Here is a 135,748-nt window from a genome sequence, read left to right as displayed (position 1 = left end):
ATTTGTTATTATAAGGCTTCACATCATCTTTGGCGAAGATTGCTCACATTTGTCTGAAACATGTGTTAGGAAACATAACCAAAGACGTAGATTCCCTGACAGATCGAATGATTTTCGGTAAAAAATATGTTCGTACCCGTAAATGTATATTTACGTTAAAATATATCCATTACATTAGGTTGACCTGCTGTTTGATTGTATCATTAACATACTGGTCCGTCGATACCTGATTAAATATAGGTTTTGTGGTATTGTCATTTATGAAACAAAAAGCAGTAAGTTGATAAATGTTTATTCAACAATGAATAAACAATAATTATTGAAGAATACTGTCAAAGACACAGATATGTTACTATTACGAAGAGAGTAAACATCAATATGACACAGTTCCTAATACATATAGACATTCATACATACAGTACATAGTATATAGGGAAGATTGTCCCTCAGTGACCCAAGCTGTTAATAGGAAATTAAACCTTATTAACGCATAAAGCATCAAGCAGTATATTTGAAAATTACTTAAACTTTTGGATCAAGATTGAAACGAGACTTTGATGAAACTGAGACTGATAACTCACTCCTTAAGCCAAAGTTTTGTTTTTATTGATTGGTTAAAACTGTTTTATTTATTGTCTCCATACTTTTGTTTAGCTGTACAAGTGATGTGTTATCGCGAATATTACTGAATATTTACAGTCAGTGGTGAATTTATAGTATAAACCACGTTGATTTCAACCAAAGGCTACTCAACCTCATTCCTCGATAGATTGAGTATATCGCGCGCAATCTGGAGCCACGCGGATGAATATATGATGGTCGCATCAGCACCTGTTAGTGTTTTCAGCTGTACCGATCGTACGATCGAGGAAGATGTATCATAATAGGTTTGAACACATATGCATATGTACGTGTGTAAATATAAATGTAGAAATGTTACATTGTTTATGTTACTATCGTGTTTCTTTTAGTAATGCGTCCTTGCACCGTTTTGCACATTCCGAGGACGTCGGATACAACTTTATGCTAACATTCTGAGAGTCGGTAATCTGTAATGTTTATAATACATTAGGCATACCTGTATTTCTATCTGTTCCTCGACCGACGTCCGATTCATTTGCAAAGCTCCAAAATTCGGAAATAATGACATGTTACCATTATAATATCCGTGTATTCAAGTCATCTCGACTTTCGCGGTTCATAAAAAAATATCGATACCCTACCCAACTTTATCCTTCGATAGAACCACCAGACAGATACTTTAATCCTGCAATAAAACGGCCGTGCAATGTATATTTCATATACTCTCCTATCGTTGTGTACTAAATGCTGTGTTTACTCGTGAAGTTTGATTTCATATGCTTAATAAAATCATCAACCGTATTATTCTCACTAAACAAATACACAAGATATATTTTGATAGCAATCTATATGAATTTTGCAGGTTTTATAATAAAAATCATTAATCATATTAATTAGTGAATATATACATCGAACAAAACATTCACAGTATGTGTTATATTCTAAGCTTTGGCGTTCTGTAGCGCTAACAGAAGGCAAATGTTTGGTATAAACAGATATGATATGGATTTCATTTCTGTAGTAAAAAACTAATATAAAATGATGCAGGATTTATAAAAAATACACGGCTAGTATTTTACAATACAAGGTTTATTTTGGTACGAGACATGGACTGAGACCACAATTACATACTTCCGGTTTCAGTACCCACGAATGAAGTCCCTTCAGAAATGTATGTATTTTATGAAAACATGCAGCATGCCCCTGTGAACTTGGTATTTGCCAACAAATTTAATGTAGATGTGTAGTGTATATGTCAAATTAACTGTTATAGTGTAAAATACTGAATTTTCTTATGTTTTTATTGCTCCAGGATCCTGTGTAAAAAGTCCTGTTTTGACCCCAACCCATGACCCGGATGTATATAATTGGCACATGGTGACACTTGATGACAGATATCTTGAGAAAATGCCGGTCATGCTAGGTTGAAACTTTCAGAATTTGTTCCTCGGATATTGACCTTGACCAGGTTAGATGGAAACTTGTCAACGAAATTTTGGGAATTTATTATGAATTTTAACGTTACAATGAAACATATAGCAGAGTTAATTGTGGTCTCGGTCCTTAATGAAAAGCTTCAGAATTCACATTTTTCTGTCTCAGATCCACATTTTTTAACCAAATGTCTTGAAAATTGGCAGACTTGTACAAATAGATATGACCTACTAGCTGTTAAAGTTCTGTTAAGAAATGATTACAAATTTAACTTAAAATTAAAATTAAAATTAAAATTTTAAAATGTTTTTATTTTTATTTGATTCATGTCAAATGACAGCTATATTTAGGATCTAATTAGCATATATTGTAATTTTATGTATTCCTACACCATAATTTAAAAGTTAAAATGGAGGATTTTTTCAAATTGTATCAGGACAAAGTGTTTGAAAATTCAACTATAAGCCAGGAAAATGGACTCTGCAGGATTTGGACAGGATCATTAACAAAAAACAGGAAATATGGCTTAATTTCATTTAAGGACCCAGTAGATTTGAAATGGAAGAAGAAGCATGCACATAGGCTTGCAGTTATTGTGTTTCTTAAAGATTTGAATTTGAAAAGTGATGCTGATTGCTCACACCTGTGTCATAATAGTTTATGTGTGAACACTGACCATATTAGTGTTGAACCACATTATATTAACAATAATAGACAGCATTGTTTAAATTCAGGTGTATGTTCTGGTCATTTGGGGTTTAGGGAATGTATGCTTGATTTGAAAATTTGATTGTTTATTTATTTATTTGTCATTTGAGGGTATTAGCTATTGTGTCAAGGACACAACATTGTCCGACTACCACCACGTGGAAGTTCCCTCTTTAGGTAGTCATATATATGTAACATTTTTTGTTACATATTTTGGTTAATTCAGAATTCAGATGTTATTGTAACCAAAATGTCTCTAATAAATTCTCTTTGTCACTCCTTCTCAGTATTGGTGATCCTGAGGTTGATTGTCTCCCCTGCATTGGTGAATGGTGGGATCCAGCTGGCCTTTCCTGTAGTCGGACTTCCGAGCAGACTTGGACTTTTTTGCATGTTCCTTATACTGTTCAGCTACTGATGCCAGACTTCTCTTTTGGACCGTTGGTTTGTATTGGTATTCCCGTTGATAGATTTCCTCTGTGCTGAGTTGATTGAGCTTGTGCTTGACCTTCCCACACAGAGTACCACCAAAATATTGAACTTTCTGCTGTATGGCTATGCCTGCGGTGTTGTTAAGTGTTAATATTGTGTTATCCAATCTTCCCTCTGCATTTCTCCCGAAGTTCTGGTGCTTTGGTAGAGCCACATTTATGCTCCGGTGACAGCCTTCATTCTTCTGGGTCGATGTGTTTAGCCTCATTGATGTGACAGCTTCTGTGCTGAGTCTCATTTTGAGGAGCTCTAATAGTAAACTCTGGTCTTCTGGTGTCATCTGAAGGTGATGTATCTGGTTCGAACTCAGGAACATTGAACGTAGCCACCAGTTGTCGCCGTCATCTCCAGAGCACACTACAGAATGTTGTTTGCATTTGGCACAGTCACCAGCATAGCACGAAACAGTGGCATCTAGCACGGAGGGTAACAGGCTTGTGATAGTGTCTATGTCTCCCTTGTGTGTTTTCATCAATGACTTGAAAACCAAACTACTTCTGGCTTTCAAGTCTTGTGAAAATATCTTCTGCACATGTGCTCTCATCTGTCTGGTACGGCCTGGAAACATGGACTCGCTGAACTTAGCACTGTTGCATTTCCGGAACAGTGCTCTGCCAACGTGTGTTGGGTCAGCCAGTCTCTCCACTTTCCACATTGGATGCAAGGCTTTCATGGCTTCCTCCAGGCCTTTGGCTCCCGTTCCGTCCCCATCTGTCGTAGCATATCTTATCAGCACACCCTGACTGGTAAGCTGGTCTCCGATGTCCTTTCCCATGGCATACTCGGAAAGGCCGTCATGTCGTTCGATGTTGGCTGTACAGTCAGGGTGACCACCAGGACACTTGACGTCATAGCCTTTCCCTCTCAGCCAAGCACCTGTCCAGCACAGTTTGTTGTGCAGAGCACGGCCCAGTATGTACTTTTTTGGTGTACATGTCTCGATACCGAGGCTGATTCCCTGAGAGGCATTCAGTCCGGGCTTCTTAGCACTGCCAAATGTTGTGCTGTTGTATCGGCCATCTACTGCTAGTCCAATGGTGCTCGGTGACTCGTCTCCTCTCAGGGTGTTGGCTTCTACCACCAGTTTGGTCTTCTCTGACATGTCTATTTTATTCAAGGCTGTAATATCTCTGGACACTTGGTTTGCTTGGCGCTGCATTCCACTCTTGGCTCCTGCTGGTATATTCAGGTGCCCTAAAATCAGTCGGGCTCCTTTGGTGCTGACAGCCTGGCCACACAAAGCTGAGGGCAGGTACTTGTTGATTAAGGCTGGCTTTGGTCCGCGCTTGTTCGAGTCCGCTTCCCTGTACAGCTTGTACAGTGGTGACCTGTATTGACACTTCTCACATTTTACAGCACAGCTCCATCCCAGGGCCCTCCTACGCTCAGTGTCCAGTTTAAAGTCTGGTACTTGGCAATTCTGGTCTGTCTGTGAGGCATGGAGGCTTATCACATTGTTCCACATCTCCACCATGAGCACAACATCTACAATTCGGTTTCCTTCTATTTCAGGAATTTCAGAGTCTGGCTCTTTTGGTGGACTGCATGCAGGACGCAGGATCCTTGTTGGACAGGGTCGGTCTTCAGAGTCAGCAGATACCAGGGATAGGCCGTCTGAACTAGGCTTGGTTACCAGCTCCATTTCCTTGGTAGTCAGTCTTCTGGTAAGCACTGGTGTTGTTTCCCTTGGTACAGGTGTGTTGGATTCTTTCCCTGATGTCTGTCCCTTATTTGTTGGTACATTCCCAGGCTTGAAATAAGTTTGTCTTCTCAATCTTTCTCCTTTCATGTTGGCTTTTACTGTTGCAAGTAGCAGTGGTCAGTCTGTACTGGTCAGAAGTTCTCAGGACAATGAATTTAGGTGATGTGTAAATATTGTGATATACACAATCATTGTCTGTATCAGAACAATCATCAGTTGTGTTTCAGAAGCTGTGAGAGCCTTGTCATTTAAGATAAAAGCCCTACAGGGCACCCCCCCTGCCTTTGGCACATAGGGTTAAGTGCTGTCTGTATACAAGTGTCTGTTTGTGAGGCCATGGGTGGTCATTTGCTGTGATTGGTCAATGGAAGTCTTTACTGTTGTCTATAGATAATTTCTTGTCTCATCTGAGGATTATTAGTGCTTAAAAACATTGTAAATATTCATTTAAATTCAAAACTTTGGGAAATTTTTCAAAAAATTGTTTTAAGTTTGTTTTAAATTAAAGTTAAAACTTAATATGAAAAACCAGTCTGTAAACATTATATGCAGAAATTATTGCAGATTTGATTTCAGTTTACAGAACTGAAATATGTCAATTATTGAAAAATCTGTTTCATTTTTCCTAACACATGTTAAGTGAAATATGTAATGTAAATGTGTGTAAAATTGGGCAAGGATTCTCAGTGTAAGGGGGGGTAATTAAAGTCTCTCTAACTCATGTTCTATTTGTCTTAGAGTAATTCTGTTTTCACAGAGTTGTTGCAAATAGCTTCTAGTTTATGAAAATACCTATTTTATATTTTTTCAAAAATTTAGTCTCCTATAATAGGACTGAGACCACAATTACATACTTCCGGTTTCAGTACCCACGAATGAAGTCCCTTCAGAAATGTATGTATTTTATGAAAACATGCAGCATGCCCCTGTGAACTTGGTATTTGCCAACAAATTTAATGTAGATGTGTAGTGTATATGTCAAATTAACTGTTATAGTGTAAAATACTGAATTTTCTTATGTTTTTATTGCTCCAGGATCCTGTGTAAAAAGTCCTGTTTTGACCCCAACCCATGACCCGGATGTATATAATTGGCACATGGTGACACTTGATGACAGATATCTTGAGAAAATGCCGGTCATGCTAGGTTGAAACTTTCAGAATTTGTTCCTCGGATATTGACCTTGACCAAGTTAGATGGAAACTTGTGAACGAAATTTTGGGAATTTATTATGAATTTTAACGTTACAATAAAACATATAGCAGAGTTAATTGTGGTCTCGGTCCTGATGTAGGAAAGCCGAGATGATGAGGCTGCCTCATCATGTCGGCTTTCCGTGTCGAGCACCAAGATAACGCTTGTATTGTAAGATACTAACCGTGTATTCTGTTTATCCTGCAATCAATATGATATTCAAAACGAAAGTAAATTGTCAGTTATTTATTTTGTTTCGTTTGCGGAGGAAAAGATACTCCTTTTTACTTCCATGTGTAATTCAATGGGTTTAATCAGAGATATTCCGATACGTTTGTTTTCGCGGAAAATTTGAACATTAAAACGTATCGGAATACCTCTGACTAAACCCATTGAATGACATTGCAGGGGAAGTCACTCTAATCGCTCTTCACTAGAACGTTGCTTTCGATGTCACAAGTCAGAAAGCGCCGGTAATTTTGGATTAAAATATTGCGTTTGACTATATAGACATCGTTTATATGCTTTTGCATGGTATGTGTGTAATTATGGATTATCGGAGGACTGATGCGTGACTATGACTCTAGGAAAAAAGGTATACTATTGTGAAAAAATTAACTTTAATCGAGGTGGGGGTGAAAAATCCAATATGGCGACTGTCGTCCCTTTCTCTGTTTTATAGTAAATATCCAGATTTTTTAACAATTTTTCAAATCTGGTATTTTTGGAAAAAAAATCACATGACTGTCATATATACTCATCAGCCCATCCACCAAATACATAAAAATGTATGACAATATCCATTTTCATTGAGTTGGCCCCCTGTGGAGTTGACTTGGACTGAAAGATACGGTAGGTCTAACTTCTGATTTAACAATATCTGTAACGTTAGCCAAACACGGCATCAATCGACCGAGCTAAAGGGAACAACACACTAAATGAAAAAAAACACAAAAAAACAACCAGACGTTCGAAATGGTCCCTATGTATACAAGATTGAGCCCGGGATAGAATTTTAACCCGGCAGCTGATTGGCTAGCTAATCGATACTTTCAAAAGTAAAAATGTTTTCTGGCAGGTAATTGTTCCTAGATACCTGTGATATGAATTTGGAAATTCAAATTGAGATTTAGGTTCAAAATATCAATTTTGATACTGAATAGGTAAAAACAGGATTTTTTGGTGCAAAATGCGCCTGATTTCAAAATGGCTACCCTGGTTGGAGTTTGAGCTGAAGGACCCAAACTTTTTTTTCTATCTAGTGTTGTATGAGAACCTAGACTTAAGTTATAGAACACAACAGCTAACTAATTGTCGTTTGCTTTAATAATACATTACAAAACTTTAACAAATTTTAGCACTGTGGTCTATGTAAAGTTATTTAGTTGGTTGTTCTCTATAGATGTATTTGTTTGTATATGATGCAGTCGACTTTTTTGCAGGCGGCAGCATCATATACAAAAAATACACAACCAGCAAGACGCGCTACATTTACAAGAATATTTACTCGCAGCAGCACTATGGGCACAGTATTGGCTCATGTCTTTCCACCCCGACAAAAGCAACATTATCAGCATCTTCCGTATGGGACCCTTACCATGCCAACCAGATCACACAAATTGAAAAAACGGTGCAGAGCAGCAGGATATATTAAAAATAGATACCGCAATACAAGCTCAGTTACAGACATGATTCAATAACTCAAACTACCATAAATATCACACGAAAATTACAGTCAAGGCTAACACTCTTCAAATTCGTACACAAACAAGTCATAGTCAACACACCATTCCTTATCAAAATAGACTACAGAACTAGGCACGCACAACCACACACATACCGTCAGATACCTGCTTCCTAGGGACACATACAAATATTTCTTCTTTTTTTTCCACATGCAATCACACAACTTTATTGGCAGCAGCAGTATAAAGCACAACACTCGAAGACTGCAAGGAGGCACACATTCCATATATAGTTCTTGAAGCCTTCACAGCAAACTAAACTCTGCACCTTTTATCTTAAAGCTGCACAAAGATTAACAAAAAATTCTTCAACTTTAGACACTGTACATTAATATTTCTCTCTAGCCAAGCGGTTTATTGCGGTTAGTATTGACCAGGGTTACAGGATGCACCTTGTTAATTGGAAAATAAAAGTTACTATCGGATGTTTTATAATGATGAAGAGAAAAGATACGGTAGGTCTAACTTCTGATTTAACAATATCTGTAACGTTAGCCAAACACGGCATCAATCGACCGAGCTAAAGGGAACAACACACTAAATGAAAAAAAAAAACACAAAAAAACAACCAGACGTTCGAAATGGTCCCTATGTATTCAAGATTGAGCCCGGGATAGAATTTTAACCCGGCAGCTGATTGGCTAGCTAATCGATACTTTCAAAAGTAAAAATGTTTTCTGGCAGGTAATTGTTCCTAGATACCTGTGATATGAATTTGGAAATTCAAATTGAGATTTAGGTTCAAAATATCAATTTTGATACTGAATAGGTAAAAACAGGATTTTTTGGTGCAAAATGCGCCTGATTTCAAAATGGCTACCCTGGTTGGAGTTTGAGCTGAAGGACCCAAACTTTTTTTTCTATCTAGTGTTGTATGAGAACCTAGACTTAAGTTATAGAACACAACAGCTAACTAATTGTCGTTTGCTTTAATAATACATTACAAAACTTTAACAAATTTTAGCACTGTGGTCTATGTAAAGTTATTTAGTTGGTTGTTCTCTATAGATGTATTTGTTTGTATATGATGCAGTCGACTTTTTTTGCAGGCGGCAACATCATATACAAAAAATACACAACCAGCAAGACGCGCTACATTTACAAGAATATTTACTCGCAGCAGCACTATGGGCACAGTATTGGCTCATGTCTTTCCACCCCGACAAAAGCAACATTATCAGCATCTTCCGTATGGGACCCTTACCATGCCAACCAGATCACACAAATTGAAAAAACGGTGCAGAGCAGCAGGATATATTAAAAATAGATACCGCAATACAAGCTCAGTTACAGACATGATTCAATAACTCAAACTACCATAAATATCACACGAAAATTACAGTCAAGGCTAACACTCTTCAAATTCGTACACAAACAAGTCATAGTCAACACACCATTCCTTATCAAAATAGACTACAGAACTAGGCACGCACAACCGCACACATACCGTTAGATACCTGCTACCTAGGGACACATACAAATATTTCTTCTTTTTTTCACATACAATCACACAACTTTATTGGCAGCAGCAGTATAAAGCACAACACTCGAAGACTGCAAGGAGGCACACATTCCATATATAGTTCTTGAAGCCTTCACAGCAAACTAAACTCTGCACCTTTTATCTAAAAGCTGCACAAAGATTAACAAAAAAAATTTTCAACTTTAGACACTGTACATTAATAGTTCTCTCTAGCCGAGCGGTTTATTGCGGTTAGTATTGACCAGGGTTACAGGATGCACTTTGTTAATTGGAAAATAAAAGTTACTATCGGATGTTTTATAATGATGAAGAGAAACGAGATTGAAGTACAGTTCTGATTCATAATTCATAATTCAAATATTACAGTAACATATCTACATATCAATTCCTCAATTGATCCATGAGGTCAACTGGATGCAATTATATTACCCCTCGATTGGAGGTCCAACTAGTTGAATGGCACCTAACTATACACACAAACAATATTTGCAAACATGCATTTAACACATATTATGATTTATTTAATCTAAATGAGGTAAAATGTTAATCTGAAATAAACTGGTATTATTTTCATGTAACATTCTTGTAGTTTTCATTAGATCAGTTGAGCTAGCTTCTTCAGAATCCATGATATAATTAGGAGCATCCTTAGACCTAATTATATGGTCCATTTCGAAATCATCCGGGCAGTTTAGTGAAACCTTTGGTTGCAACCCAAACCAACATGAGGGCGTGGTCGTAAAGACGTTCCGCCATGTCTCTCCTGAAAATACGGATTGTGCCGGGTTGTTGGGTGCAGACTTTGCGAAACCGTCTGAACAATGACACGATGCCACTGTATCTACGCATGTCATGTAGCGTCACAATCAGCAGGTAGTACGCATATACTATGGAGTCGACAAACACCCAGCCTTCATAGTGCATACCATTCACAGTTTTTGTCCTCCCCATCTCGTCCTGAAGATCGGGCGGGATAAGACGCTTGTCACACGGATTAAACACTATTTCTGACACCTGGAATCCTTTCTTGTTCTGTGTGAGATAGATGCACTCGACTCCTTCTATTTCCGTAACTTCACTTGTACTTGCCTCGTCCTCAGGGCACAACTCGAATTCCTGACTGGACTCCATTGATTTTATCACCAACGACAAGATAGGGATACAATAACCCAGTCGTCTTCTAAAATAAAAGTACGTCGCCATTTTGATCCGAGAAACGTGTCCATGACCACGTAGCTTTGCAATATATCCTTTTTGTAACGTGTAGATGGTTTTATTAAGTAGACCCATCTTTTCCAAAACAGATAAAGATGTGAAGGCATGTGAATGCAGCATGGACTCATTTCTGATCTCATTGATAATATACCAATCAACAAGGCCAAATTGACAACATCGATAAATACGATCTCTCTCTGAAATCACATTATTTGATATTAACCAATCATTGGATTGCATTTCCTCGATTCTATTTTCCAAGAGGTGTTTATTTAAACACTCACAGCTCGGATCATTGAGATGTTGACATCCTGAAGGAATCAGACGAACATTCAGTGGTAAACATTGGTACACTACCTTGGGACCTTCTGTGATAATGTTATCTAAGACCTTCAGCACTCGATGATAAATTCCACCTTCTAACTTTCCTTCCAGCAAATTAACATCAGTGATGAAGTAATTTGGACATCTTTTATTTCCGACGAACATTTTTAACTGCATCAGAGAAGACATAAAACAATCAGCCAGATTTTCTGGTCTCCAGATTTGTCTCTCATGTTCTTCAGACATCCAGAACATGACAGTTTTAACATGATATGAACTTAGGGGCTCCTTTATCTGTGGTTGTATAATCCATTTCAGTACCAACTTCATTAGAGCGTAGCATTTTATTTGGACATGGTTAAATGATTTGGTGAGAAGATATTCCGTTTTACTCAAGGACAGGCGCCATTCTATGGCTTGAGTGTCACTGTTTGGATGACCGACACCGACTACAAAACAACCGTATTTCTTTGTGGCCTCTATGATCCACGAGGGAGGCCAGTTGTAATGCCTTTTCCTGTTACACCATTCGTCGAAATCTTTCGGTAAAGACGGACAATGGAAACCCGAAACCATGTCAGCATTGAAATTGTCCTCATCGGAAATCTTGTTGCTTAATGCGGGCCCATGGACTTCAACTTCCATTTCGGGATTACTCCTGGATTGTATTACTAATTCTTTAGTTTTGTTAAGAAGATATGTACTTCCTCTAAATGTTGTGAAAAGATATCCTTTTTTTTCATTTGCAAGCCATTTTAGATATGTATATCCAGGATGCGATCCGGTTTCTAACATAAATACAGGATTTTTTAAATCAACCATAACCGATACGAAAGTTTTCGCTGTTTCTATGTTCACTTCATCAAAAACCATATCTGGCTGAATACAGATCATATCTATGTCTGATTCGGTGTTCCAATAACAGCATAGTGCATCCCGCTTACTGCCGACGACCATATCAAGTGCATCATCAGTTTCATCCGAGAAACCAACACAGAAACAGTTGAATACTATTCTCCGGCAATCAATAAAAGTTTTTGAGAGACCATAGCTGTCTAACACATCGTTCAGTTGACTCGATATAAGTGGGTCAGACATCGCCATAGTCAATAGACAACACTGTAACAAAATAATATGATCAAGTTAGAAACATTAATCAACATACTGTACACGTTATAGTAGTTATAGGACTAACTTCCTGTCATATGTATTCATATCAACTCTGCGACAAATGTCTAACTACATGTTTGGAAAAAACAGAAATCGTTTGTACCAACATGTTTCCACTTTTCCTGCTGGCATTTAAGAATGAATGATTCTCTGATTTTTGCAAACCTTTCGGAAAGGTCATCTGCATTCAGGAAAGACACACATTAAAATTTGCCTAGACATATCTTATTAAGATTTTTTTTTCAAGAAGCAGTATACTTAAGCACATATGTAGCGGTATCTGGATATGTATTTGAAGAGGAGCAATTATAATTTATGTTATTATACTCCACTTTCATTTAGAATGTTCTGATTGGATTAAACTTGATCACATGACATTGAATAAGTTAGATATTTCACTGGAATTTTAAAGCGATGGAAACAATCCCAGGGAAATAACCCTTTGGAAGCTCCGCAAGTGACCGGAAGTTAAAGTCATCTGCAGCGTCAACTAAATATGGCAATTACACATGTTATAATTGATTTTTTCATTTTAATATCATATCAAAAAGTACAATTGTTAATTTAAACAAACATAAAAGCTGGGTAAAAACGCAGTTTCTGGATAGCTACCTACTTAACCTAAAATACACAATCATTGTATAGCTATGGTTTGAACCTGGGTGACTTAAAGAAGCAAAACATTATCCCGGACATTAGTGTGGTTCGTCGGAGCAAACATTTTCTAAGGTTAGCTGTAAATTTCAAAAGCTTTATGCAGGAATATAATTCATAACCATTTATCGTCGCTTTTTCTACAGTTGTTCGTGACCCTTTGAATATTCAGCTTCTATATATATATAAATTAACAATAATTAAGATTATCCAAGTCATACTAAAAAGAATTAAACATAAAATCCAATGGATATGCGTTAATCGGAAGAATTACTAGAATCGCTAACTCTTTAGATACTCGAACGCGAGCTCAACATTTTTTACCTACTTGTTTTTTCTTTCCTAATTGTTATATGTAAAAACGTAACACTTTCTTTTGGAAAATTTCGTTTTCCTATTTAAGTTCTTTGTTTGATAATGTCGTTTACAACACATGCAGACAAGTTATAAATATATATATGAATATATAAATACTGAAGTAGGATGTTATAACATTATTATTATTACATATTAAAGCATTTTCATCTAAGTAAACATAAAATTCAGATTAAAAATTTAGTCGCCTTTTACGATAATACAGTGGGACAGTAGGAATAATTATAATAATCTAACTTTAGTGAAGGCGTTGCGTGAAATAATCTCATAAAACAAGCTGAAATAATTTATAAATCTGCTTTTAAACATGGGAGAACCGAGTATGCTTAGTGGACAGATGCTATCATTAAGATATGACATAATTCATGCACGTGACCTAGTCAATGCGATCCTAGGATTTAATCATCTTAAGCAGGTCATGTCATGATCCATATGCAGTATTTAACATTAATCTCAAGCTGTAAAATCGTTGAAAAATCTTTTCAGCAAAAATATTTAAGTTTTTAAATGGAACAAATACTTAAGAAGGTCACTGTGACCTACTTTTTAAATTTTTCACCAATTTTCTAAATTGAGCTTCACAAACCCAATATTTACATGCAAAAACTTCAAGAAGTATATCATCTATTCTAATATTTAGTTAATTAGGACTTAAACAATGGAAATATGAATTTTCAGCCTTTGACCTTTAACCCCTAAAATAACCATGAACGCAGAAACAAATATGATATTCTGGATAGTATACAATATGCAGCTGATTCTAATGTATCTTCATGCCAAATATTTTGCTGATCACTGAGTGGCCGTAAATTGGCCCAAAGTAATAACCTTCCTTTGACCTCTCTACAAAGTGTAGGAAATGTACCTTTTCAAAATGGTCGCCAAATTGGTCATTTGTTAAAATTAGTCTATAAAATATACTACAAGCAATAGAAGTATAATGTATGGCACATTTTCTTTATTGCAAACTTACCAAAAATTAGATTTTGAAAATCACAAATAAAATGGTTAATGTTGAAAGGATACTTCAGTGAGACTGAAATCTCACCACAGCAGATAACCTTTGTGCAGTTTTATTCCTACATTATAATGATTATCTCATACCCTTATACAGAGAAAGCAGCGTACGTTAAATTATGATCAAGCGACAAGAAGTCATATATGACACTCACAAAATCATTTAATAGATCTGTACATATTTGTATGGTATAAATCAATATTAGACGTGACAATATAATATCTGCAATACTTTATGGATAATGATTCCCCCCCTTCACAAATGTACGTATCCGTGTGTGTGTGTTGTGTGTGTGTGTGTGTGTGTGTATGTGTGCATATTTTCGTATAACGCTTTTTGTAAATAACCCTATTGCTGTGTATTTAGCTGTGTTTATATGAAGTCACAATCAACAATTGATGTACCACGCCTCTAACTATTCACATCTGCATGAAATCAAATGATGAGGATATTGTTTACCGATGTCGTTAGGGTGTCGGCCATGCATATTGTCGATGGACAGGTATCAATCGTCTACAAGTAGGGATATGTTGAATAGCTCCTATCAATCTAGATTTAGTTTCCACACTTGTTTTAACGTAATGTCATATACCTACCTAGTGTGGGAATGACTTGAGAGAATAATGATCTGTGTGTAAGAAGTCCAGGTTATGTTCCTTATTGACGTTGTTATGACAATGCAGACCGACCAATTACACGCTTGTTGTCGTATTTTAATCAATCTGACACGTAGAAGTGATAATATATTTTCATGACTTATCAGAAATAGTTTGACAACACAATAGTCAAGCTTGCTTACCTTAGACGTAGGTAATTTCGCTTAGGTTTAGCATGATCGTAAACAAGAAGTTTAATTCATTGTACTGTAGGCGAAGTATTCATCGACCAATATAGAACGCACATGTGTATACTACACCACACATATGTATACAGGTATATCCACCCAGGTGAGACGAATAAAAGACAAAGCTAGTGTCGTATATTGGTACAGGATCTAATATTGTTAATTATTGTATTATTATGTCGAGTTCCTGTGTAGGCTGTACTAATCATTCAGCTTGATATTTACATATATTGTCTTGTATCACTCTTAATTGATACGTACATACAAATTGATCACCCTATAAACCATATGCAATAAGAATCAAGACGTATTGTTGTTATATCTACCGCAAAATGTACTGCTAAAGTGATTATCATATTCTAGATTTTTCATCTCAAAATGAATTGGATAATTAAATTTCAGACGACCATTTTGAAAACAAATAAGAAGACATAATACATTTAAATATGTTGCCGCTACTTAGTCGTTTACATTAGATATTTGTGCTGTATTATATTATATTAAAAGAATCAACCCACTTATAAACGTGTAGATTTATTGAAAGGAGTGTAAGAAAATTTTCCATCGGTTCAAATATATTGATCTCTCCCAGTTAACCATATTCGTACAAATAGGTAAAACTGATTTTTTTTTCATATGATTTGATCGGTCAAAGCTTTATTAGTAATTGTTGAAAACTATCCAAGACCAATATATAAGGATAACAAGGATTTATTCTATCTGTGTTTCAGGCTTTCTACAGATAAAGGTAATATACATTGTATATACTACGGTGAAAAAACAGAATATCGATTCAATAATTCCAATAATTCAAAATGTATCAAATCATAATAAATAATTAATTTTCAAGCACATGGCCCTTTTTGCGTTTATGTCCTAAAATTAACCATTGTATGTACTATATGGTTTTCTATAGAAACATGTACACTTTCTGCTTTATGTTTTGAAATCAAAAATTATCTAGCATTTGTTATAATTGTTTAGTTTTACGTATACAATAATTTTAATTCAGTTGCCCCCTTCCACTTTTTATTTAAAATCAATCTATAAGTGAGGGATGTGTGTATATTACTTAAAACATTGGAAAGGAATTCAGTATACGTAACCTGACATCAAGTCCTGTTGATGCATTTTATATTAATACAATATTAATAAATTGCAATCACAGGAGTACTGCGTTTAAACAATTTCTTCTTGCAAGTTAAACTCAAAAACTAAAATATACAAACTTGTTTCTATAGGATATAAAGCTATGATACAAAGAAAAATCTTATTGTTTTAATCTAACATCTCTTTTATGAACAAAGTCTACTCGATCAAAGATACAGGTATCTAAGCATTTGCTGATACATTGTAAGATATAATAAAGCATATGCTAGAGCTTTACAGACGATCACATAATGTGCGCAATCCATTTATTAAAGATAACAGAAACACATACTGCGATTTTAGTGATCTCCGCGTTAGGATTTTTCAGGGTGGACTAAGAAAACCGTCTATCAACGACTATATATTCCACAATATGGAACAGCCATATTTAACAATTAAATAATTGTTAGATAGCATTTATTGGAGATATAAATGCAATCTGGGTGGCAAATAAATAGAATAAATATTCTATTTATCTGCCACCCAGGTTGCATTTATATCTCCACCAAAATGCAATCTAACAATCCTTTAATTTTTATATTTACATTTTATTTTCTAGTTCAAAGAAAATAATGATTTAAATGCAAGTGAACTTTTGAATTTCCCGCTTCAGCCATTTAACCTCAACAGCCACGTTCAATGTGATAAAAATTAGTCCCTATAAAAAATTGTAAAGATAACAAAATTTCAATGTTTTTCAATAGCTATTCAGTTTACTTTCAATTATCCAAACATTTTAAAGATTTTTTATAAGTGTATAACCAAACTGGTTCATTCAAATACAATGTCAATTTTCCCGCGCGGACTAACACGGTATTAATAAACAAGACTCGCATTCATTTATGTAGATATAACTACACCAAGTCTAGGCTGCATTTATTCGCTCATAATGCAGATCACGATTTTCATTAGAGTAATGGGAGTCGCTGTGGCAAAATGTAAATATTTAAGGTTATCAGTTGACGTTTCCCATTCAACATTTGTGACGTCATAACATTCCCGCTGTATGTGATATTTATATCCAGATAGACTTTGTCTTGGTTAGTTTATATAGTAGAAATGCCAAGTGAATTTGAATATATTACTATAACACCACAAAACTTTACCATAGTATTCATTCCATTTCACCTATATTTCGAGAATCCATGTGTTATTCGTGTCTCTAGTCTGTAAGATATAACGGGAGCATAAACAATTAACGATTGATACAGTTTCTGTATTGTGATAACTTGATTTACCATAATGATCTTACATAGTTTCAGCATTGTACCTAAATTGCCTGTTTGTTCTGCAGACATTTTAACAAATATATGTATTCAAAATAGAATTAGATTGACCATTATAATATATAAAATTAAATTTATATAGAAAAAACCTCTAAGTTTTCCTCATGATAGAAATGTAATTCTGGTCCATTCAATTAATATGGCACGTATACACGTGAGACGGGTGGCCATGGACGTGGTCTGACGTTATTTGTCGCTAAAGAATCGCATAAGTCGTATTATCATTAATAAAATAAAAATGTGTAAGATTATGTATGTTTATTGAAATATATATAATAAATATAAATAAAAAATATACATTGAAAAATTCTGCCATAGACACAGGGCAAAATGTTTTTCCAAAATTGACAATATAACAAAAATACAATTTCTACAAGATCTATAAAAAATGTTAGTTTCATCTCTTGCCACATTTATTAAAAAAAAATTGTTTTAATTGATTGGTTGAAAATTTTCAATTTATTGTCTCCTTCCGTTTGTTAAGCTATACAAATGTAATGTTATCGAGAATGTTACTGCATAAAACAATCATGTATCAATGTTTTGTTTACGCGTAAACCTTGATTCCACATGATTAATAAAACAATCATGTATCAATGTTTTGTACCATAAATAATAAAACCATAAATCGTATTGTTCTCATAAAACTTAAACGCAAACAACATCAATTTTGATAGCAATCTTTATGATGTCTGCAAAAATCTTACGCAAATATGTTCAAAAATGTTAACATACGCAGCTTCAGATTCCTCAAATTATCTTACATTTAGTGAATATACATACCACAAACAAAACATACACAGTAAATGACATTTTATTAGCTTTGCATTCTGTAACGCAAAAAACAAGTATATGTTATATTTTGTATAAACACAATTGATATGGAGTTTATTGTTGTAGTAAAATAAGAAATTATTCTTTAAAACCATTTCTTTCCAATTGACCGCATGATTAAAGTGATCATGGGCTATTTTGTAAAGATCAAAAGAAACGAGATTGAAGTAAAGTTCTGACTTATAATTCAAATATTACATCGACAAACGCACATTTTCAACTCCCAATGATTCAGGAGGTCATCTAGATACAACTTATTTCCACCTCGGTTGGAGGCACGACCAAGGCGAATGCACCTTATCTATACACACATACATATTTGTAAACATGAATTTTCCATCTATTAAGTTGAACTTTATCTAAATAAGGTAACTTGTTGTTAATCTAAAATAAACAGGTATCCCTTTCATGTAGCATTCTTCTGATTTTCATTAAATTAGTTTAATTTGTTTGTTCAGAATTCATGAAATTCTCAGGAACATTCTTAGGTCTATAATTCATTTCTAAAACACACGAACAGTTTAGTGAAACCTTTGGTGGCAACCCACACCAACATGGAGGTGTGGTCGTATAGACGTTCCGCCATGACTCTCCTGAAAATACGGATGGTGCCAGATTGTTGGGTGCAGACTTTGCGGAACCGTCTGAACAATGGCACGATGCCACTGTATCTACGCATGTCATGTAGCGTCACAATCAGCAGGTAGTACGCGTATACTATGGAGTCGACAAACACCCAGCCTTCATAATGAATACCGTTCACAGTTTTTTACCTCCCCATCTCGTCTTGGAGGTCGGGCGAGATAAGAAGCTTGTCACACGAATCAAACACTATTTCTGACACCTGGAATCCTTTGTTGTTCTGTGTGAGATAAATGCACTCGACTCCTCCTATTTTCGTTACGTCACTCGTACTAACCTCGTCCTCAGCGCACAACTCGAAATCCTGACTGGACTACATTGATTTTATCACCATCGACAAGATAGGGATACAATAACCCAGTCGTCTTCTGTAATAAAAGTACGTCGCCATTTTGATCCGAGAAACGTGTCCATTATCACGAAGCTTTTGAATGTGTATTTTTTGTAAAGTGTAGATAACTTAATTAGGTAACCAATATCTTCTAAAATTGATAACGATGTGAAAGCATGAGAATGTAGCATGGAATGATTTCGAATCTCATTAACCGTATACAAATCCAACAAACAAGTCTGAGTACATCGTTAGATATCATCACCAAAGTCTGAAAGTGTTAAAGCCAATCTTCCATTCAATATTTGATATCATTCATTTCATCGATAAGCTGGTCAAGAAGGTGTTGTTTTAAACACTCACAGCACGGATCTTCAGACGAACATTCAGCTGTAAACATTGGTACACTACCTTTGGACCTTCTATGATAATGTTATCTAAGACCTTAAACACTCGATGATAAATTTCACCTTCTATTTTTTCTTCCAGCAAATTAACATCGGTGATGAAGTAATTTGGACATCTTTTGTTTTCAACAAACGTTTTCAATTTCATCAGAGAAGACATAAAACAATCAGCCAGATTTTCTGGTCTCCAGAATTGTCTCTCGTGTTCCTCAGACATCCAGAACATTACAGTTTTTACATGATGTGAAGTCAGGGGCTCCATCATCTGTGGCTGTATAATCCATCTCATTACCAACTTCATTAGAGCATAGCATTTCATCTGGACATGGTTGAATGACTTGGTGAGAAGATATTCCGTTTTACTCAAGGACAGGCGCCATTCAATGGTTTGAGTGTCACTGCTTGGATGACCGACACCGACTACAAAACACCCATATTTTTCTTTGTGGTCTTTATGATCCACGATGGAGGCCAGTTGTAATTCCGTTTCCTGTTACACCATTCATCGAATTATTTCGGTAAAGACGGGCAATGGCATGGTATCCGAAAACAAAATCGTATTTAAAAGCGTCGGCTCGGCTTAAGGCGGGTTCATGGATTTGAAATTTTGATACAGAATCGCTTTTAGCAAGAACCATTTGTGAAGTTGTGTTGAGAAGGTATGTATTTCCTTTGAATGTTGTAAACTTTTTATATCCTTCTTTTTCATTTGCAAGACATTTCAAATATTTATATCCATGATGTGATCCGGTTTCTTATATAAACACATTTTAAATAATTTGAAGTCGAGACAAAATGTTTTGCAGAGTTCATGTTCGCTTCATCGAACAGCACTGCAGGTTTAATAACTATTATATCATAATCTGATTCGGTGTCATGAAAACTGCACAATGCATCCCGTTTACTGCCGACGAAAACTATACTAGATAATTCGGAGCTTGAAATTGAGACATCAACAGCGAAAGAGTTAAATACTATTCTTCGGTAATCAATGAAGTTTTTTGACAGACCATAGCTGTCCAACACATCATTCAGTTGACTCGATAAAAGAGGGTCAGACATCGTCATGGTTGATTGACAACACCGTAACAAAATAATGAGATAATATTATAAAGTTTTTTCAACATACACGCTATAGTGGTGATAGATTTATGACAATCGTGTCATATGTATTCATGTCAACTCTGCATCAAATGTCTAACTAAATATTTGTGAAAGACGAATATCTTAAATCGTCGAAATGTTTCGGCTTAAAAGGTAGTCATATGTGATGAATTAAAGAAATATTCTTGCAAATCTTTCAGAAAGAAGGGAAGACACACATTCTATTTTTTAGTTTCGCTTATCTGTTGTGAAACTTACCTATGCATACCGCTTGTTACTATGAGAAGTTGAAGAGGCACAGGTACAAACAATATCGTTTAAATATACTTTTTGAAATATTCTTTGTGATGAACATCGGCCATGATCATGTTGACCTTGTTATCAATGTACAGACTGACTACGTATCGCCTATCTGTATATTACATTGAATGACATTCATTTCTATCTATCTAAGTAATGGAAGTCATAATAGATTTTTAGGCTATCTGACCTGAAGGATTATGATGACCTATATATATATAGTCATCGTACTTCGTCCATCGTCGTTCGCAGTAAACTTTTCACATTTCAAACTTCTTCTCAAGTTTCAGCAGCAATTGGAGTTGGCTGAAACTTGCCTGAAATGATCCTGACATGGTCCCAACAAAGTGTTGTATTTGGGACGATCCGAAATCTAAGATGGCTACCACAGCCGCCATTTTGAAAACACATTTTGAACTTCTTTTCACGTTCTGCCATTCCGATTTGGCTGAAACTTGCCTGAAATGATCCTGACATAGTTCCGACCGGCATAACCGCTATCTTGAAAACAAATCTTTAACTTCTTCTCAAGTTCTACTGGTGCGATTTGACTGGCACTTGCCTGAAATGATCCTGACATAGTCTCGACAAAGTGTTGGTGCATTTCTGGTTGATCCCAAATCGAACATGGCCAACATGACACCATTTCTACTAAATCTCCTATACGGAAATTGGAATTAAATCATTTATTTACCCAAATATAGCAATCCGTCGAGATTAGAGGCGATTTGCATACTATGAGAAAATGGCGACGACGACGAGGGAAGTAGATATGTTTTAGGAGTCCCAAACACGCACGTCTTCGAAAACGTTTCGTAACCTCTTCAAAGACGGTCGTAACCCCTTCGAAGACGTGCGAGACCTCTGCGAAGACGGTCGTAACCCCGTCGAAGACGTGCGAGACCTCTTCGAAGACGTTCGTAACCTCTTCTCCCTTGATCATTTTCTTCATAACGGAATCGCAGTTAATACAATGTCGCATTTTAATTGTGAAGTATTCATGACAAAACTATATCCCTCGCAGCGTTGATTTCGAAATATCCAGGATATTCATTAAAGGGTTGCCGCCCACCGGTATCCCATCAACGTAGAGTCCTACGGATGTGACATCTATAATAAAATGAATCTTTTCTATTTTGTTGTCTGAAGTGGGATGTAGCTTTGTTGGTTCCATGGGTGGTGAGGTTCATGTCGATGTTGTGTTGTAATTGAAGAAAGGACTGCAATGTTTTGTCGACGTTGTATTCTGCTGTGGTACATTTTACAATATACTATACATATGGTGAGAAGGTGCCAGGCATTATGGACCCAATGGGCCAACACACACAAGTGTGCGTCCCCGTCTGTATATCTCCGTATGTGTGTCTCCGTCTGTATGTCTCCGTATGTATCACTGGCCAGTCAAATATATATAGTACTGATCAAATATCGGATACGTGTTCAAATGACAAGTTACTCATGTTACTACAACATAACATTATGACATTGACAGCTCGGAAGAGCTAGTAAGCGGCATTAGACTGACCGGTCTGACTGTTACAGACATTAGGCCTTGGGACATACATACATGTACATAGCAATATTTCTTCCTGTTTAATTACCGGTCTAGTTTTAGACAATGACAATATTATTATGGATCTCTAAAATAAAACTGATTATGTTATATTACGTCCCCTTGTTAATAATTATTTAAAATTAGATATAATTTGAAATAATAATTTTAAAATAAAACTGATTATGTTATATTATGATTATATTGATAATTCTGACATACAAACGAAATTGATACGAGACTGTCATATCAACAATGTAAAATAGGTATGAAACTTAATAATTCTAGGTAATGTACAATTTAATTTGATTTAAAAAAAAAACGAACCAAACTGATTTGGTGTAGGTAGCTAGAAAATTATGTAAGCAAAATACGGAGAAAAAAAATCTATCTGACTTTGATATATTCATGATAATTATGCTGTTATTATTAGAATAAAAATAAAAATGAAAGTAAATGAAAAGCGCTAGGTCAACGTCATATCGTTTTAAAACACTAGCATGATGTCTTGTCTTTAATTAGACTAAGACTGGTAAACAATTAATGTAATGATACAATTCACAGGAAGTTCTTTGTTATTGTGTAAAAATGTAATGAATTATGTGTGTTAATTTGTTATTAGAGGGTCGGAGCAACAACAATTAAATGTGTGTGTTATATCACATCACTACTCCGCCTCTAACATAAAAAATGGGAAGTTTATAAATACATATTTTGCTCCATGCATTAGCACGTGAGAGAAACTTCCCATAAGTATATAAAATATTTAAATGTGTTAAAGTGTCAGCAAATAAAGTAAAATATAAATTGTTAAAAGAACTTCCGTATGAATATTAAGTATATAACAACAGCATAATCATGAACAAGTCATTATAAAAAAAATAAATGCTACGCATATTAATTGTTTAGAAATATAACGTTATAAAAACTTTAAACAAAAATTGTACTGTTAATATGAAGAGAGTTTAGCTACCTTAATTATAAAATATATATTAATAAGATATAGGTATTATTTGACCTTGGGCACAACTTCCAAAAAAATCTGCAGAGCGAAAAAAGATATGTCTTAAGGCAGATAGCTGACCAACCATTACAAAATGTGTTAACTGATATGAATAACGTAATTGTTCCAAATTGAAATGTCTTGATTTTGTAAAATATAGGATGATAGAGTTCATAAGCATAGAAATTTCATTTAGTTATTAAAATCCAAAAAGGATAGAAAAAATGATTAACCTGAACTAGTACTGTTCAAACTTGTGCTATATAAAAATGAAGTTAATGAAAAGAAAAAAAAATGCTTGTGCTGACGTCATACCGTCTTAACAATCAAGCCGTGAAATCTTGCACTCCAATCAGGCTAAGATCTTATAATAAATAAAATGAAATGAAAATCATTTTACAAAGAAAGTTCCATATTGTGTGTTTGTGTATGTAAACGCTGAGAGAAACATAAAAAACTTGTATGTGCCCGGCATTAAACTGCATCGGGTATTTCTCCCAACGTGAAATAATATATATAAACGTAAATATGTCATTAATATCGAGAAAATGGGCCTTAATGAGATAGCTCACCACCCTATTGTTCTCAGACATACTGGAAGTTCCAATTACTTTTAAAACTGCATGTTAGACCATGTCAGCAGAACATTTCCAGACGTTTAAATATATGTTTGTATAAAAAATGTATTTGTGTAAATGAAAAATAATAATTTTTAAAACAAAAAGGTATGTTGAGGAACTTTCTCTGTGAATGACATAAATGAACAGCACAAGTCATGAACATATTCATAGAAATGAAATTTACAAAAAAATTATTATCCAAAAATCTCAAAAATCTGTTAGCTCAGGAAAAAAAATGTAAAAATGAAATTGATAGTATGGTAATATTAAATATTTAAGTGTAATGAAGTAAATTATATTTACCATATTGAATTCAAAAAAAATGTATTACATTACTTCATAACGTTTCGCTTAGAACAATTATCATCCTGTTATATGTATGTAAAAAATATTCTTAAATTTACTGATACGTTGTACCTTAAAACATATGATATTTAGATGAAAACAACTATTAAAAAAATGTATAATTATATCAGTTTAGAAAACAGTAAAACACTATACATTACCAAAAAGTAAATTCCAATATATAAAAACACATTTATAAATGTCCAAAATTTTAAGAAGTAATTACAGTTCATTTTTGTTTGTCTTCTGTCTTCGATTTTCTATCTTCGTACTGGTAGATGGATGTTGGTTTTGGTCAATAAGGTCTTGTTGGTGGTCTCTGCATTTTGGTTCCTTCTGTTGTTTGTGACAAGGCTTCGAATGGCTAGTGTCGGGTGGCGATGTATAATGGTAATTGGCTCCGAGTTGTTGTGTTTTTGTGGCACTGATGATCGTATAGTGGTTTCGTGAAGTGTTCCATTGTCTGGTCTGTAAACCGGTGATCAGCAGTTGGCGGTAGTACTTTCGATGTGGCCAAGACAACCCAGATCCAAATCGGACGTCACAGCATCAGTATAATTAAATGAATCTTTTCTATTTTGTTGTCTGAAGTGGGATGTAGCTTTGTTGGTTCCATGGGTGGTGAGGTTCATGTCGATGTTGTGTTGTAATTGAAGAAAGGACTGCAATGTTTTGTCGACGTTTTATTCTGCTGTGGTACATTTTACAATATAATATACATATGGTGAGAATGTGCCAGGCATTATGGACCCAATGGGCCCCCACACACAAGTGTGCGTCCCCGTCTGTATATCTCCGTATGTGTGTCTCCGTCTGTATGTCTCCGTATGTATCACTGGCCAGTCAAATATATATAGTACTGATCAAATATCGCATACGTGTTCAAATGACAAGTTACTCATGTTAGTACAACATAACATTATGACATTGACAGCTAGTATAGGAAGCGACATTAGACTGACCGGTCTGACTGTTACAGACATTAGGCCTTGGGACATACATACATGTACATAGCAATATTTCTTCCTGTTTAATTACCGGTCTAGTTTTAGACAATGACAATATTATTATGGATCTCTAAAATAAAACTGATTATGTTATACAACAAAGGGTTGGAAAAACCAAGGGTTCTGTTCATAGTCACCAGTCGTTCCTGTAGCATTACCAAATCCAACCACTACCGTGTTTGGTCTCATGCCTTGGAATATGTTATCATAGGTGAAGTTTGTAGTTCCAACAGGAATGGTCATCTGTTTGATCATGGTCTGTGTGAAGGGATATTTAGCATTAGTCATCTGAAGCGCTTGACTCTGTGCATAAATGATGACAGGGTTGACCTTGACTTTGCTGATGTGAAGTCTAACATCTTCCAATACTATCTTGTAATCTGGAGATGTCGCACCTGACAAAAGACAGAAACTCGGTTTGGATCGGCATAGTTTTACATTAACGTTGACTTGATTCAGCAGATGTCTATCCATTTTAAATAAGTCGTGATATAAAGGACCGGCCATATCCACCACTTTCCCGCCTTCAAACATCTTGGCTCTTTTTAAAAGTGCAGAGTTTGTCCCCGTCCTTGGACTCTTTTCGTTCATATCTCTCTCGTCATCCCGATTCCATATCTGAGTGGTCAATTGGGTGGCTATTGAATTCCCATCAGCTTTGATTATCTTTACCTTGGCGTAAATAAGACTTTCGGAAATCTATCAACTTCAATCCATTTTGCCCAGAAACAACGAATTCTACAACTGAATCACTCGTAATCTGAGATATCGTTAACACGTCCTGATAATAAATGTTTTCCACCGCTGTCTGTGTTTGTGGAAGGTCGAAAATGGCTAATTCTGACGGTTGTGCTTCCCTAAAAAACGCTGTTTAACGTAGCCATTGTGATATCAAACTCCTGTTCTTGCCTTTCTTAGCCTTTAGTTTTGATTTAATTGGTTTTACTTTCTTCACTTTCCGTCGTAATCGCTTCTTCGAGTGCGAGATGTTTACAAGTCGGCGTTTCTTCGTAGACTGACGACGTCTATGAGAATATTTCCTTTTAATTTCGGATTTGACTTGCTCGACGTTTTGTTGCACAGGAGAAACCATGTTCACGTTAACTTCCCTTGAAGGTAAAGATTTTTCTCCTTCTTTATCGCTTTTGTCTATGGGGATCATAAATTCATTTGAATTATGCAGTAGTCCTCCACCGAATTGCTTAGTATTACGTTTTGCACCCGTCGTTTAAGCGTTTTCTTTTCCTTGTGCCACCTCTTGATAGTATTTCATCCACTTCCCTACATTTGGAATGTACATCTTTGAAATACTCATGACAAAAAAGGATATTGCTGAAAATGAAGTGTTACCGTCATTCTGTCTGTTAGGAATGAATCATAGTTACCCTTTCCCGTCATTATATACAATTCTATGTCTCTTACGTCTGTTTTTTTTCACTGGTATGTAATATGGAATGTCGAATGATTGTGACCAATAGGCTTCTTTCAATACTCGTATTGGGCGGAAAAGAGCTTCTTTTTCACCATCAAGGAAACTTTCTTCACATATATCACTGTGTAGGTGTAAATTCTTCCTAGTATTTGTCCCACCGAATGAAGGTAACGTTATGTCTACTTTCCAAGTACCGTGTAGATTCAATGGAGATTGAAAATGTGAACGAAAATGATATGGTTTGTTTTCTGGGAAATACTTTAGACATTCATCACTGTGAATAACCACGTAATGAGACATCTTATATCTCTTTGATATCTTTTTCTGCAATCCACTGATTACATTTCGATGGCCAACCTTCGAATTTTACAAACCATTCCACTTAACCTCCTTTTTTACGCTTTTCAGTCCCGTTGAAGTCTCGTTTCAACATAGATCAAAGAAGTTATGAGATTTTCGAATACAATTTATCAGTATCTGTAGCAAGTTGCCAGATGCAAATTTTGTCAAAAAATTACATTTCTATTTTTAGGAGAATTTTTTATACGGGGGTTTTAAGAAATGGCCCATTTGGCGGCCATTTTGAAATTGTGTCTTTTTTCGCTTCAAGTAGTGCCACAGTTTTACCATTTTTTACTGAAATTGCTTTTACTTAAATCATCACTGCGCCAGCATTTTTAGCTGTATTGAGCTAATTTTTGCTGCAAATTGTTACTAGGTTCGTAGTTATTAAAATATTGAGCATTAATATGTGTATTGATACACTTTTGTGACTTTATTTTAACATTTAATGGTAATTTGGGCACTTTTATTTTTAACTCTAAAATACTGAAAAATAACAAAAAATTCAAATGGAGCAAAAAAGTAAGCACACGGACCCCCAATTTTTCTTCCTGATTTAGAAAGAACAGCCGTTTTCCTGTTGATATGCAAAATAATAACAAAAGTTTAATACCAGAACTTTTTCTATAAAGGGTTAAATTTGGCAAAAATGGCTGAAAATGGTGCATTTTGTAGCTCAAAATTAAGGGGTAGGGGTAGCATATGTTGTTATTCTGAGAAAAAATATTAGTCTAATTGATAAAATCTGGTATATTTTTAAAAAAGACTACCAGAAAATGAATTCTACAAACATTCATACATATCAAACACCTCATTAGGAAATTATGGCTTTAATCTCTATCTTATATGGTCAAAACGGCAAATTTCCCATAAAATCCAATATTTTGTCAACTAGGTATCTTTGAGTGACAAAAGCTCAAAAACGAGCACACGGACATATGTTTTTTTTTTCCATTTTCTTTTATGGTATGAACTCCTTTTTCAAAAAATCTATACGAGAAAAAAAGTTTAATACAAGAAAATTTTGAATTCTCAGAGGTGTACATCCTTAACCTCCTTTTTTACGCTTTTCAATTTTTCATCAATATTCCAAAGTGCGTTATCGTTTTTATCTACTCTTTGTAATTCTGATTCCGAAGACCATTACTGCTGATATGCTCTGGTGAAAGGTTGTTTTAAATGTGAGATTCTCACGAGACTTCCTACCTTGAAATTAAATCTTCTTTGCTTTCTCTTTACGGTTTTCACCTGTTTCCCCTTTATAGATTTTCTTTGCTTCCCTATCGCAGTTTTTCTTCGATACATGTAACAAAATAGCTTTACTGTGTTGGTGGTGTTTACGTCTTTTGGACCTATACCATTTAGCGATCTGTGAGGAGTCGTATTGTCATAACTAACAAAATCTTGTAATTTATCAATGTATCTATATTTTCGATATTTGGTAAAATAGCGATATATCATTCGTTTAGACGTTAAGATGACACGTTCAGAATAACCTGCCTTTATGGTACTAGTGGAGGAGCTAAAGTAATGTCTGTCGTTATCTCCTGTCAATTTTTTCATCCATTTGTTATAAAATTCAGATTCTGCATCTGTCCTCAACCCTTTACAAAGTTTACCATTTCCGACAATTCTTTTGAATGCCTCTAATACTTCTTTCCCCTGCTTGGTTTCCAAGGGTTCCACCCATAGAAACCTACTGAATACGTCAATAACCACGAGTAAAAATCTAATGCAATCATTATATTTGGAAATGTTTGAAACATTTGCTAAGTCTGCATCGTACTGTTCGTATGGACCCGATACTTTCACTCTTGCTCTCTTGAATGACCGTTTTATAGATTTTTGTAAACTAAAATCATCAAGACTTTGAATATACCTTCTAATCTTATATAGACCTGGTTTCTTGTAGCCTTTCGATCTCAAAATTAAATGCACTTTCGTAGGACTCAGAAAAGCGCCTCCACTCTTTAAACCGTAATAAACATTGTCTACTAGTCGTTTCTCTTCCTTGGTCAATATATTTATCAACAATAAAACAATTATACTTATAAACATTCTTTTATTGATTAAAAATACAATGCTTTTACATCCGATTTTCTACGCGATTCATGGATATGACCATTTCACTAACTTTTTCTTTCCATGTTTCTGTCTTCATTTCGTTTATTCTCCATTCGACATTGCATAACTTTGATATGAAAGCATTTCTGGCACCTCCTTCTACCCGTAATTCAACGGTCTCTCGAATAAATTCACGAATCACTCATGTCATCCACAAAATTGAATGCATCTTTTAGCTCGCATGGTCCTTTTAACCAATTCTCGTATGTGGTTTGCAAAGACTAGTTCTAATAAGTTATGCATTCTAATAGATTCTTGTGAATTAACATCAAGAAGAGCACCATTCATTTCCATATTTCAGAACAGGTTGGATAAGGCAATTCACGATATTGAACGTGACACTCTATAGAAAAGTTTTTCTGTTTCCAATATTCCAGTGTTTTACCACACTCATAACATGTAACGTAATATTTTATCCCTTCGTAAAAAATCCCTCACAAGCTAGCTGATAGGGTGTCTGACGTAGCACACAATTCCAACGAGCAAAAGTCAATATGCGATCAGCGCAGCTCGTCATGTGTAGATGAACTGGAGTAATAATGCTGAGATTCATCCATTAATATGAAAAAAGTTATATAAATATACTTGAAGTGATGTCAATAAATGTATGCACGTATTTCTTTATCTTCTTACAATATTGCATTTTTACGTGAGTCCCTTCTCACAATCACTCGTCCTGCATTAAACTCGCATAGCAAACTCTTCGTTCGTTCAAAACATTTCGAGATCTACGTGATTCATCAAAGTCAATGCTTCTTCAAAATGCATATCAATAATATCTTCAATGGAAAGCATAACACAGTCATGTCCAAGTTGATTCCCTTGACCTTCCTCACATCCTGAGCATACGAAAAGCACATAACTTTTGTCTTGAAGGCATATCCATAGGCTAAACATAACAGATTTTTCAATAATTTCCAATACGTTTTTTCTTCTACTTGCACTAAAAGATAACTTTGAACTCTCTTCTCTAATACTTCCAATTCCATTATGAGAATGCTTCGGCTCCTATGTGCTCTTTGAATGAGACTAAAACCTTGAATGTAGAATCGTCTAAATAATTGTTTTCTTGTGACCACTCGTTTGCAAGTATCTTCGCTAATTCAACAATGTGTTCTTTTTTAATTACTCCCCAATTGTATGACCAACCTTTTTCTTCGATGAGGTATCTAATGTCGCATCCGTAAACTTTAAAGTGTCTACTATAAATAGAGCAATGACAGCCGTCTGTGTTAAAGCCATCGTAGAATGATACTCCTCCCATATCTATAAAACGTATAACATATGTTGAAAGATACAGTTTTTTGACCACCAAACGTGTTCCAATTTGATATCGTCAAAATAGTTCCAATATTTCAAAGTAACACCACACATAAAACACGTTACGCGATCTTCTATTTCTGTATAAAACAATCCGTTAGCAGAGAATTGATTGGGTGTCTGTCGGCGTTTCTCTGGCCAATTTACAAGGCTATCAAGACGGTCACAGCATTTGATTAATGATGGGTGACGTGGTTGTATTACGCTAGCTTCAAGTCTAATGCTATCTGTTTAACATGACATTTCAGTTCTCTATAAATGAACATATATACTGGAGGCTTTCGGATAAGTACAATAACTTTTTAAATAAAGTTCCTTTCAAACATACGGTCTTGTTCTGATCCTTGATAAAAATCTTTATCTCACCTTTCAACTTCTTTACGGTGAGTTCGTGATCAAGTACTAAGCGGCAAACAATCTTATTGGAGGTGACTTTGCTAACGGTAATGTCTTCTGTTTTGACGAGGTTAACGTGTGCCTGTGCCAGCAACGTTATCGACTAAAGCCGTACTTTCATATTTGGTTTACATAAGACTTTCGCACGGTTCATGGTAACGAAATTTTCGAAGAGGTTACGCACGTCTTCGTAGAGGTTGCGAAAGAGGTTACGAGCGTCTTCGTAGAGGTTATAATTACCAACGTCTTCGAAGAGGTTACGAATGTCTTCGAAGAGATTACGAAACGTTTTCGAAGACGTGCGTATCTGGGACTCCTAAAACATATCTACTGAGGGAAATTTAAAGTTTCGGAAAAGAGATCACTGTATTGACAAAATATAACGTGCAAGTTTGATAAAATGGATTACTACGAGTAATATTTTGTAAGCAGCTGAATCGGATGACCTGGCCCGATACCAAACGGTGTCTGCTAATTCCAGATTTTCAAGTACTAGTGCGCTCTGGCCCTACACCAGACATCTATCTGTCATAATGTCTAAGTCTGGTGTCAGGGCCACAGTATCTCGGGCTATTTGTTTGTTTGCTTGATTAAATTTACGTCCTATTAACAACCAGGGTCATGTAAGAATGGACATACGAAGTGCGTGGTGCGTATTTCGGGAGACTGTGGTATACTCGTGTTTTGTCCTCTTGTATATTGGAACCCTGGACTTATAAGTTGTTAGTACTTGTGCCCAATCCTCTTTGTCAAATTTCAAAAGACAAATAAAATATGTTGAAATCAGATAGCTAGGTATCGTGGCTGATAATGTACTAGTGTCGGTAGGCCTAGTCTGGGCCTAGGACAGACACATAAAATGTAATAGAATACTCCTTATGTCTTGTTTAATATTTTTTTAAATTATATTTTCCAAAGTTTTCATCCACTCGATAAAATATTATCTGTTGTTATATTATCATCAAGAAACAAGGAATAGTCTCTATATACATTATAGTGATGCAATATTATTACACTCTAGCGCTAGAGAATTGTTCGTTTATGCTGCACCTATTGCATGATCGTTAAAGGCGACTATATTTAGTACCTTATTCTTTCTTCTGTTCTTCCTCCTATCTTCTCCCTTTAAATCGCTTCGCTTTTGGCCTGGAATTGAGCGTTCGACCCTGTGAGGAAGGTTCTGTCCCCTGTCTGTGACCGGGTGATGTCATCCTCGATACTCCAGGGGTTCCGAGCACTTACGATCTCTACACCCCTGGACTATCTCATAGTGAAATTGAAGGCAGCTCAGCGGAAAACATTTGACCAATCACAGACCAGCAAAGATTTCCTCTGAAGACTACAGAGAGAGCGACGCCCAACTTCAAAGCCATACAGTCAACCACAGTGTACCGTTATACGGCTCTTTTGATGTACATCAAACGACTAAATTATCTGTTCTATTCTGTTGCCTCCAGTTTTACTATGAGATAGTCCAGGGGTGTAGAGATCGTTAGTGATCGGAAGCCCTGGAGTATCGAGGTTTGGGTGATGTGTGCTGTCTTGTATCTCTGACGGTACGATTCAGTGGGATAGCACTATGAAATGATCAAGAATTTCCACCGAGACACAAGACGAACATACAGCAGCATCCCAAAAATATATATACATTTACATAAACACATTACATACAGGTGTTGCCGTTAGCTTTTAATAGGACGAAAATAAGCCAAACAACCCATGACACAAACTAGATTATAAATACAATGTAAAACATCTTTCATATTGAACAGATGTTACAGTGTAACTATATGTTCAAATCCAGCAGAAAAGAAAAAGAAAAAGAATGCCCCAATAAAGAAGAAAGAAGAAGCAATTGGTGACTCGGGTGACTTAAAAAAACATATAACATAATATGACATATTTTATAATGCATTTTTATTGTTTGCAATAAATATATATTTCTTCATGAACATACACAATCATACAGTTCAATATATATTATACATGCACTGGCGAAGATGATTGTTGGTATATATTTCTGATGGAATAATGTACCCGGTAGTCCATTCTGGGCTTTCTATACATGACGGTATATATAGATCTCCACTCATAAGTCACCGAATAAATGTATAAATTATTTAAGCTCTCACACATTTCTTAATGATTTGGGAACATTGGTTTTAATTGAAAATAAATCAAATTTTACCTTGTTAAACAATGGATAATAAATGTAACAAAATTTCAGATATTTGACATTGAGAGAGGCCTCAAATCCATATCATTCACGAATGAGAGAGGCCTCAAATCCATATCATTCACGAATACATTTTCTCATTTACAAATGTTTGAAAATAGAAACAGGAAACCTTAACAAGCTATGACATAGCTTGGTAGAACACAATAAATATGCTACCATATATACATAGAGAATACATGGTCATTGTCTTAAGATATAAGCTGTATCAAGGTGAGGGTTAAGAAAGACAAGTGACAAACCTTTGGCGAGCCACTTTTTTCTTTCTGACCAAAGCCAAAAACACACAACTTATATTTTAAGACATGTATAATTTTTATCCTGCAACATTCATTAACAACATGCATATACAAGCTGAAAAAATGCCAACTATGTTGCAAATATGTCTTTCAAGCTATGTTTCACCTCAGATCGAAGTAGGTCAGTTGCATCGGTAAACATGCTGAAATTCTAAAATGCAGCAGTTTTCTGTCAGTGCCAAATACAACAAAAATAAATGTGGAAGATGTATTCCGACAATGCTAATGCTGGTTACAGGATATTTCTTTATATGCATATGCAGCTCTATTAAATAAGGAATATCTAGGAATAACATGCATCAAATAAATGCAGGGTTTTGAAATACTGGCAACATATAACACAGTACCATAATCATGGTAAACCATAATCCATGTTACAGTCCCTGTGTACATATACAGGGCAAAGAAGTAATTCTAACAGTGTGGACAAAATATTGTTGAATTTTCGAGGCGATCTGTCCATTTGTCAAGACACAAGAAAAACAAAAAAAGTAGCATGTTAAGGACGGTCACGGACGTTCACTAAAACATAAACAATGAACACATATAGAACATACAATATATATAAAGATATATACATATTGCAGTTCGCAATTTTTCATTTCTGATACATATTCTTACTAGAAATTAACTCAATGGGTCTTACTTACGTTTACTGTACTATTACTGTACAAATGTGCTTTACTATTTTTGACACTCTATTCTTTTTAGCGATATGCCAGAGTTTGATATTTACAAATTAATTCTGTACATTACAGTACATGTAATTATATTTTATACAGACATGCGAGTACATTCCTTGAAGCGAATTCTGAAATTTGAAAAAAAAAACAAACAAAAAAAACCAATTTTATTTATTTGCACGAATATGGTTAAGTAGGATAAGTAGAAGTGAATCGGTTGTTGTTTTCTTTCTAAACAAAACAATACAAATGTCTATTGTAAAAGACTCAAAAAACGGAACAAATTTACGTCTAGATTTCTATTCCATATGTCAAGTTGCAAGTAAGTAGCAATGCGTATAGAGAATCCTTGATATACAAACATTCAAGGACAAACATCGTTCGCTCGCAGATCAAACGCGGCACATTCAGTAAGAAATCTATTAACAGCCGATGAATCTTGAATACATTTAACGTACTTTAGACGGCATTAATAATTAATTAGTTGATTGATAACGATACAAACAGAGGTAAACTTACCGCAAGGCGGGCCTCACGGCAGTCATTACGTTGTTCTCTTAGTAATGTTTATGACGTACATTGCCTACCGTGATATATATATATAAGAGTGATACACGACAACTTACATATGTATTAAATACCAAGATAAACGATTATGTGACCCTGTACACGACCTCGAACTTAATATTGTAAAAGTATTAGAATATATATATGAAAGAAATATATATACGACACTAGCTTCGTTTTACCTTCGTCTCACCTGGGTGGATATACCTGTATACATATGTGTGGTTTACTACACATGCTCGTTCTGTTTTGGTCTGTGAGTACTTCGCATACGATACCGTGGATTAAACTTCCTGTTTACGATCATGTAATTTTTAGAGAAATTATTTTCATGTAAGGTAAGTAAGTTTTATTAAGTTGTCATAGTATTTCTAATAAATTATGAAAATATGGGTCCACTTCTACGTTTCAGATAGATGTAGATACACCAGCATGCAGTGGTACATTGTATGTAGCTGCTATTACAAAGATCATTATTCTCCCCAAATGACGTTGTGTTAAACATATGTGGCAACTAATATAGATTAATTGGATCTACATTTGTATAGACACCTTTATTCAGGTCCTTACCGGTAGGCGAGTGATACTTGTCCACCGACAATATGGCCGATACTTAACGACATACATATAAGCGAAACTAAATACACAACAATAAGGCTATTTACAATAAGCGGTACATGGTATATGAATACGCATATATGTATACGGATACGTACATTGGAAGGGGAGCAATCATTATTCATGTTATATTGCAGATATTATATTGTCGCGTCTAAAAAAGAATATTGTATATAATCCAAATATGTACAAATCTATTGCATGATTCAGTAAGTGTCCTATGTATTAGTTACATATACAATGTAGTCTCGTAATGCTTTCTCGTTTAGTCATAAACGTACGCTGCGAATCTAAGGAGAAAGACCTGCTGTTTGGGGATAGCCCCACCACAGGTCTTAACCAAAACCCTAGCCATCAGAAACAACTAGTTATAAAAAAATCAACAACCGTAGATAATGTAAACTCAATACAAACAGTAGACTTTATGAGTCATAAAAGGCCTAGTCACAAGTTAGCCAAGGCCAAGTTGAGACTGGTTACAGCTTTATGTATACAACGACACAACTCTCACCTCCTCCCAAATTTCTATCAACGATGATCATGACCAAGGGGAAACACTAGCATATGCAATTGATTCTGATGATGACCCAGTCAACCACACCATTACTGAATCTGGTTTCCAAAAGACCATATAGGATATTTGTTTTACCGGTTTTAATCAAGACGATGTTCAAAATAATGTATGTGGGAAACTAACTACTATGTACTCGAACTGTGAAACCCTAACACAAACTAAAAAGGCTGAATCAGAAGACACTGTACGGATGAATGACCCCGACATAATATGTCTAACCGAGATTCTCCAAAACGCATACACTTACGATGATCGTCATTACAAGAAAGAAAACTGCCACCACTATGTAGCGTAAAACATGAAGAGAGGAACAGTGATATATATATAAAGCAACATCAGTTCAGAATACATTGATCAAGACTTCTTATTTTGCACCATAAACTTAAAAAATAGTGACCAACTCTTTATTTGGAATATCTATACGAGCCCTAACAACACATTGGATAACAACAACAAAACCCTAGAAATCCTTGAAAGGCTGATCACCATGAACTTTACCCACACATAACTGGGAGACAATGTCAACATCTGTTGGACCTAACTACCCTGCTAACAAATGTCTGTCTACAATTAAGGACTGCTACATGTTCCAACATGTAAAGGAACCTACTAAATATAGGGAAGGTCAAGCAAGTAATACCCTGGACCTGATTATTACTAATGAGAAAGGAATGGTGGAAAATCTTGAATATAATCCAAGTCTAGGCTCCAGTGACCACTTAGTAATATCATTTGACCTCATCCTGAAGGTAGACAACCATCCGGGAGGCAACACTAAACCAATATGCAACTTCAATAGAGAAACTATGAAGCTATAAGGCAAAAGTTTACCACTAAATATTGAAAACTGTCCAAATGTCTCGGAAGCTTGGGAAGTCTCCAGTCAGTACCTTGATAAAGAGATAGAGGCGAACATTCCATTATATAAAACATATAATCAACGAAATTCAAAACCTACATATCTAAAACAGCCATGGATGCAGTCAGACAAAAACGGAAATGTTGGTCCAAATACATACACTGCAAATCAGCTCACAACTTTGCTGAATATAAAACAGCTATTAACCGTGCTACACAGACCTTGAGACAGTCCAAATACATCCTCGATATTCCATTGCTTCCGATCACTTACGATCTCTACACTCCTGGACTTTCTCATAGTAAACCTGGAGGCAACATAACAGAACAGGTTATTTAGTCGATTGATGTACACCAAAAGAGCCGTATAACGCTACACTGTGTTTGACTGTGGCTTTGATGTTGGGCGTCGCTCTCTCTGTAGTCTTCAAAGGAAATGTTTGCTGGCCTGTGATTGGCCAAATGTTTTCCGCTGAGCTGCCTTCAATTTCACTATGAGATAGTCCAGGTGTGTAGACATCGTAAGTGATCGGAATCCCTGGAGTATTGAGGATGGTCCAAATACCACTACGAGAAAAGCTTGGCTAACAAAATTAAAACAAATCCGAAGGTATTCTGGAAATATGTTTGAACCAAAACAAACACAGCTACAACGATTGGGAATGTTAAAATGTCATCAGGAGAGCTAACAACGACTTCCGAAGAAATAGCCAACACTATGAATAAATACTTCGCCAGTGTGTTCACTACAGAAGACAGCATCCTAGAAAGACCATACTTACCAATCAAAAATTATGTTGAACCCATTGAGGCGATTAATGTGACCATTATATAAGTCTAAAAACCCATCAACAAAATCAACCCTAACAAGTCACCAGATCCTGATAATACCCATCCGATATTACTAGCGAAAATACTATCATATTCAGAAAATCAATCCAAGAAGGGACACTCCCGGACTCTTGGGGAAAAAATGTATGCCCGATATTCAAAAAAGTTCAAGAAAAGACCCCAGTAACTACAGACCAATCAGTCTCACCTCAATACCAAGTAAGATCATACAAAGAATAGTCAAGCACATGAGCAATACGGATTTAGACAGGGACGTTCATGCTCCACTCAACCTGATATACCTGGACTTCAGTAAGGCCTTTGACAAGTTATGGAACAGTACGGCATAAAAGGAAAAGTACTCCGATGGATCAGAAACTTCCTCACGGACATGGAACAGCGAGTAATTGTTAACGGAACATGTTCGAAAAGCCCACCAGTAACAAGTGGAGTTCCCCAAGGAGGTGCCCTGGGACGAATACTGTTCCTGATATATGTAAATGAAATTCCAGAAGCTGTGCCATGCCTTGTTAAAATGTTTGCTGATGACACAAAAAAAAATACTAAAAGATCTCTAGTCATGATCTTTCAACAGACAGGGATTACAAAACAGTATAGATAATATGTTAAGCTGGCACAGGACTGGTTGATGACTCTTAACCTTTCTAAGTGTAAAAAACACGGAGATCGGAAACAACGAGAAACCTCTCAGTACAGCTTCCAGAACGAATCATCATACATGATGATACAAAACAATTCAACCCAGAAGGATCTAGTTGTTGTCATAGATGAGAAGCCGAACCTCTCAGCACAAGCCAACAAAGCGGCACAAAAAGGAAATTGTATCATGGGAGTCATTTTAAGACATTCACGTACATGGATCAACACATATTCAGAACCCTCTACAAATCCCTAGTACGACCGCACCTAGAATACGCCACTACCATCTCTATTTTCAACATTTCTTCAACAAAAAACTATTAAAGACTTCTGGGTCTACCGACACTGGAATATAGACGTAAACGTTGTGACTTGATTCAACTCCACAAAATTATTAATAAACACAATGTTTAATGGTAGACCATACCAGTCAACTGAAGGGAATACCAATAAACTGTATAAGAGGCAGGTCAGGCTGAACACAACAAAAAATGCCTTCTCCAATAGAGTCATTAACCACTGGAATTCATTACCAAATGAGGTTGCCAACGTCAAGTCAATCAACAGCTTCAAGACCTAGCTTAATAAATATTGAAACATTCAGAACAAGTTCGTCATAAGTGAACATCCATAGTGAGGCCAGGAAAACTGGGATAACAGTGTTACATTAGAAAAGATTTGGTCCAAGGAAACAGTAAAAAAGACTTTATCATAACACCCACGCAGTCCGAAGACCAATTCTAAATATATATATACTAGCCAATAATTATTATATATTCATTAGATATCAATATTTCTAAAATTATATTTGTCTAAAGTAGTCATCAATTCTGGAATAAATAGATAATCTCAATGAGCTATAAGAGTTATTTTTTAATTTCAATTTGTTGTTAATAGTTATACTTTTAACAGTTGTAAATAAACATTAAATGAAACTGTGTGCGCGCAGCCGGAACTCAAAAGTCGGTGTAGGAGGCGGAAGAACCCGTAAACGCCACAAAGATTCATATACCATTAATGCCTCCCCACAAGTGTTGAACACTTTCAACAATGCCGCTGTCAGCGAAGTATTAGCGAAGAAGCGAAGCGCGCATCTGTCATGGAATCTGAAACTGAATAAGCTCGACATGTCAACAGAACAGAACAGAAATTGACGGATCTAAAACGACCACATGTCAACCTCTGTATAAGGGTAAACATATAACGTAGGAATAAAACTGTACGCAGGTCGTTAATGTGGTTCCATCGGAGCAAACTTGAGTGTAAAACAGTTACGATTATAGCAATATTTATTTACCAATTCACTTCCCACTTTAGTACATGTTTGCTCCGACGAACCACACTAATGTCCAGTTTCGCTCCTTTACGCTCAACCAGGTAGACATCATAGTCATGCAATGATCGTGTATTCAAGGTCTAGCAGATAACAATCCAAAGCCTACATTTTACGTTTGTAAAATTTTAATTTATGATTACATCCTTTCAAATACGTATGCGTGTACGTATATCGCTTATTGGAAAACGCCTTAATAAAATGTATCTGGGCAAAAAAAATTGTATATCCTTCCTATATGCAGCTGTTCTTTCCGATGGGTTCTCAAGAACATTTCTTTATTTTCTTTAATTATTAGAGAATCATTTATTCTATAATACAATCGATTTCTGTTTTTCCTAAATATGTAGTTTAGACATTTAATGCAGAGTTTACAGCTTGTATGACACAAATATTAGAAATAAATCACCACTATTACGTATATGTTGATAAAAGTTTCTAACATTATTTCGTTACAGCGTTGTCAATCAACCAAGACGATGTCTGACCCACTTATATCGAGTCAACTGAACGATGTGTTAGACAGCTATGGTCTCTCAAAAATCTTCATTGAATACCGGAGAATAGTAGCTGCCTGTGTCTGTGTTGATATCTCGGAAAGCGGTATCTTCGATGACATACTTATGGTTGTTGTCGGCAGTAAGAGGGATGGATTGTGCAGCTACCATGACACCGCATCAGATTTTGATATACTCGCAATTTTACCTGAAGCGCTGTTCGATGAAGCAAACATGAACTCTGCAAAGCATTTTGTCTCGACTTCAAATAATTTAGAAAATTCTGTGTTTATTTTAGAAACTGGATCACATCATGGATATAAATATCTAAACTGTCTTTCAAATGATAAGAACAAAGATCAGTTTACAATGTTAAGAGGATGTACGTACCTTCTCAACACAGCTACACAAGCGATATTAAATCCAGAATCATCAGCATTTGAAAATCATGGACCCGCGCTGAGCAAAATATTTTCAAATGAAGACGAGTCATTACAATTAGAAGCAGATTTTGTTATGGGTTTACATTGTCCGTCTTTACCGAAAGATTTTGACGAATGGTGTAACAGGAAAAGGAATTACAACTGGCCTCCCTCGTGGATCATAGAGGCTACAAAGAAATATGGGTGTTTTGTAGTCGGTATCGGTCATCCAAACAGTGACACTCATGCCATAGAATGGCGCCTCTCCTTGAGTAAAACGGAATTTCTTCTCACCAGATCATTCAACCATGTCCAGATGAAATGCTACGCTCTAATGAAGTTGGTAATGAAATGGATTATACACCCACAAATGAAGGAACCCCTGAGTTCATATCATGTCAAAACTGTGATGTTCTGGTTGTCTGAGGAAAAGGAGAGACAATTCTGGAGACCAGAAAATCTGGCGTATTGTTTCATGTCTTCTTTCGGAAAATTGAAAATGTTTGTTGAAAACAAAAAATGTCCAAATTATTTCATCACCGATGTTAATTTATTGGAAGGAAAATTAGAAGGTGAAATTTATCATCGAGTGCTAAAGGTCTTAGATAACATTATCACAGAAGGTCCCAAGGTAGTGTACCAATGTTTACCGCTGAATATTCGTCTGAATTCTTCAAGATGTCAACATCGCCCTGATCCGTGCTGTGAGTGTTTAAAACAATACCTTCTTAACCAACGAATCGTGGAAATGAACAACATTGAAAATAGGATGATAGAGTTTACAGTTTCAGAAACAGATGCTATTTTTCGATATTTTCAGTTTGGCTTGGTAGATTGGTATGTTATCAATGAGATCCGTAATCGTTCTATGCTGCATTCTCATGCTTTCACATCTTTATCCGTTTTGGAAGAAATGCGATTGTCTAATAAAAAACTTTACAAATTACAACAATTATATATCGGAAATCTCCGTGGCGATGGCTTCATTTCCCGGATCAAAATGGCGACGTACTTTTATTATAGAAGACGACTGCGTTATTGTGTCCCTATCTTGTCGTTGGTGATAAAATCAATGGAGTCCAGTCAGGAATTCGAGTTGTGCACTGACGAGGCTAGTGCGAGTGACGTTACGGAAATAGAAGGAGTCGAGTGCATCTATCTCACACAGAACAAAAAAGGATTCCAGGTGTCAGAAATAGTGTTTAATCCGTGTGACAAGCGTCTTATCCCTCCCGACCTTCAGGACGAGATGGGGAGAACAAAAACTGTGAATTGTATCCGCTATGAAGGCTGGGTGTTTGTTGACTCCATAGTATACGCGTACTACCTGCTGATTGTGACGCTACATGACATGCGTAGATACAGTGGCATCGTGTCATTGTTCAGACGGTTCCGCAAAGTCTGCACCCAACAACCTGGCACCATCCGTATTTTCAGGAGAGATATTGCGGAACGTTTATACAACCACGCCTCCATGTTGGTGTGGGTTGCTACCAAAGGTTTCACTAAAATGCCCGTGTGATTTAGAAATGAGCTACAGACCTTAGGAAAACCCGGGTTATTTCATGGATTCTGTATTGATAAAATGAAAAACACAAGAAAGTTATGTCTCGAATATGAAAATGAATATGAGAGGTATTTCATTATATATTATTGTAAGAAAATGTCAGTAAGAAAAGGAAAAGATTTAATGCCCATAACCTTACCGAAAGACCATAAATCCGCCAGTGAACATGGTCATCCCTTGAGATCGGTATGCAGAGCTAACGAGAGCATCAATAGTCCTATTTCACACACTCTCTCTGAGATAAAAGTATCGCGACAGAGAGTGGAAATCATGCATTTTTTATACAAGCATGAAATTTCATGAAATTTGGTATGCGAGCAATCTGATTAAAATACAGATCTTTATTATTACTACGTTTGATAAGAGGATCTGAGAAAATCCCATTAGGGGTCATGTCCAGGTGACCTTTGGAAATGGCCAATCAAATTGCTACTTGCAAAATTTTGACAGTGAATTTCAGGGACGAAATAGTTTGAAAGAACTGTAAAAATTATTTTGGTTTACGTAGTCATCTCGCCCTAAAAACACAATAAAGCTAATTGTTTATGTATACTGGGACGAAATTTCGTTTTCAATGGATGTGACAGGTGTAGAAAATGTATCCTATATGAAGACCACGTAGTATAAAGGTCATCTGGACGTGACCTCCTATGTGATATTGTCAGATTCTTTATATAATGGAGTGGTTATAAGGATCTGTATTTTAATCAGATTGGCATGCGAGTAGCCTAGACTACTAAACAATATTTAAACCGGAAGTCATTGCAAAATGTACATACTTCCGTTTTTTTGTTTTTAAGATGGCCCCCATTTTCGTGGGTAAGATTTAACAAAGTAATGAAATAGCATGCTGCACATCTCAATAAAAATATGAAAATTGGCATGTTAGTAGCCAAGACTACCAAAACAATATTAAAAGCGGGAGCCATTGAAAAAAATCCTACTTCCGGTAATTCCAAGATGGCCGCAATTTTCGTAGTTAAAACTTAACAGAGTAATGAAATAGCATACTGCACATCTAAATGAAAACATGAAACTAGGCATGTTAATTAGTAGCCAAGACTACCAAAATAAGGTACCTACTTCCGATAATTCCAAGATGGCCGACGATTGAATAGGCGAAACTATTAGAAGTACAACTGTAACAAAAAATACTCTGAACGTTTTAATAAAAATATTAAAGAGACAATTCACTCAGGCAAATTCTTTTAGATAACCAATAAGCAAAATATAGCATAAATGTATTGTTCTACATTTCTTATGAAAAATATAACGTAAAACATTGACAAATTCCACGACATTGTTAAGTATTTTAATTAATATCGTTGAAATATCAAATCGTTGATCAATACGATTAAGCAGGTACAATATTAACTCTGTACCCATACCCGAGCCAAAGTCACGCACATTAAACAAATGAACTACATAACCACTGAGAAGGTGATAAAATGATTTTTAGTCAAGACAATTCACCTAATAAGGTAAACACTAAACACACTACTGTCAGAGCGATTTGAGCAGTTCTAACCAAAAGTTGCATTACTTTACGAGCAAGGGACAGGGTTCGGCATACAAGAAGTTCGACCACAGTGTGTAATGGCGGACAGCGAGCAAGTTTGAATATTTCACACACGTGTCACCACCATAGGCGTTTCAGGCATATCACAGTAAAACTGACTGATCTAATTTCCATTAGAACTTGTTTTATCTGACATATATGCAAATTTTAATGATCTCTTAGACTGAATTGTCCCTTTAAACTTGGCATGCTAATAGCCAAGACTACCAAAATAAGATTAAAATCGGGAGCCATTGCAAATTATGCCTACTTCCGGTTTTTAGGTAATTTGACTGAAGGTCAAGATGACCTATTGTCGTCGTGTTTCGTCCGTCGTCGTGCGCCGGGGAAAGACCACCAGGCTCCGTCAAGAGCCTATTTAGAAAACGTGAACGTACACCTAGTTCAGACGAGACACAGTTCTCATGTTCGCTTTGGCCTTGGAAGAGGGGATCAAAGAAGTGATGAGCCACCATACTTACACGCTTCATAAAGACTTATACCACCAACAGAAAGGGGGTCCCATTGGTCTTAAATTATCAGGAGCGTTGGCCAAGGTCCACATGAATTTCTGGTGTCGACAGTTCAGGCAGAAAATGGCAGCAGCCACGTCGTCAACTTTTCGTAACCACCAGGTATATGTACTCAAAAATTATGTGGGTGACCAGAACCTTGCTGTAGAGACATTACCACCGGGTAGTAGGTTTGTTAAGAGCAAGATCGTGATTGTGGGTGAATTGGTTGATGGGGATTGAATGAGGTCGGCAGATGAAAGAACGGCGCAGATAATTAAAGAGGTTGCCAACTCAGTTTGCCTGTATACGATAATGGAGGTTGACTACCCCTCGGCCGATGATTCTGGATGGATGCCGTTGCTGGATATTCAAGTCCAAATGCGACAAGGATGGATCTATGGACTGGAAGTTTTACAAGAAAGCGGTTTCCAGCTCACAATTCATCTTCAATCGCAGTGCACTTCCTGTGTCCGCCAATCCCTATTTCAGGACGGCATACGTCGATTGTGTAACACCAGACCATCATTGGTACCAGAACTGCGCTAAGAGCTTAAGGAAGATCTAGCGGAGATGATGCTTATCTCAGGATACCCAGAGTCTTTTAAGGCCAATGTTATCATTGCTGTCCTCAGAGGGTATGCCAATCAGGTATCTGCGAGCGAGCGCGGTGAGAAGCCCATTTATCGGCCCAGATCTTGGATGGAGAATGAGCGTATGTCTAGGAAGAACATGAAAAAGGCATCGTGGTTTCGACCACCGTAATTTTCGTATCATCGACTTCTGGTGCAGAACTTGCCAGACGTGAACATGGGGTGATAGCGGTCCAGGGGCATAGACATGGCGTTAACATCAGGGTGGTTGAAACAGGGAGGGAGATGGCAGACGATCAAGCATGCAGCAACTTATTCGTACTGACACTAAATCTGATGATGGGTGTCAACGAGGGGAGTGTGTGCTATATTTGTCAGAGCAACCTGGTTCTGGGGGTGGGTCATTGCACTTCCGGTCCGGTGCGCTATGAAAAGCCACATGCAAAATATGTGGTAAGCACAATGCAGTGGCTGATGAGTACATTGGTATTGGTATGCGACGTATATTTATCAACTAATTAGATCTTTTGAGGATTCTTAATCTTAATGTGTTAATTCGTGTAGTTAAAGGAAAGGAGGGAAACATATAAATATCATTTACTAGTAAAGCGTTTCCATCAATAGGACAAAAAAAGACTTTTTGTAAAGGTCCAACGTGCCATCCTGTCACGAATCGAATGTTTGTCATTGAAAGAACTCGGGGAAAAAAAAGAAGAAAACTGAATTTTTTGTATTTGCATAAATCGATGTTTATGGTTATATTCTTCTGAGTTTTCAGTCCCGTTGACGTCTCGTTTCGACATAGGTCAAAGAAGTTGGGAAATTTTCAAATAAGATCTATCAATATCTGTAGCAAGTTGCCAGTTGCAAATTTTGTTAAAAAATTACGTTTCTATTCTTATTAGATTTTTTATACGGGTATTTTAAGGAATTAGCCATTTGGCGGCCATTTTTAAAATGTTTTTTTTCCGCTTTGAGTAGAGCCAAAGTTTTATAATTTTTTGCTTCAATTGTTTTTACTTAAATCATCACTGCGGCAGTATTGTTAGCTGTATCGAGCTGATTTTGCTGTAATTCTTAACTAGTGCCGTGGTTATTAAAATGTTAAGCAGTAATGTGTGAAATGATACATTTTTGTCACTTTATTTTAACATTTAATGGTAATTTTAATACTTTTATTTTCTACTCGAAAATATTGAAAAAATAAGAGATATTGAAATGGGGCAAAAAAGTAAGCACGCGTATATACGTACCTCCCATTTTCCTGCCTGCTTTAGAAAGAACAACCTTTTCCCTATTGATATGCAAAAAATATTTCCAAAAGTTTAATACCAGAACTTTTTATATAGGGCTAAATCTGGCAAAAATGGCTGAAAATGGTCCATTTTTCTAGCTCAATATTAAGGGGAAGGGGTAGCATATGGGTTTATTCTAAGAAAAAAATATGAGTTTTATTAATCATTACTGCTATATTTTTAAAGAAGAACACTGCAAAATAAATTATGTAAACATCCATTCATATCAAACACCAGATTTGGAAAGTAATCTCTGGTGTTTATGGTAAAAACGGCAAAATTCCCATGAAATCAAATATTTTGTAATCTAGGTATCTTTGAGGGACAATCGTTTAAAAACGAGCACACGGGCATATGCTTTTTCTCCCATTTTCTTCTATGGTATGCACTCATATTTCCGAAAATCTATAGTAGAAAAAAGTTTAATACAAGAAAATTTTGACTTCTCTATTTTCACTTCGCCCCGCCTCAATGAAACTAGTAAACTCCGATCTCTTCGTTTCCCATTGGAGATGCTTGGTCACGCGCATAATGACTTATGATAAGATAAAATCGTATGATGTCTGTAAAATCATTATTTTTCGTGGCGTTTAATTTTCTTGGATTTCATTTTTCAAAGTTCAAAACGCCATTAAATTATTACAAAGATAGAGGTAGTTTTACTTTCCTCTTCACCTTTTCTCTCTCTTCTTTCTTTAATGTCTCAGTGTTGGGAGGTGCCAGGTCATCTGGTTACACATACGATAGTTTAATATTTAAACTGCCTTCTTGGAAATGCATGAACAAAATCCTTGGTACTCCAGGGGTTCCGATCACTAACTAAAACTGGAGGCAACAGAACAGGTAATTTACTCCTTTGATGTACATCAAAAGAGCAAAATGGTACACTATGATTGATTGTTTCCCTTTGAAGTTCGTCGTTGCTCTCTCTGTAGTCTTCAAAGTAATTTTTTTGCTGGCCTGTGATTGGTTCAGAGTTTTTCCACTGAGCTGTCTTTTTACCATGAGATAGTCCAGGGGTATAGAGATTGTAAGTGATCGAAATCCCTGGAGAATCTAGGATGATTGAACAGATGTTACAGTGTACATATATGCTCAAATCAAAAGGCAAAGAAGAATGCTCCAATCAAGAAGGAATTGGTGACTCTGGTGAGCAGTGACTTAGAGGAACACAACATAACATTACAGATTTTATAATGCATTTTTACTGTTTGCAATAAATATAAATTTCTTCATCAACATACACAATCATACAGTTCAATATATACATGCACTGGCGAAGATGGTTGTTGGTATATATTTCTGATGGAATAATGTAGTCCATTCTGGGCTTTCTACACACATCCTCGATACTCCAGGGGTTTCGATCACTGAGAAAGTCCAGGGGTGTAGAGATCGTAAGTGATCGGAACACCTGGAGTATCGAGGATGTCTATACATGACAGTATATATAGATCTCCATTCATAAGTCACTGAATAAGTGTATCAATTATCTAAGCTATCACACATTTCTTAATGATTAGGGAACATTGGTTTTAAATGAAAATAAATGAAAAATTATTTGTTAAAGGGACAATTCACTCAGGCTAATTCTTTTACATAACCAAGAAGCAAAATATGGCATAAATGTATTGTTCTACATTTCTTATGAGACATTTAACTCAATATATTGACAAATTCCACGTTATTTTTAAGTATTTTAATTGATACTGTTGTAACTACAAATCGTTGATCAATACGATTAAGCAGGTACAGTATGTACTCTGTACCCATTCCCGAGCAAAAGTCACGCATGTTAAACAAATGAACTACATAACCACTGAGGAGGTAATAAAATGTTTCTTAGGCAAGACAATTCATCTAATAAGGTAAACCACTACTGTCAGAGCGATTTGAGTAGTTCTAGACAAAAGTTGCATTACTCTACGAGCAAGGGACAGGGTTCAGCATACAAGATGTTCGACCACAATGTGTAATGGCGGACAGCGAGCGAGTTTGAAAGTTTCACACACATTTCACCACCATGGGCTTTTCGAGCATATCACATTAAAACCGACTGATCTTATTTCCATTAGACGCGGTTTTTTCCCCCGATATATGTACAAATTTTAATGTTGCCTTAGATTGAATTGTCCCTTTAAACAATGGATAATAAATGTAACAAAATTTCAGATATTTGACATTGAGAGAGACCTCAAGAAAACAAATGATTTTTATTCTTCTTTCATTCATATCATTCACGAATACATTTTCTCATTTACAAATGTTTGAAAATAGAAACAGAAAACCTTAACAAGCTATGACATAGCTTGGTAGAACACAATAAATATGCTACCATATATACATAGAGAATACATGGTCATTGTCTTAAGATATAAGCTGTATCAAGGTGAGGGTTAAGAAAGACAAGTGACATGCCTTTGGCGAGCCACTTTTTTCTTTCTGACCAAAGCCAAAAACACACAACTTATATTTTAAGACATGTATAATTTTTATCCTGCAACATTCATTAACAACATGCATATACAAGCTGAAAAATGCCAACTATGTTGCAAATATGTCCATCTTTCAAGCTATGTTTCGCCTCAGATCGAAGTAGGTCAGTTGCATCGGCAAACATACTGAAATTCTAAAATGCAGCAGTTTTCTGTCAGTGCCAAATACAACAAAAATATATGTGGAAGGTGTATTCCGACAATGTTAATACTGGTTACAGGATAAATTTCTTTATTTCTTTGTATGCATATGCATCACTATCAAATGAATATCCACACCTCTCATTATCTTGTCTAGGAATAACATGCATCAAATAGATGCAGGATTTTAAAATTTAACATATAACACAGTGCCATAATCATGGTAAAACATAATATATGATAGCACATTTGTATATTATGCTTACAATCAGACTTCAAATTAATAAGACAAATAAAATAATGGTAATACACAATTTCACATAGCAGTTGACACAGTTTTCAGTTTGGAGCTTCTTTAGATGCATTTTTTCAATGAAAAATCTTACATCCCAAAAAAAAAAAAAAAAAAAATCCAAAATTACTGATACAGGAAAATCCACAATGCAACCTCTGTGCCACCACATGATTGTTTTAACCAACTTAAAATTGTTCTCTTCTCATAGATACATCCTTTACAAACCATTTTAACCTGAAGGCTGTGTGCATGAACTCAACTTGCTCTCCTTCTATTTCTAGAATATCATTTCTGGTCACTCGTTTTGTAGCGCCTCTGCCTTTGAAAGCTCTTTCTTCCACAAGCTGGAAAACATTTTGGGAAGTCTTCCCTTCTAAAAAATCGAGTTGGCATTTGGTAGATCTATAGTAATTCAATGAAACTAAGGGAGATAATCAATTTAACCAAAACCGTATCAAAACTATATAGTGTCATTTTTGCTCATTCTATTGAAAATGCACCTTTAAGACTCATCCCCAATGGATGAGTATAATTAAGACTAGATAACTGTAACATACATATCTATATAAAGGTAAACCATACACAACCAGTGTCATAATTTTTATATTTAAACAATTAATGAAATGCAAAACTACTCCATGTTTGAAAAAAAAAAATCAATGCACTATTTGTCTTAAAAGTTAAAATGCTTCCATTTAATTCTTCATACATGTAAACATAGTACAGGTATATTCCATTTACATAATAATCTCATGCATAACATTTTCTCACAATAGATATTGAAATATGTAAAACTATTGTCTAGGATGAATCACTGTTTGAAAGGTTCCAATCTACTTTATCAGTATGATATTTCAAAGAGCTTCGGGTAACTTTTCCTGACTTTATTATTTGTATTTTACAAATTTCTCATCCTCCATTGGCATGACTCTCAAACATTCACACCATTCTTGTGCTGTAGATCACATTGGAATACATTATACCTGGAATTTAAGTTAAAGCAAAGAGGCAGCATGTTTTATATCTTTACACACTTGGCTTGTTGGGGTTAAAACAAAAGGGAGGAGGTATATCCTTTCAATAATTACCAATCATTCAATCGACCACTTCTTTCAAACAATTGATTTTCTTAGGCACATACAAATGTACATTATTTAACAGTATACCCTCTCTCAGTATCCTCCTCCTGTACTTTCAGAGTTACAATAGGGTGAATACCTTATATGATTCACAATCCCAGCAACTCCTAAGAATCAAGGTACTGAACTCTTAGATTACTACAGGAGGTTAAAGTTATCAAGCCAATTAGGAGGTCTCTAACAATATGCTTTGGTTAGCAACAACAAGGGTTACAGATACAATCCAATATTATACAGTAGCAGGTTTTACATGTCATGAGATGCCAGGGGTATATGGAGAATGAAGTTTTATAGCACTTGACGCTGTATATATGTACGTGCATCAGATAGCATTTTACTGTTATACATGTACCATCCTCGATATTCCTTGAGTTTTATGTAAATCAAAGTTTCTCATCTGTTGTCACACACAGAGCCTTCAGTTTTACTATGACTATAGTCCAGGATTAGATATAACAACAGTGATAGTAACCCCTGGAATATTGATGATGACGTAAAACATACACTTGATTTCATTACAGAACACAACTTTAAATCGTGGAACTTAATGGAATTGGATTCAGAAAAGTTCCAACTCAATATCTTACTGAATAACTTCTGCAACATCAAATAAGGTTAATCCAGTAAAGCATCTAGCTCAAGCTCACCACAGGACTAGAGACTGTTTCACATTACTCATAGACTTATAAATAAATGTCATATATCAGCCCTGTATATTATAGAGTTATCTCCCATTGTTGGTAGGTATCAGTTCAGACTTTTTGTTTGTAAACAAATATTCTTCGTTTTCTTTGAAAAATTTGACTTGCAAATGCATGATATAACAATAAATATCTATGATCTGCTAGGGGCAGATAACTCTGTAATATGCAAATACAGAATATGCGTAGGTACTGGTAATAGAAAGGAAATCCATCCACTATAGAAGATCTGAACACCATTATGGAGTATGTTGTTTTCACAGGCTCCGCATTCCATTAAAAGTAAAGTTATCACTCAAAGACAGGGAGGTTTTATGATGACACTGTTTCACCTCTAATGCAGAAATCAGGGGGTCAGATACAACCTAGCTATACAGTATCACACATATTTGACTGACATGTAACTCAAAATTAAAAAATAGTCTCAGCTTCCAAGAACCTCGTACACCAATATTCTACGACAGCGGGAGAGAGGAATTACTACGAGTCTTGAAGATGTCAATTGTTTCAGATTGCACCGACCCATTCTCACCACCACCAATACCGCAGGAACAATAGGAATACAATCACAATAATTAATACAGCTCCTATCTTCGCGTATGATGACCGCAAATTTAGATTATGGGCATCTTTTCTGTAGGTTTTAGACATATCTGATAAATTACTTGCTTTAAAATCCAATTCTGAAAGATAAAAAAGGTAGGGATTACACAAAAAAAGAAGCATTAAACATAGACATATGACATGACTATATTAGCTATGTCCATTTGATTTATGACATTAATATAAAGTATATTGTACCAAAGTTTAACAGTATAATCAAAATCAAAATGATATTTTGCTGCCAATGTTCATCAGAGAAAAACAATATGACAGATATGATATGACCAAACTCTGTAATATAATTATATTATAGTACAAGGTAATTTATACAGCTTTTTAAATTATAGATCACAGCTAAATAGCTGAAAAATTTCTTCAATCTAAAGATTGACGGATTGTCTCCCCTTGTCCATAAATTTAATACCTGATAATTTCTCTCCACGATCTAAAACATCATCAATATTTTGGACCATAATTCTGTGTACATCCTGTAGTTCAGTGTTTATTGAAGACAAGTTTTTTCTCGCTCTGGAGTCCATGTATGATTTTCTAGCTTTCTGTATGTACGTATCTGTATTAGAAAAGTAGTGTAACCAAGTATATGATCTCAATCAAACTGTGTAATCTAATTATTTCAACATTGTAACATCTGTAATTACATTGAATGAAATTGCTAAGACAACAACTAAAGCATTTGTGGTACATCTTTTTAAAATTGGAACCCTCCTCTGTAGTTTATTTTCTTTGTATGCAGAGCTCAATCGTCTGCTCCTGTTTTTGATAGCGAAAAATACCATTTGTCAGCAGTGTAGCATCTTTAAGTTAAAGAATTCTGATCAGTATAAAAAATCACTCAAACGTTCCAAACAGAAACATACAATGTAAGCAATTTGTACATTGTATTGGTAAATGTTATAATAACTAAGTATCCATTTATCCATTAGCATTTATAATAAACAAGACTATATAAATACATATATCTAACACATTCAATCACATATGGTACAGGTTTTCTCTCTAGTTCAATAAAATGGAGAAGTAAAAATATTCTCTTATTTATTAAATAGCAAGTCCAAAGAGAATTATTTTTAACTGGCAATTTAAAACTCATATTATAAAACTTGATAATTAAAGTGTTTATTACTCACCGAACTCAATAAAGCTGTAGGGTCTGGAGACAGTTTCTACCTTTTTACCGTACTGTGAATTAAACTCTAATTGTAGATCCTCTAAGTAGGTAAATGCTAGTCTCTTTGAAAAGGATTTTTCACAAAGAATGAGAAAACACACTCCTCTCTCGATCAGATAACTAGAAAAGACCAAACATAATGCACATTAGGACTGGAATGATACACTTTCCTTTGATATAATTTAATGAATTAGGTATACAATACATGTCTCACAATAGGATACCCAATACCATTTGTGCGGGAGTATTGTTTCTATTGGTGATGGATTATGTTAAAAGATTATTTCCCACGCTAACTTCATTCCAGCTGGAAGATAACAAATAGTTACGTTCCATCGCCATTGGAAATACTAGTACCGCACAAATATTATCTGGTATCACATGGTACATGAATTATTTCCATTATTTTCCATCTGTGCAAATTACAGAGTTATTTCCCTTGTGGTTAGGTATCCATTGTGACTCCATCATTTTGTGTGCAAAATACAGGTCGTTTTCTCCAGAAAGTATAATGATACGTTTGACATGACATCACAATCATTACCTTAATTTCCCATTAGGGCAGATAACTCTGTAATATGAAAAGACCTATAATATGACTGAAGGCAAGGCCTTAAAGGGCGCAGCTAGATGTTTTAATTTGAATTACCGTATTCGACCCAATAAGCGCCCATGTCCCTATAAGCGCCGTCCCCCTTTTTGAGGCCTTGATTTCAATTGTCCACGCATAAATAAAGACCAAAACTACAAAATACTGTCTAGATTTGGAATTTTGTCTTATTAGCACCTTTTCATTTTTTTTCAATTTCTTAAACACACTGGGCGCTTATTGGGTCGAATACGGTATGCACGGCATAGGAAGATCATTTTATTTTCTATTTCATGTAGAAGACATAATTTAGAAATAAATGGACGCACTTCAAACTATAGAAGTATATGATGTAATAATTGTCTAGCATAAACTCAAAGAAATGAACTCAAAGATTCGGATTTCTCTGTGTCCATTCAAGGCCTGGAATACTGCGTATGCGAATCCTATGATTTCGCGCCATTTGTTGACGTTATGTGACGTCATGATTTCTGTTCTCATCGATATCTTCGCCTTGGTGGATATTTTGACTGCATTCTATAGCTTTTAATTGGACTCATTCACGTACCATGTGATACCCGGTAACCTTTGTGCAGGACTATTGTTTCTATTGCTGATGGAATGACGTAATCGCGGGATAACATCATTTCAGCAGGAATATTACAAAGAGTTATAGAAATACTGGTCCCGCACAAACGTTATCGGGTACGTGAATTAGTCCCATTTTGAAATGTTATTATTATTATTTAAAAAACAATCGAAAATGTTTAATTACTCCTGTTATGCATTTTCATTAGTTAAATATATATTAACTGGGGAGAGCAGTACCGGAGCAACGCACAGCCTCCCCATATGTATGAAAAAATGGAGCTGCAAACTGAAGCTGTCAGTGTGTATGATTGAATTTTGAAGATTGTGTTTTTTCTTATATTTTCGTGTATCTGTTAACTTAGAAGAGCTTCGCACTTCATGCCCTTCGGGCTGTGCATGCCCTTAATATATAGATTCAATTATGAAATTTCAAAGACAAGGCACACTTGTAAACATTACCTTTCATAATAGTCATAATTCATAGTAATTCAAGACTTTTAATTCAAAATTGTATATAGAATTTCAAATTATCAATTTACATTTCAGATAATAAAGTAAACTGTACTTCAATAGAGTAACAAAATCTAATTCAAAATTCATTATAAACAAACTAGTCACATATTTTTTATTTTTATTTTTTTACAAAAATGCTAACATTTCTGGTGAAAAAACCCACTTCCATCATGAAAATAAGTAATACAATATTTCATCAATATATCATTTATCAAGTCACAAACTAAAGGACTATTCTGATAGAAAATTTTAAAGATAAACTAATAGCTATAGGCGGAGAATTATTCAAATGCTTGAATTTTTTAGGTGTATTAAAGTTTAAACCAACCATTTTAAATTCACCACACATTTTGTTCAATTCAAAACTTTTTTTGATAATATTCATGTCGGGTCGGAGTATCCATGCCTTAAAATTAAACAACCTACTGAAATATGTATGGTCCTGTCTCAAGGCTACATCTAGCTGGAGGCTGGGGGTCTGACATTATTTTCTTGAACAGTTGTTTTGATTGCGTCTGGAAATCCATTAAATTTCTTCCAGCCTGCGAGAAAAAAAAAGGAATTAAAGCAAATGCAGGGTTCTCACTAAGTTTTTGAATAGATGGTTGAAAATTTATAATAGGTGGTTGAGGGCCACAAGCCCCCATGGGGCCAATACTTATTTCTGACAAAAATAGCCGGTTGTAAACAAGGAAATACACGGCTGTTTTTGCCGGCAACCGGCTTTTAACGAGAACCCTGAAATGTATTTTTTTTTTTTTATATTTCAGACTTAATTATAAAGATATCAAAGTATAAGATGTACCACATGGAGTATCTCGGCGGGCTCTTCATAGAGTATCCTATAATATTTACTCCCATACATAATGTACAGAGGATTCCGCTTATTTGCATGGGTCATTTTCCAGAAGAAAATATGCAAATAACCAGAGTATTCGAATAGGCGGAGATGACATTTTGCACCTCCGTTTGACCCCACACATATGTATGTGAATAGGCAAATAGATATCGTTTCGTTTACTTGATAAATACCTAAATTATTTACACTTAAAACGAACCACAAGTTATTATTTTCGAAGTTGTAAATCGATTTTAATTGTTTAATAACAAAAAATATTCCAATATAAGATTCTTGTTTTCGTTAGATCGACACGTGAATATTTGAGAAACAGCTAAACGATCGATATCAAATGCAATTAGATTCTACTAAACAGGATTGGATTTGTGACTACAATTCTAAACTTAAACAATAAACAAATTTACGTACATTTGCCTGGCAAAATGAACTTACGATCGTGATTAAACTTCAAAGTGCCAATCAACTAGTATGAATTCGAAAATGGCGGCAGGTGATGAAGCCATGCGTTCACTCGACCTAAATGTCTTTTGAGAATTCTCCCTGTATTGTTGATCTATACGGCGAATAGCTTGATAACATTTCAGAAATTAATGCATATTCAAGTAGCAATGAAACAATTAACGTAGCAAGTATCTTTTGTATCCTAAGCTTACATACTGTACGAAACTTGCGGTAGTCATTGCACGCAAACTTTGCATGCTTTTATGTCTCGTTCAATGAGACGCTTGATACGCACATGTCTGTCGTAGTCAACAAGACTCTGGTTGAACGAGACTACTCATGAATGGCGATTGTTGTAAGGAAGCATGGTTTCTCCAACCGATCGCGAACTAAGGTACGTTACGTTAATAAATAAACATATTTGAAAGTGCAAATTCTTTAATTAGATGTTTGAGTCAGTGATTATACTAAAGTTATGATCAACCGCTGCTGATGTAAATCGTAACAGCGTCGAATACCTTTGCAGATTCATGCATAAAATAACAAGCCATACTATAACGTTAATCTGTTACCAGGATGATTTCTAGTAAAAGCGAAGTATCTTGAAACATATATCGGCGAATTTCGCGAAAAACATATTGCAAAATTGAAAAATATTCGATTTTATTTTTAGAATTTCCCAAATATTTTATTCAAATAACCGGAGGTCATGCAAAAGTCTATGCAAATACACGGAGTTGAAAAACAAAGATAAAGAAGGAAAAAATCGGGACCGCAGAATTTTATGCAAATAACCGAAATATTCGAATAACCGTTATTTGATTATGTGGAGTCCTCTGTACATGTATACATGTACCTGAGATATTTCTTATCAAACATATTATTTGTCGAATGTTACTGACTTAATTCAGACAAAATGTTATATTTTAAAAGTGTCTCGCCGTACCTCTTCTATTGTTGAAGTACAACAATAGAACAATTGAGAAGGATAAGTCACACTGGGTTTTGGGCAAGTACGGTGCAGGAGCTTTTGTGTTTGTGCACTGACCATGACATTTGGTGACGGCTGATTTTCTTTTGATATCTGCCCGCGCAGCCTATGATGCAGCTTGCGGGCGCAAGGGTTACCGTCTTACTGTCTGAAGTTTGCTGTCATTTCAAGTGCTATCATATCTTTTAACGAAAATTTAAGACATTTATTCAATATCTTACTTCCTTAAAGCAAGTACTTAATGTTGTGAAATTTAACTAACTTTACATTGGTGTTTCGTTTGACTCGATAAGACAATAAAGTATTTGTTAAGAAAAATGGTTTTTATTGCCTGTTCATAGGCGTCTCACATGGTGTTTAGTAGTGTAAAGAGACAGTGACGAATCCTTCATACTTGAGTATAGTATTTTTTTAATACATGTATTTTTATATCTACAGTGTATATGTACATTTATGTATGTACAATGTTTAATGTACATATACAACATGCGTTTTATTATATAAGGAATATAATTCTGTTGTCATACATACAAGTAAATATCTTAACTTAAAACCTGTATGCAACTGAAAATTTGTATTCAAGTGGAGATAACTCTACATTAATTACTAAGAGTCAGAAAAGAGGTCATTTTTTTCAAATTATTACATCATGCAAACACAGTCGATAACAAAAAGTTAGAGCAGGACATCGCTTTCACATTTCTTAACATTGTCGCCTAAATACATTAAACAGATAATCACATCGACAATATATTCTTACTGACTTGCGATTGTGAAAGTAAGCATGAACTGCAAATGGCAACAGACTTGTCACAACAAAATCTTTCACTTATAACATACCGTTTCATCCTCTTGCATTGACGCAGCCAGGGGCAAAGCATCTGCCACTCGTGCTATAGTTGTCATTAGCACCATCTTCTTGTATATAGTACTATACTGCTAAAAAGAGTTTATGTGAAGCTCTCTAACTTATTATGGCTAAAATGTACCAATACACGTATTGCAGTGACGTGTAACGTAACACATGTGAGCATGACCGGAAACGCTAGTATACCACTTCCGGTCGGTTTTCTGTATTTTGACTCTCCTTTGGTGGGGTAAATATCAAACTATCTTTGAGAACAAAAGTATATATTGTCGGTGGACACCACACAGTCCTATGTATGTAGTTAAACGATTATACGGAAGTGTCCAGTAACGTTGAATAAGTATCAAAATATTTTATAATATGCGAACGTTCCAGTGTGCGCAACGTCACACGTAACCATTACAAGCAATATGGCGGCGCTCTCGGGGATCCTTGTGCTCGCTAGATTGGGATGTTTAAATTAATTTCATGTTAAATTGTTTTATTGAAACATAAAACAAGCTAAACGGAAATATATCTTGACTGTAGTGGACGGATTCATCAAACTCTGTACTCAGGGGTTATATCATCAGGTGAGTGTACTGTTTGGACATTGACATATGCATGATGACAGTCAGCTGTTAGATTGAGATATAACGTTATATAGTCTGCTTCCAAGTATACTTTTTTTCGGAATTCGTCTTGGATTTGTTATTCATTATTCATTATTTAACTTTGTTTGATTGTCTGTGTTTCAAGGAAGTTCAACACCCAAACACAAATTTGGATTAAGCTGACACGAGTAAGCATAATAAAATGCATTTTTAAACTGGTTAATGGTGTACAGGTAAAATATATATGATGTGATCATAGTACTAGAACTAGCATGTTCAATTTCAATGATGATTCTTTAAATGTTTCAGAATGAGCAATTCCGCTCCCTGGCAGTATCAACAGGGAGCACAGGCAGGAACAGGAGGAGTGAAATTATTCAATCCTGCTGAATTTGGAGCAACTTCCCAGGGTACTTCTCAACCCAGTAACTATGCCAACAGCATAGATCAGACTAGCCAAGTTCAAACAAGCAGTCAAAAGCAGGCTGATGCATTCAACAGTTCATGGGACTGGAACCCATCACAATGGAACAATGGTGGAAATGAAAGTCAAGTAATGGACAATAACCAACAAGTAAATCAAGGGAATGATGTTACCGGTAATGTTGATGCATCTGCTGCTTATCAGGGTCAGTTCTATGACCATAATCAGCAGGCACATCAACAATATTACAACCAGCATCAGTACCAGGATCCTGGTCACCAACAAACTCAGGGACAGGAAGTTCAACAACATGGCCAGCAAAACTGGGGTCAACAACAGTATGGCTATAATCAAACCTGGAATAATGTCGAGTTAAATCAGCAACATCAACCAATGAATAATAGTTATGATGGTCAACAAGTCTATCAGCCCAACCAGGATCAGACTCAACCTTTCAATCTTATGAATCAGGAACAGGTACAAGGATATTTTAATTCAGAACATGGTCAGGAAAAATTTAACAACCAGGGGTATAATCAAGAACCATTTATTCATCAACAAAAGTCAGAAAATGATGGTCTTAATTCATCTGCAGCTTCTAATTATAGTGGAACCCATTCTAGTGTTCATGAGGAAGAAGCTCCTAATTTCTTCCAAAATACAGACCAAGAGAATGCTGGTGTTATTGGACAAAATTACATAGGTCATAATCAAGAGCCCACTTTGACAAGTCGGAATATGGATCCTTCAAATATAGTACATTCCAGTGCCAATGACAATGCACAATTACGTGAAGGTATGATGGGCGGTGACTTTTCACAACAACCAAAAGAAATAAACAATGTAATTACACGAGTAAATCATATGACAATAAAAGACAATGACAATGAGGCTGATAATGTTGTCAAGCCTAGAGATATTTTACAGGAACATGGATTTGATATCAATCCACCAGTTTCTTCAGAAACTCCCCAAGTTGATCTTGTGCAAGGAAGCAGTGGTCCAATGACAACATCAGATGACCAGCAAAGTTTAGTCGACTGGGAGGTTGTACCACCCCAAAACTTGATTGTACCGGGAAATCACAGCCGACAGAGTTCTACTGACAACAATGTCCAGTTTTTTATTGGCTCCAGCAGGAACTCTCCAGGCAGTGGGCGTGGTACAGGGTCACCCAGCTCGGTTACACAGGGACAAGGAGAAGATAAAACAAATGCACCTCTCCCAATCCCACAGTCCTCAAGTCAGCCTCCAAAACCATTCCAACCTGATTCCATGATGCCAAAATATACATCCTCCCCAAATGTTACGCCAGAGACAGCTGAGCAGACAGGGGGATCTTTATCAGGCACAGGGCCACCTCCTATGGCTACTCCAACATCAGGTAAAGGGGGAGAGAATCCATTTAGGAAAACAAATAACCAGCTTGCATCATCCGAGCCTCATCAGATAAACGCAGTGAATGAAGGCAACTCTTTTGGAGAAAGTGTGGTTAGCAGTAATGACAACTCCATAGAGCCACCTAGTCCAATTCTGAATGCTGAGGACCGGACACTCAACAATCGATATGGTCAAAAGATGAAGTCGCAGAGTCCTATTATGCCAAGAAAAGAGAGTCCATTTCAGCCTCCAGCAAGACGGAGAAATATATCTGGATCCAGTGAAACTATAGAAGAGGTGTCTCGGCAAGACAGCCGAGAGAGTCTGACAAGAAGTACAGACCACAGTAAATCAATGAGTTCAGATAGGTCATCAGGTGCAGATAGTAGCAGGAGGTCTTCTGGCAGTGATTCCCAAGGTCAGTCTGACCGCGACTCTATTCACAGTCAGGATCCTCACTGGAAGACGAGGTCAAATCGTGATCGAAGATCCAGACCTCCTCCTGGTCCGAGTGGAAGTTCATCTAGAGCTCGTGCCGTAATGTCTCCGAGAAGGATGGAAAAACATCTCCAGCAAAATCAGGAGAGAAGAGTAAAACACAATATGTCACCAGCGACAACATTGTGGGCAGACAGTGAGCTGCAGTTACCTGCAACAAACATTCTTTTAGCTCCAGCTGGCCCTATGCCTTCACTGATGTCACCTGCCCCTGTCTCGCAACCTGCAAAGGTTAAAGAAGAGACGGAGCAAGTTCTTTCTCCTGTAGAGAACTTGATATCATCCTTAACGGAGCATATATCAAAGGAAAACACACCAGAACCTGAAATTGTGACTAAAAGTGAACCTGTTAAAGCTGATCCTCCCAGCAGAAATCAAGTCGAGAGGAAAAGGGAAGATGTGGATAAGGAAAGAGACAGACATGAACGAAACTCATCTATAGATCGAGAGTTAGATATAGTACGTAGGCAGGAGGAGGAAGAAAAACGGGAGCTACAGAAACGTGAGCATGGGGAACATTACAGTGTAAAGGACCAGTATCATGATAGTAGGGGTCGTGACCCCAGGGACTACCGGGAACGGGATCCGCATGATTCTAGAGACCGCAAAGATGATGGTTACGACAACTATTATGACAGAAGGTCAAAGTATGGTAGTAAGGGAGCACCGCCTCTCCGAGACCCCTACAAGGACCAATACTATGGTGATGAGCGATATGATAGGCCCAGGTCAAGAACTTCACAATGTGAGTAGTTCATTTGTTTATATGCTAATTTATGATTAAATATTACTAGTCAATCCAACTCATCACCTGGCACAGAATTAGTCATAATAATCTGAAGATAGTTATAAATCCGATGTCTATATCTATATTGATTGATTTTATTTCTGCTTATTAATAAGTAAAGTCTTAATGTAAGAGTACTGTTTACTGATCTCTTATTCAGTATCACTAATTAATAATAAATTTCTGCCTATAGGTACATGTTCACAATTCAAGGATATGAAAATTCAAAATGCATGTACATTCATAGAATATAAAAAAATGATAATGTGATTAATTTCACAGCATTTTAGAAAATATTGCTATGTACTGCAGTAGAAAAACCTTCAATAAGTACCAGGTATGTATAAGGTTTGTAATGGGTTTTTTTTTTTTCAATACACGCATGTGTTTATTACATGTTTATAGAAACAATATTATATATCTATTTTCAATAGATGATGATCGACCTTCCTCAAGACAGAGTCGTACTGGTGGGGAATCGGACCGCCCTCGTTCACGTCAGGATTACAGAGACCCTGCCTACAAAGACGGACGGTATAGCTCGGCATCTAGAGGAGGTAATGGCTTATGTCAAGATTGTAGTCAAGTGCTATTTTACATCTAGTAGTCAGTACTAGACCTTGATGGATTGGATGGAAATGCTTGACCTACTTTCACTTTGATTGATAATATAAGCAACTGTAATATATTCTAGACAATGTCACATATACAATTGTTAAGTGATTTTGGGGATTCATTTCAATTCCTTTTGTAAATTAGCATCTTGTGTTTAAATATTTGTTACCAGTTGCAAGTATATTTGTACATGCTTGATTTAAACTTCTGTGAATCTCTGTGCATATGACATTCATTTAAAATTTTGCTAATATTGTATCAAGAATCTATCTATAGTGGCTATTCCAGAAGAATACTAATCTATTCTATGAACACACAGTATGATTATGTGGCGTTTTTGCATCATTGCAATCATGGGTTACCTAAATCCTGTTCCCCTTGTGGAACTTAATAGTACCTACTAACTAGTGCCTGTACATTTTGTCATTTTAAAAGGTTTCATTTAATATAATAAAGTAAATTGAATGCAAAAAAATTTTCACAGGATACGACTATGATTACTACAATGGGTACTACGACAGTCGGTACTATCAAGGCTACTATCACGACAGTCGCTATAACTCTGCCTACTACGACGAGTACTATCGGCAAGGTCAAGGTCAGGAGCCTGGACAATACAATGAAAGGTAAGTAATAACAATCGGTTCTCAAAAAAACGAGAACAATGGGTGCTTTTGGCTTTCTTAATTCTAAAATGAGAACCAGGGGTAGTCTCTTTCTCAGAAAATGCATGGGGTTATTGCAAACACAGGAGCATGTATTCTAAGATGATTTAATCTGTACTAGGTATTTTAATTTCCAAGTGGTATTTATGATATTTTGTCTGTTTATGAAACATCAATATTACATGTTATCTTATTTCAAGGGTGGTTTTCACTATTTTTCAAAGAAAAAATATTGATTACTGAGGGATATTTTTTATATGTTTCTATATAATATCACAAATATTTAGTGTTTCTTTTTACCAAGAGTAATTTTAAGAAATTTAGGCAAAATTGTTGATATTAAATTATATAGTTATTCAGATAGGAGCAGTTGCAGAATGGAGGATTTACTTAAATACTTGTTTTTAAATTAATTGACTAAAAACCCATGTACATATCAATTACAAATACAGAGGATATGAGAGGTGTATTTCTGCATGCCTTTAAAATTACAGTTGAACCTTGTAAACCTGAGGCTTGGTTGTAAAATTTGAACACTTTGTTTTATTATAAGTGTTTCATTGATCACAATCAAAGACTTCAATACGAGTAAAATTTTATTGTATACTAAAAAAAACCCATGAACAAACTAAAAATTTAGATCTTCAGTTTTGCCATCTTCTTCAAGTAACGAGGTCCAACTGTGATTTCATATTAAATATGTTAATATTCAGACGGAAAAACCATATGTTAATCAGATCACAAGATTTCACTTTACGAATATTAACAGCATTTACTGTCATATATTAACCCATTCTTCACAGAAAAGTAAAATTGAAAAACATCTGCACATTTTGACATATTTACATGCAACATTTTATTTAAAAAGAACTAGATTTTTACTTGCAAATTGTCCACTATCACTTAAGTTTTTTATCTGATAAGCCTATTTTTTCCAAAGTTTTATTATTTTACCGTTTCAAACGTTGAAAGTATTTCAAATAAGAAATGAAATGTTGCATGATATTGCATATTATATCTATATAAAACTGTTGAATAATTACTTAAATTGTAGCACCTAATTATTAATTATCAATGTGTAATTATATAATATTTATTACAATGCCTTTTACAATATTACTATGTCACAGTATTTCACTGATAACTTTCAGCTATGATAGAATGATGGACCGACACTACCACCCCTACTACGGGTAAGGGAGATAACTACTTCCTGTGTGTGTCATGCAGATTTCAGATTTTTCACACCCTCACAGCTTTTACTTTCCTTTGTTGCTGTTGTGCATTTTGCTGTTTTGTTGATCTATCACCAAATTTACAAGGCAAAGTCTTTCTTTTCTTTTTTTAATTTAATATATATGAGAAAACGGATGAAAATAACTCCTATGCATAAAGTATTAAACTTATTAGAATAATGAAGTTTTAAATGATATCTCAAACAGACAGTAATTTGGATATGGACACATGTTCACAGGGTTACCAATTCAACTTTCATGTAATTGGTGGGAGACAAGAAATCTGAAGATACTGAAAAAAATCCCTTTTTCTCATGTTAAAGCATTCAAGATATTGAAACAATACCTGACCCTTTGAAAATATTACTTTTATTAGTCCAAGACATTTTGTATCAAATATAAAAAAAATCCTTTAATTTGTATACCAATTTTTCACTGCAAAATCTTCTTGATCTTTAATTGGAATATTTTCACAATGTTGAATTCGCAAAAATCTTGCTGTACAAAATCTCCCCTTTAACAATCCATTTAGGAAGATCTCGTCCTTTGGCATCACCTATAATTATTAAGGTTTGGAAATTTGGAATTGTTTTGTCTTATTGCATTTGGTGATAGAGCAATCTGTGTTTTCATTAGAAGAAATTATTGCTGTATATATCTGGTAATGCAATTTAATAGATAATCTATGAAATGTAAATCTTGATGCATTTGATTGAAGCAAGTGACATTATTAATCATTTTGAAGGATGATGATGCATTGTCTCTTAATTAAACACTTGATATACAGTACTACATTTTACTAAGCTTTCCTTTGTGTGTAGTTTTCTTTTGGTATCATGTGCTTCAATTCAGCTTTTTGCATTTTTTCCGTAACCATGGAAACATTGCTGAAAATATCATATTTTTGTACCAGGTTTGTTTCTGGAGCATAACTCTAAAACCAGAAGAGATATTTCCACGAAACTTCATAGACACATTGGTCTTATGGTCTAGTAGTGCCTTTTGCTATTTTAAGGTTTTCACTTTTTGTACTTTTTTCTGTAACCATGGAAACATTGCTGAAAATGGCAGATTTTTGTGTTAGAATCGTTTCCGGAGCACAACTCTAAAACCAGCAGAGATATTTCCATGAAACTTCATAGACACATTGTTCTTATGGTCTAGTAGTGCCTTTTGCTATTTTTAGGTTTTCACTTTTTGTGCTTTTTTCTGTAACCATAGAAACATTGCTGAAAATATCATATTTTTGTAGCAGGTTCATTTCCGGAGCATAACTCTAAAACCAGCAGAGATATTTCCACGAAACTTCATAGACACATTCTTTTAATGGTCTAGTAGTACCTTTTGCTATTTTTAGGTTTTCATTTTTTGCACTTTTTCCGTTACCATGGAAACATTGCTGAAAATATCATGGTAAATGGTAAATGTTACTTTGCAAAACTCCACCCATCTTTGTGTATATAGTCTAATATAAATGTCAAGGCTGTATACCTGATTCAACAATTGCAGCCCCGCTCTACTTGAATTATACTCCATCTTTCTTTAGCTCAACTTCCTTTTTCCTGGGTTTTTTTCATACACATAAGTCTCCACAATCAAACTTACTTCAGCTTTGATATCTCCATTGGCGGGGGATCTGAATGACTATGTCCTTGTTGGATATTACACAGTTACCTCCCTTGCGGGTAGTTATCCATTGTGACATCATTATTTTGTGAGCAATATTCACGTTGTTTTCTTTGAAAAGTATGATGTTAAGCTCGCAAACACATGACGTCACAATCAATACCTACACAAAAAGGGCAGATAACTCTGTAATGTGCAAATACAGAATAATAAGAACCCTACCAAAGCAAAAGCAATACTTAAAAAAAAAATGATAGTCTATAACATATGGCTTTGACAAGGTTTAGATAACTTTCTTCGAAGAAAAACTAGACTGTTGTGAAAAGCTTTGATATTAGCTAATAGAAAAAATAATTCTTCAATCCTACCTCTCATCTCTGGTTTTAGTTAATTATTACAGTAATTTCTAACTTAAAAACAAACTTCATGGCAGCAATGAAGGTACAAGAGTTAGATATAGAAGTGGGAGAATTTTTTTTCTTTTTAATTATTTGTTTGATCTATCCTGTTCTTGTTGTCCATGGATTCCAAGTGTTTGTGTGTTAATACCTGCTCTTTCCTCCTTCTGCACATTTACTTTTAATTAAAGATGACTGTTTTAATTATTAATGAATTATGTTTATTAATGATAAAGTAGTTTATTTAGTGCATGTTGCTGTATCTTGTTGATCTTTATGTTTCCATGTTCTTGTGAAAAATTATATAAATATAGTTTATTCATATCATTTCTTCATACCGATGATACATTATATCATTATTTAAAGCAAATCATGATCACTCTTTGTGACATTTGTGGTAGCAATTCCTCACTTTTGATTATTTTCACTAAAAGTTTTATGTGCAGTAGTTTTCACACTTAGCTTATATAAATCAAGAATAGATTTTGATATGTTATTCAGAATAAAAAGTTACCAACACTTTGAAAATAGCAATATTCACAATGCACACATAGGTGTTCATTTTAGGAACCTCAAGGTAAATAAAAACTCTATATCGTCAAAAAATAACGCTATTTATGTCAATTGTACAGAAAAATTAGTACACAGTGTTAAACCAAGAAGTTTTGCAGTGGTTTGTATTCTCATATATTATCAGTAATTGTACATGTACTTTTACATGTTTTCATCTAAATATACATAGAACATCATGATCAGAAGAAGGGTTTAAAATTACATTGTTAATGTCTGTATTGTTACTGAATGTTTATAAACCATCATACATACTTTTCATTAGCTTCCTATGATTTCTACAAATTATTTCCTCAAAAAAAAAAAACAACATCAGGACAAATCAATATTGTCAATTAGTTATGGCACAAATACCAGTAACTTGCACATTTTGATGATGTATTTGGAAATAGATATACAACTAGCAGTGTTTTTGCTATAAAATGTATATTTTTTGTATGATTTAGCATTTTTCTCATATTGTTGGTGGTCCTTCCTTAAACAATTTGTTTGTAATCCTTCTAGAAGTACAATAATATAAATATATTGAGCATTATAACGCATTGTGTAAGCTTACCATTCTGACATAATCTGAGTATTTAATTGTCGTATATGATGAAACAATTAGAATCCATTTATATGTTACTTACATGCAGTCAGTGGCCATAATACAGTACGCAGGTATTAGTTTTGCGTCATAACCTAGTCATTTTATATGTTTAAACATTCTCTCTAGAAATCAATTGCATGTGTAAAATCTTCAAACTAGAAGTTGAGAATATAAATTCTTGTTATCTGGCGCTTATTTTGAAATAACATAAATTTCCTTCCGTTGCAATATGTCCAAGTTTTGAGCGATTATATCCGAACCATGTTTGATGACAACACCATTTTCTTCTTTGTCTATTGTAAAATGACGTCATAAAAATCACACATAGGATCAATTTCTTGATAAATATGGTACGGAAAATATTTTAGACAATTTATCTGGGATGCAAACATAATTCTTCGTCCATGCATAAAATCTTGAAAAATGATGTTAGGAATATCAGTTACCATAAAAGTATGTTAAATTACTAAGAATATATAGCAAACTTTTCACTTGAGTACTGTACTTATTATGGCCACTGACTGTACGTATGTATTGTACACATATCATCCTGCAATGCTTACAAACTGTTGAGTCTGACTTGTATATGTATAGTTACGATTACTAGTTTGAACAGCGAATTACAGTGTAAGAATGCAGTAGTAACCCTAGGGATGGCAGAGTGTGGTCATGTCACACCCGTCTGCTGATCAGCATGTGTTTATCATGATGCATCATGGCCTGTTCCAGCTATCCGTCAGATTACTATGGCCAAGGCTATGAGGATGATAGGTACAGTCAGCGCAGTCAGTCGCGGGGAGCACACACCCCTGCCTCCTTACCGGAGGATCAGCCGTAAGTTTTCAACCCTTCTGCCCAAACTGTTGTCTCCAAAATCATGTTAATGACAATAATAATATCAGCCTTTTTGCAGTGATATTAAATCATTTTCCAGGTTTCAGAATGCTGCCATCTTGTGTTCCAGGGGAATTAATGCTTATCACATACCAATATCTACCAAGCTGTTAAAGTTATGTGATGTGGTTTTGTGTGATTTTTACCAAAAAAAAAAATGTGAAAATCAAACGAATGAATAAGATGCTAACTTTGATGCCTAAATAATGTTACCTATACTACATGCTGTCACACATTTCTGGAATCCGAGTTTGAATTTTTAAACCGTAAAATGATCTTGTGCATATTTTAAAAGAACAATGCACAATATGTTTTTGTCTTACCAAAAGGTAGCCTACACATACATATACATGTACCTGTTTATGTATTAGCAAATCGTAGGCAATATCAGCTGTAATCATTTTGCACTGCTTTAAGAGATCCGGGCTTTATTAAACTAGCAGCTGGCCATATGCTGATAGAGATACACTTTGTTTATTAGGACACAATAACCTGCTTTGATAATTTTATATATACCGGTATATATATATAATACTGATCTTATTATGCACATGTTCATGTAACTTGAAGATGCCAGGTATTTATTTATCAGGAGACATTTTGTATTTCAATTATCACAAATACATGTTCTGGAAAATATTCAATGCAAATAAGCAAAATCCTCTGTATATATCCATACAAATAAGTCCGCTTATTGGCTATACATGAACAGTGAAACCTGTCTATAAACACCACATAAGGAGAAAGTGGTCTCCATAGCCAAGTGGTCTTTATACACAGGTCAAATTGTGTTATAAATAACCATGTGGGACTCCTAAGAAAGTTGTCTTAATAAGCAGGTGGTTATTATACAGAGGTGGTCGCTAAGGCAGGTTTTACTGTATATCTTTACTAACATCTGATACAAAACGACCTGATATTGATCGACCTGGGAGAAATAAAGGACATATCATGGTATAGTCAATCTGGCATTATATGTGCATGAAAACTGCATGGGGAGAATGGAGTTTGTATTCTGACTACCAGGGTATATTCTAAAATTAATAAAACAAATTTTTATTTCCAGCATATATTTTTCCCGAGAAATATTGAATTATGATATTACTTGAATTATATTTTTATTAATTATAAATGAACTACATTGATCCTAAAAGTCTAATGCAGTTACTACATATTATATACTATTTCATTATTATTGAAAGATTTCAATTTAAAAGAAAAGACATGAGAACGTATTTTCATAATAATTATTTAAATTGGTTCGTACATAACCGTCATAAACTAGCTTCAATCTTTAGGATTACAGTATATATTATTTCAGCTACAAGTTTCTCCATATATTCTTACCAATAGTTCTAGTTAGAATTAATTACTAAGAAGAATCAAATAATGATAGTTTAAAATGTAGAATTTCAGTAGCTTAATTTAAACTGTGCGGGGGGAAAAAAAGAAAGAAAAACATTAAATGAACGCATTGTACAAATTGATGTTTAGATTCAAATTTGAAGCTGTGTCAGTCATATTTAAAAACCCAAACTTTAAAAACAGATATCTGATAATGATGTAGTGATTTAATATTCATCTGTAGTGATGCCTATGGGTATGGAGCGAGGACGTCAAGTCGCGCAGGATACGACGACTACCACAGGGGTCACTACGATCATTACTATGGTTACAGACATGGTGGCTACCCCTACCAGGATCAGGGAGCCACAGAAGGTGAGGCTGCTGGACAGAGTACAGTTCAGTTATAGTGTTATTCCAAATTATCAGTCTAAAAAGTATATCTTGACTGTATAGATTGTGGGTCTATAACATTTCCAGATTGCATAGACTAATCAAGCATTGTGTAGACCAAAATGTTTTGAATGGATGAAACAAAATGTAGTTTAATTAACTTGCTGTCAGCTCTAAATGAAATTTATGCTATAGTTTCCAAATGTTATGAATTTTACAAACTGTGAATGAATCATCAATATACAAATAAAATATATCTCAGATGAATGAGTTATAAAATGAAGGTTAGTGAAGCAGTCTCCTTCAAATTCTTGGCCATGTAGTGATGTTGTTAAATTTGTTTGACAGAGATGAAACCGGGCAGGATAACACCAAAGAAACACACCATTCCCCACATGAAGGTCTGTTTTGGCCCTGGTGGTCAGCTGGTGAAGGTCCTTCCTAATAACCCGAAGTATGGCCAGCCTGCTACGGTGGAGATCCACGAGGTGGATGACTTGTTACAGGAAAATATGGAAAACGAGGAATTAAAATCCTTCCCAGGCCCTGTGATCAGGTACGTTCTTCTTTCCAAACCCTGTAAAAAGCTGAATTCTCTTAATATCTCAGGTTTTTAGATGTTAATTAAAATGAAATATATTTCTGATTGGGCTATAAGCTCTTACTGTTTCTTATTGTTCCAGATCTGATTTTAAAATGGAAATTACGGTAAACCTTCTGTTAGTTCGAACAAAATTAAATAAATAATGATGGACCAGTTCGAATTATCCGAAATTAAGCTTCAGGAAAAAATCGTGAGTTCGAACTATCCGAGTTGAAATCGGTAAAAACCAGTTTTGAGTACGGATGTACCTGGCATAAGCAATGTAAGGCAGAAAATCTATAGGGAAAGTATTTAGTTTCCTGAAGATATTATATTCAATCATTTTCTCGTGAACATGAGCATTTAATTGGTGAATTTATAATTAATTGCGTAGCAGAAGCCGCATGCTTATGTGCACGTGGACAAGGCCCCATACAGCACCGTTCACGATCGCGGCCTATAATTTATATCGACGTCCGTTAACTGAGATAGAAACTTTATTTAAACCACAGAAAATCTAGTTAGATCTTTGTTATATTTCGTAACAAACGTAAATTTATTTATTAACTTTTTTAGTTAAAGAAAATCCGGTTGCATTTACGAAACTGCTGTTGAAAATATTTGTTACATTCATTTCGTAAAATTAGGTCACAATTGCACTAGTACTGTGACTGTCAGATTGTCCAAAACCCGATTGCATATTGTCTGCTTCTAAAATAACGTAACTAGTTTTAACCTGATGAAAAGCTATGAATCTATTGTTCAATTACCCAACACGTGGATTGTTTTTGGCTGGAGCTGAATATGTAATCACAATCATCACTTGCTGTGACCCAGCGGCTGGCTTTTGATGCTCGCTGTGACACCTCGTAACTGGCCTGTCCAAGCCAGTGTGAGGCACGTGTTTACAGGTAATTTAACACCTTGATTGGCTGATTAAAGATAGATTGAATGCATATTTTAATGTCGACTTAAACTGATATCCGTATCTAGATTGGACTTAACAAACATTGGCAATTTCTTCCACGTGTTTCCATCAGGTACAGCGAATTTAAATATACATTGTCGGGGCCTAAAATTAAACATTTGGCCTTGCTGCTTTGTGTACGATATATCGGCATGAATAATTTTTATTTATGGCTTAAAATGTTCATTACTTATCTGTCGTATGGTCATTATAATGATCATTTATACAATCTTTATTCCAAACGTCAAAACTGTTGCAATATTAAAAATATATCGCCATTTTTAGGGACCCCATTGCGTCGATTTGCTGACAAAAATCTTACATTTACGTCCATAATTTGACTTGTTCGAACTATCCGAAATAGGATTGATTATAAAAAGTCAGTGTTCGAACTATCACTAGCTAAAAAATTACCGTTTTTCTGGAAAAAATTGTGTGTTCGAACTATCCGGCAGTTCGAATTAACCGGAGGTTTACCGTAGTACTCCTTTCTTATTTTCAGAATTTTTGTGTTACTGTAAATTTGGTGTGTATTATAGGAAACTTTAAAAAAATGACTTGATGTGAAAACTTAAGAATGACTACTTGTTATATGAGATACCAGTGTAAAACCATATTTCCGATATTTACACATGTATCAGTGTGTCTGCAACATTTTGACTGTTTACATTTTCATCAACAGAGGGGACACCCACAAGAATGATGTGTTGTCATTCTGCCAACGAAAGGCTAGGGCATGTGCAGAGAATATTAACATGATCGACCGTGAGTCCGCAGAACTCATCTGGAAACTTCTAGAATTACTTATCAAACAAAACGGGGTAAGGAAAGCCTACTGTCTTCTTCTTAAGTTTATTTCTTGAACAAGAATTGTACATTCCTTTATTTGTATATTACTAAGTAATATACCCTAGTGTAGATAACTATCAATAGTGACGGCATTTTTTTTGTGAGTGGATATGCCTTCTTTTCACTTTTGAAAAATGAACCTACACACTGGGGCATATAATTCTGTAATATGTAAATAGAGAATACATGCATAGAATAGGAATATAAATTATGTATTGAGAGCAGCTATGTGTCAGCAATGTGGAGTTGTGTGATAAGAATTTTATCCAATCCTTTGCCTTACCAAGGGCACGGCGGCCTACCCACACAGAACTAATACAAAATGTAGCACTCCTATTCAACACATCAACATTATTATGTCAGTAATAAATGAATCAGAAAGCAATAAGAGTTAGAGAAAGATGGTGATACTCAACTCTCGGGTAAAATTCTTCAACTTTCAAAAACGCAGCAAGCCCTGTGTTTAACAACTGAAGAATCTTACCCTTCAGATTGAGATTTCCCTGTCTTACTCTTGAAGGGGTGAAGATTCTATTAGTCTTATCAATTACGTGTTTTTAGGAGTTTTATGGAAATAAAATTGCTGATTTACAAAATTATTTTGTTTCAGACTGTGATGGGAACAGATATAGCTGAACTATTGTTAGATGGACATGAGCCTACCACAGCAGAATACAGTATGATTGGACTGAAGATTTCACAGAGTATGGACAATCTTGACCAAGAGCTGGACGAAACTACAGAGGTCAATGCGTCCACTATGTCTGTAATTGACCGCTCAGTCATCAACAGGGGTCGGTCCAGAGAGGAGGCCACAGACCGCTTCCGACATCTGCTGCTTTACGGGCGTAAAAAGGTAATACTTTGGAATCATTAAAATTTTTGATACAGTTTTCTAATGCATATGGAAAAATTTTGTATCATAAAATGTTGTCAAAGGATTAGAAGTCTGTTATCGATGTTTTGAAAATAAAGTCAGCTGTGTCAAAGTATATATATCGTACGTCAGCTTCAAATAACATTTATCCTACCAAATGATATTCTATCTTTGCATATTACAAAATTATCTCTCTTGTGGACAGGTACATGTATCAGTACGTATTGAATTTAATTTAAATTTTCAAACAGGATGCATTAGAGTGCGCTATGAAGAGAAATCTATGGGGACATGCACTGTTCTTGGCCAGTAAGATGGACAGCCGTACCCACGCAAACGTCATGATTAGGTTCGCCAACACGGCCATGAAGATGAACGATCCCTTACAGACCTTATATCAGCTGATGTCGGGGAGACAACCAGCCGCCGTCACGGTTAGTATTCCGTCTTTGCATATTACAGAGTTACCTCCCTTGCGGATAGGTATCCATTGTGACGTCATTATTTTGTGAGCAAAATTCACATTGTTTTCTCGGAAAAGTTTGACGTTAAGCTCGTAAACACATGACGGCGCAATCATTATCTACCCACAAGGGTAGATAACTCTGTAATATGCAAAAACAATACCACAAATACCAGAAATTAGACTTACAGAAATCATCCAAAAACGATTTTATACAGAGATGTCACTGTTGTGGTACATTGAAACCTGCCTTATCGACCACCTCTTTATAAAGACCACCTGCTTAGTAAGACCATTTTTTCTAGAATTCAAAATGACCAACTTCGATTCAATACACAATTCAATTTATATATAAAGTCACAACCTGATAATAAAGATCATTTTTCCTCTGTCCCTTGGGTAGACAGGTTTGAATTTATATAACTCGTTTTACAGTTAAGAACTGACCAAATATCATCTTGCAAGATTTCCATTGTGACTTTATAGATTGAGTTGTTGAAAAAAATAAGAAAATGAACTTGTGAATGATTGTTTGATGTTAATAAGAAATGATGATAAATGATGCAGATACAGTTTAATGTATGTGCTGTATATTTCTTTAGCTGTCAATTATTCACTTAAATTCCATATTAAGCATCCATTTATGGAAGTTATATATATATATGATGTTTATTTTGGACAGAGTATCGCTAATGACCGATGGGGAGACTGGAGACCACATCTGGCGATGATTCTGTCAAACCAGGGCAGTAAACCTGATCTGGATAAGAAAAGTATCATGTCCATGGGGGACACATTAGGTAGGATTAGTTTTTATGGAAATTCCGATAGAAAAACTTAATGCATGCTATCCATTTTTGCATATTAGAGTTATCTACCCTTGCTGGTAGGTATTGATAGTAATTTACATTTGAAGTTTCATTTAATAATGTTGTTGTTTTCTGTGAAAATGGTGGTGGTGGTAAGCTCAAAACCATTAATACCAACCCACAAGAGCGGATAACTCTAGTGTTAAAATATGCATACAGAAAGGTGATCTTCTTAACTTTATAATTAATCACTTTCATTTAATGAGTATATTGTAAATTCATTGCAATAAATTTCATTGACATATAAAGTGATATTGAGTCAATATTATTCAGTAAAAGGCTAAGCCTAATACACATTCTCTCCTTATATTGTAATTGATACATGTTTTATGTTATTTCAGCATCTAAGGGGTTTTTATATGCGAGTCATTTTTGCTATATGATGGCACAGGCTTCGTTTGGCTCTTATTACAAAAAGACTTCTAAACTGGTGCTTATTGGAAACAATCACAGGTATATATATGGAGATACACCTCGCACAACATACACGCAACACATCGCATACATGGGAGGCTGTCCTTACATGACCATAGCTGTTAATAGGACGTTGATTAATCAAACAAACAAACAAACTAATATGAAGATACAATTTGAAAATTGAGAATTTCTATTGTCCTGACAAAAATGTCTATAGAGATATATAAATTATTCATTTTCGTTATTTATGATTTTGTGTTCTTTAAGTATTAATAGTTTTAATATAGATAGTATTTTTAAAGGTATGGCTTTTGAATGAAATATGATTTAATGAGAAATAATAAAAATTTTCATGTCCATGAAATTATTTTCTTTGAATAAGGATTCATTACTGTTTAACAAGCATGCATGCGAGTCTCCATAGGCTGTGAATTTGAAGTAGAAAATATTTTCAGATATTATAAGTTTGTAATTCTTTATAGACTGTTAATTCAAAATAGAAAATATAATTAGATATCATACATATATTATTTTTATAGGTTGTTAATCAAAAGTGGAAAATAGTATGATATTATGAAATATTAAATATATTATTTTCATGTGCTTTTAATAAAAAAATTGAAAATATTATCAGATATTATAAATATATTATCTTAAAAGGGTGTTAATTAAAAGCAGAAAATATTATGATATGATAAGATCATCAGTTATATTATTTTAATAGGTTTTTTAATTAAAGATGGAAAATTATATCAGATACTATATATATATTATTTTTACAGGCTTTTAACATAATATGAATAATAATTGATGAATTTTATCTATTTTATAACAGTCTGCCTTTGGAGGAATTCATTACCAATGAAGCCATCCAGTGTACAGAGATTTATGAGTATGCCATGTCATTAGGGAACCCCTCCTTCTTTCTATCTAATTTCCAGGTAAATATGTCATTATGGAACCCCTCCTACTTTCTATCTAATTTCCAGGTAAATATGTCATTAGGGAACCCCTCCTACTTTCTATCTAATTTCCAGGTAAATATGTCATTAGGGAACCCCTCCTACTTTCTATCTAATTTCCAGGTAAATATGTCATTAGGGAACCCCTCCTACTTTCTATCTAATTTCCAGGTAAATATGTCATTAGGGAACCCCTCCTACTTTCTATCTAATTTCCAGGTAAATATGTCATTAGGGAACCCCTCCTACTTTCTATCTAATTTCCAGGTAAATATGTCATTAGGGAACCCTCCTACTTTCTATCTAATTTCCAGGTAAATATGTCATTAGGGAACCCCTCCTACTTTCTATCTAATTTCCAGGTAAATATGTCATTAGGGAACCCCTCCTACTTTCTATCTAATTTCCAGGTAAATATGTCATTAGGGAACCCCTCCTACTTTCTATCTTCAATTTCCAGGGAATATGTCATTAGGGAACCCCTCCTACTTCCTATCTAATCTTCCAGGAAGTATGTCATTAGGGAACCCCTCCTACTTTCTATCTAATTTCCAGGTAAATATGTCATTAGGGAACCCCTCCTACTTTCTATCTAATTTCCAGGTAAATATGTCATTAGGGAACCCCTCCTACTTTCTATCTAATTTCCAGGTAATATGTCATTAGGGAACCCCCTACTTCCCTCCTACTTCCTATCTAATTTCCCGTCTGACTTCCTATCTAATTTCCAGGTAAATATGTCATTAGGGAACCCCTCCTACTTTCTATCTTGTAATATAGGACCCCCTACTTCCTATCTAATTTCCAGGGAAGTATGTCATTAGGGAACCCCTCCTACTTCATATCCTCCTACTTCCTATCTAATTTCCAGGTAAATATGTCATTAGGGAACCCCTCCTACTTTCTATCTAATTTCCAGGTAATTTTATGGACCCCTCCTACTTCCTATCTAATTTCCAGGGAAATATGTCATCAGGGAACCCCTCCTCTTTTCTATCCTCCTACTTCCTATCTAATTTCCAGGTAAATATGTCATTAGGGAACCCCTCCTACTTTCTATCTAATTTCCAGGTAAATATGTTATTAGGGAACCCTCCTACTTTCTATCTAATTTCCAGGGAAGTATGTCATTAGGGAACCCCTCCTACTTTCTATCCACCTCTAATTCCAGGAATATGTCATTAGGAACCCCTCCTACTTTCTATCTAATTTCCAGGTAAATATGTCATTAGGGAACCCCTCCTACTTTCTATCTAATTTCCAGGGAAGTATTCATTAGGTAAATCATATCATTAGCCCTCCTCTTTCATCCCCTATTTCTATCTATAATGTCATTAGGGAACCCTCCTACTTTCTATCTAATTTCCAGGAAATGTCATTAGGGAACCCTCCTATTCTATCTAATTTCCAGGTAACAAAACAGAACAAAACAGAGATTTAATTAATTGTGTTAACTATTTAAATCATTCATGCTGAATAATTTCTATTTGCAAAATGTTGATGATATTGTTTGAACAATTATTCCAATATGTATTTTACTTAATAGTTGATAATGTCTTAAGTCTGCTTTTCAGTTATAAAATTATGAATGTTTGAAATTCTATGTATGTATAATGTTAGAATTAAAAAAAAAAAAAAAACATTCTATCAGGAAAACGTTTTATGAACTCATCATAAATCTAATAATAATTTTATTCCAGTCATTTTAACTTTTTTGATCATTTTTCTTATTTTTTTTTTTATATATATATTTCAGTACTTCAAGTTTTTATATGCCTGTAGACTAGCTGAAAATGGATTTCCCCAAGAGGTAAGCAATTGAACTGTATGATTAATCTAGTTTGACCGGGATCAGTGGCCTGATCACAGGTCCGCTGACTATTATAGTGTAAGAATTAAAAACTTTATTCTACAGTGAACATTATGGTAATGCTGCACATATTGACAACATCACTGTATGGGATGACAGAGCAATTAAAATCTCTAATAGCTAAAACTAGTTACAAATCGATGATTATTAGGTAAAATAAATATAAAAATAATGGTAGTTCAATTATTGGAGAAATCTTATGCAATGGAGATGGTATCCTTTAGTGAAAAAAATATTTTAAGTATTTTGGTAGTAATAAGTTCATGGTAACAAGTCTTACTGTTATACATTAACTAAAATAATATCATAAACGTCGGTCTACATTAATTTGTAACTATTTTAACATTGTTCAAATGACATAAAGTTGAGTCAATTCTTCATGTAGTGTAATGTCATTGTATTTTCCATCTTTTACAGGCTCTGCAATATTTGGAAGTTATTTCACGATATATTCAGCGTGCTCCAGCTTTCTTCCAATCAACTCTAGTCAAATCAGTTTATAACGTAAGTTATTTCATAGCTTTGGCTTTCTTATTTATAAAAATGAAAAAAATATCATTGGTCCATAGTCTAACAAGATAGAATAACGTGTTTATGTCAAAATTTGGTCAGATTAAAAATGAACAAAGTAAAGCAAACATTATATGAGTTTCAGAATTTATGAATTTTGCAACATTTTAAGAAAATGGTCAGAAATGAAAGAAATAAACTTAATTCTAGCCAATAATTATGATCCATGTCATATAGATGGCAGATTGGATTTATGAAGTCTGCAACTTTTTTAGAAAATAATCAGAATTGAAAGAGATAAACTTTATTCTAGGAAAATATTTTTGTTCCTATAGATGGCAGATCGGTTGAAGCACTTTGACCCACAAAGAATGCATACATCTGAGGACCAGGACCAGACTTGGCTTCTTCAGTTACAAAAGATCTCACAAGGTTTCATGGTATGTATTATAAATTTTAGCTGATGACACATTCACTTTAAACTCCTGAAATTCTGCAATTTAAAATATGGCTAAAATAGCCAAACATGGAATATTTTGATAGTCTTTAAATCTATCTGCATGTAAAATATAATTGTTACAGTATTTTAATGTTGAAATTAATTATTTGTCAAGAATTTCCAACTTTCGCAGGAATTCAGTGTTAATTTGAATAAAGCAGATATTTTAAACCATTGGATATTAAAAAAAAACAAAAGTTTTTACTTTAGTTTTGAGAATATGGCAATATAGGACCAACACGAGCAACTCATTTTAAAATAAATGTAAAAGCATTTGTGAAGTAATGAATCATTAAGTTGGTACCAATGTGTTTTTTTTTGTTTCCAGGATGGTTCCATAAGGCCAATGTCTGGAAGTGTCACCCCTATGGGGTATGGCGGGACGCGGGCGAGTAGTGAGAGTGCCGAGGTCGCTGGTCTCACACATACGGGGTCAGAATTAATGGGTCAAGGACAGATGGACTTTAACTACCAGACTGGTTATAACCAACAGCAAGCTTACAGCGACCAGTCGCAAAGTGAAGTGGACGGTCAGTCTGCTGGTCAGACTGGATATCAACAGTATAACTACAACTACGGTCAGCAGCAAACACAGGAGGTGACACAAGGAGAACAGCAGACACAGCAACAGTATACAGAACAGCAGTACACAGAACAACAACAACAGTACAACAACCAACAACAGTATAACCAGGATCAACACAACAACTACAACAACTATTATCAACAACGTAAGTATACACCTTAAAATCACAAAACTCCTTCTCATTGGATTGTGTTGTGATACAGATTAAAATTTTAAATTTCTATAATATTGTTTACATTTTGATAAGCATTCTACATAATGAAGGATGAATGTACCTGAATTAATTGTGGTGGAGATTTATCAAAAGAATATGAAGCGAAATGATGTAGAATTATTAAAAAATAAAAAAAATGAAAATTAAAAAAAAAAAAAAAAAAAAATTATGAAATTATTTAATATGAAAGATATCAAATCTGAGATCACCTTGTGTGGTAACATAACATGTACCTTGTATATGGATATTAATGTTAAGTGTTAATATTAGAAAAATGTAAACTCGGTGTTTTACATGATTATGTAATGAATTATTTCAGCCTATAATCCAAGCAATACAGACGCTCAGCAAGGTGATTCAGGTCATCAGACCGAGTCCACAGACCTCGCCAACCAATACCAAGGGTACACTGCTGGGGCTGATAATAGCATGGCACAGTCTGAGGGCACTTATATGGGTAAGTGGTACTGATAATCTGACTTACACACTGACTGTACAGGTGTTGGTAAAGGTGATGCCGATAACAGAATAAGATCTTTAGAGGGCTATCACATAAGCAAGTTTTTGATGGCTTAATTTGCTAAGCTTTCTTTTTCATTCAAATACTGCAATTTTTTTCTGATTCATTATCAAAATATTAGACTGTCAAAATGACTGCTCTATATATAATATAACTTACTGTCGAGGTGGGATTACTTTGAAAGGCAACAGTGTATTACTACAAACAGAGGAAATTCCTTTGATCACTATAAGCACAAATTGAATGGGATAATAGTATGAGCGTGGCGATTAGTCGCGTCTAACATTAGAAGTCCTGCCCCACATGTGAAATTCACTTTTTCCCCCAGTGCATATGAAATTCATGTGGATTTCACTTGAAGAATTGCCTGTGTATTAATTTTGTATCCTAGTTGCATGTTAAACCTTATACCTGTTGTAGGTGGAGGTGTACAGGATCAGAATTCCTACACACACAACACGGTACCCCAAACCTATGACCCCAACACCTACTCCCACACGGGACAATCTTCGCAGCGACAGAGCATTGCCTCCGAGAGTAGTCTAGATACAGAAGAGGATGCACAAAGCCATGAACAACAGACAAACTTTGATTATTTTGGGGCAGCCACAACTCAGAAAGTATGTTACACCTGACTGTACATAATCTTGATACCTTTCCTAGCAATATTAAATTTTATCATAATTTGTTTTAGATATTGTATAGCCAGTTAAAATAATTTGAATGTTAATAGGAAAATTCAACTAAGTAAACTTTGCAATATATGGTTCTAAGTCTATTTAGAGAACATGTGATTTATATCTGTATATATTTTTTGATGAGTGAAATTTTTGCAACCTCACTTTTATCTTGGAAAACCACAGACATTTTTGGTAAAAAGGCTATTATGACACAATATTTAAGCTTTGAGCTGCAAAGGAAGCAGTGATGCTCATCATGCATAGATCCAAAATTTTACCAATTGTAACAAGAATTTTCCTCAAGAATAATGCCTCCCTTTACCATTAGAAATGTAGGATTCTTAACCATTTTATACTCACTGCTTAACCTCACAATCTACTTATTTCAAACTTGGGCTTTCCTTTTTTAATTAAAAAATTCAAAATTAAGATGTGTACCAGAAAAACAAAAATTTAAACATGAAAATATTAAAGTATAGACTAAATAGTGCTAGATAAATGGTGCTCGAAGTCATTCATGATTCTATTAAATGAACCATGCAGTCACTGTGGTCTCTTTAATATCTCTGCACTACTGATGGTACAGGTGACAAAGGCTTACTTTTACTGTATTGTGTATCTCACTTGATATAAATATTATACTTTCTTTCTCACAGATTGTGGCGCCGCGGCTCAGGAAGCGCACCACATCAGAAACTAGTCAAGGGAGTATGAATAAAACCACATACCCTGGAGAAAGTACAGCTGAGGACAAAGATAAAATGCCACCACCTCCAGCCAAAACGGATTCATCCAAAAAGGTATTACAGGTTATAGTTGATTACTATGTAAATTAGTCCATTCTGACAGTCAAAGTTTTTTTTTCTGTTTTATAAATGTAACTTACATGTACAAGCAGGTATTAATATTTTGTATGCTTTTTGTCTGTATCATAATATAAAATCTGTGTAATTGTGTGTGATATGAATGACACAGTAACCAAATAAAAATCCAGTTTAAAGTATCATTTGAACATTTTTAAAATTTTCAATGTACAAGAAAATAGAAATTATCAATAAGCGAGTGTTTTTTATGAAATTGTTTTATTGATTTTGATTAAGAACTACATTTTGTTTTATCCATGACATTAACCCTGTGACTTGTATTGTGTTTTTCAGCAGGGAAGTCGTTTAGGAGGCTGGTTCAGTAAACTCTTACCCAAGCCAAAGAATGAGATGAAGCTACCAGATGACAGTAAACCCAGCGTGAGTGTTAAAATACTGTCAATATAGACACGGTTCATCTGTCTGGTATTCAAAACGTCATAATGAAACATTCATTGGTACTGTTATAAGTATGAAACTCTTGTTTCAAGGCAATACTCAACCTGTACTGTTGACCAGCTTATTTTCACAGTAACTTCATTTTGCATTTTCTTGTTCAGGGATAATTTCACAACGATTGATTTCGCAATTGACAGGTATAATGCTCGTCTGTGCTCGTAGTTGAATCTTTTTTGAGCCCTTTTATTTTCACAAATTCAAATTAATGTCTCATGAAATAGACCAAAATTAATCACACACAAATATATGTTGTTTTTGCAGTATATGAATAAAGATTAAATATTAAATATTTAGGATGAACAGTTGGTATTTCTAACATTTGTGAACTGTTGTCTGTATAAATTGTAATGAATTCTTATTTGAACAGATTGTATGGGACAAGGACAACGAGAAATGGGTGAACTTAGATAAAACAGAGGAAGAGAGTAAACCTGTGGCTGAGCCTCCAAAGGACTCGGATATCTTCAAAACACCAGCAGGTAGTTTTCTTAAGACTGTTTCACACAAGGACTCATCAAACTGTCGTTTCATTCTTATCAAGTTATATGTGAAGTGTTTTTTTTAATATTAAAAAAAAATGTGATGGGAACACTCCAATCATGATTATTTAATTGGAAGTTGTCGAGGATTTACCAATCTGTTAGTAATCTCAGTTCACTAAATTTCAACTGATTTATCAGAAAATGATTTTGTCTTTAAGATGGTGACAGACATATTCTGTAATCTGTATCAATATAAAATTGTGATTGTGGTTATTTTGTAGTGCCGGCTACTCCCAACACAGCTGGTTCAGCAGGAGCACCGCCGTCCAGTAACAAGTTCTCACGGCCGAAAGGTAGAGGTACGTATCGGCAGTAGATTAATAAGTTAGAACATTTTAGATAATTAGTGTTAAGCCAACACCTAACATTTGTTAATAGTTTTGACCAAATTTGTTCAGCCCATTGACATTCATCAGTTTATTTCCAGAAAGTCATAATCTTAAACCAAAACAACAACAAAAATATCAGTATTATCCTGTAATGTAGAGCTGGTTATTTTGCTGATGAAGTTTTGAGAACCAGGTTTTTGAGACACCAAAACAGCATGTATTGAACAATTAACTGTTGATTAGTACCTCCTTTAAATGGTTATGGCATCACAAAAAAATCACATCAAAACATGACGTCACAATCACCAGAAGTTGGCACTAATCAACTGTAAATTGTGCTTAACCCACATTGTTTTGGTATCTAAAAATCAATGCATTGGTGTCATATTCCAAGCTTAGGTGTGATAAACTTTCATCTTTCATCTGAACTTTGTAATTAATATAATTTCAATTATAGATGTACAATAAATTTAACTAGAATTAGCCATTTGATATGTATAATGTGAGTTTTCTATTTTTTCTTTGCTTCCAGTTTCTGTTGGTATATTCATTTAAATCAATCATTGTATTCAGAAACAGCATGATTAGAAAAAATTTACTCAAAGTTTCATGGATTTTAGGTCTGATATAGAATTATTTCCTACTAATGGCCGCTTTTATTTATTCATCTACGGACTTTGGCGACAAATGTTTCAATCTTTGAAGTGTTGTTATTTATATTGGGAGTCTAGGAGAATTATTTTTGAAATTTTAGTACAGTAATTCTACCTAGTTGACTTCTTTTTCAGGGAAAACTTTTGCCTACAATTTTTACTACTGTGCACAGTAATTGAAACACCATTGCTTTGGGGAAATTATTATTGTGATAGTTTTCACTAATTGTAGACTACAATGGCAGTACTATTATATGGCCTCAATGCTGTCTATCAAGTTAAGTCTCAATTTAGAGTTACTTCCCTTCACCTGCTAGAATCGGTACTATTACTAGTCTGTTACTGTATCAGACCTCTGTGAGCACCTCATTGTAGTCCAAATTACAGAAAAGTGTCTGACTTTTGAAACTATCAATAGCTTGGCATACTATCTGTTTGTTATTGAATTCTTGTATTTGTCATCAGCTGATCAAATTGAGAGGCATACAATCGTGATATATCGCTTGTCCAATATTTTGTTACATCCCATCCCTGACTGTCAATCAGGGTAATTTTTCTATTTAAGATTTCAAAATCAAAATTAGAATTGACACAAATCTTACTGTATAATATGTTGTTTGTAATGCTGGCCCATTTTCATGAACATTTCTTAGATTTAAGGAATCCCTTAATTTAAAATTCTCCATATGAAAGCATTACCAAGGCTCCTTAAGTTATGATTTTTCCTTAACTTTTGCAATGCTTTCCTATGGAGAATTTTAAGTTAAGGGATTCCATAAAGTTAAGGAATATTCATAAAACTTGGCCCAGGATACTAAATTGATTTCAATATGTATTTGATAAAAGGGTCAGAAATCTGTCACCACCTCCTCCACTTTTAAGTCACAGTGGCCAAGTGGTTATGGAATTTTACTCATTGTCTTCTATCTCAAAGTTGAAGTTTGATACTTAACTATATAGGCTATGTAAGGCATTTCACATGCATCTATAGGGTTTTAGTTTTTCACTTTTTTCACTTCATTTTTTCTCCACATTCATATTTGGAAATGAAATACTGTGGGAGCCTGTTTCTGATATTCTCATTTGCTGATTGTAACATACAACAAAAGCTTGTTACTTAGAATTAACAGATTGAGCATATACACTCATCATTTCTAAAGCTGTTGAGTTAAAGGATATTTTTGTTTATTTAGAATATCCTAGATGAAACATATGATATATGTATATGGTGGCTGGTTCTCTGTGTAAATGTTGAAAATGTTTGCTTTGGTATACAGGTGTCTTCATGCCTATTATGACTTTTGTATTAATAAACTTATATCTTAATAAAAAAATTCTCAATAAAAACATCTATCTTACATTCACCCTTTGTCTTAAACTAATTAAGATTTTGATTCTTTAAAATGTCATTTAGATTAGAAGCAAACAATAGATACTTTCTACTGACTTTACCGACAATTAAATGCAGAATAGTCAGAAAATAGTAACTAATCATATATACAACTTGGTTATAATTAACAGATTCCTGTAGGTTATACATGTATGTGTTTAGGTATATAAATAGGTTTGAACATGTATGACTTCAACTGTTGAAGGTGCTTTTACAAAGTATGTAGCTCAAGTTATATACACCAGTCAGACTGATTCATATACCGGTACATTGTACAATTAATTAATAATTGAGTAATTAAGATAATGTTTGATTGACAGGTGCCCGTACCCAGTATGTAGATGTGATGAATACCAGTGGGAGTAGTACCAGCAGTTCGACAGTACCCAAAAGTCTATTTAATGTGATGCCAACCTCGGCCTCCGCTCCAGCAATATTTAATCCACGTATGTATTCAACCTCGAATCACCGTGATTAAATCTGTGAACCCGCCTGTTATCATTTAGCTGTATAAAAATTGTCATTGATAATAAAATGAAGCGGTATATTTGTGAACCTATGCTCAAAAATATTTCTTTGAAAATGTTCAGAAAATGGTGTGTAATGCCAAGTACAAAATTAAATATAATCAAACCTACCTCAGCGACCACCTCTGTATAGAGATATTTGCTTAAAAAGATTTCTTGTTCCCTTGGTTGGTCTTTATAGACAGGTTTGGCTGTCCCTTGGTGTGGTCTTTATAGACAGGTTTGACTGTCCTTGTACTGTCTGGTGGTCTTTATAGAAGGTTTGCTGTCCCTTGGGTGGTCTTTATAGACAGGTTTGACTGTCCCTTGGGTGGTCTTTATAGACAGGTTTGACTGTCCCTTGGTTGGTCTTTATAGACAGGTTTGACTGTCCCTTGGTTGGTCTTTTAGACAGGTTTGCCCTTGGTGGTCTTTATAGACAGGTTTGACTGTCCCTTGGGTGGTCTTTATAGACAGGTTTGACTGTCCCTTGGTGGTCTTTATAGACAGGTTTGACTGTCCCTTGGTTGGTCTTTATAGACAGGTTTGACTGTCCCTTGGGTGGTCTTTATAGACAGGTTTGACTGTCCCTTGGTGGTCTTTATAGACAGGTTTGCTGTCCCTTGGGTGGTCTTTATAGACAGGTTTGGCTGTCCCTTGTGTGGTCTTTATACACGGTTTGACTGTCCCTTGTGTGGTCTTTATAGACAGGTTTGACTGTCCCTTGTGTGGTCTTTATAGACAGGTTTGACTGTCCCTTGTTGGTCTTTATAGACAGGTTTGACTGTCCCTTGGTTGGTCTTTATAGACAGGTTTGACTGTCCCTTGGTTGGTCTTTATAGACAGGTTTGACTGTCCCTTGGGTGGTCTTTATAGACAGGTTTGACTGTCCCTTGGTGGTCTTTATAGACAGGTTTGACTGTCCCTTGGTGGTCTTTATAGACAGGTTTGACTGTCCCTTGGGTGGTCTTTATAGAACAGGTTTGACTGTCCCTTGGTGGTCTTTATAGACAGGTTTGACTGTCCCTTGGGTGGTCTTTATAGACAGGTTTGCTGTCCCTTGTGTGGTCTTTATAGACAGGTTTGACTGTCCCTTGTGTGGTCTTTATAGACAGGTTTGACTGTCCCTTGTGTGGTCTTTATAGACAGGTTTGACTGTCCCTTGGGTGGTCTTTATAGACAGGTTTGACTGTCCCTTGGTTGGTCTTTATAGACAGGTTTGACTGTCCCTTGGTGGTCTTATAGACAGGTTTGCTGTCCCTTGTGTGGTCTTTATAGACAGGTTTGGCTGTCCCTTGGTGGTCTTTATAGACAGGTTTGACTGTCCCTTGGTGGTCTTTATAGACAGGTTTGACTGTCCCTTGGGTGGTCTTTATAGACAGGTTTGACTGTCCCTTGGTGGTCTTTATAGAAGGTTTGACTGTCCCTTGGTGGTCTTTATAGACAGGTTTGACTGTCCCTTGGTTGGTCTTTATAGACAGGTTTGACTGTCCCTTGGTGGTCTTTATAGACAGGTTTGACTGTCCCTTGGTGGTCTTTATAGACAGGTTTGACTGTCCCTTGGGTGGTCTTTATAGACAGGTTTGCTGTCCCTTGGTGGTCTTTATAGACAGGTTTGACTGTCCCTTGGGTGGTCTTTATAGACAGGTTTGCTGTCCCTTGGGTGGTCTTTATAGACAGGTTTGGTGTCCCTTGGGTGGTCTTTATAGACAGGTTTGGCTGTCCCTTGGGTGGTCTTTATAGACAGGTTTGACTGTCCCTTGGGTGGTCTTTATAGACAGGTTTGACTGTCCCTTGTGTGGTCTTTATAGACAGGTTTGGCTGTCCCTTGGGTGGTCTTTATAGACAGGTTTGACTGTCCCTTGGGTGGTCTTTATAGACAGGTTTGGCTGTCCCTTGGGTGGTCTTTATAGACAGGTTTGACTGTCCCTTGTGTGGTCTTTATAGACAGGTTTGACTGTCCCTTGGGTGGTCTTTATAGACAGGTTTGGCTGTCCCTTGGGTGGTCTTTATAGACAGGTTTGACTGTCCCTTGTGTGGTCTTTATAGACAGGTTTGGCTGTCCCTTGGGTGGTCTTTATAGACAGGTTTGACTGTCCCTTGGGTGGTCTTTATAGACAGGTTTGGCTGTCCCTTGTGTGGTCTTTATAGACAGGTTTGACTGTCCCTTGGGTGGTCTTTATAGACAGGTTTGACTGTCCCTTGTGTGGTCTTTATAGACAGGTTTGGCTGTCCCTTGGGTGGTCTTTATAGACAGGTTTGACTGTCCCTTGTGTGGTCTTTATAGACAGGTTTGGCTGTCCCTTGGGTGGTCTTTATAGACAGGTTTGACTGTCCCTTGGTGGTCTTTATACACAGGTTTGGCTGTCCCTTGTGTGTCTTTATACACAGGTTTGACTGTCCCTTGGGTGGTCTTTATAGACAGGTTTGGCTGTCCCTTGGGTGGTCTTTATAGACAGGTTTGGCTGTCCCTTGGGTGGTCTTTATAGACGACAGGTTTGACTGTCCCTTGTGTGGTCTTTATAGACAGGTTTGACTGTCCCTTGGGTGGTCTTTATAGACAGGTTTGGCTGTCCCTTGGGTGGTCTTTATAGACAGGTTTGACTGTCCCTTGTGTGGTCTTTATAGACAGGTTTGGCTGTCCCTTGGGTGGTCTTTATAGACAGGTTTGACTGTCCCTTGGGTGGTCTTTATACACAGGTTTGGCTGTCCCTTGTGTCCCTTGTGTGGTCTTTATACACAGGTTTCACTACTTGTTTTGTAATAAAGTCACCTTTATTGTAATAATTTAAAAGATACAAATACTGGCAATTTGAATATCAATACAGAAATGGTGAATATTAAACAATTATAGTATTAATAATATATTATTCTATGCTTTGTATCATTGACTGCACATGTGAAATTATAGATTAAACATGCTCATTACAGAAGTTTAAAGGTTTGTTTATAAACATGCAACATCATGACATTCTGATATTTTCTTTGCAATTATATAAATGTTTCTTTGTACAGTTGGAGGTAATGATCAGTCAGATGTAAAACCAGAACCTCAGCAGTCACTAGCGCCACCTGCTGAGCAAAACATGAATCAATCCTTAACACCAGGGGAGGTAAGTTATCTGTAGTTTATTATTTGTTATGTTTGGGCTGTAGTTTTATAGAAAAAAAATAACATTTCTGCTTTATTTGTTACTATAATATTAAATTGTGTACTGGAATGTTCATAAATAGAAAAAAAGAGATGTTTGCACAATGATATTTAATTAGAGTGGTTGAATACATACGTGGATTTATACAGTGCCAGAATTAAACATACAACAGACTCTTAATTAGCAAATCATTCTGTTATTAAAATTGTATTACTTAATTTTGAGCACTTACCTATTCTTGCCATTCCCCAAGTAACAATATACTGTATTGTCAGATTTTTTTTACAGTTGGTCATTGATGAAACAACCAAAGACTTGCCCATTAAATGTTTCCAATATTATGATTTTGATAAGAGATAATATAGGAATTCTTGCCTAAAATGCTGCATGGATGTTTTCTTTGTCATAACAAAAATAACACATAACAAAAAACCCATAGGATACATTAGCTTTTTATGAATATCAGGTGGTTTTTCTTCACGTACTTCGGTTTTCCTCCATCAATAAACCTGGCACATCGGATTCCTTAATTGACCCTGGCTGTTAATAGTATGTTTAACTTATCAAACCAACCCAAATATTTTGTCTAAGACGCCATAAAACTTTTGTTTTATAGTTTTTTAATGAATATTAAGGGAGAAACGTCAGACTAATGTTCTATTATTTTTATTTTATTTATTTTTTGCATACATTCAGGGAGATTATTACAGTCAGTTGGTGTGATCCTGTAGTAAGACAGTTATCTCTGATTTCACACTTTAGTTACATCTGTGCCCAATATTTCATTGCATTTATCAATGTTTTAATTTGTAGACACTTAGATTGATTTTAAGTGTGTCACAATATAATATTTATAAATGATAAAAGAAAAGCTTTTGACGATTCAAAAGCTGCTAACTTTGTATTAAAAGTTAATGTTCTTGAAAACAATTTATCCATCAATAAATTATTTTTCAAATGATATTTTGACTATTTAATTTATTGTTTTTAAGGCTGAAGAAATCTTTTAAATGGTAAAATTACATTAATATCATGCAAAAAAATATTATTAACATACAGTTTATATTTCGGTACAAGATAATATAACCATATATATATTTACTATTTCAATAAATTATAAACGATTCAATAACTGATAACCCAATATATATGTATCATATTACAATATTTAGACAAATGTATGCTGGGTGGTTTTAGTTGATATTATATGTGCAACACTTTTCTCTCTGCACTTTCACTATTTTCATATAGATTAAGTGAAGTTGATAATAATAATATTGTGCTATTTCTAGAAATCAAACAAATCATGTTATACTAAAGAAATACGATGGTAAAACAAATAAAATAGATTTAAAAATTGTTATCAATTAAAGTATTGTAAAAGTGCAATTCCAAAAAAGATACATATTTTCCATAATTGTTTCATTATTATAAAATCATTAAAACTATATATGGGAAGCTCAAAATGGTGTTATGCATAAATTCATTGCTATATATATGTTTAGACATCATACAAACTGTGTTTTAAATACAAAAGAATTACAATAAAAAAAAGAATCCAAAATAAATTTTAAAAATGATGCATTTTCCATAAATGGCCTGTGTAAAAAATGAAATATGAAAGATATGCAAGAAACTGTAATGTGAAGTAGATATGTTTTCCTTACTAGTAAACTATTTCTGTAAAGCACATACTATTAATGTCCCAGTAACATGAATGTCTTCCTTGGCTACATTACCTGGGATATATGGGCCTGTATGACCTTAGTCATATACTAGTATGACAGTCCTGGTTTACCATTTACAGTTGTCTAGGACAAGCTCAATGAGCTCTATATCATACGAGGTCCAACAGCTAACTCGTCAGGTAACAGAGGATGTTGATTCAGCCATTTATTAACTGCATGTAATACACACTGTGTTAACTGAAAACTTTTCTGTCAAAGATTGTTTTACAAAAATAGATAAAAAGAAACTAGAATTACTTTAGGATTCCAACATAACTTCATATTTCAAACTGTGATAGTGGATGGAGTAGATTGAAGACCGTATATGAGAAGGACATAATATAAAAACAAAGCATATATTTATTCGGATGAATAAGGAAAAGTAGATGTTTTACAGACAATATGTATAGCTAGATATTAATTCTCAGTAAAACTGGTGTTTTTGCAAATCTAATTGTTTTGATATGTCATAACATTCAACAGAGCTAGAAAAGGAATGAAGAAATTGTTTTTAAAAACAATTCTGTTGTATGTAAACATTTCAAGAATTGGACATAAATATTTAATATATACATTAATCTGATGGTGCATGATTATAAGTCTTAAATGAAACACCATTAAGAACTCTGCTTAATGAATAAAATACCATTTTTACAGAAATATGACTGTTTATAGAACGTTCAACCAAAACAAATCAGAGAAGTGTTAGTAAATTATATGTAAATAGAATGCAATGTAGTAATGAATTGATGACCCCCTACAAATGCCTTAATAATCTGAACAGGAAGAAAAAATGAAGTCTTTGACAAATAGTTTTGTTAACATAATTATTATCAAGACATTAACACTATTTTTGCAATTAATTGTATATTGTTGCTTTAAGTTGTGTTGACTTAAGTTATAATTTTAGATGTCACTTTCTCTTTATAGTTATTACTTGTTAATGTTATATTTTCTTTACTAACTTCATAATCTTGATCTTGTTTTTGTTAATTCCAATTCTTGATTTACAGATTTTACGTAAATTCCATTTTTACCCCTTTTGATATCATACATGTATATTTGTATTTTTTAAGAATACTTTGGTGTAACTTCTTACAGTTTGCTGAAGACAATTTGAAAGTTTAAAAATAATAACATGTTCAAATCAGTACATATTTAGTCAGTAAATATAAAGATAAAAGGAGGATTGTATGGAATATCTTTTCAAGTTGCTTGATCTTCACCTTCTGTCTTGTATACACAGTGACTAAATGGGATGGTTCTGAAATTCACAATACTATCGTACTACAATAATCATGTTTTATTTCTCAATGAGATATAAATACTGTAGTGCACCTGATTGTAATCTGAATTGATATAAATAAAGAAACAATCTCACATGCTAGAAAAATATTTGCTTTTTCGCTGCAAGGTCTCTCATACTTAAAGAAATGTTTTGCTTTTCTTTATAATGATTTTTGGTCTTTTTTGCCCTAATGACATAAAATTGCCTTTAAAACAGTTTCATAACCAAAAATTTCATGCAGGTATTTTTTACTCACAAACTTTACTGCTTCTATAATACATGTCCAGAATACTTTCACTAAGGCAGGTTGCAATTGTCTGTTTTATATCTGTTTTGCAAATAAAAAAAAAATCATAGTTATATATTAGGCCTAGTTTGAATTGAATCCGATGTAGACAAAGATGATTTTTTTGTGCTGATATTTTAATATTCAGGCAGTTATTCATTATATTGGTGTGATTTATTTAGAGATGTTTAAATTCTCAATTGTAAGAATTTTCTTTGATTTTGTATGTATCTCAAAATTTGTCAGTTGTCATACAAAAGCTATACATTGTTCCTACTCTTCAAAGAGATTGATTGAACAATACTTCTTATTTCGGCTTTGCTTTGGTTGAACAATACTTCCTATCCCAGCTTTGCTCATTAAAAGAGTGATCTGTCCTTGTGGTCAAGTGTTCATGGTGACGTCATTCATTTACGAGAGTAGCGTCATAAATTTCAAATCACGTGAGTTTCACTCACAATATAACGATGTCAATCAGTACCTTCCCGCAAGAGTGATAATTCAGACTTCAGTAGAATACAAAGATGGAATACTGTTAGGATTATTAATGGTGTTAGCCTACTTTGTTACCTTTATAGATTGTATTAATTATAGTGGCCATACTATGTCAGTCTAATAGAATATTCATACTTGTTGGCATATTATCAAAGAATTTAATGCAGAAAGCGGATAGTTTTAGATCGACCATAGAGATGTAACTTTGAGTGTTTTATACTCCTTTGCCGTAAGTGATACTTTGTATTGCAGGATGAGAAGTCAAGCCAGGCAACAACTATAACACCAGGCGGACCGCCTGCCATGTTTGACCCCACACAGTTTAAATCTGGACAGCACAATGCCGTACATGCCAGCGGTCCGAAGTTGTACAACCAACGGAGGGTGTATCCTAAATGAAGAGGCAACACGCTACACATAAGTGTAGCAGGAATTATATAATGTATGTAGCAGGAACTCATAACTTCAAAATTACATGCAAATACCAATATGAAATACAAGTGTATGATTTAATGTGAGACATGTGTGATTCGCTTTATGGTTACTCAATCTGAAATGTTTGATCTTCAGTCTTTCACAAACTGTACTTTGAGAATGATTCTATTTGTTATTTTTAGGACAGATTGTTTGCTATGCGATTCATTTAGATAAGCTATCAACAGATACTGTAAAACAACTTGTTTTTGCGCACGATTCAATTTCGTGGGTGATAAGAAATCGTGAAAATATATCGCCACCTTAATGTTACAAATGCAGTTTTTAAAGCAGAAATTAAGACTAAGAGGTCGCGATTGCGAGAATCAAATTGTCGTGAAAAAGTCATTATGTGCAAAACCGCGAATTTCAATCACCGCAAAAATAAGTTGGATTACAGATTTAGCCAGTTTTGATTAAGTGGTTTTGGTATTTAAAAGTATTTATTGATAGAACTGAACTTCCTGTCTAACAGGCAAGTAGAAATGTTTTATTGTGTTATGATGTCTGTTTGATTTGGTGATGAAAATGTCTCTTTCAGTCTCCCATCATTCATTAAGTCATATTGAGTAACTTCATTTCTTAATCATGTCCTCTTAAGACCTTTGTGATTTAATAATTGATAATTAGAGCTCCCCTTCAGTCATATTTTTACCATCTTTCATCTTACTGTGGTTTAGGTTCGTAAAGTCATCTCATATACATATTCACTAAGTTGGGTTCCGTTGTGGTCACTTATTAGATAGGTTTTGGCTGCATTGAATGTAAGTATGAACTTTAGAAATCATCTTTTAGAACCTTTCATTTATTACGATAATTTTATTATCTAAGTCTGATTTGAAATATTACTTGAGTAATTAAGAACCTCAAATCTGTGTCATTTGTTTCTGATTATTGATCTTTTACGATTCGTGGTGCTAGTTCTTAGTCAATGAGAGGATGTTCCTGAGTGAAAATGAATGGAGATTGACAGATTGTAAATTGTAATAATATTTCTGCATCCTAATTACTCTTTCTTGTAAAACTGAGACTAGGTTATAAAACTGGTATTTATTTAACAAGACACGTTTAAAAACCATAAATCTTAGACAGAGGCATGGAAACCTATAAAATATATCACCATTTGCTAGGAAAATATTAATAAAATGAAACAATATCACAAAGAAAGGGGATATTTATGCCTTTTACAGGCTTTGTCGTTAAACATTCTCTAATCTGTATACATTGTATGTTGAAATGACAGTAGATACCAGAAATAAAAATATTATGGTATTAGGGTATGAAAGTTTACAATTAGTAATTGTAACGACTGTGATACGATATGTTTTCTAAAGATACATGTATTATGTGTAATATATTGATGCACACATTATTTTCTGTTGCCATTATTTTTGACAATTTACAGCACGTCTAAATGTACGATTTATACGTTTATTGATATCTTTAATATCTTTGTGTGCCATGAAAGAGCCAGACTGAGTATGAATGAATAATGGGTGTAAATAAATCGTTATATAGTCTGGGTAAAACAAATGTTTGTAAATTAATCGTCATATAGCCTGGGTTAAACAAATATTTGTAGATTAATCGTTATAAAATGTGGCTTAGAAAATATTTGCAGAAGTGCTACTTCATTAAAGTCTTGGGAGTGAGGTCTGTTACTATCACAAATATGAGTGGATTTATTTAAATGCAATGGAGGAAAATATTGTCTTTTCTAATTAATAATTGCTTTATTTATTTCACTATTGATCAAACTAATCACCGTTTCTAGACGGTACACAATTTTATTAATGTTTTCTGTGATTCTAGACTAAATGTTAAAGAAATTTTCATCGAAAACGTTTGTCCTGGCATTGAACTTGCTTACCTGCCTAATAGTACTGAAAATTTGTTTCACCCCGGTGAAATATTGTTCATTCAAGTAAAATGGTTCTTAGTTTGACCTACATACAATTCAAATTATAGTATGACTGATTCAAAGACATACTAGAAGTTAAAAAACCTTTTATGTTTTCATCTTCATTTTTACAAGAATGTAAAATTGTGAGAATTTCTATGTATATAATGAAAAGGAGCAGGTGACTTACTGCTTTTTACAACTATTCGTCTTCAAAAGTCGCTATTTACTTATTGGAAATTAAAATATTTGTAGAATGCACATGCAGTGTACTCGTTATTTGACGGGGTAGAAAAATGACATTATATAAAAATAAAATAACGTTTAAGTTAATACCATATAATTGGTTATATTCGTGGGAATTATATTTTTGAGGTTTCGCGGACATTACTATGAAAGCGAAAGAAAAATGTTTCAGTCATATGGACCCAAAAAGATAGATCCTCAATGCAATGCTGACATTAAATTTTCCGTTTTTAGGAAAAATTGTGAAAATTTTGACCCGCGTATATAATTGGCTATATGGCTATATATACTGTGCATGTATGTGCTTTGTATATTAAGTTGGTTTTTCAGAAAGCGACGCCACTTAGAATTCACTACATTCACAACTGAATGAAATAATCCCAATTAAATTATCACTGTATTTGAAAAAAAATCTTTCATGTAGAAACCAGTATTTGCAGATCTTGTGTGAAAGGCATTTCTTATTTTGAAATTTTTTATCTCCTATTTTAAATGAAACGATAACGCATTTTAATTGCCTTACATAGACATGCCAAAGTCTACTTTTTCCTGTACTGTTTGTATCGTTAGTAAACGTATAAGTGGATAGAAGGATGTGCAATTAGAAAAATTGACGGAAAAATACTGTTACGTATTGAGTCTATACACATACCTTTCACGAATTTGATGTTATGTTGTTCATCATTGTATTGTTTGATGATGAAATATATTTATTGTGAAGGTCAAAAGAAGGAAGAAGAAACCTTTTTAAGGTGTTTACACATGTCTTGATGCCTGTGTTATATGATATATGTGTAATTATTGTTAGAATGTAATATAGACAGAGATATGATGCATTATTCAAACCTATTTATTGTTTTGTTTTTATGTTTAATTGATATGTAGGAAAGGATGCATGTACATATATTTTATTCTGATAAAAAAGAAATTGTAAATGGATATTTAAAATTAATTAAATGATTGACACAGAGAGGTCATGATCTAAAGTACAATGATATTACAATAAGTACGCTTATGTGATTATAGACGGAGACACTACGGTGTTGCTATGCTCATTGCCATTGGTACAATTTGAAAAGTAATGTTGAAAAGCAAATGAAGAAAATTTAGAAGAAGTGCAATGGAGTGATAGTACTCGTGATTTTTCAATTAATTTTAATGACAATGGGTTTCAAATATATAAGTATTTGTATAGCATTACAAATGTAGTATGTTTCCAAGTGAGAGTTTTATTTTCTGAAGGGAAATAAAAGTCTCTTCAAACGCTATTTTTTGTACTTTACATAGCTTTATCACAGTCTACGTACCACAGTTAAGAATAGATGAACAGGTTATCAAATGAAAAAAATACAAACTGAAGGTTAAGAATTAAAAGACACTATTAAAATCAATTATATAAGTGACCGAGTGTACAGTATATGTTTATATAAAATTATATGGTTTGAACAGATATTGTCGAATGCTTGGGTACAGAAGTAGTGGCATTTCTATGATGCCTGGATGATGAATTAAATTTCTAATATGAATTAAATTTCTAATGCATTTTTGTCGGCATTAAAAGCTACACGATTTTCCACTAAATCTATTCTTATTTTGGGCTCCATGTATAAAAACATGGCCTTTATCTCATTGAACACACAACCATTCTATAATTTTAATCATCTCAAGTTTTTATCTACTTCGGAAATCGTCCTGATTTTCCTAGCTCACTAACTCATATAGACAGTGTAGCGTTGTTGTCCGTAATCTCGCTAAAATAAAGCATTAAGCGAATAAAGTTATAAATAGCGTTTGGTTGATCTCAAAATCACACTGCCACTCAATTGTATGTCAGAATGTATTGTTAAATCACAAACACCAGGAAATGTGTAATATATTTAACTTTTAATCCAATTTCAATTTAGATACTTGATCTTAAACGATATGGTTCGGTGTACTCTTATACTATACAATGAAAATGTTTCCAACTTCTTTGGCCACGCTGTGTTCATCGCCACCCTCTGCTTGCATGATTGAACTTGTAATTATATGGAATGACAGTCGCTTGGTAACGGCCCCATTGTCTTCTGTTCATTACTTCATTGTTTCATCGACCTATTGTTGTAAACTTGACGAATCATACATATTTCAATTAATTAAGTCTGACGATTTTTTGTTGTTTTATTTTCCGATTTTTATGAGAGGAATGTCATTGTAAAAGAAATTAAATTACTTGAGTGTCAACCAAATTACTGAATAAATTATATTTGAAATCTTTTTAGCTAGTTTCCTTTTTTATCTAAAATCAACCATTGTTGAGCATGTTTTTTCCATACAAACTTGTTAGAATGTAAGTTAGAAATGCTCTAAGGGCGACAGAGCATGAACGATACTCATCAATTGAACAATAATTGGTGTTTAATTGTGTATATATACCGTAAGTCTAATTAACACAAAAATAATATGGAAAAAAATAATTTGCTTATGGCTCATGCGCAATCAATTCTTCATTCCATATAGGACATGTTGCCACGGAATGTGTTCGGGATGCAAATAATTATTTTCAATATCTTTGTCATGTAGTAAAGTTAGAAGCTCAATATTTTCAATAGTGGTAATGGTGTAAAGTAAGTAACTTTTGTAATTGTAGAAAAGTACTAATTCGTTTGCTCCTGTTTTTGATAGTGAAAAAATACCATTTGTCAGCGGTGGAGCATCCTTAATTTTCTTGATTTCGGATAACCAATGTCCAAATAACCAAAGGAACGTCATTTACATGAATTTTTTATGCCTTGTTCTACCACGATAAAAACCGGACTTTGTGTTTATCAGAGTTATTTAAAGTAAAGAGCTGCAATACGAATTTAAAGGGAGTACACTGAAATCGGATTGCCCGTCTGTTTGTATGTATGTAAACATTAGACCGGCAAACTCCTCAACTACTTAACAGATTTTGAATTTAGTACACAGAACCCCGACATAAAGCAGAATTGAGTGTACGATAAAGGGTTCTGCAATATCCCCTATTTATGGAGTTATCACTAAATTTGTGTAGCGGGGATATTAATTGGCCACTCTTGCGACAATTCTCGTTATGATTAGTAAATCATATATCACATTAAAGGTCGAACTTTGGTCTGTTGTCAAATGCATGCTTATAAATATTGTACAAATACTGTCAAGTAATTGTTTTTCGCGTGCGATAACATTTAGCGCATTAAGAACTCGCGATAATTAGTTACCGTAAAAAGGTTTTAAATAGAGATTATGTAGAGAACCTGTCTAAATCTTAATATTACACGCAATGTTAAGTCTTTAGGCATGGATTCAATATACATTGTATTAAGTTGCCGCGAAAAGAAATTAAATCCAATAGTTATATTATTAGAAAATATCAATTTTTGAATGTTTTCGTACAAAACTTTGATTAATACTGTGAAATCATTTATTTTCGTTGGGTACAATTTTTGTGTAATATACAATTTGTTGGCACTTAAATTTCGTGGATAATGCCTTACATACATCCTCGGTCCCAGGTGTTCGTCACACTACCGCTTACTAACCCAATAATACACATTGCAGTCGAAAATACAGTCGTCACTGTCACATATACTCATTTTTCAGTATTCATTTTATTCAACTTTCATTTGTCAATAATGTAACATATAATGACCATTAATTTCCAATTTTTGTGAAAAATTGTAAAATTGCTTCAAAAACGCATTTTCATTTATTTTTCTCTTAGATGATACATTGGATATTTTCTAAAAAAAAAAGATACACGAGATTTTCTGTACATACACGTACCACAATTAGCCGATACAATTTTCATGGTAATCAAACATCAACACTATAACAAACAGTTACCTTCAGCTTATTAACATATAATGGAATCAAATACGCTTTATAATGTTGATGCAAAGTGGGATACAAATCAACCCTGATTAATATGATAAATTACAGTCAATATTTAAAGGGTGATGATGAAATAGCTACACATACGATCAATATATGTTACTTTATCAAATTGCATTGTTGAATAATCTAGCGATAGATAGCCTCAGGAGAAAAGTGAACCCACGATCAGGATTATCATTAATAATATTGGAGGATGATATATAACGCAATTCGGATGATTATGATGTCATCGCTAAAATGAAATTTATTCATATTTATGATGTTGATATTACCATTACTAAACTCAGATTTGTAAAGGCGTTTATCATTAGATAGTAAATTTACCATCCCTGAAGGTGATGATTATATATTGTTGATGATGTTTATTGTCATGATTGTACACAATGGTTGTCAAAATTATACGAAATAATATCCGATATTTTGATTATAAATATATCACTCTTAATATAAACTTATTCGTGAATGAATCTTATTACAATGGTGCACGGATTGACAAAAAAATAACGAACAAATGATATAAAGAATTCGTTCAAGATAATAAGCGACGAATCGGTAAATAAAAAACAAACAAAAACAATAATAATAGATACAATTCCTTATTGGCCGGTCTTTTTTATGCATCTAGCTTGCACAAGTTGTGAAAACGTTGTTCGAAATTTTTCACCGATGGCTATATAAATGATGAAATTGATACTCGAATTTATAACATACAAAACGTTCACCACATCAACTAAGTATGTTGTAGAATGACTGTCCTCAAGAGAGTAGGTATAATAAACTTGGTTGATAAATCCAAGAGTCTGTATCAGAGCAAATATCGCCATTATCAGAATTAGGACGAGTGTAACATGGTCTTTGGCAGAATTTCTCCTCATTCCAAGCCGTTTACATTTGATTTGTTTTCTCCACAGTTTCCTCACAATGGGGATGTTCAGGTTTACGATGACCATCAGAGGTATGACAAAATTCACAACGGCATAAATCCAAACAGCGTAAACTTTCTGATATAAGAAACTCTCGCCGAACTCCGTCATTAATACCGAGTAGCAAGTCACGGACGCACTTGTGTTGCTACAAGGCGATACCTCTATCTTAACAGCCACAATTCGTGGAATGTTATAAATCGCCGAAAAGCATACCACGCCGATAATCGACAAAATGACTTTGGTTCTTGAGAAAATTTGTGTATGTTTTTGGGAGTGACACACGCAAACATACCGGTCAATGGAAACAAGTACAAGGATGTACTCGTTACACAACAGTGACGTCATAAGGAAAAAGTTGATAGCGATATATCCACGAGTGTTGAACACATTGAGACCAATATCAGGATCGAGACACGTTGCCAGTAATATCGGCATGGACAATGCGATGAAAGCACACGTTATAAAAGCGATATCGGAGAACACCAGCGCCTGGAGGTAAATGCTTGTAATTGGTTTCATCGTCTTCTTTTGCAACACCACTACAGTCATGACATTGCCCACATATCCGAAGAATACCACAAGCGGGACAAGGACTCCGTACATTATAAAGAGAATGTCGTCTCTTGTGGAGGGACGTCCTAAAGATTTATCCAAGACACTGGAGTTGGCAGTGTTGATTATATCATATTGGCTGTCGTTGAGATGGCCGATCATGTTGTCAGTTGAATCGAAGTTCCCTCTAGTGTAATAGCCAGTCAGTCTGTGAATGGACACGATGAGCACTGACTGCAATTTCAAAGGAAATCAATAATTATAATTTACATATATAATTAATATTTTCTGTTTATATAACAATGACATTACTTATATAACGAGTCCGAGGTCATTGATTAGGGCATTTTAATATCCGTCGAATCTGACCAAATGTGAACAATTCATTTTCGATAAAAAGACTTTCAATACATTCAGTTGTCTTAACTCTACATATAAAACAGCAATGATATTTTGTTGGTATATTGATATCGTAATAATTTTCTAAGCGATAGCATTTCACACACACACACACACACACACACACACACACACACACACACACACACACACACACACACACACACACACACACACACACACACACACACACACACACACACACACATATATATATATATATATATATATATATATCTTATATAATTATTAAAATAGTTAAATCAAATTGAAATTAAGTGCTATGAATGGGTTTTGAAATTTGCTCTGTGTGTTCTTATTGAAAACTGCTTTTGTTGTTTCTTAACATTGCTTTTCACTCTCTGAAATAGGTCAGCCGAATAACTTGATTTTCCGTGAAAGAAAAAAGATTGTACATTTTGTATGAGAAAAGTTCGTTCCAGCAATTACTACTACACGTACATACTTACATTACATACAATGTTGTGAAGGAAGGGCACACCGATGTTACCAAGAAATGCAGGGTTAAAGAGTTCTTATGCTAATGAATGACTATTTTTACCATTATTGATTGGCCACTGCCGGATAGAGATTATGAGATGCACGAGATCAAATGTCTGCGCGAAAAATCATTAAGGTCAGTCTGTAATACACAATCATATCCTAGGGGACGAAGTAACACAGTAAATACCCATTCTTTCGTGGCTACTAAATTTCGCGATTTTGCGGAGATCAAATTTCGCGGAATCAAAATGGAAATACCTTTCAACCTTCTAATTGTTCAAGAATTTTGATATTGATTTCGCAGAGATAAACATTTGCGAAATTACCTCTATCGCGAAATTCGCTCATATAAATCACATGCGAAAGAGAGTTGATTTATAGTATTCGAAATGACCATGTCAATGTTGATGTATTGGTATAAGCTTTATCCACATTCCTATTTTTATCGGAATACAGCGCAATCAATTTAATATAGTTACTTAGTACAACATAAAAACTGCAGAGCTTATCACGGCTGAAAGAGTTGCTTTTTAAATATGTCGCACGACACACGTCATAGTTCAAGGAAGAAACAAACTAAATGAAAAATACACCTTCAAAATGTAGAAGATTTAGCCACAGATTGAATTTTGTCCGGACCACTGGTTATCTGGTGAATTATAGATTTCAAAGTAAAAAAATGTTTTCTGACAGGTAATTATCCCTAGTTAATAATGATATAAATTGGAATTAAAGGGGTTTTTTAGTGCATAATACACGTTATTTCAAAATGGCTACCCTAGCGGCAGGTTGAGCTGAAGGAAATCACTTTTGTTCTATCTAATGTTCATGAGAACCTGGACTTTAGTTATAGAACAAGATAAATGACTTCGATTTATCAGATTTGATGGTTTCATTTATCATTTTAACACTGTGGTCTATGGAAAATCATTTAGTTGGTGGTCTTTTCAATAAGCTGGTGCCATTACAGGTTTTGAAGATGGCTGAACAAAATTATTCGCGGGAATAAACTTTCATATGCTAAGACAGCAGTTTGTTTACATTCTTTTACTAACAACTTTCATAGGTATTTCAATTATATCTTTTTAACTTATTTCATACAGATATGACCGAAATATAAACTATTTTAACTATAACATATCTTTATAATTTATAAGAAAAAAGCATGTGACGTCACACTAGAAACCTCCTCTAATGCAGCGGCATGTCAAGTCTCATAGGCATATTGTATATTGAGTCATGGATTTAAAAGTAATGAATTTTTGTTGTTGATACATGTATTAATGTACTCGGCGCTCTAGTTGGTTAACAATGATCATTTCCATTCTCAATACACTGATTTAAAGGCATCAAACCCAGAAAGACGGTACAAAAGAACACTTCATGATACCATGATTTTCACAGTTCAAGCCTCGGTCGTTCAAAACAAAAACCTCTTACTTAAATCAATCCTTATCATACCTTTCTAAATACAAAGGGGGCATCATTCTCGCAGAAAATGTGTCTTACTATTGGTAAAATTTTGGATACATATATGAAACTATGATGAGTCTCACTGCTTCATTTGTAGCCAAAATTTAAAATCTTAATCTTCATACTAGAAATTCCTGTGATTTCTCAAGACATAAGTGTGGTCATTTCCATTCAGCAAATAGTCTTTAGGTTACATAGCTGCATCACATGCTCTCTAAATAGGCTTATAGCCATGCTGCATAGTTTATTTTGATTAGTTAAGTTGTTTCTACTGAACAGTTTTCCTTTACTTAAGCCTGTATCAAGTTTGTTTTGAGAAATCGGGGTCGAAGGCCCAAAGATCATGAAATAGAAAAAAATAAAAAGTAAAACTTTTGAAAAATAAAACAATTATAAAAAAAATAGTCTTTATTATATCTAAACAAACAAAGTTGAAACTGAGCCAATCAAAAATGACGTTACAAAACGTTACGTCATATCTGATTGGCTACTGGAGTTGATTTGATTATATCATATTGGCTGTCGTTGAGATGGCCGATCATGTTGTCAGTTGAATCGAAGTTCCCTCTAGTGTAATAGCCAGTCAGTCTGTGAATGGACACGATGAGCACTGACTGCAATTTCAAAGGAAATCAATAATTATAATTTACATATATAATTAATATTTTCTGTTTATATAACAATGACATTACTTATATAACGAGTCCGAGGTCATTGATTAGGGCATTTTAATATCCGTCGAATCTGACCAAATGTGAACAATTCATTTTCGATAAAAAGACTTTCAATACATTCAGTTGTCTTAACTCTACATAATAAAACAGCAATGATATTTTGTTGGTATATTGATATCGTAATAATTTGCTAAGCGATAGCATTTCACACACACACACACACACACACACACACAACACACACACACACACACACACACACACACACACACACACACACACACACACACACACACACACACATACACACACACACACACACACACACACACACATATATATATATATATATATATCTTATGTAATTATTAAAATAGTTAAATCAAATTGAAATTAAGTGCTATGAATGGGTTTTGAAATTTGCTCTGTGTGTTCTTATTGAAAACTGCTTTTGTTGTTTCTTAACATTGCTTTTCACTCTCTGAAATAGGTCAGCCGAATAACTTGATTTTCCGTGAAAGAAAAAAGATTGTACATTTTGTATGAGAAAAGTTCGTTCCGGCAATTACTACTACACGTACATACTTACATTACATACAATGTTGTGAAGGAAGGGCACACCGATGTTACCAAGAAATGCAGGGTTAAAGAGTTCTTATGCTAATGAATGACTATTTTTACCATTATTGATTGGCCACTGCCGGATAGAGATTATGAGATGTACGAGATCAAATGTCTGCGCGAAAAATCATTAAGGTCAGTCTGTAATACACAATCATATCCTAGGGGACGAAGTAACACAGTAAATACCCATTCTTTCGTGGCTACTAAATTTCGCGATTTTGCGGAGATCAAATTTCGCGGAATCAAAATGGAAATACCTTTCAACCTTCTAATTGTTCAAGAATTTTGATATTGATTTCGCAGAGATAAACATTTGCGAAATTACCTCTATCGCGAAATTCGCTCATATAAATCACATGCGAAAGAGAGTTGATTTATAGTATTCGAAATGACCATGCCAATGTTGATGTATTGGTATAAGCTTTATCCACATTCCTATTTTTATCGGAATACAGCGCAATCAATTTAATATAGTTACTTAGTACAACATAAAAACTGCAGAGCTTATCACGGCTGAAAGAGTTGCTTTTTAAATATGTCGCACGACACACGTCATAGTTCAGGGAAGAAACAAACTAAATGAAAAATACACCTTCAAAAGGTAGAAGATTTAGCCACAGATTGAATTTTGTCCGGACCACTGGTTATCTGGTGAATTATAGATTTCAAAGTAAAAAAATGTTTTCTGACAGGTAATTATCCCTAGTTAATAATGATATAAATTGGAATTAAAGGGTTTTTTAGTGCATAATACACGTTATTTCAAAATGGCTACCCTAGCGGCAGGTTGAGCTGAAGGAAATCACTTTTGTTCTATCTAATGTTCATGAGAACCTGGACTTTAGTTATAGAACAAGATAAATGACTTTGATTTATCAGATTTGATGGTTTCATTTATCATTTTAACACTGTGGTCTATGGAAAATCATTTAGTTGGTGGTCTTTTCAATAAGCTGGTGCCATTACAGGTTTTGAAGATGGCTGAACAAAATTATTCGCGGGAATAAACTTTCATATGCTAAGACAGCAGTTTGTTTACATTCTTTTACTAACAACTTTCATAGGTATTTCAATTATATCTTTTTAACTTATTTCATACAGATATGACCGAAATATAAACTATTTTAAATATAACATATCTTTATAATTTATAAGAAAATGTTTAAAGGCATGTGACGTCACACTAGAAACCTCCTCTAATGCAGCGGCATGTCAAGTCTCATAGGCATATTGTATATTGAGTCATGGATTTAAAAGTAATGAATTTTTGTTGTTGATACATGTATTAATGTACGCGGCGCTCTAGTTGGTTAACAATGATCATTTTCCATTCTCAATACACTGATTTAAAGGCATCAAACCCAGAAAGACGGTACAAAAGAACACTTCATGATACCATGATTTTCACAGTTCAAGCCTCGGTCGTTCAAAACAAAAACCTCTTACTTAAATCAATCCTTATCATACCTTTCTAAATACAAAGGGGGCATCATTCTCGCAGAAAATGTGTCTTACTATTGGTAAAATTTTGGATACATATATGAAACTATGATGAGTCTCATTGCTTCATTTGTAGCCAAAATTTAAAATCTTAATCTTCATACTAGAAATTCCTGTGATTTCTCAAGACATAAGTGTGGTCATTTCCATTCAGCAAATAGTCTTTAGGTTACATAGCTGCATCACATGCTCTCTAAATAGGCTTATAGCCATGCTGCATAGTTTATTTTGATTAGTTAAGTTGTTTCTACTGAACAGTTTTCCTTTACTTAAGTCTGTATCAAGTTTGTTTTGAGAAATCGGGGTCGAAGGCCCAAAGATCATAAAATAGAAAAAAAATAAAAAGTAAAACTTTTGAAAAATAAAACAATTTTAAAAAGATAGTCTTTATTATATCTAAACAAACAAAGTTGAAACTGAGCCAATCAAAAATGACGTTACAAAACGTTACGTCATATCTGATTGGCTACATTTGTAATTAAGTCTGAACTCGTATCATGATCATGGGACCATATCTTATCAATGATTAAATAATGACAACATAAGGAAAGTTTCGACATGTTGGTGTCTTAAGAATTTGCCCTCACACGAGAAACTCATAATGAGAGACCATTTCGCAAAAAGAGAAATATAAATGAAAAGCATTAGTTGTATTTCTATTTCTTATGAAAATTCTTTACATATAATAAACATTGCCCTCCGAAAGTTCTGATACAACTTATAACTTGGTGCAAAATATTCCCATGACAACTAAAAGAATATTGACATTCTTTATTTGAAATTCGATTTAATTAATAAAACTGCATGTGTAACAGAATTTATTTGCATTGCACAGTGTCTAAATCTGCATTAGAACGAATTTTAAAAGTAAAGTTATGTTACAAATTTAACGAATTTGACATACGTACCGCTAGTAACTTCGTCTGGATGAATAAACATCTTTAAAACCATGAACATGTAACTTGAAATCTAACTACTTGTAAGATCCATTCCATCAAGCCAGTAACGTACTTCATACACTCTACTTTAAAACTTATCCTAGAAGCTCTACTGCATTGGAAGCGGTGGTCGATACATCGGCCTTGTCGGTGAATTGACTCAATTCCAGACGAAAATCAGCATGGTTTATTAAACAGCTGGGATCCATGGCGTATAACATGACTTAGGTGCGAGACAAAGAGGTGACTCAAGTACATTTGGCTGTGAACTTGTATCCTTACACCTATCCTCGACATACAAGGGATACTATCACTGTTGTTATATTCATCCCTAGACTCTGTCATCATAAAATGAAGGCAGTTCTGGAGACTGAGAAAACTGACTTATCGCATGTCTAAAGAGACTTTTTTAAGATTATAAAGAGCAAAATATAACTTCCAGGCCAATACGATGTGCTATTATTCGACCAGCTGATTTTACATACACCAAAGACCACACTACCACACTACAAACTACCCAGTTGTCTCACACAGACCTTTCATGGGGACGATAGTGAAACATGGATATTGAGGAAATGATGAACATTAAAGTCTCTGCAAGCTATACTTAAAGATGCTCCACCGCCGACAGAGCATAAATAATATTCATCATTTTAACAATAATTGGCGTTTAATTGTGTATATATATGACTAATTAACACAACAAACAATAAAAGATAATTTATTTTGCCTTTGGTGCATGCGCAATCAGTACTTCATTCCATATAGGATATAGTGCCATGGAATTTTTTCGGGATGCAATTAATTATTTTTCATATTTTTAACTTGAAGTCAAATTAAAAGCTCAAACTTTTCAGTGATGGTAACGGTGTAAAGTAAGTAACTTTTGTAACTGAAGAAAAATACTTAATCGTCTGCTCCTGTTTTTGATAGTGAAAAAAAACTTTTTGTCAGCGGTAGAGCATCTTTAACCAATTACGTGCCTATGCCATTGTACTGCATATAGCAAAGACGTATTAATTCATTTTTTCCAGCTTGATGCTCAACACGTATATATATAGATTAGTGTGTTATCGGAAATGATAATAATACTATATAATGTTCTTCGTGTCTGAAATTTTACGCTAAAATGTGATTCCATTAAAGCATTTTCAATATAGGGTTAAGAAAACAATACATGTAAATATGTTAAGTCATCGCTGTTCAAAATCGATTTTCGTTCAAATTTTAACTGCACCAAAATAAATTAAAGGCCCAATATAGGTAACGTGTCAGGGTTTTTGTTGTTGTGTTTTTTAATCTACGAAAGCCGATTGGGCTCATTTTGATAGAAGAAAAAAATTCGCGTAATTACGCCAAAGTTTTGCGTAACAACGCCAAAAGTTTCGTGTAATAAACGAGAAAGTTTCGCGTAATAACGAGATTGTTTCGCGTAATAATTAGACCTTAGTCAGAATAGATGCACAGAACATGTGTGCAAATTAACCAGTTTGGAATAGATATTTTATGTTTGATATGTAGGGGAACATCCGAGTTTTTCGAACCCGGGGTTATAATGGAAATATTAAATGAAATGTAATATGGATCAGAATTGACACCATGGTAGCTTAACCTTTACTACAGATACCTATGTAAACCGTATGTTTATTTTTACGATTTCTAGGGTCATTACTAGGGACATTATTATCGCAAAAATTTGAACCGCGAAAAATTGAAAAAAAAATGATGGCTCGTATATGCAATGAAAGGAAGGTCGCAAAAATTTAAAACCACTTAATTTTCATTTTCTCGGTTTTGATAATCGACTATGTGATGATGTCGGAAAATATAAATAAATATCTCCAGAATTTTTTTTTAATAAAACATTTTGTTTGAATCCGTTGATGTTATGTATGCGGAGCCATAATCAAATACAATTCCAATGCGTAAAATTTTGTTTGTTCTGCAACATTTATTTAAATTACCGTTGCAAAAATAAAATGTAAATAAGTTGTTTTTCTGTTCTGTAGTTAATTTAAGTGCATTTACATTAATTTATCGCATACTGGTATTACAGTACACAAAGGTCATTTTGTTGATTTGCTTTTAACTCTGTCACTATGCGCATTAACCTAATTAACTTTTCCATTTTCCCACTACGTTGTATGTGTTCCAGATTAATATAAATTAAACGAACGCGCACATTCGATTGGGTAGCTTGTTCAAAATCGAGATTGCTCTAAAATTCAACTTCGCAGTGATATATTCCATCCTTGATATTCCCGGGTTTGCTATTACGGCAGTAATACCCATCCCTTGAATATATCATAGAATAACTGATAGTTTTTTTATTTGAAAGCAGATGAGACATGTAATTTGTTCATCCAAATATCGAATGAATAACGGCACACTGTGGTTGACTGTATGGCTTTGAAGTTGGTCTTCGCTCTCTGTATAATCTTCTAAGGAATACTAGGTAAGCCTGTGATAGGTCAGGGTTTTTTTCATGATAAACACCTTCAGTTTTTCTGACATAGTCCAGGAGTGGGTATTTTGACAGTAATAAGAACTCATGAAATATCGAGGATGTTCACGCTCTGCATAAACGTTTTCTTTACATGAATCAAATAAATGCTTATTACTGGCATTTGTGACTGCCTTACAAAGCGTGTTCATATTGAAATACACTACTTATAATAATTCATTGGTTGCACTATAATAACATATTTTCTAGACATGTACGCTAATGTGCTCGACTTTGATGGTTCATAATGTATTCTTTATTAAAAGATAATTATACATTAGTTGAAAGGTGCCGATGAACCGATGAATGATACATAAGTATTTTTTCATTAAAAAAAGTTACTTTATTTTTACTATTAGCATAATTGACAAGTTTGAGCTTATTAATTTACTTCATAATGAAAGTATTTAAAATAATTAATTGCACCCCAACAAAATCCATGATACTATTCCCTATATGGAATGAGGTATTGTTTGCGCAGACAAAAAATGCAAAGTGCAAAGCGAATAATTTGATATGCAATTGAACAATAATTTGTTTTCAATCATGTAAATGTGTGTCTAGATAACACAAAAAGCACTTCAATAAATATACGAAAATGTTCCATGGACACCATTAATTATTTTCAATATTTTTAACTTCAAGTAAACAAATATGCTCAAACTTTTCAATAGTTGCAAGGGTGTTAAGTGAGTTACTTTTTTTAATAATTGAAAAAAAAAGATTCATCTACTCCTGCATATGATAGAGAGAAAAAATACTATTCGTCATTGGTGAAACATCTTTAGATTAGACAATCACATATACACGGTTAAACATATAATAATGTCGAAATAATAATATTAATATTGTTTATACTCTGCCGGCGGTGGAAATATCAATACACATAAACAAACTATTTCAGTTACGTAAAAAGTGACAGAAAATAATCGCTTGATAAACGTAAATCTATATAGTTATTACATTTGGACATTATGAACTCGCAATTACTTAATATAAATCATTAAAGTTCATGTAGTCAGTGTAATCTAATCGGTCGATAGTCCCACGAGCACTTGTGCATTTGAAAAGGTGATTTAAAACCTGCTGGAGGCTATTCATTAGTAACAGCGTGCTGTATGATATTTGCATATGCATTCGATCTTTAAAACAATATTTTAATGAGACATTGTGACCTGATGCTACATATATGCCATTTCACCGAAATGTGCCCGAGGAATGAAAACATTAAACAATAGTGTTGGTTTTGAATAATTTATTTTGATGGATTTATTAGCTGATCAGACTATCTATTGGACAAAAATAATCCAATAAAGATCTTTCGGTATCGGATTTTCCTTTTCCATGTCAGGTATTTTCTTTAAATATAAACGAAAGCAATATGTACAATGTCACTTATACGGAAAACACCATTTGAAACACAGTCAAACATTGTCAAATGTTTCCCTATTGAATTGGGAGGCTTTGAGCATTTTTGTCCCGATGGTAATGTTATCAATGTCTCTGGCAGAAAGGAAACACAAGGACATGCGGAAGATCACATGATTTACATCCTCTGTTCGTACAAGAAAGCCAATTATGCCAACGTTCTTCGCCTTCACTATTGCTCGAACTTGCGTAAAACGTTCAATGTCAAAGTGATACGAGCAGACGACCTGGGCTGACTGTCATTGGTAATCTATTTCACTTTTCCTCAATATGTCTTGAATAGCAATAGCTGTAGAAGAATATATATTGGAATCATGAGTACATCTAGTATATAATTTATATACATTTTATACATGTCTCTGGAACTCTTTTCAACACGTCCGGGCCGATGCACATCTTCTGTACCTGGAGACACAGGAGAAGAAACACCAGCGGCTTCTTCTGCAGGTTCTTCTGCAGCTGTAGTATGATCTCAAGCACTTCGTCTCACATGGCCGTCTCATGTTTCTCAGGGCTATCAGTCTGGCTGATAATCGGGCTTCATTTTCCGGGACAAGAAGTGCCAGACACATCACAATCCCAAACACCATCAAAAATGTCAGCTTCATGTCTGTACAAATAGAAATAATAATTTTGGTTTAAAAGCAATAAAATGTCAAGTTTCTCATCTTTTCTTATAACATTTCGAATTAAACATTATAAACCTTTAACAGCAATGGCTATTTAACGATATTTTTGTATAAAGGAAAAAATACATATTCAATAAGGTTTTACATTGAATAAAGGATCATATAGGAATATAATGAATATTGAAATATGTTATAAAATTACGTAGCTACATATTGAATATTGCATTGAAAGTATTTCCTAAAGATCCGGTTAATTATTAGGATATATTCTTTTACATTTGCATATCAAAGGATTGTAAAAAAAATACACTTACTGTGTATTTTGTCTATTTAGTGTAAAGTTTGTATAATATGTATTTCTCTAGAACAAATCTTACCTGTTTAGTGTATGATTATCCTTGTCTTTATGCCTTGGAAGTCGGTCTTATTTACTCTTATATACCAAATAATGTCACAAGAGTCACGAAGTAAATGTATATTAAGATATTATACGTAATGGAATAAATTATGATTCCTTCTATCTAACCTAATGTTAAGGTAAAATGTATACTTTACTTATCTCAAACAAATGAGAACAATTTACGTAATGAAGAAAGGGTTTATATAGTTCAGTTTGTAAGTGGCGGTATACGTCACTGCCTGGCTATGATATTCGTCACGCTGATTAATGAGTCGAAAAGAAAATACAGCCATTGGTTGGACATGGTCCAAATACCGCCATACCTATCTATTGTCTTCACTTACGACCATCCCTTTTAATTGACGGATAAAGACACCAAGGTCTAGGTTTACGTTGAACCATTAAAACCACAAAACAGTATAGCTATTATAAAATATCGATAAATATATTGAAAGGAAAAAATATAAAAAGGTATATAGGTTAAAAAAATGAACAAAAACGTAGAAGGAAGTATTTTTGACGACTTTGTAATAAATAATATGTTGTGCCTGGTAGTACAATCATGTGATTGTTGTTGTCGGAAAGTGTGGTTTGCGGGAAAACAAATAAATAAATCGCTCTAGATACAGAGGAACTGAGTTACGGGATAGTTTTACATAGTTCAAAGTTTTTGCATTCTACGAACTTGTTCAAGTGATTGTTTGTGGGCAATACTGTCAGGAAGTACATAAAATATCTGATAAGATTTGCTGACTTTTAGTTGTTTGTAAAATGTTCTCCATGTCAACGGCCCGTGTTAATATGTTTTTGCTATTAAATAATTGCAATACATTTAATGATTGACGTCATCGATTCATCTTATCAAAACGGTGCACTTGTTGTCGATAGGCTGATAGATATTTGAATTGGCTTGATGAACAACATATGTGCACTAAGAAGGCTCAATAAAAAGGAAAGGGCCTTACATGTGCATATTTGGCTTAATCGATTGCGCCCTGACAGATCGGTTGTCAACCCATTGAAAGATTAAAGAAGCATTCAACTAAAACCGTTTAGTTCAAGGTGATGAAATGGCCACAAGACGCGTGGGTGAGCAACTGTACTCCACAAACTTTTCCCATTTGTATCGGTAAATTGAATTTTGAAGGTAAAAAACTATCGCTGATAAGGTTTTTGTGTGTTACTATAATCATATTCCAACAATCAAATTTCAATTTGAATATGAACTTGATTTTCATTGAAAAAATCGTATTTTTACTCTGAAAAATCTTTCTGTAAATCTGTTACATTTCTAAGAGCTGACCATAGAAGTATAATAAAGCCTGTATGTAAGTTATCGGAATAAATAAATTTATCTATGTATAAAGTCCTTGCTATGTTTTTATTTGTTGACCAGTTTCATTTGTTCAATTTAGGATGATCCAGTGGTCATCTCTTACCTAGACGGTCGGGATGATTCCGTTGTCAGACTTATGAGTATGGGGTTACCTGCCCGTCCGTGTGAGTATGGGGTTACCTGCCCGTCCGTGTGAGTATGGGGTTACCTGCCCGTCAGTGTGAGTATGGAGTTACCTGCCCGTCCGTGTGAGTATGGGGTTACCTGCCCGTCCGTGTGAGTATGGGTATATCTGCCCGTCCGTGGGAGTATGGGGTTACCTGCCCGTCAGTGTGAGTATGGAGTTACCTGCCCGTCCGTGTGAGTATGGGGTTACCTGCCCGTCCGTGTGAGTATGGGTATATCTGCCCGTCCGTGGGAGTATGGGGTTACCTGCCCGTCCGTGTGGGTTTTTTCTTCATGTACTCCAGTTTACTCGCAGAAAATACCTTTCTATGCATCTATTCGGGTGAACAAGAGTTATTTGCTATCACTAATGATTTTTAATTTGAGTTTATATCTATAGTGTGTGTTTCTCAAATTAACTTTGTCTGTGTGATTCTCGTTCTGTTGTGTGACAATGCTTGTTATTAAAGGAAACTTCGTCATAATTTAATTTATTTTTTACTTCTTTATTTGGTTTTATTTTGGTTCTTCTCTTAATATGGTTACAACGAGAGGTTAATAAACATATTACTAGTTCTAAGAATTGCTCTTATGTAACCTTTTCGTTCATATCATTGCTCTAAGATAACCTTTTTATACCTATTATAACATCAACTTTGAAAACTATAGAGACCTGTTCTAGAATTTTACCTGTTCTATATTTTGCCCTAGTATATATATGACACATAGTTTAGAGCGAAATCATGTAGGTCTAAACAATAACACGTACACGTCATAAGATTTCCTGGAATGTGTGACCTACCTATGAAGCTTTATGATTTATGACAACCTTACGACAAGGTCTGATGAAGGATTTTACTACGAACGTATTTAATGAATGAAATAGATACCAATGGTAGTTTCTACTATGATTCAATGAACGTATTTTATGAATGAAATAAATATCAATGGTATTTCTACTATGAACATCTATTATGAATGAAAAATATGTAGCAGCCTATTATTTTAATTTTAATATAAGCATATTTTATGAATGAAATACATTGGGTTGTCTGTCATTTTTAATTCAATTATGATGGTTCTAAAAACCTTATTAAAAATTAAATCAACCAGGTTACTGCAAATCAACTTTCTTTCGCGTGCGATTTATTTTCTCGAATTACACGATCAACGACATAATATCTTAGACCATTCTTGCATAATGAATTTAAGATATTTCCATTCAATTTTAAATCCTCAAAACTTACTCTCCGCGGAAGTGTTTTAAAACGGAAATCGCGAAATTTAGTAGCCACGAAAGTAAGTTCGTTTACAGTATATCAGGAAAAATTGGTGTATATAGCGAAGGAGTCTTTAAACACGTGTAAAATGTGCTATACATGGGCAAGTGGTCTCAATAAGCAAGTAGTAGTAATACAGAGGTGGTCGTTATACAGAGGTGGTCGCTAACACAGGTTTCACTGTTCATGTGTATATCTGGAATTCAAAATACTTCATTATTGCCTGCTGTTAGTGTAACTTGTATAAATCACATTTTATTATTCTCGGTTCTCGAGTTATGAAATAAAATAATCGACCGTTTTGAAAACCACATCTAGTATTTAAAAAAGACAATATTTATTAGAATAAAAATCCGAGAATGTCGTAAACATTTGACGTTATTTTGACGTCACAATAGGGGCATTGACCTGCCTATTGATTTGGAAAATTAATCTCTTGATCAATGTAGTCGTACATTAATAAGCGCGCTTTGTTTTGTCAAGTGATCTAATTTTGTTTTTAAGCATTGGTAGCACTATTATTATTTTAGATTTCAGAGTAATAATAAAATGGGTAAAATCTATCGAATTTTCATATTTAGCAAATAAAATGGTTTCATACCACTATGCCATCTTTTCATAACTGTATTAACTGATCAAAAAGTTTCACGTGTTATGTTTTCTTCATTCATCTATTGAAAACCAGACATTTTGATTGGGTTAAGTTGTGAAAATCAAAAAGGCAAGGACAAACATGTAAGATGCCATATAAACATAAGTTTACAGTTATAGTTCCTGGTTTTATGTTTGTATTATGTATGATGATACTATTTCTGATGAAGTCACTTTCTAATATCACTATATATAAAATGTGAGATGAAATGGTAGACCACAACTTGGCTTCTTAATTTGACTATGTGTACTCACTTTACTGCATTGTAGACGTAAATATCATTATTTTTTCGGTCTTATTTGACTTTGTAACATTAAAACCTACGCATTATAAGTATTGAAAACCAACTTTTAAACCAACTACTAAATTTTGCGATTTAATTTTCAAAATCAGTTCGCGAAGATAATCATTCGCGGATTAAAAAAAAGCAGAAAAAATACGATATTGATAACTGGTTATTCCTATCTATATCATGATTTTGATTTTAGTTCGCGCAGATAAACTTTCGCGAATTTATTTGGATCGGGAATTTTGCGAAAGTAAACCGCGCGCGAAAGAAAGTTGGTTTACAGAATAGTAATTCTGTTGGTATTTTTAGAAAGTAAATAACATCTAAAAAGCTCTTCTTGATTCATGAGTTTGAAAATTACGGCACATATAACTTTACAAAATACTGACACCAATGCTTAAATATAATACACACATATTATATATATATATATAGCTACACCATTAACGAACTGCATTATAATTATTTTGTCGTTAATACAATTAAGATTGTTAGTAAAAATGAAACTTTAAAATACAGCAAAATATCAAAAAAGGGAAATGTGCAAAATCGTTTAATTCAGTAATAAAGAAAAACTCTAGATAACAAAATTTGGCAATTTGCATTATTGATATTATACCTTTTGAAGAGAAAATTCTGTAGATTAGTGTGACACCAAGCACGTTAATGTGATATTGTGTACAGTGAAACCTGCCAAAGCGATCACCTTTTTATATAGATCACAATTAAAAGACCACAATCTAAGGGTTCCAAATGATCAATTTCAAATTTGCCTTATGTATGAAGACCTCTCGGCGATAAAATCCCCTTTTCCTTGGTCCATTTGGTGGTCGTTATAGACAGGTTTGTATTTAGAATTTTTCTCGGCCTCATATCTGCACGTGTTATCTTATTTGAAACGTTCTTAATAATGTGTATGGTTTTCAGTTTTCGAGAAAAAATACTCATTTAATTTTGTATTCAAACGTTGATCGTGTTTTTATTACTCTACAGATTCTGAACTATGAGGATTGAGAACGTAGTAACTGATACATGTAGCTTGTTAGACGGGCGTACCTTACAGACTAAAACTTTGTCACACATGGACAAGTTTTAGCGACAAGGATCTTTTTGAGCAAACTCATTACATCAAAACGACACATACAATTGATAACAATTGTTTCATTACAAACTATCCTTGTTAATAAATTATTCTATATTATTTATGGATTATTTTACTTGGGATATTTACATTTTGTAACTAGCATTTAAATGTTTATATTCGTTAGAATTTATGATAATTGATAAATGTTATATATGGTATATGGTATGAAACACATGTACTTTATTTCGATTTTTAACAAATAAGAGACAAGATTTTTAATTAGTTTGAAAATTAATTTGAGTATTTATGTTCATCAAGACATTATTATACATGTGTTAAATTCTTTTTTTATGTTGCTTTTTCCCATGAATAGATATCCCAACAAATTGTTCAGTATAAAACATTTGATATTAGAGGTTTCAAGCAAAAAATCCACAATCAGGGAATAGCGTGAACCACTTTAACATATTCCGTTTTTGCATATTACAGAGTTATCTGTCCTTGTCGGTAGGTTTTGTTTGTAAAGTCATGCGTTTGAGAGCGTAACGTCATACGTTTCGGAGAAACCGACTTTAAATACACTCACAAAATTATGACGTAACACTCTGTAATATGCAAAAACGGAATGTCCTAATATACTTAACGTCTTCGTTATTTTTGACATTTTTATATTCGCAATAAATGGCTCTTACTGAAAGTTATGCATTCATATATCATTCGAGTAGCATTTGAATTCGCGTTCGAAATCTATCGCAAAACCGTTATACCAAGAGCCATTAATAAAACAATTGTGTTGTGTGATAATACGAAAAAAAAAATCGTTGTACTTTGAAAAAAAAATAAAAGAAGAAATATTTGAAAACAAAAGAAAAAAATCAAACGATTTTTATAAACGTTTTCATGTATGCAATGTTCGTATACCAAACCAGTATATTCAATGAAATTTATGTCAATAAATATTAAATCCTATGCTAAATATACCTAAACCTGTAGCCGCGCAGTATTCTGCGTACCTAACAGCACACAAAGACAATATTTAGCCTGAGATTGATCAGATTTTTTTTTCTCCTGCACTGCCTCCAGTTTTTCTACGAGATGAAGTCGACGACAGTCAAAACAACCCCTGGAGTATCGAGGATGTGGATATACAAGTTAGTGGAAATTTACTTTGCCGCAAACACGAATACAGTGAAACATAATCCCTTGCAAAAACAACTATCCAGTATGTTTAGCTAGTTTATATTACATTGGCGTGGTCGCGGAAAACTGTATATCTTATTTTGTCCAAATTGCGTTACATGATATTTTTTTATTTTTTTAGTTTTTTTTTTTTTTGTAAAATCAGGAGAAAAAAAGGAAAAATAACCCTCTATATGGTAATTATATAATGAAATATTCAGCTGGTCTGATCAAAGTGATTGCGTGTTTGGAAATTGATTATGATGTATGTTTTGTTTATCTCCAACAGACGTTGCCATGATGTATGACGTCTATACAGACATATACGTCATCCTGTCATCAGGTCCATATCGTGAAGACAAATAGTTAAAGCAAATAAATGTTCACAGGTGTTTGTCTTTGTTATTTCCTTGATAATAAAAACGTCAAAATTTTAAATATCATTTCTTCTTTAATTGTTACACTTCGAACGCATGATTCGTATTGCACAAATGCCAATGGTATGGATTTCATATTGAACAGATATTAAATATAAGTTAGTAAATAGCACAATTTAACATAACACAGAATTATTATGTATAAACATATAAATATAAATATTATGATACTTATTAATCTGAATTGCTGCATTAGTTCGAAATTTACGGTTAATACTAAGACCTTCCAGTATACATATGATGGAACAGTTGATGAAATTAAATAAAGTTTTAAACAAATTATACTATTAAGGTTTGTCATTTACAGACAATAAATCATGATTAATATAGTCCATGATCCCTTTGAATTGTACGTCGACGTCGTTGAACACTTCCCTCCAAAACAATTTGTGTCGCCATTTAGCCTTCGGTTAATACATTTTGACAAATGAGAGATTTTTCAATGTTATTGATCACTCGTTCCGGCTTTGTATAATCCGTGTGTACTGTAGCATACCAAGTCCGAATTCTCCTATCAATTATCTGAATCTATCCTGTTGTCAAAGCTGTGATTTGGACAGCCTCGTCTGCATTTTATAAACATTCCAATACATATCCGCCTACAGTATCTGAGTTCGTCTGTTTTCATACATGCTTCTATGCAATCGTAATAGGAATAGGCGCACGTGCGTGAACATGAAATCCTATCTTCGGCGGGAAAACTTGAAACAGTAGTTTTGGATACGAAAAGAACTAGAAGTATAGTAAAAATCGCAATGGTCTTCATTTTCGTAGTTCTTCGTTTTTCTGATCTGCAAAGAAAATAAGATATCAGTTTTAACGCGCTACATTGAATATGTCTGTGTCCACTTGCGTTCATACCACCTTTAACACAATCAAAACACTGTTCAATATCTATTAGAAAGCATAATTTGACGATCGTTTACATTTCAAAAAGTAACGTTACATACAAGAAGGATATTGTTACTTGGTCACTACGTGGATACTTTATTTCGTTCTTAGAGCTTTATAGTCATTTTGTGGATAAAAAATCGTACTTAGCCAATGAAACAAAGTTAAAGATAAAATAAAATATTCGTTACTACATTCAAGGTCCAATAGCCATCATAATTATAACAAAACATCACAAGTTTCTGCACAACCAAAAATTCTTGTTGGATTTTATACTTAGAAATGACTTGATTTTTTTACCACTTACCTTTTCAAATTGCTCTGTTGAATTAAGTATGGCTATCGAATTAAAATCGAAATATATATATCAAGTTCGCGGTGAATTTCCCACACGTCACACGCGCGTCAGCTGGTCGTGCGTGCATATTGATTACGTACGCGTTGGTGCCTACCACATCCGACGCCCAACCATACAAGGAAACTGAATATTATTTATAATGGTTAAACCTATGAGGTAATATATAGGTGAAGCATATATAGAAATATCTTGGTCAGAAATATCATATTTGTATAAAAATGAATGAAGAGAGATGCCATATGGATAATTATTATTCACCTAATGTGGAAACCCCCTTGGTGAAATGACTAATCACATTCTGTCATAAACTATTGCAATAAATCAAAATCCATCAATCAACACATGTTTGAATGCAAACTAATTATATTCTAATCACGTGAGCATGTGAATAATAATGAAGTTGACTGGTCGTTTATTCCTACATAATAAATTCACGATTTCCAACTTCAGTAAAGTTACAACATTACAGTACAATATTAAAATAAATTTTATCTCCAGCATATTTTCAAAATGCCTTTCAAAAATAGATTTGTTTATTATAATAAGTATGAGTACATTAGTAATAAATCCATGAACAATTGGCATAAATAAGCAAAACAAAACATTCTTAATCAAATCTGTGCAAGGAGAATAAAACGTTCCGAAAGAGTAACCGTCGGGCAAGTATCAATCACGCAGATAAGTTCATGTCTTGAAATAAAATAAGGACAACGACAATTGCTGAGCACACACACAGGGCTTTATGTAATTCAAGGAGATGATACCAGACATGTTAGCCTACTCCGCATCAACCTGTGTGTTAATTTGCTAGTTGTTATTGATGACTATTGCAAAAATATCGATATTATTATCATGAAAATTACAAACAATCGAAAATACTTATAAGATTTCAACTAAAATATTACGTTTGCAGAATCAATACAAAAAGACAACAAGTAATGAGGTGAAATATTGAAGGAAGCGCAGCCACATAGATACGTGTAGCGATTCCGATCGAGGTTAGGAGCCAATGATCAAAATATCAACTTAATCTACTTTGTTTAGAGAATGGTCATCCACTACAAAACATAGAGTTAATTCACAGAGATATCTCACTACTTGGACTTTAGAGTAGTTTCTGACTGAACCTAACCTTTAATTCTTACATAAAAAACCAGTTTGACACATTAAATAATATTGTGAAATTTTAGTTAGTATGCTAATTTCAATCTATTTGTTTCTATTTGCTCTGAATCTACATTTAATGGCATGTTTCGTCTAAATTTGAAGAACAAAAATGAACTTTGCAAAAACTTTGTGAAATTGTGGTAGGTTTACACCCAAACGCCACATCTCTGAGAAATTTCCGGCAATTTTCGGAATTTATTGACATATATGTATTCACGAAGATTTCCGAAAATTTCTCCGACATGCTGCGGTTGAAGTAACACCGTGATCAACACACCTTTGCATTTTTCAAAGTACATTAAGTTGTAACAGTTATGTTCCGTATTCCAGTGACATAAACTATGACACGTGTCGGATTGTGATACAACCTCCAATCAAAATGAAGTGGGCGGTATAACACGCTCCTTATTTGGATATAAGAGACATTCTGTCAAAACACTTATAAAATACAACATTCATCATTAATGTCGTAAATGTAGACATTGCAATAATTCATATTTTGTTTCCTACTGCAATAGCAAATCAATTACATGTATTATTTTAACAATAATGTAGGTATAGACAGCTGTACTTTATTGTCCTTGTGCACAATTGTCACACGGAACTCGTCACCTATAATGACATATCTAAGTCAGTGTGCATATCATGATCTCTTCTCTGTTATATTGTCAATCTTTACATGTGTTTCAGCACTTTATAACACGGCGACCAGAAAAAGACGGGATCTCGTAGAAGCATTATTTCTGTAAGAATTATAGACGCTTTGAATTGGCGTAGCTACCATTGACGCAAAAACGCAACTGCGTGCACATCAATCAATTCTCAAAAAAAAAAATTGTTCGACTTGGGACCCCCCAAAACACAAAAATTCTCGCGCCTTCAGCGACATTTACAATAATGATTTCTTAATATAGGTAATTTTCAATCTGCAATATGAATTGATCCGTTTCAGTGTTATTTTTCCTTAAGAACGCTTTAAAATCATAAAAATACATCGTAAAACTCATCTCTGTCATTCTAAATCGGGTTTTTTTTTTCCAGTGGGGGCGGGGGAACCCCCCTGACCCCCCAAGCAACCATTTTCTCCCGCCTTCGGCGCTCGGACTCCACTTTGCGTGCACATTAAATTCCTGCTAGCGCCGCCACTTTTATAACAAATCTTTATGTATACATCTACAATACAGAAAAACTACAGTCTGACCTTAAAGCCAATGTGGTCTAGAATTTCATTTCACATAATTACAGTGTTATTAGTAGTTGTAAGGTGATTTCTGCTCTGCAGGTATGTTCCATCTGAATATAAACAAGGCATAAAAACAAGAAGTTTACAATGCATGATATCTGTAACTAATGTTTATAAGGCATCATACATGATTGTCCATCACTTTGTTCATCAAACGTGATGGTTTGCAGTAAATTATTAAAGACTGAATAAAATGACCAAATTTTCGCCCAGATATGGCACATATAACTTTAAGAGTATAAACGAAACTATTATACAAGATTATTCATAGTAAGCTAACTTGCCCAAGAGTCCAAACGCGTTGAAATAAACACTCAACGCCTTTCTGAGGTATAGTCAGTAAAGTAGGACCACTGAGGTAGTCAGACCACTGAGAAAATAGAAATGCAAGTAAAACATGTCAACAAAACCACTAATTACACTAATTGTTCAGTGAAAGAAGAAAATAAACAATTCTCCTGAAATGACACAAGATATCCAGAATTTCTCTACGGTATTATGATCAAATGAAAGTTGTGTACATGAACTTTTCTACTCAAAGGCTTTTTTGTTATATTATTGTTGGAACACAAATATTATGCAATCTTGAATTTCAAACTGAGTGCTAACCATTGAAATAAGAAATGATGCAATGCAAAATATCTTGTTGAAATATTTTGTGAGCATATCAGTTTCACATTCTTTGCACCATGATTTAAAATGTTGCTATTTTTCACAATTTCAAGTCATAAGTCGCGAGCATAAATCTTTGTCAATAAATCATTCTTTTTAGCTTTGTACTTTAAACAGAAGTTGTCTAGGTTCTGAAATTAGCATAACATCTATATATTTTGTAGTCTTTCCGAACGATGCATTGAACAACTCTCCCATATCATTACTTGTTCATTGATAGCTTTAATTAATATCTACAAAGAATGTACCATAATAAATACACGTTTGAAAGTAGGATGTACTAACTCTGTCTCATTTTAAACTCCCGATCTAACTTATGAATATATTTTGTTGTCAGAGAATACATTTGAATATTCTAATGACAAGTATTATGACGTTTGTCGAATTACGACACAGCATCCAATCAAAGTGTAGCGGGCGGTACCAGAAAGTCCTTATTTGGATTAATTAAATATGAGACACTACGCCAAACCTCTCATTCATCATTTATCATTCTCGTGTCTTTTATGCAGACGAACCATTGATAGTAGTCGGAATAAGGCGATCCATATTTGGATATAACCAACAATGCAAGATCTTACATCAAACTACCCATTCATTATATACACATGTATCATACTATTGTTACTTTATTAACGAGTAATTATTCTTATTTAATTTCCTACTACAATTTACAATTATGCTTAAAACACTTTATGGATGTAAAGCAAAAATAAATAATTCATCTGGCAAAAGCAGTGTCGATGACGTGACACTGCCCATGGTAGGCTAGCATAATAATCAATATTTACGTGGCAGGTATGAAACTCATTCCTGTTCTGTGCACAAAAATCAGAAATACCATTCATAGTGTATCTTATTAATATAATAATGGACGGATTATCAGCATACAATTTTTACTAATCAACGATGACCTTTGACAAATTACCAATATGTGAGAATCCACACGCCATCTAGCGCCACTGACGTCAGCACATGTAACTGAGGCACGCTTTTTTATACCGGCAAGAAATTAATTAAAACTGAGGCGTTTAATTATTGTGCTGGTCTATTCATATTTTGTTTCCTTAATTGAACGTCTCATTTTTGCAATTTTGTGTACCTAATTATATGTATTGTGACTTCTGTGAACCTAATATTTGAATTTTTTGTGGGTCTAATATTTGAAATTTTGTAAGCGTAATATAAGCATTTTTGTGAGCCTAGCTGATGTATGAACTTTTGTGAACTTCACATTTGAACATTTGGGAGAGAAATATTTCAAAATTTTGTGAGCCTAATACTTTTTATGGGCCTCATATTTGAATTTTTGTAAGCGTCATATCAGACATCCTCGATACTCCAGGGGTTCCGATCACTTACGATCTCTACACCCCTGGACTATCTCATAGTAAAAATGAAGGCAGCTCAGGTGAACAGATCTGAACCAATCACAGACCTGCAAAGATTTCCTTTGAAGACTACAGAGAGAGCTACGCCCAACTTCAAAGCCACACAGTCAACCACAGTGTACCGTTATACGGCTCTTTTGATGTACATCACAGGACTAAATTACCTGTTCTATTCTGTTGCCCCAGTTTTACTACGAGATAGTCCAGGGGTGTAGAGATCGTAAGTGATCGGAACCCCTGGAGTATCGAGGATGCATATCTGAAGGACCATGTAATCGAAGTCAGCATTTTTAAAATACCCATACTTCGCATTATAACGTGACAAAAAACATACTTTAATTGCAAGGCTGATTCTAACCGCTTTCCATCGCCACATTACTATGACAAATGATTTGACATTTAGCTGTATTTTTCCACTTATCCCCGGGGGCTTTGCAATTGCTTGTCATACCGTGACGTGACGCCGACATGTGGCTTAGCTTTTACATTATACCCCCACCACAGAATACTACAACTCCACTACCACAGATATAGTGTTAACGCGAATAGGTGTTGGGGTCATAAAAAGGTTATAGAATTAAAAAATATTCTGCTTAAAAAATGTTTCATAATATGAATTTCAATGTACATAGTAGTATCAATAGTATTTACTATATAAATAGAAGGGTTCCCCGTCCGTTAAAAAATCCCAAACAAAAACATGCAAGACAAATAAAAAAATCAGACAAAAAGTAACAAAAAGTATTATTTAGTGGCCATGGTCTCTATAGCCGGTTAAAGTGTCTCGACAACTACTAGCCCTCCAATTCGAAAATGTCGGTTCTATCAACTTCGCTAGCCAATGGTATTCAGTACGAATCGTACTTACTTTGTGATTCAAATTCTTCAGATTGGCAAGGGATGTTATATAAATGTTTTTGATACAACCAACGAAATTATTACTCGTGACGTTTCCACCACGGTGTTATCTTCATAAGACGTAAATAAATTATGTTTAAACTGGGGAGGTATATTGGTACGAGATGGAATACCTCAGCGTGTAAGCGTGTACGAGATGGTAAAAATTGTCGACAGGTGAGTGCATGCTTGTAGTAATACCATACACGCAAATAGGCTGTCAATACGGCTGCGGTTACTTTAATGCCTGGTCGTAGATATGCGAAAGTCTATATCCCTGTTTACAACGTGCCTATTGCATCGTCTTTCACTAGTCGCCTGAATGCATTGCTTTCTTTGTCGATGACTTTAGAGTTTCCCCAATAAACTACATGATTTTCCTATGCGGCATTATCTGTGATGGCCGATTTAATGATCTGGGACTCTGATTGTCTTCGAGTTGATCTAGTAAATTTGTTGTCAACTTGGGCTTTAACGTCTTTCTGATATTCTTTAAGGCAGATTCCAAATCTTCTTCCAGTTTCTCCAATGTATGATGCATCGCTATTCTCTTATCCAATTTTGTAAACGCATTACGCGGTTTCCTCCCTCGGATATATGAGGATATTACAGTGAGTTCTAAGGAGTTTAATTAAAGGCGGTGGCAGTGCCATGCGTACGATAGATTCTCTGGATGGTCTCAGATACCCCTTTTATGTATGGAAATGCTTCCATTTCATGCGATTTTTTTGGGGGGATTTTTTTTTTTTTTTTTTTCTCTTGTTATCTTTCATCTGTTTGTCTATCTTCTCAATTATCGATTGTGACGTCATGTGTTTGCGAGCGTAACGTCATACTCTTTGGAGAAAACGACGTGAATTGCGCTCACAAAATAATGACGTAACAATATTGATACCTACCCGCAAGGGAGCTAACTCTGTAATATGCAAACACGAAATAGAAGCCTTGAGGATAATCCCATGTCCGCGAAGGATACAGAAATAGCCACCATGGTCAATCGTAGTCATGTAACACAACATCATCATCTAAGAATAAGTCTTTAGAGACGCATTGTAATGTCGATCCACTGCAGCCATTGTCTTGAACAAACAGGGGCGTGATAGATGATAACGGATACAGTACTTAAACAATGAAATGTGACATGGTCAAGTCGCTATCGGATTGGCTGACCTTAGTGACACGTCATTCTCGCGTCTGAAATATGTCGTAAAAATATTGACGTAAACTTTCCTTACAAAACATATTATACATTTAGCCTATTTATCTATCACAGTACACAGCGAAGAATTTTACAAGTAAGGACATTGTTTTGTAACAAGAAAAAAATAAATATGCTTGAAGGTATGCTTGATAACAATAACAGTATATTTCGCTTTACAATATATAGTTAAGCATCTCACTGACTCTGATTGTTACAGCGTTTATTAATAGGATTACAGTTATCTTAAGCGAGTCTTTGATTTGGATGCTTGTTTCACTTTTTGAGCCCATCTGTATAGTCTATGGCAGTAGCAATTTTTTTCGATGTAATCCGTCTCCATCGGAGAGCGAAACATCCCTGTCGATGATGTTTCATCATGCCAAGAATATCACAGCAAAATATTAGCATCAACAGGACTGCCAATAGATGACACATGCCACTCTTTACGGCCAGAATTGGATGCCAGAGTGAAAGTTCCAAACCCCCGAAATAGCCTCGGCCATGAGGTCATTTTTAACAAATTGTATTAGGGGGGGGGGGGGGGGGCTGATCTGGAACAGTTACAGATACATGTATATCCTTTTAGGCACTTCAATTTTCAGTACATGTTGATTGGACTGTGTCGATCATTAGTGACCTGGAGGTTCATATTTTATAACTCAATCGGTAGTGCTCAGAGGTCGCGGGTTCGATAGCCTACTCGGTCTGGCCGCTACATTTACTCATTACACAACGACCATGATACATTCAATTTTTTTCTTCACTAAATTTCGTAATCAAATTATTTAATTATTATACAAGTTAAATAATTATTTAAGTCTTAATCTGAGCATGTAGCCACATATTCTTATTAGCAATATTTAATTAATCGAAAGTATCCAACATATGTTATATTAATTTTGCTACACTAGTATCCAAAATACACAACGCATGCAAAAAGATACTCAAGTACGAACTTGAAAAGAACATCTAGGCACCAGTAGAGGTAAGAAGGTCAGATTTAAGTATGAAAGTCTGACAAATAATTAACAAAGAAAAAAATATTTTGGTCTGTATTTTCAGCTGTCTAGTTAATTTAGTGTAGCGATACCTTAAACTATACCTTGAGTCGTTCCCCTTGCAAAATGTCTAATCGGATGTTGCGAAGCGCACCATTTCGATATTTGCAGAACATGTTGTTTCCGTTTAGAATGGATAGAATACTTAAACGTGCGATGGAACTGTTTTGTAAGTAATTACAGTGTTCAGCGGTTTCTAATGGAACTTCAGATCATATATGTGTGAGTTCTAGGATTCCATCCTAAAGAGAGTTGTCATTATGATTATTCACTTTTTAAAATTCTTATTGCTTTTCTAGTGTTCTACAGTCAAACAAGATCTTACCATTCTCTGGCCTTTAAATGAGAAATAGCTTTTCACAAAATGTCATATCCCTCGCCTCATATTTAATCAATTATTAGATTTAAGTCTTCCTAATGACGAATCTGACCTTCGGAAATACTCCGTTATTAGAACAGAGTTTGCTATACACATATATTGCAAACATACAAGAGGAACCGTGACTGGGATAAACTTACTATGTTAGGCCTATAGGTCCTAACCATGGATTCACATTTACAACTACACTTATAAACGTGTTTTCTTAGCTTGAATATTTTTCATGATATGGATTATGGATCCATACACAAAGATCAGAGTGTATGTTGGGAGATGATAACTAATTTTCAGACCAATAAATTAATGCTCGTTATAACTTAAGCATGATTGAGCAATCCATATCTCCATAAACGAATTTTTCAGGCCAATGAAAATGCTCGTTGTAACTTAAGCAAGATTGAAATATTCATATCTCCATAATGTTATATAATCTGTGTATATATTTTTTTTTGTGTGAACTTGTTCACAAAAAAAATCTTTTCAATTTTTTCCTTACATATCAAATGTCCAGTCTTCAAAATTTCAAATTCACTCTATTGACTTGATCTTATTTCTATGACGTTATAGCCACCAATCAGAGGCGACAATACAAACGGCAGAGTCATTTTTCCTTCGTGGACTGATAAAGGATATTTAAAGCCAATTGGATGCAAATACTCGTTGCAAGTAAAATTGAATTAATCATATGATTATGAATTGTTACTAATTATTAGTTAGGACGAATAATCATACCCTGCCTCCACTCCGTAATCTTCCGTCTGTCGTTCAGAGCTACGTCATCGCAGCTAATTGTTAGTAGGCTATATAAAATGTAGGTATTAGAGCGAATAATTTACGGTCTTGCCTTCAACACTCCCGGCAGGAACGACGTAATTTACAGATTATAGTAAGAGTTATCGGCTCATAATTTGATATTCCAGGGGTTATTATCACTGACGTTACTATCAATCTGAACTATATCATAGTAAAACTGAAGGGCACCGGAAGACACCTACACATGTACATTTGATCCTATGTATAATATACACCAAAAGAATTGCATAACGGCACACTGTGGTTGACTATGTACATTTTATCAATGTATGTGTGTTGCTCTGAAGTTGGACATCCTCTCTCTGTAATCTGCAAAGGAAGTCTCAAAAGGCATGTGAATGGTCAGTTTTTGTTTGTTTTTGGTTTTTTTTCCCTGAACTGCCTTCATCTTCGGGATCATGAAACAGTCTTAGGTCCAAAACTGTATTAAGTTTATATTTAGCCTATCAAAAATGACGCTACAAAAAGTTACGTCATTAATGATGACTCTAAGTCTAATCTTAAGCCTAAAATTATGTCGTGATTCTGGAGCCAGGTGTGGATATAACGTCACGGTTATAGTAACCCCCATCCTCGATACTCCAGGGGTTCCGATCACTTACGATCTCTACACCCCTGGACTATCTCATAGTAAAACTGGAGGCAACAGAATAGAACAGGTAATTTAGTCAGACGATGTACATCGAAAAGAGCCGTATAACGGTACACTGTGGTTGACTGTATGGCTTTGATGTTAGGCGTCGCTCTCTCTGTAGTCTTCAAAGGAAATCTTTGCTGCCTGTGATTGGTCAAATGTTTTTTGCTGAGCTGCCTTCAATTTCACTATGATATGTCCAGGGGTGTAGAGATCGTAAGTGAACGGAACCCCTGGAGTATCGAGGATGAGTAACCCCTGGAGTACATTACGTCGAGGATAAGTATGGTGTCGTTTTACAGAGAGCAACGTACACTGATAAACTATGAAAAATAGCGTATTTTCGTATACGTTACAGTTATAGGGTGTTTTAAATATGAAAAGAGAGTCTTCACGTGTAGGGGGTCTACCCGTTGAAATCGAAATCTGACTAGCGTTACGTTACGAAAGATCTAGAGAGGCGCCTAAAGTTTTCCCCAGGTGTATGCACATGTAGACTTTAGAGCGAAGAAACTCCTGTACCAGACTATGTTTATTGTCAATAATCAAATTTCATGTCTAGACAATGTCTTATATATTAGCGTTACGTCATTCTAATTTAAATTTTGACGACAACACTTCATTTCATTTCCTAGAAATCAGCGTAACAATCGTTCCCAACTTGGGAAACTAGCTACATGACGTCAAATAGCCTAGCGTAGTATATATATTGCATTTCATTTTTAACATTAACTTTATTTTCTGCAGCTTTTTAGTTAGTACTGAAATTTCACTTATTTATTTCATTATGTTGTTTTTGTGTGTCTTTACTGACATGGCCAAAGCAATGATAATATATATATATATATATATATATATATATATATATGTATTAGTTTATTAGACCTTACAGTCGGGGAAAAAAAATGCATGTACAAAGGGAGGTAACTCGAGAAGTTACTCGTCTTTGAATAACATTGTGATAACTTTTAAACAAAGCTAAACAGGTAAATTCTTATAATATTTTTCCATTGACGCATACCATGGTGATTTTATGAATAAACTGTATATCACCAGTTGGTATGCCGAAATAAAATGTTCGCTTCGTATTATAATGAAAATAGCGACACACCATAAACTTTAGGCAAATGTAGTCGATAGCAAAAATGTATATATTTTGTTATTTGTCCTCACTTTTATGCACATTATGGACTTAAAGTACTGTTTGGTTTTATTATAAAAAGATTGAAAAAGTTTAAAGTTCTCTATGATAAATTAGTTTTTTGGATGACTAACATATTTGTTATTTTACAAAATGTCACTTATAAATACTTTCGCCTTCGCGCGCAGGGCTATTTCAATTTCCATTGCGCATGCTCAGCCTCTGTGTTCCTGAAATATGGCGACTCCAGCGAAAGTCAGTAAGCCTGACGCTAAAAACAATCATGAAAACGCCGACGAACAAGCAGGTGATAGTTTTGTTTCAAAATGCACTGATCTTTATTTATTCAGAAATGCCATGGAACATAATTCAGTTTCATGTGTGGTCAATTTCACCACTTTCCAACGGTTCGACATGCTGAAAGGACCGCCATGTGCAAACCAAATCTTTTGTTTGGTAGTGTATTTGTGTTCCCTTTATGGTGCTAGCGGCTCAGTTATATTATTTGCCTTTCGTATCATTTGCATATGGTACAACAATGTCATGTGTTTTGTATTTATATCTTTGGCATCTTGGAGAAAAATACCAGAATTGAATTTCAATGTGTGTAAATCAACCGGTGCGGTTCTAAAATTGATGCCGAATAATGACGTCACAACTACACGTGCAACCGACTTCCGGTTAAAATAACCTCTCGTTTTGTCTTCTTGGTACCATATATATAGCTAAACAAACATAACTTACCGTTTTGAAGGCAATGCCAATTTATTAACCAGATTTAACCACTTTTAATAATCTTTATCATATATGAAAAAAATGGGACCAATGAAAAAATGGGACCATGTTAAAATCTCTACAATCTTTGTTATTCACAACATGATCTCATGATCAGTAGAGGTCTTTATAAATTTAACATGTTATTAACATTATTGTTTTGATAGTGTAATACATTTGTACGTTAATTTAAGAATATGAATGATATATTCAAAGTAGTCGACATAGCCAGGGAAGGGGGTGTGGGGTGGGGTGGGCTACTCAGCCATGCCTCAAAAGTATTGCTGTAACCTCTTGAGGACAAGTTCTTTTCTTGATTGGGGAAGGGAAGTAAATATGTTACCCTGGTGAATACAAGCCGCAAAATACCGCTTGGCTAATTTAGCGAGAATTTCTCTTTAGCTCAATCAGTTGAGCGTCCGACTAGTAACCCAGAGGATCTGAGTTCAAATTCTGGCAGAGTTGGTGATTAATTTATTATAAAAAACATGTGCTGGAATATAAATTTTGTGTTGTTGCAATGCAGTGCGTTTTGAGGCCCCATTTCCAATAAAAATGATCTTATTTTTTTATTGGTACCATGCAGTTAATATTCCCATTTGATACTTTGGATATTCATATACAATTAATTTCTTTTGAGAAGTAATGGGATTACAGTATGCTACTCCTTATTTGACTCTCAATTTCATATGAATTTCATTGTTAATGACTTAAATTTTCTGATTAAAAAAGCTCTGGGCTCAATTTTCAAACTGGAGAATAAGAGTCTGCAATTACCAATGTGACATGATTAATTCCTATACCTACTGATAATGTTAAAAATAAAATGAAAAATTTCAGCAAATCATCAAAGGATTGTTGATGAAAATACCTGCATGACTATTCAAAATCTCAAATCAATGAAACACAATAATTATTGTGTGCTACGTTGTCATATAAAAAATGTTTGTTTTTCTTTTAATAGACAAAGAACAGCAGGAGGCGATTGAGCAAATAGATGAAGTCCAGAATGAAATTGACCGTTTAAATGAACAAGCCAGTGAAGAGATACTTAAAGTTGAACAAAAATACAACAAATTAAGGCAGCCATACTTTCAGAAGAGGTCTGACTTGATTGCAAAAATTCCTAATTTTTGGGTCACTGTTGTATCCTTTTGCAGTCTGTGACGTTAATTATTGTTGCTGCTAGTCAAAATTTTTACTATGACTATTTAATCACTAGTCCAAATTAAATCAACAGCATTTTTGCTTCAGCACTTCAGTCATGATAAGTTTCAATTTTTGGCCCAAATTACAGTCTGGATGCATTCCTGAATGCAAATTCTCACAAAATGATGCACCTGGATAGAAATTATTGCATGCAAAATGCACTCAAAATGTGTCAACAAATGCCAGTTGACCATGGCCACTGCTCACTTGCTCTTGCAAATGCGTGTTTACCGGTTTTAACTTGAAGGGATCAGGGAAACTACTAGTCCGGGCTAGCCTTAAAATTTTATGTCAATGGCATTGGACTAGTGCTTATATTAAGTCGCTTACTGATTTAGTGTTCTGTGTGTTTTCATCAATTTGAAAGTCTGTGTAGATTTAGATAATATAACTCCTCAAAGTTATCTTCTTGAAAGAAAAGAAAGGTTTATTATTGGCACAAAAAGTGTTTTAATAGATAAAAAGTATTTATTAAAGACCCTTCCAAGGGAATTCCGGCTTTTTTCCCCTTATTTAATAATTTCCAGTTACCCATCAATATTTTCTTTTCGTAACCTGAATAACATTGGATGTATGAATTTGAGCAATTCCTTCCTTAACCACATCCAAGTTTGTTAATCACCCACAAGTATCTGCATTGTTAAATGAAGAAGATGAAGAGGCACTCCAATTCTTGTCCAAGGTTGAAGTTCAGGAGTTTGAGGACATAAAGTCTGGATATAAAATCAACTTTGTAAGTAAAAGTTTTAAAACATAGATAATCATATTTTGTTATGTATCATTGTGATATATGAATTTGCTTTTAAAAAATTAAAACAAAAATTATAGCCTGCATAAAAATATAGGTTGAAAAGTGAAAATGCAAAGTATTAATTTTAAAAACAGCTTCAAATTTTGATATAAATGTACACAACAGAGCTACTTCAAATAAAACATTCTTTTATCTTGTATTTGCAGTTCTTTGATGGTAACCAGTACTTTGAGAATGACGTCATATCAAAAGAATTTCATCTAAATGACACAGGCGAGCCCTCATCGAAATCAACACCCATCAGATGGAAAGCAGGCAAAGTAGGACATTATTTGTTTTATACTTTACAACCCAACTAGTGCCCAGATAACTTCAAAAATAGAGAAAATTACTTTCATTAAAAAAATCACTAAAACAGGTCCATAAATCTTAAAGAAAAATTTAGGATTTATAGAAAGTAGGGACTTTGTAGAAACATTTAAAATGAAGAAATATTGTCGAAGCATCTGAAAAGACATCAGCGGTTTTATTCCAAATGAGAAAATAAAAATTTATCTTAAGAAAACTGAAGAACTTTTGATTTTGAATACTTCAGGATCTAACAAAGAAGTCCAGCACCCCCAGTAAGGGAGGGCGTAAGAGGAATATGGAGGAGCAGGAATCCTTCTTCTGCTGGTTCACAGATCATGGAGATGCAGGTGCTGACGAGCTTGGCGAGGTGTTGAAAGACGATATCTGGCCCAACCCCCTCCAGTACTACTTGGTATGATCAATACAAATAAAATTCTTCAGAAGCAGTTTTTCATATAAAAATCTATCTAATTCATTCCATTTCTTTGTACTTAACTTGCATTTGTAAGGTTTGAATTGGCATCAACATGACACACTAAGCTAGTGTTTCCCACAGCCCGATCGCAATTAGCATGGCGCTGCGCCATGCCCCTATAACCAAACGTTTACTAAACACTACCTTAATACCAGGCAGTGTCATGGCTTGATAATTGAGTAAACAAAAGTGGTGTGACCACTTCCTGACCCAATGACCAACACCCCAGTGGTCCTAATTAGCAGCCTTGGGCTAATTCCACCTTGGCTTTTGATGTCACTTTCACATCTGTGTATTACGTAACCTGAAGTCAATCAGCTGGCCTTTTATTAAGTTTTATGACTAAAGCACTACTACAAAAAAAAAAAAATACTGCTTACAATTATAAATGATTTACTCACATTTTTAATGTTTAATAGGCCTATCTATATCTGATGTATGTCACAAGCTTTGCAATCGTAATGGCTGCCATTTTGGGTATATTGTAATCGTCAATCCGGATGGCTACACAATATTTCAGGATTTTACTAATATTCACGTTTTTTAAAAATGTAAACGGTATTATTATTTTTTTAGAATTTTGGTGTGAATTTATTTGTAGACAAAATAAATAATAATAAAATTATTAATAGCAAATTAATTAAAACAAATAAAATTAAAAAGAAATCTATAGCTACTTGTTTCTCTCAGATTAAATTACATTTTGAATACTACTGTAACAATTATCTGTATTATCTTAAGTTAGTGCTTGTAAATTTAAGAATATTATTGTAGATAATTATCCATTTTTGTGAAACATGTTTATTTAATTTAATACAGTATTTTTGATATTTCAATGTTAAAAGACATATTAAAATAAAGGTAATAGGATTGAAATAAAGGCATTTTTCCTATACTTTTAGCTAATATAAAAGAAATTTAGATCATTCTTGTGAATCAATAATAGTCATGATAATATGATCGGCAGATTCCAATTTCCCAAATCATTTTTAAGTCTGTTAATTTGTCATATTTCCATGTTGTCTGTGTTTACCATAAAAAAATTATAAAAAAAATTATACTGCAAAAGATGTCATTTCAACTTCTGTAGGAGGCAAGATTATTTTTAAATAGTAAATACTTGAACATCAACTTCTTCTTTTGTTTAAAGTAGAGTTTAAAGCATTTAAATGATATTATGTTGAACCAGAATTAAATAAACAACAAGACAGTTTTAAAGATTTTCCCTTGGATTGGAAGTTGTCCATTTAACCTTTTTGCCCATCTGATGGTTATTTATCGCCGTGAAGGTGCCCTTTTCAAAATCTAGCACCATGTCCTTTTTTCCCCTGTGGGAAACACTATGAGCTCATATGCTGATCATTTTAAATGAAGAATTTTGGCAATTTTGACGGAAATATCAGAAAACAGTTTTCATTATCGAGTCCACTTTTATTTTGAGTTGAATTTGTTTGTGTTATTCTTACTGCAATGAAGTAGAAAAAACATTTTTGGAAATTATGTTGATTTCATTCAAGGGATACCATGTAAAAATACTCAAGATCCAGTTTTTCATTTCCCTGAATTGATATTGATTAACAACCTTAATAATTAAATTTCCAATATTTTTGTAGAACAACCTTAATAATTTAATTTCCAATATTTTTGTAGGCATCAGAAATGGAGGAGGAGGGTGGAGGTAAGTTGAAATCAGCAAGTCAAGTTTTACTCCATTGTTAAATGAGCAGTATTAAAAAGTTAAATTATGGAAGGTCATGTTTGATTTGCTTCAATGTAGGGTTGAGGCAATGAAAGATGTTTTGCTCCTTGTATAGCGATGCCACATGCCACATTTGAACCTTCGATTTGGGAATATTTTTGGATATATCAGCTCTTACAACTTTTAAGGTCAGTTTAAGACCTTATTGGGAAAGTTCAACTAAGTGAAGATGATGATCGAACTTGCCCTCTCTTAGAAGTTTATGATAGAGGTTTGTTTCCTAGTTATGTACTCAACTAATTCTGATTCACACTTGATATTTAAAACGTTTTTACATTATCTAGATGTATACAGTCAAAATTGCCTTAGCGACCTTCTGAATTCAGCGACCTTCTGTCTTAAACGACCTAAATTATTCCTCCCAGCGAAAATTACTATATAATCTATCTGTATTAAACGACCGTCTGTCTTATGCGACAAGCGACCATACTTTTAGGATCCAACGACACTCGATGTTCTGTATTTAACGACCCAAATCACACATGCATTTGTCTTTCTATTCATATATAAAGCCAAGCCAGTTAACTATCCTGTATGGCTTCCAACCCAGCCCCATTAAGGCAAGACAAAAGAGCTATCCATATGGCTTGGTTATATTACACGAGGTGTTCACTTTGACGTAAATTAGCACTTATTCATGCATGAAGTCTCTCGGCTTCGGTATCGGTACCGAAGCCGTCTGCATGTCCGAGCTGGATATTGCAAGGAAAATGTGCTATTTATTCACGATGTTTGTGATCAAAATCAAGAATAATCACTTCCAAAACCAACTAAAATAATGATGAACAATGATTTACTCACATAAGAACGACATGAATGTAGAAATATGGTACTGAAAATGTATCAGTCTAGCTAAGCATGATGGCAGCCATTTTG

At 34.5% G+C, this 135,748-nt stretch overlaps 6 protein-coding genes, 1 long non-coding RNA gene and 1 pseudogene across 12 annotated transcripts in view; 4 read left to right on the top strand and 4 right to left on the bottom strand.

The window, feature by feature from the left end:
* The first annotated feature begins 3,247 nt into the window (after positions 1 to 3,247).
* On the top strand, positions 3,248 to 4,681 carry LOC138321409 (uncharacterized; annotated as a pseudogene).
* Positions 4,682 to 7,420: 2,739 nt separating this feature from the next.
* LOC138321408 (uncharacterized) lies at positions 7,421 to 15,010 on the bottom strand. 2 transcript variants are annotated; one of them, XM_069265079.1, is made up of 2 exons: positions 14,896 to 15,010; positions 7,421 to 11,998 (listed from the first exon to the last, which is right to left on the bottom strand). In XM_069265079.1, the coding sequence occupies exon 2, from the start codon at positions 11,981 to 11,983 to the stop codon at positions 10,019 to 10,021; it is 1,965 nt and encodes a 654-aa protein (XP_069121180.1). In that variant the 5' UTR covers positions 11,984 to 11,998; positions 14,896 to 15,010; the 3' UTR covers positions 7,421 to 10,018. The 2 variants fall into 2 exon arrangements, with proteins under 2 accessions (XP_069121180.1, XP_069121181.1); XM_069265080.1 differs by lacking the exon at positions 14,896 to 15,010 and adding an exon at positions 14,693 to 14,875.
* Positions 15,011 to 35,068: 20,058 nt separating this feature from the next.
* Positions 35,069 to 43,468, top strand: LOC138321407 (uncharacterized). Its single transcript, XM_069265078.1, has 2 exons — positions 35,069 to 35,257; positions 40,252 to 43,468. Exon 2 carries the CDS (start codon positions 40,273 to 40,275, stop codon positions 42,232 to 42,234), a length of 1,962 nt encoding a protein of 653 aa, XP_069121179.1. The 5' UTR covers positions 35,069 to 35,257; positions 40,252 to 40,272; the 3' UTR covers positions 42,235 to 43,468.
* Positions 43,469 to 47,424: 3,956 nt separating this feature from the next.
* Positions 47,425 to 57,815, bottom strand: LOC138321406 (vesicle-trafficking protein SEC22b-like). Its single transcript, XM_069265076.1, has 5 exons — positions 57,625 to 57,815; positions 54,920 to 55,035; positions 52,760 to 52,920; positions 52,036 to 52,182; positions 47,425 to 51,691 (listed from the first exon to the last, which is right to left on the bottom strand). The coding sequence occupies exons 1-5, from the start codon at positions 57,697 to 57,699 to the stop codon at positions 51,537 to 51,539; spliced, it is 654 nt and encodes a 217-aa protein (XP_069121177.1). The 5' UTR covers positions 57,700 to 57,815; the 3' UTR covers positions 47,425 to 51,536.
* A 41-nt stretch (positions 57,816 to 57,856) lies between these two features.
* LOC138321404 (protein transport protein Sec16A-like) lies at positions 57,857 to 97,095 on the top strand. 5 transcript variants are annotated; one of them, XM_069265071.1, is made up of 28 exons: positions 57,858 to 58,224; positions 58,555 to 61,292; positions 61,769 to 61,891; positions 62,434 to 62,575; positions 63,766 to 63,807; positions 67,762 to 67,866; positions 69,515 to 69,645; positions 70,012 to 70,219; positions 71,896 to 72,034; positions 72,673 to 72,918; positions 73,191 to 73,373; positions 74,085 to 74,202; positions 74,613 to 74,724; positions 75,524 to 75,629; positions 77,407 to 77,460; positions 77,938 to 78,024; positions 78,366 to 78,470; positions 78,858 to 79,260; positions 79,649 to 79,786; positions 80,270 to 80,469; positions 81,186 to 81,329; positions 81,687 to 81,773; positions 82,219 to 82,330; positions 82,615 to 82,692; positions 85,086 to 85,211; positions 88,287 to 88,384; positions 90,231 to 90,290; positions 92,472 to 97,095. In XM_069265071.1, the coding sequence occupies exons 2-28, from the start codon at positions 58,556 to 58,558 to the stop codon at positions 92,616 to 92,618; spliced, it is 6,231 nt and encodes a 2,076-aa protein (XP_069121172.1). In that variant the 5' UTR covers positions 57,858 to 58,224; position 58,555; the 3' UTR covers positions 92,619 to 97,095. The 5 variants fall into 5 exon arrangements, with proteins under 5 accessions (XP_069121173.1, XP_069121175.1, XP_069121176.1 ...); XM_069265072.1 differs by lacking the exon at positions 63,766 to 63,807 and having other exon boundaries at positions 57,857 to 58,224; XM_069265074.1 differs by lacking the exon at positions 67,762 to 67,866 and having other exon boundaries at positions 57,857 to 58,224.
* Positions 97,096 to 99,236: 2,141 nt separating this feature from the next.
* Positions 99,237 to 100,376, bottom strand: LOC138322484 (FMRFamide receptor-like). Its single transcript, XM_069266508.1, has one exon. The coding sequence runs from the start codon at positions 100,374 to 100,376 to the stop codon at positions 99,333 to 99,335; it is 1,044 nt and encodes a 347-aa protein (XP_069122609.1). The 3' UTR covers positions 99,237 to 99,332.
* A 9,693-nt stretch (positions 100,377 to 110,069) lies between these two features.
* Positions 110,070 to 111,437, bottom strand: LOC138322483 (uncharacterized). The gene is made up of 2 exons (XR_011208407.1): positions 111,264 to 111,437; positions 110,070 to 110,867 (listed from the first exon to the last, which is right to left on the bottom strand). It is a non-coding gene; the product is annotated as an uncharacterized lncRNA (long non-coding RNA).
* An 18,308-nt stretch (positions 111,438 to 129,745) lies between these two features.
* Positions 129,746 to 135,748, top strand: part of LOC138322252 (protein SET-like) — a 6,719-nt gene continuing 716 nt past the window's right edge. The window contains exons 1-6 of the mRNA XM_069266294.1: positions 129,746 to 129,860; positions 131,292 to 131,473; positions 132,147 to 132,269; positions 132,494 to 132,607; positions 132,883 to 133,050; positions 134,764 to 134,791. Coding sequence (XP_069122395.1) covers positions 129,791 to 129,860; positions 131,292 to 131,473; positions 132,147 to 132,269; positions 132,494 to 132,607; positions 132,883 to 133,050; positions 134,764 to 134,791 — 685 coding nt within the window. The 5' untranslated portion in view covers positions 129,746 to 129,790. The remainder of the gene's footprint in view (positions 129,861 to 131,291; positions 131,474 to 132,146; positions 132,270 to 132,493; positions 132,608 to 132,882; positions 133,051 to 134,763; positions 134,792 to 135,748) is intronic.

Source organism: Argopecten irradians, chromosome 4, assembly GCF_041381155.1.
Source record: "Argopecten irradians isolate NY chromosome 4, Ai_NY, whole genome shotgun sequence".
Classification (NCBI taxonomy): domain Eukaryota; kingdom Metazoa; phylum Mollusca; class Bivalvia; order Pectinida; family Pectinidae; genus Argopecten; species Argopecten irradians.
This window is presented reverse-complemented; position numbering and strand designations above follow the sequence as displayed.

Coding starts and splice junctions, on each gene's coding strand:
- LOC138321408 (XM_069265079.1), bottom strand. CDS start 11,983: ATGGCGATGTCTGACCCACTTATATCGAGTCAACTGAACGATGTGTTA.
- LOC138321407 (XM_069265078.1), top strand. CDS start 40,273: ATGTCTGACCCACTTATATCGAGTCAACTGAACGATGTGTTAGACAGC.
- LOC138321406 (XM_069265076.1), bottom strand. CDS start 57,699: ATGGTGCTAATGACAACTATAGCACGAGTGGCAGATGCTTTGCCCCTG. Junction 52,921..54,919: donor ACAGGACCATACATATTTCA/GTAGGTTGTTTA, acceptor GGTCTTTTCTAG/TTATCTGATCGAGAGAGGAG. Junction 52,183..52,759: donor CTACAGCTTTATTGAGTTCG/GTGAGTAATAAA, acceptor TTTCTAATACAG/ATACGTACATACAGAAAGCT.
- LOC138321404 (XM_069265071.1), top strand. CDS start 58,556: ATGAGCAATTCCGCTCCCTGGCAGTATCAACAGGGAGCACAGGCAGGA. Junction 61,293..61,768: donor CAGGTCAAGAACTTCACAAT/GTGAGTAGTTCA, acceptor TATTTTCAATAG/ATGATGATCGACCTTCCTCA. Junction 72,035..72,672: donor TACTTATCAAACAAAACGGG/GTAAGGAAAGCC, acceptor ATTTTGTTTCAG/ACTGTGATGGGAACAGATAT.
- LOC138322484 (XM_069266508.1), bottom strand. CDS start 100,376: ATGATCGGCCATCTCAACGACAGCCAATATGATATAATCAACACTGCC.